The following is a 142,717-nucleotide window of genomic DNA, read 5'->3' as shown; positions in this document are numbered from 1 at the left end:
CATCAGTTTGATAGCTTTGGGAGTGGTAAAAGTGTTGGACCCAAATTAATGCCCTCCAAATGGTGCGATAATACACATTTAATTAAGCAGATGTGTCCTTCATTAGTTAATTGGCCTGAGTCTTAATTGATCACCTGGTTGGCTCTGGCATGACAATGCAGTCAGATTCCTCGCAGTCATTGGCCAAGCAAATAAGCCAATCAGATGCCTGGGACACTATTGGTAGGGCAGTTTTTACATGACGTGCGATTATTGCTGAAAAATACACTGCGCACATTTTTCTTTAGGGGATAATATACATTTTAAGGAATTCTAAACTCTCATACAGCTATGTTAACTTGAAGCAATGACATTAAAACCTATGAAACTGATGTATCCATTGCAATACTCGAAAATGTGTTTTTGTCATTGGAAAACAAAGATGCGATTTTGGAGTTCAGTCACATCTTTCTCTGAGCATATAAGCAAAATTAAAACAACCTATAAGAAGGTTTTGTGAATGTTGGTTACTTTGTTCATAATCATGCTTGTATGAGCTGGACTTTGTCTGTGTGAAAGTGTACTGACTGATAATTTAACAGACATTTAAAGGATTTTTATCACAAATCACTATCAATTACATTTGAAGTTGCTCTGTGATTCATTTAGTTTAGTAAATATTGTTTCGTATAAATGTTCTTATCATAGATCTCTTTTTAGTGTAGTCCACAGAAATCAATAAAGTGGGAGATATTTTGGCAGGGTTTTTTTAGTAAATCATTTTCCGAAAACTCTTCCTTTTGTGAGTTTTCCAGTCATGACATTTCCAGTCTTGCACGCAAACGTATACACTTATCCCACATATAACCTGAAATAAAGATAATAAAAAACTAAGATGTTCTCCTTGAAAGAGTCTATAAGAAACTCAGGCATTCATAGAGGGGAAGTTAATTACACCGCAATGAATTTAATTAACCTGAAAGGCAATGAGGCTAAATCACTTTATTGTATTGTAAGAATGTACTGCAATGACAGAGAATTTAAGCACACAGTCAGATTTAAACACCTATTGAAGACATCTATTAAAAAGTTGTGTTTCATTTATTTTTATTTTTTAAGAATAGCTGTGTGTGATTAACAACATTTGTTTGCCCATCCCCTGCTATTTTATCATAATGAACATTGGTGTGTGTGTGTTTGTGTGTTTGCGTGTGTGTGCATGTTTGTGTGTGTGTGTGTGTGTACGTGTGTGTGTGTGTGTGTGTGTGTGTGAATGTGGGGGGGAGACAGTTATCAGGCTGAGCATTGATCTCTGACAGCAAACTGCTCTTAATGATGGTTGGAGACTTCTTTTGTTCTGAAGTTCACATGAAGAGTGAATGAGCCAAACAATCAATATATATATTTCTGCTTCTGAAATCCTTAATATCATATCTAGTCCGTGCTAATGCTGACATACCCAGTGAAGAACAGACATGAATGGAAACAGTAGAACTGGAAATCTATTGCAAAAAGTGTTATAGTTTAAAAGTATTGTGTGTGTGTGTGTGTGTGTGTGTAGGTGGGTGGGTGTTGTGTTTGACAGTTGTGTCCATTCCCTCCATTTAGAATTCAATTCTGTATTCAGGTATTCATTTAATGGAGTGGCCATTAAAATTTGACATCATCCCCAAGCTGTAAACTTGAAGGTTTCCAGATCCTGAATCAAAATACATAATTATACATAAGTAGGTTATCATTTAATGAAAGATGTTTAGTAAACTGCATGACTGAAAGGGTTTAATTAATTCCAACCACAACTAATTATATTGTCATTAGATGAGGATATAAAACATACTTTCATGATTTGAGTGTTCATTCTGAAAGCTCTCCTGAGCAGGAGTCACATATTGAAAATTAATATTAACCTTTAATGCTATCGACGAAAAAGAACTTGAGTGAATATTTTCTTTAGATAACAAATAGGATATTTTCTTCCCAATCAGTTTAAATTCTAGCTGATATTTCTCCCTGAAACAACAGAAAACAATGTTTGTTCCATTTTGTTCTCCTCTTAACACTGAGGGGGAAAATAAAATATATTTTGGTTTGATTTCTGCCAGCTGCGTTTCTGCGTTAAATTGTGTTTGTGTGCATGGGTGAAGCATTGGCACCTGCTATTGCAATTTTTGTACCAACTGCTTGTTGAGAGATATTTTTGTGAGGAATCTCTGACTTTACACTCCATACAATTGCCGTCAGTTCTCTTCTATATTTCTACAATGAATCGTATTGCATTGCAAACAATTTTTACATGCCAACGCTGTGTCCATTCAAAATATTCAACATAACAATGAGATCAGTGTCCGCACCCACACAATACTGGGGAGAAAAGTATAGTACAGTAATCAGAAGAGGTGACTGAGGTAATATGTGCAAACATTGACTATGGGAGATAAAGCATCATAAGAACAGTAACATTAACATGGACGGGGAAATAAAAGTTTCAGACATACATTTAAATATAGCCAGCAATATTAAATATATGACAGTATGAACTGTAGTAGGCCCTACTTACTTTATTGTTAAACTTATTTCAAAACCAACCATGAATACATTCATGATCATGGTCTTTGTCCATTGCATTAATGATCATCTAATTACTGTTGTTAATAATAATAATAATAATAATAATAATAATAATAATAATAATAATAATAATAATAATAATAATAATAATACAAACATAGAAACACTGGTAATTTCAACACCTTTGTCTATTTTTTCCACCTGCCTTATAGTTTAATATATCCAAGCAAAATAAGTAGAAACACTTTTGTTATAATATAATACACAATAAATGAAGGCCACCATTCTTATTTTGTATACATTTGGTTTTGCTATAGTGTAACTTATATTTGTTATAATAAAAATTGTTGTTGTTGTAGAAAATATAATCATGAGAAACCTATACCATCTGGAGACAATCCGGTGTAATCCGGTTGTATTTTAACCTGTAACTACTGGCTGTATACATGAAATATGCTGTTCAATGAAATTATGCTAAAATGAAATTTGGACCAGAGGTTCAATTATTAAATGGTCCTGTCCAGCAGTTAAAGTTTCTAAACCACAATAGTTACACAAGTGCCAGTCAGTAAAAACTAATGTCAAGACTGCTGGTAATGACAATAATTATACAAGTCTGTACAACAACAACCGTTAAGCAGATGTGGATATTTAAAGCTGACATTTTGGTCAATAGGAAATGTTAGAAACTGCTGCGTAATCCACAGTTAGCACAACCATTGCTGTATAAATCAGTCAATGGGGTGAAATTAAATGTGTAGGACTCCCCATCCGCTTTGCCAGTCCTAGGGACACTCGCAATTAATTTAGTTGATGAATTACCCTACAAGAAAATAAACTACAGGGGGATAGTCTAGTGCATGGTCTCGAACATAAACACATTGATATTTACATTATACACCGATCAGCCATAACATTATGACCACTGACAGGTGAAGTGAATAACACTGATAATGTCGTTATCATGGCACCTGTCAGTGGGTGGGATATATTAGGCAGCAAGTGAACATTTTGTGCTCAAAGTTGATGTGTTAGAAGCAGGAAAAATGGGCAGCGTAAGGATCTGAGCGACTTTGACAAGGGCCAAATTGTGATGGCTAGACGACTGGGTCAGAGCATCTCCAAAACTGCAGCTCTTGTGGGGTGTTCCCAGTCTGCAGTGGTCAGTACCTATCAAAAGTGGTTAAAGGAAAGAAAAGTGGTGAACCGGCAACCGAGTCATGGGCGGCCAAGGTTCATTGATGCAATTGAGGAGCAAAGGCTTGCCCGTGTGGTCCGATCCAACAGATGAGCTACTGTAGCTCAAATTGCTGAAAAAGTGAATGCTGGTTCTGATAGAAAGGTGTCAGAACACACAGTACATCGCAGTTTGCTGTGTATTGGGGCTGCGTAGCCGCAGACCAGTCAGGGTGCCCATGCTGACCCCTGTCCACTGCCAAAAGTGCCTACAATGGGCACGTGAGCATCAGAACTGGACCACGGAGCAATGGAAGAAGGTGGCCTGGTCAGATGAATCACAAGTTCAAGGTGTTGACTTGGCCTACAAATTCCCCAGATCTCAATCCAATCGAGCATCTGTGGGATGTGTTGGACAAACAAGTCCGATCCATGGAGGCCCCACCTCGCAACTCACAGGACTTAAAGGATCTGCTGCTAATGTCTTGGTGCCAGATACCACAGCACACCTTCAGAGGTCTAGTGGAGTCCATGCCTCGATGGGTCAGGGCTGTTTTGGCGGCAAAAGGGGGACCTACACAATATTAGGTAGGTGGTCATAATGTTATGGCTGATCGGTGTAGATTTCCATACAAAAATAATTAAATGCATCTTTAAACAAAAGGTATGTTGAACCCATAGGAAACCACTGCAAATCTAAACTCATGTTAAGCAAGACAAAAATGTTATGGTAAATATTCCAGGGTAAACTTGGATATGGGCAAAGTGCCAAGCAAGAGAGTGTAAAAACTTAGTTCTGGGTCCTGCTTTTGTTTGAGAAAATTATCCCCAGGTTTAGTGGTCTGTCTCAACCCTATGTTGTTGCTGTTTTTTATTTTGTATCCAAAGGTTATCTCCCCGAACCTTGCCTGCTGCCCATACTAAGCACCTCAGTCTCAGGATGCGCTCAGCCATTGTGTAGGGTTGAGCTGTGTGTATCGATTGCGCTGTGTCAAAGTCAGCCAGTGAGGACTAGTCTGGCCGCTCTAACAGAATAACAAGAGATTAAGGGCTCCTCTTCTACCCTGATTATGTGAAAGAGTTTTATTATTATTTTTATGGCAGCAATCAATTCAGTACCTCTACAAAGCTTTTGCAACAGTTATGACGATACACTAGAGAATGGGAAAAAAAACAAGAACAAAAACAATTTAATCTTGACACTTCCTCTAGGCCCAATCCATGCCATGACCAAAACGTCTGTGACGAAGAAGTAAAGTTTAACAAACGGACTATATCGATCACACTGAGTGTGTCACCCAGATCACATTGTTTCTAATGATGAGGGTGAACATGCACCCTTTTGACTACACCCCCGTGGCTCACTTTTAATCAGAATGGAGATTGGTTCCAACAACTGCACAAGATCACGCGTTCCCCGGAGACCAACGAGAGACGCATTAGCATTATGCATTAGCAGCAATTGAAGACCCTTGACATTTGCTGGTTGTCAGGAAATAGAAAAAGAAAATCTGCCTCCCTTTGAGGGGAAGGGGGTGTCTGCTTTGCTTATTGCAAAGACAGGAATATTTAGACTTGTGTCAGACACGGATTTACAGACAATATAGACAATATCCTCAATGGAGGCTTTGGGCCTAGAATTGAAATCGGAAGCTGTTGTCCGTGTTTGGTGCTCTCCTATACCCATTTGTTGCATTCTTAAGAAAAAAGACACCCCTGCAAAGAAAGTAGTAAGTTATAGTGTGTTACAAGAGGTGCTAGGACGGTTGATTGTGTTGCCTAGTAATTGTTGTTTTTTATATTATTATTATTATTATTATTATTATTATTATTATTATTATTATTATTATTATTATATATTTTTTTATTTTATTATGGCGTGTTTTGTTGTGGGTTTATATTTACACTTGTTAGATTTATTACTTAATTAATTTTCACTATTTGTTTGCTTCGTCACTTAATCACATTCTCACATGAAGGCAGCACTTTTCACGAGCTCCAGGCTCTAATTAAGGACACACCTGTCTGATTGGGCGGTGTCCAATGAATGAGTTTTAGTTGATGTTTGCTGTACACATTTGCTGTCTGTCTCCTCTTAATGATTATAGTATACTGAGGAAAGAAATAATCAAAGTATAGACACTGGACTGACTTCCTACTACTTGTACTCATCATCCAGGGCTGGTAGAGACCATGTCCGTCCGTCCGTTCCCCCCTTTGTCAGCCGTGTCTGAGGTGGTGTAGTGCATCTGTGGAGAGACACGCTGGGGAAAAGGTTAGGGACATGAATGATAACCACATCTGTAATGTGTGCTTTTACTTACCTGGCCTTTTCTTGTTTCTCTCCCTCCCCAGGAATGGTGGCACTGCAGAGCCTGCTCTGGAGGCTGACAGTGTAAGGAGGACACCATGCTGCCAAGCCTTACAGAGACCTCCACTTGCTACAACCTCAAATGGACATTGGTGGATAAGACTCCCTTTTGTGTATTTGCACTGTATTCCTGGGATGGGGGGGTGGTTTAGGATTTTTTTTATTGCCTGTTTTTTTTGCTTTTTGCTAGCACAATCGCCTGGTATTAAAGGCGGTTTTAGTTAGGATTGTATTGTTGGCAATAGGGCCTCTAGCATACTAAGACCCCCTCCTCACCTGAATAAAATAGGGGTGGCATGGTCACGTGACGGTGGCAATTGTTCCCCTCTGTCATCACATAGTGGACAGAGCTTTGCAATTGTATCCAAGGATCATGGGTAAATATCCCAGCCTAGACTGCTTTCGAACCCGGAGGCAAAGTGGCTTTGAATAAAATTGTCCACCAAATAAACTATTCAAAGTAATGGTAATAAATGCTTGTTTTGTTAATGTATGCTGTTGATTGATCATAAGTCACATCACTTTAAATGAGTCCAGACCTATGAATTTACAATGTGAGCATTAAGAAATTGTTAAGGTGCTGTTTTGTGTACAGGGTGTGTGTCACAAGTGGGGGTGTGACTGGCTTTAATCACATTATTCATTGCCGTTTGCTTTTTCACTTTTTGTGCACTTACTATTTCACTGTTTTGTTAGTTTGAATGACTAACCTTGTTTTTGGTTACTTTCATGATTTTCTTAATTCTGAATTGGTTTATGGTTTACACCTAAATGAGACATTCTGGGCAAGGGCAACCTGAGGAAACCGGACTGGATTACAATTATAAAGAAGCATTGGAACGAGATCTGTGGGAACAAGGATCTGATGTTTAGAGGCTCACTGCACACCTAAGTATCTTCAGTCTTGTAGTTGTAGTGATGTTTCATGGCATCTACTGACAGAATTCACATTTGCACTTTACATTCTTGACCAACTGCTGTCGCCACTCACTCCCCTCCAGTGTCCACTCCCCGATCCAAGCCTACAGAGGGAGAGACAATGAATAGTTAAATGTATGGAGTTAACTTGTCCTGCTATTGACAGTGACTTGCCTGCACTGTCTTTGCAGCCTTGGCATCTTGGTATCTTTTACTAGTATTTTGTACTTTTACAAATGCGTTTGTTTATCTTGGGTAGGGCATCTTATTCACTTGGATTATTAAAGATGATAAAGCTTATTTTAGCATAGGTTGTTCCATTTATACTAAGTTTCCGATTTTTACAGTTCTCCCTCTGTTGTGCAGCCTTCGTGCCCTGTGTTGGTCATTTCAACCTTCTGAAAATAAATCATTGTTAGTCCTTACCTGTGTGTTGTCTTGTGGTCCCATCGAGCCTGCCCGGGGAGAGAGGGAAGGGGTGGACAGTTCCTCTCCACCTCATTTTACAGGTGAGTTGGATCACATGTCATATCGAGCCCCCCTAAGGTATCCTATGCATTAATATAATCCTCTGAAGCAAATGGAATCAACCTCAGGGACAATCATCCTCAACAGAGGAAACCCCATCATGGTCAGCTTTCTTCCATGGACCTTTTACATGCACTGCTGTTATTCATGATTTTTCCTGTAAGAGGTGTCCCCTCCACAAACCACTTAAGGCAGAAAGTCATCCAAGAGAATGCCATAAAGCCTCTGTTTTTGGGTTTGCAACAAGATAGGAGTCAAATGTTTCTTTCCCACTGTCTTGTCAGTAGGAGTTTGTTTTGAATTTGTTTCCTGGCGAGGCGTGTTTCTTGCTGCCCACACGGGCCCGTGCATGACACTCCCGCCATCTGTGTAAGTGGCATTGGGTTTCACTGAATGTCTTCCACAGCCAAATGAAATACCCAGCAAAGTGTTGTAAATGAACTAAAGCACAACAGATAAAGTGGATGTTTAAGGCTTGGCTCAGACACCAGGAGTCTCTAACTTCAGTCAGTCCTCTAGCGCTTTGAAAATTTGCCCCTGTTAACTTCTAACTCTTGTTCCTCTAAGCTAAATACTTGCTTAGAACTTGACTATTGCAGACTCAACAGTGGTTTAAATCAAATAAATTGCTTTTTGGAATAGTCTTTTTGACCCTTTCTTATTAACCTTGCAGTTGAGCCCATTCTTTACTCCTCTCAAACCATTCCACCCCACTAAACAAACCTACAAAAAATCCCTAAAAGCCACAAACCATCACTTACATTAAAACAAAAAACCTCCAATCTAAATCCTACATCTCTCTATAAAGATTCATTTATAATTACCAGAAATACATTCTCTGTGCAGAACAGCTACATGTATTTGACAGTTCAAACCCCCAACCCCCCCCTCCCCATCTGCTGCTTTTTCTCATTTGTTCCATTAAGGTGGTTACAAAAGAGCAGGCAGGTGCAAGTAAAGGAAGTTGTAGTTGCCCAATTCATATTTTTCCTAACATGAATCTCTCTCTGTATAGCAGTTTCAGGCCGATTGTTTTTAGACTTCTTTGAGATGAATAAGTGAATTAACTCACAGGGAATGGACAATGCCCAAGGCAGAATTAATTTCACCCCTCTTTTTTGTGGTGTATTCTGAAGAAAAGTAAAACAACATGCTGACTGCATAAGAATACAATGTTTGTTTTCCCCAGTACCTTATCTTAGCTGACAAGAGCTGCATTAGGATAAACTGTCACTGTGTTAACTTAGTCTCCGCACAAGGCTGCGGCTTAATTTTTATGTATTAAGTTAAATTATTACGTGAGATTATTAACCTGCAAATAGGGGCAGCAGAGGAAAAATCATGTTTCATGGGTATTTGTCTGGTCAGCTCATGGTCACGTTTAAGATCAAACTTTTTTAAACCTTTGACTTTGAAATGTTCTCACACAGGTTTGTGAGATATTTTCCCTCTTTCCAGTCCTTACTGGCCTTGAACTTCAGTTAGGAGATTAGCATTCCAGGTTTGGTAGAGCCAGTAAGGTGCTAGTTTGGCATCTTTCTTGGTTTGGGAATGTATTTATTAATGAGTTTGTTAAGATGTGTATGTGCATCTCTGTAGGAGTGTGTGTCTGCCGCTGTTGATTTGTGTACTTTGTGTGTTTGCTTGCTTGTGTGCCAGTCTGTTTCCAGAACAGCTTTATTAGATTTATTTAATGCTGGGCATTTTTTGAGCTAATTTCTGCATTGGTCTTCTACCATGTCACACAACACTGAGTCGGGCAGTGAGGTATTTGCTATTGGATCGCTGCACTGAATGGTTTTGGAAAAACAAGTGGTTTATTCATTTCATTTGTGTTTGGGGGGTAAAAACTGGACCGAAACAGTGATCAGTTCATGCAAGTGTTTGATAATATACTTTTAACAAGGTCACACATGTCTGGACATATGTGCATTTTGTGTATTTGCACTGTCAAAATCGGGTAATGTAATAGATCTACATTGTTGGCCAAAATACACCGTTCTCTCCCCTCCCTCCCCCTAAAGACCAGTACACTTTTCACATCTGACAAAAACAAAATTGTTTAAAGGATGAAAAAATATGGAGGCATCAGATAGAAAACAAGTCTGGGCGAGACTGATTTACAGATCATCAGATTGTTTTTGCATGCTTAGAAATTGTTTAGACTCTATCATAGTTGAAACTCTTTAGAAATCCTCTATTCTGCCTGCAAGTGGAAATTCCTTCTCTGAGAGGTGCAGTGTTCAGATGTAAGGTTTCTCAAATGAATTTTAAAACTAGCAAACCACACACTTTCATAATTCATAAATGTTCTGGCATCTCTTTACGGCAAGCTTTTTTGTTTGTTGTTCATTTGGTGATTTATTTGTTTTTTTATCATCTGGTGCAGTGAATGGGGAATTTACATTTTTATATATCAGCTAGTTTTCATGGGATTTCATTTCTTGTGCCAACTGTTTTGATTCATGGTGGCGTGGGGAGGGGAGGGAGAGAAACAGAGAGACAGCAAGATCATGGTGAGGGAGTGTAATATATGTAGCAATAATGAGGTAGCGAGGACATATAGAGAGACAGAGAGGACAGAAGGGATAGAGGGATGATGGGGAAGAAGAAAGCTTGTGCGAGAGATAAAGAGTACTCAGAGAGATGGGAAGAGAGCAGTGAAGAAGGAAGTTAGACTTTTTGGTCCACTTTTATTCATGCTTAATTTCCAATTAAGTGAAACAATCAAAACAAACCATTAAACCTGAAATATGGAAAACAATGAGCGACAGGGACAGACACACCTCCAAGAGAGGGTGAGAGAGAGAAACCGAAAGATGTGGATGGATGGATGGATGGATGGAAGGGGTCAGGAGAGAGAGTGCGAGTGGGGAAGAAGGGAGATGAGGGAGAGCGAGAGAGATGAGTGGAAGAATCGAGACAGCAGAACAACTCTGAGAGAGAGAGAAAGAGAGAGAGAGATTCGGTGAGATGAGAGGTGTAATAGAGCAAGAGAGGAGAGGGAGGGAGGGAGGGAGGGAGAGCGAGAGGGAGGGGGAGAGAGACGACAGGAAAGGAGAGACAAGGAGAGAAAGAGAGAGAGGTGTTGTGCAATTTTGGAGCTAACGCTTTGTCAACCTGAACATGAAACCGGGATTGGAGTGCTATGCATTAGCCGACTCTGCCAGCACCAAATGGGGATGTCTGGTGCCCATTGAGAGAGAGAAAGTCACGGATATGCTGAAGGACCTCAGGTAGGAAAAACAGCAACCAAGATATCAATTGCAAGAAACAAAACAGTCTTACAATGTTGAAATGGAGACCATGTTAGTGGCACACTTATTTTGCATGTTTGCTATGTTAATTGCACTTGTAATTTTCCCTTCAAGTGGACAGAGCTATTGACTTGCACGGTGAGTGCGAGATTAAGAGTGGGTTTGAGTTGGACAAGAAACACTCCAATGTCTAGTTGTAAATGAAAAATGAATTCCGAACTTCAGACACAGCTGTGCCCACACTTGATGGATTTGACTGGGAAATGATCAGTCTTCTTTCTCACTCACCCCTTGGCCTGTATGTTAAACAATGTATGCTTAGCACATCCTGTACAATTTAATTAGTAGCAATGTGTTTGGATGCACTGGGAAGCTACACATATTATCTATGCATTTTCATGTTTTCAGTGTAGTTGTATTTAATATATATATATAATTTAATAATTGATATATTATTTAATGTTTTGGTAAATTGACAGATTTCTTTCTAAAGTGTGTGTCCATTGAACTATTCAACCTGTGCAATGTGGTTTGACTGTGATAGGAAATGCAATATCACAGTCGCCTTAATGATATTTAAGAAACTGTCCAATTATCAGTGAATGTCTTCTAATCATTACCTAGATAATTGGGGGAATAAAGGAAATCATGTCGCACATATTAATTTGCTTACTTTAGCATGGCACCGTGTAGTATTGGGTATTTCCCTATATATGTAATACAGGGTAATATGTAAAGGATGTTTACAATTTCAAAAGAGTCTGGGATTCAAACTACAGCTTTCTGATGATACTCAAAGAGTTGCCCAGAGTTACCCACTGGTCCGCATAACAAACATCTATGGAGAAAATACAAAATAAAAATTGTGAGTTACTATTTTCAAGGACAGACTATGCATTGCTGATGCTACTACTAGTTTGAGTTGATAATAGTGAACGTTTGCATTACTTTCTGATGGTTAATCTTACAGAGTAACAATGTGATACAGAAGAGAAAACTTAAACCAATTCAGGATCGATGAACATTATATTTCCACTCTGATCTGTGAACTTGGGAAACCTGGTTACTTTAGATCAGGGCTGTCAGACTCCAGTCTTGGAGGGATGCAGTGTTTGCTGGGATTCATTCCAGCCCAGCTTATGGCTTTTTAATTGGTCTCATTAGACAATTAACTGGATGAATCGAACACGCCAGTGAGATCAATGTGTTCAGTAATTAACAAACTGTAAGATATCAGCTACAAGTAACATATGTAAGATATTATGTACAGTTTTAGATACGCCTACCTGAGTAAATAATGACGTAAATTAAGTAATTGGGAACTCCTGTTGGAACAAAAACCAGCAGACACTTCAACCCCCCAGGACTGTAGTCTGACACCCCTGCTTTAGATCATCAAAATATGTATAATGCTGAAAGAATGGATCCTCTTGTCAATATTGTTTAGTTTTGTTAACAGGACAAATGGACTGAGAATGATTTATAGTAGTAGTAGTAGTAATGGTAGTTTAGTAATAGTAATAATAGTAATAGTAGTAGTAGTGATAATAATAAGAATGATAAATGCTGCAGTAAAATGCCACACAAGCGAATTGTCTTTCTCCCTTAAGTTCAGAAGTATCTGTTTGTCCCTGTTTTCAGAGACCAGATGTCCTTTAAATGATCTTACACTCCCTGACCAGATGGTGAACAGTCAAAGTCAAGTTGTACGATAGTTGGGAACGATATCCTCTGAGGACAAAGACAATCTGATTGCCATACTACAGACCAGGCTGTGTCCCCTCAGTATGTCCACAAATAAAGCAATCAAGACATTTTTGGTTTAATTTCTGTTTATTGTCTTACCAGATTCCTTGTAACTTCAATATAGAAAGTCATTTCAAAACTTAAACATCAATGGTTAAAATGGACTTGATGTTGGGAATTTATCTGAGATATTAATTATATATTAAATATATATCAGACACGGAGGCTGTGTGGAGGATACAAACTATTTCAGCACATACATGAAGGAATTTGTAAATGGAAAAATAATAATGATTAGATCACATGCAGTGTGCTAGTGTAACCTTGGAAACAAACTTGTTTTTTTTGTGGGTTTTCTTTCAGTGAAGTTTAATAATGGTGAGTGTTGCACAGTTCGATCATTTTGTCAGACTTTACAATGAGCTGGTTGAATAGAATTGTTTTTTTTTCTCTCCTCCTGAATACTTGCCATTTTCTAATTGTTCTGTATCACATGTCTAAAGGAGTCAAAAGGAAAAAGTCTTATCACTTCAAGCATATAGACAACCGTGTCAATGAAAGAATGCAGAAGCCAAAACGTTTCAGCTCGAGAAGCATCTCATCTGGTCCAAAATAAATGAAAAAAATACTTGTTTTTCTTTTACTTTAATATGCTGCAATTGGCAGCAGCCTCTCAGAAACTGCCTGTGAATTTTAAGTCACTTCTTACTCTTGTGGGACTTGGGGATTGAATACAAAATTGGAGTTGCCACAGTAGAAGGTTTTGGTAAATGCAGGAGTCACAGATGCCCCAATTATCGAGGATGTCTTGATTGCGTGTTCAAAGCTGTCCCTATTGAGAGTTGTGTCCGGGAACAGTGAGATAGTGGAATTGGGAAATCTTGTATCGCATTGCAAATTGTTAATCAACTGTTAAGGCCCACGTAGCAACTCTTGAAAGATGCAGACAGACACTCGTATCTTCTGCAACGTGAGCCGTCTGTTGCGCAGGCCAGCTCAGTCCCACAGCAGATCTAGTGTGACGGGGCTGATTCGGTATAATGAGCATGTTACAAGTGATGTAACCCTTCAGTAAAATCACTACATTGTTAAGCCTCCTGCATCGGGAGACCCGGTCTTTTGGGTAGCGGGTTTATCACTCTACTGTCTGGAGCCGCTGCAGTGCGGAGTGGGGAGTTACACTAGAGCATCATGGGAGGTGACTCATGGCGATGATAACAATAATAGAAATGGCAATAATAACAAACTTTAATACCTTGCCTTTAAACATGGCTATCTCAATGTGCTGTACACAACAAAATAATAGATTTAAGCAAGATTACATTGAGTTCAAGGTGGCTGAATGCCTGTACCCTTAAGAATGGTGTTCTACATTTTTGGGGCATAGTAAAATGTAACTTACATACCCTTACATACTTGCATGCTTTGCTTTTGTTTTTGGTAAATGTATCAGTGACTGTAATCTGAAGAATGAGATGTCTTTATTTCCTGGATTCACATAATAGGCTCTGTTTATTAGAGGGTCAACCAATTTTCGTCAGGCTGTCACGTCTAATCTGATTTTCCTGGGATGTACATGATTTGTCATCCCTAATACCCTTCCACATTGTTTGTTCAGGCGATGAAATTGGGTGGCCAGACTGACAATACCTAGTTCAGTTGAAACATTTCAACCTCTGCAAATGGTTTCATTGCAGAAGCTTACAGTTGGCTATTGGTCACTATGTCACTGTCACTGCAGTTTCCAAGCACTTTTATATTAAGTGAGGTCATGTGTTTGTTGATTGGGTTGAATTGTATGGTATTCTATTTTGGTTATTAGGAAACAGGCAGGTGAATAGAGCAAACATGGTGCTCTGTTATTTAAAGGACATAGAGAGCGTGCTCCAAATCAAACACACACAAAAAACTCCTCTCGAGCCTAACTAACACACAGAAACAAATCCAATCCACAATCCAATTCATATTCAAGTCCAAGTTAATATTTAAATCAATTATTTTCACAATTATTGCAAGGTCTTCCTCCTGCTTTCCCAGCCCAGGAAGTTGGGCGCTACCTGAGTTTATGGAGGAGGGGAGCCAGTCACGTAGGGAACAGCAGGTCATCTCCGGGGTCTGGTGAAGTGCAGGGCAGTTCAGGCTGGTACATGACCGCCTCGCCCAGCATGGCGTCACAATATATTTTTTCTACAGCTGGCGACTGCTTCCCATTTTTCATTGTGATAAGCATTTCTCTCAGACTTCAACATCCACACAAGAATGGGAGATCTGGAGGAGAGCTAGCTTAATCCTTGCCATCTCTCCCCCCCCCCTTTTTTTCAGTTGGAATTCATGGACACCAAACTTGGCATCTTTTTTTGCATTGTATACAAAAGCTGAAGTTGTTTCAATGTCCCAGTCCCAACAAAAGCCCATCTGTCTCATTTTTCACTGTGTGTGAGAGTGCACTTGTGAGTAATAGTAAGCTTCTGTTCTGTATACTGATATATCTCTAATATAATGGCAGGTATAAGATTATGCTTAAGACTCTGTCTCGGTCTCTCTTGATCGCAATACTAGTAAAACTACAATAATAATAAACCATCTATCTATCTCTGTAACTGCTAGTCTGTAATCAAAATCATGTGTAATTCATTCACTCAATGCTTACTATTTTGTTATCGCTGTATGGTTATGATGTGATTAAAAAGTGGCTTATCAAATCTAACTAAAAACAATTAAAAAACGAATTAAGATATAATAAATAAAATGGGCAATGGGCAAAAATGTGATGTCTCCTGTTTGCATTTTTTTTCTTTGTTGTCAACTGTCAACTTGTTGTCAACAGTTCCGAGAAGCCAAAAATCTTAAATAAATTAAAAAGAGACAGAGAGAGAAACAATGTGTTCTGTCATTCATTCAAGCATCTCCTTTGCTACATTTGCATTGTAATGACTGTCATTTCCATGCGTTGCACGACTTCCCATCGTCTCCCACAGTGTCTGAGCACAAAGGAAACTTTGAGCTGGCAGTTTCTCGTTGGTGTCACAGTGTCTGACTGTATTTTTCTCGTATTTCTCTTTCTCTCATATCATATCACTAGTCCTCACTGCTCCCTCTCTCTCCCTCTCACCCTGTCTGTCAGCTCAACCTCTATCCTCCCTCCCTCCTCTTCCTCTCTCCCTTGTCTACCTACTTTTTGGCTATCTAAGCCTCTCGCTATCTTTCTGTTTCTCTCTTCTAGTCTGGCACCTCAAGCCAAATTCTTACTCTCTGTGTCTCTCTGTTTCTCTCAGTTCTAACCACTAGCCCTCGCTGCCTATCTCTCTCTTTTCTATTCTCCCTCTTCTAAAAACAAAACATGCAATCTTCTTCCTTCCCTGAAGCTTTAATTTAGGAGCTTATCACTTCTGCATCAGAGAGCTATTATGCATGCCATGTTAATCTCAGTACAGAACATGGAATGAGATAAGAAAATGTGTATTCAGAGACGATTGGAGTCAGATTGGATGCCATAAGCAAACTTTACAATGAGATGAGATATCTTTGCTCCGAATATATTGATTTCTATTTACACCGAGTCTTGGAGGAAGCCCAAGCAAATCACATCTGTTTTCTTTGCAGGCTATTCAACTGATGCCCTGGACTGATTCATAACCACTAATATTATTTAAAGTTTGTAAACTGAATGTATTCTTCCATGTGAGACAAGATTAGTCGGTGAATTGTTTGGACTACTCAGTATTGTCAGTTTAGCTGCACTTCCTTCTCAGAGTCGGTCCTTGACAGTTCTAACCTAGAGGCCTATAGAAAGCTGTGAAGATTCCTGTTGACCAAACTGTATGTAAACTTTAGACTACCTGTTCATTTGCAATTGCAGAACAATGCAATGTCTGCAGATCTAGAGTTAAAGATTATGGGAATTCTTGCCCACATTCACCCTCACCCTTACCCTCTCCCTCTCCATCTCCCCAGATGGCCCATTGCGTGAGTGCCACCCATTGGAGTGCGACATGGCTTACCTCCATGTGAACCCAACCCCTAAGCCCATCCTTCTCTCCCCTAGCCTGGGCCCCAACTCCAGCTACATCTCCCCTGCACCCAGCTTCCTAAACAGAAGTCATCCAGGAAGCCTCTTTAATCTGGCCATGCCCTGCTTCAGCATGACCCTGGGCTGCATCTCCAACATCCTGGCTCTAACCATCCTCTTCAAGTCCTACTCCCGTTTCCGCCGACGCTCAAAAGCCACTTTCTTTCTCCTGGCCGGGGCACTCCTGCTGACTGATCTGTCTGGCCACATCATCCTTGGAGCCTTTGCTCTCCGGCTGTACCTGTCCATCCTATGGAAGGACTATGCTGATCACTCTGAAGTCTTCTGCCAGGTGTTTGGGGCCTGCATGGTGTTCTTCGGCCTGTGCCCCCTCTTCCTGGGCAGCGCCATGGCTGTGGAGCGCTGCGTGGGCGTCACCAGGCCCCTGCTTCACTCCACCACGATCACGGCCACCCACGCCAAGCTGGCAGTGGCCCTCCTCTTCTCCCTGTCCATCCTCCTGGCCACCCTGCCCTTAACCCAAGTGGGCAGCTACGTGCGCCAGTTCCCAGACACTTGGTGCTTCCTGCAGATCCATGATGGGCTCTCCAAAGCTAACCAGGGCCTCACCCTGGCCTTCACCAGCCTGGGCCTTGCCTCACTGGGCCTCTCCCTGCTCTGTAACTGCCTGAGCGGGATGGCTCTGCTGCAGGCCAGGCTGCGTGGACGATCCAAGGCCAAATCCAAGCCCAAGACCCCTGGAGTCCCTCAACGCAAATCTGCTCCATCCCATGATGTAGAGATGATGTTACAACTCGCTGGGATCACCTTGGTCTCTTTCATCTGCTGGACACCCTTTCTGGTGAGTGGGGGGTGAAATGATACAAAAGATTATTTGTAACATTATTTTTAAATGTTTCAACAACATCCCCTGGAGTCTACCAATGTGTGTTGCCACAATGTTATATTGTTCTGTGTTCACTTCATACAAGTATTACAATAATGTTCATTGGTTATGTGGGTATTTTACACAATTGGCCTCAATGAACAACTGTAGTAACAATATTTGCACAAGCAGAGTGTTTCCTGTGGGAAAGTCAGTTGATTCATCCAACTCCATCTTGGGTACAATACTATGGAACTACCTATTTACTATTGAAGTCACCTGGACACGCCTACACTGACCTAGTAGAGATATTGTCCCAAGACTTTATTATTATGTGTAGAAGTGATAATGCATTTTTGTAAAATGTCATTTTTGGTAGTCAGTCACATAATTTCTGTCTTTATTACATTTTACAAGCTGAAAACATCCCATCTATTTCTGTACACTAGCTGTAGTTCATGTATTCAAAGTACAACAGCGCCCTCTAATGGAAGGATTTTGTAAAGGCAGGCAACATTACCCCCAGCTCCAAATTCCAGAAGACTATCTTTTTCTAATCAAGATTTATGGTTCGGATCTGTTGATCTACAGTTGTACAATTATTCTTATTAATATTCTTCTTATTATTATCATTATTATTAGTAGTAGTAGTAGTATAGCATATAATGACAATATTTCAGGATACTTCAGGTATTTCCATTGAGTGGAGTGATTTGTATTGAGAGTGATGGCTCCCCGCCCAACCAGAGGATGAAACCTTCTTTTTCAGCTCAATCAAGCCCTTTGCTCTCTTCCTCTCCCCAGATTTGTATCTCCCTGTCGGTCAGCATGTCCTGGGGCTCCTCGGGGTATGACGTGCAGCAATACAAGAGGCTGGTGTTCATCGGGCTCCGACTGGCCTCTTGGAACCAGATCCTGGATCCCTGGGTGTACATCTTGCTGAGGCGGGCCGTGCTGAGGAGGCTGTATGGAGTAATGCAGCCCCACCGGCAGCTCACGCAGAGCTCTTTCAGGACCATGGACAGAGAGCCGCAGTCCTTCTCCCGGCACTGACCAGCACTGTCTCCGCATGCCTCTCTCCAACCCCCATCCCAACAATCCTCACCTGGATGTTTCATTGGGTACATATCGAGCTGCTGTTGCACCAACCGCAGGATCTGAGCTGTCAATGTGCGAAACACCGGAGGACCAACCGATTAGGTTTCAAGCACCTGAGACGTTCCCTCCATTCGCTTTAGCTATGAGGCTTTCATTTTTTAATGGATAAAGGTTATCTAATATCACACTGAAGCACACATTGTGATACACTGAGACCCAAAATAATAATAAAAAGTTGTGTTTTTTGTTTTTAAAACTTATTTCAGCAACCATACGAAACCAAACAGCAATGCAAGAACATTATTCTACTTCAGTCCTTAATAAGCTACAAAAAATATCTGTATTGTTAATGTAATTATGGCTATTGTGCTGGTAAAGTTGTGTTTTCCTTCTTGGCAACGCGTCTTCTGGATTTGCAAGATGTTTTTAAAGTGTCATGAATGTAAATTAACTGGTTGAATAAAATAAAGGCTACAGAAGCATTACCGGTTCTTATTTTGTTATGTTATTATTATGTGTATGTTTTTATTAACTATTTATTTAGGGGGGCTGATAAAAAATACAGGGGGCCCTAAAACGCCGCTGGTCTATAGGATTCGAAAATGTATCTTGCTCTTTAAATACATTCTGACCATTTTACTTCCACTAAAAAAGCACGTTTTTTAATGAATGCTAACATAAACTTTCTAAACACGTTTTAATGCCTTTTACGTCTTTCGCTCAGTTTGTTATTGACGACGATGTGTAACCCGTTCTTTCGCAACACCTAAATTATCTTTTGTACCTTTTATATCAGCATTTAAAATTGGCTCCAGCAATCTGGAAGTGTGTATATATGTATCGGGTATGCATATAGCTTTAATTCAAAAGTTTAACTGTATATGGAGATAATCAGGTATGCAATCAGTGGCCAACTATAAAAAGATCCACAATGTCACAATTTCTGGTTAAAGACGGTATATACTCATGCATATTGTGTGTATTGTATTTTTTTAAGTTTAATAATATTTAAATATTTTACACTCAACCTCAAATAAACTATGCATTTACTTCAAATTACCGCCAAGTGGCGCCTTGGTGAAGGGAAACGCAGCGGATCCTGAAACCACATTTCCCATGAACGCTTTCGGGACGATGGAGGCACGGCTGGAGGAGATGGACACTGACCGCAGCCAATAGCAGAGCTTCGTGGGTGGGCGTGGCGAGCAGGAGGCGTGCGTTGAAGATGGGGCTCAGAGCTCGGCAGCACGTTTGGGGCGCCGGATCTCCGCCGGTTGTTGTCAGCGTGTGGAGCCGGTAGATGTGCAGCGATTGCGGGACAGCGCTTGCCGGGGCCCCCGCTTTGAGCTTCGGTGGTGCTGGTAGGCAGTCGGGGTTAAAGGGGTAAAGAAAGCCCGTTCAATCTACAGAGGGAGGCTTTCACTTATTAATTTTTGTAACGGGGGTCTGTGTTGGACTGTATCAAGCGCCGGAGACCGCACAGACACCGAGGCACACAGCGTCGATCGGGCGGGTGGGAGAGCTCGGCAAGCCGGCGGAGGAAGCGGCGGCACACGGGACGGACACGCAGAGACGCCGAGGATTGTCTGCAGCAGCTCGGGTGCGAGAAGAAGAGCCATCCGCGATTAAACAGGTCCGTGGGTTACTATTACACATAAACAGCGCCAAACCAGCGCAGTACACGCGTAAATACCGGACTGTGCATATTCACGGGAGAAATACGGGCATGCACTGTACTGTGATTTATTTTTAGATGGCCAATTTAGCGGTATGATTGGCCGCGGAAAAAACAACAACAACAACAACTACGGAGGATTGTGACCAGTGCTGTCACAATGTGTGTGCTGTGAAAAGATGCACAGATAAATAACCTCCAGTTCAGTGATCTGCATATAAAGCCTCCCAGCCGAGGTTTGTTTACTTGTAATATAATGACATATTTGTAACACGTAAATACTTGCCACTGTGGGCATGTCAGATATGTTAATGTACAGTAAGTGGATCCTAAACGTATTGCATGATAAATACTCAAAGTACATCCATACTGTAGGACAAAAACTGAGCATCAGCTTCTCCCAATGCATGACAGTCACTTACATCAGCGCAGCGCACTTGCAATATTATATTGCCTTTCTTATCGTTCAGTCCTTTTGTGCTAGATTCATTTGTGAATTAACATTACTAACATGCACAGGTGTGCACAACTGAGAGAAAGACTAAAATAATAAATACATAAATAAATGCATTTCTACCAGAATCAAGTGAGTCTGCGCGTTATAAAGAGTTTATCACTGGATGTTACGTTTTTCTAGTTTATGCAAGGGGAGGGTCTGCAGGCAGCAGGGGTTGCACGCAGAAAGTTAAGTATGTGTGCCTTGAGGTATACAGAGTTGGGAAACGCACCTCTGAAGTAATATTCAAAATATGCACCTTGTCAAAGTCATGTCTTGTACTGCTCTGTGTGTCTGTGTATCCAAATGCGTGCATGTTTAAATGAGGGGGGGTTCGTTTTATTGTATAGTGGGAAGGTGTCAGTGAGTCACTTGTCACAATCTGTCCATCCCTTGGTTCTAGGATGCGCGGCTTGGCGAGTGTCTCGTTGTCTCTGGGCTCCCTCGGCCTGCTGCGCCTCTTCGGGCTGCCCTGGTCCTGGAGCTTGGCTGCTAGCCTGGGAGTATACCTGGGCACGGGGGGCTGGCGCTACTTCTACATCGTGGTCAGGACGGCCAAGAGGGACCTCTAGTGAGTGGCACCTTTGCAAAAACACAGACATACATGCCATTATGATAAGCCCTCCACATGGAAGATACCATTTTTATTTTATTTTAAGTCAGCCTACTTTGAAAGTGATTTGTGCATGTTATATGCACAAAAAGGACTGCAAAGCTGGTGGATTTACAGGTCAAGAATAAAAATAACACTAAAATAAGTCTCACACTCTCTCCCTCTTTGTTTCTCACAGTCGTTCACTTCTGAATAAGAGCTGGGTACCTGCTGTGGGTAGTGCTCCATGCTGTCGTTTCTGCTAATTCCTTCCTGTCTGTCATTAACCCTCCACATTCAGACCGGTGCTGCTTCTGAGAGGAGGGGGAGTGCCACTGTTTTTATATTTTGCCCAAATGAGGCCTGTTTCTGTTCTTAATCAGTTTTGTTTATTGCAAAAAATGTGTACGAGAGACCGCAGACGGCCAGTTTTGCAGTTTAAGCTATTTTTAAAACCTGGAGGACTTAAATGAACACAAACGGTGGAGCAGAAAATAGTGCTGCTGTTTAAAACGCTCATAAAGGTCAGAGTATTAATAGGCTATAGGTTTTGTACACTTGCTAAGGACCAGGAATCCTCCCCCAGACTGGGATGTGTTGATGCAGTGTGCAGCGTACCATCGGGGGCAGAGAGCTCCTCTTCACTGTGGGATGCTTTTCTTTTTTCTTTGCCTGGTTAAATTGCTGGGTGGAGTTGACTTTATGGGTTTTTGATTCCATGTCATGGCTCAGTAACTTGTTTTGTAATCCACGTTCTAACATACAGTCTCACACACTCTCTAATGTGTTTGCAGTGGCCTGTACGTCCTCCTGCGGGTCAAACTGGCCCTGCGGCGGCACATGAGAGCCGGGAGCACGATCCCCTCCATCTTCTCCGAGACAGCGAGGGCTCACCCCGACAAGCCCGCCTTGGTGTACGAGGCCACGGGGGAGATCTGGACCTTCACCCAGCTGGAGAGACTCTCCAATGGCGTGGCTCAGTGGGCACTGGCCCATGGACTGGCCTCAGGGGAGGTGGTGGCTATTTTCATGGAAAGCTGCCCCCTCATGGTGGCCCTCTGGCTGGGATTGGCTAAAGTCGGTGTGGAGGCGGCCCTCATCAACTTCAACCTGCGGCGGGATTCGCTGATGCACTGCATGGGCGTGTCTGGAGCCAGAGTCCTCCTCTTTGGGGCGGAATTAGCAGATGGTAAGGATTTAAAAGGGGAATTCGCAATGAAGTTTAGCACCTAATAAACTGCGTAAAATAAACAGTCCAGTTAAAGTTCTGATCGAGTTGCACTGTTTGCATGGTGAGATATACCAGTGTGGATGCAGTAATTGAGTTTATTGACATGAGGGTCGATATGTGTCTGTGTTTCAGAAAAGTGGGCTTGTTGTATTTTCGAACACTATCAGTAAAGTCTAGGTGTTATTTTATTCCCCCTAAAATTCACTTTTCCAATAATTTCCAATAATAAAGTGTGTTTAGGTTACGTTCATATTCTAAGGAATTCTGCCTTTAAAAGCACTGGTTGATTTCTCTCTCTCTCTTTATTTTGAATGCCCAAATTGATTTTTGCAAATGTGTCCTTTTTGGGGAATTGTGATTGTAATACTCTTTGTTATCCCACTGACTGGCTCCCTCTCTCTCCCTCTCTCTGTGCCGCTCAGCTGTAGGGGAGGTGAACAGCTCTCTCGGTAAAGGCATGGTTCGATTCTGCTCCGGAGACCTCAGTCCGGATCGCCTGGCCGCTTTGGGAGCCCAGCCCTTAGACCCCCTCCTTGCCTCGGCCTCCCACCTTCCCCCGCCTCGCACACACAACAAGGGCTTCAACGGTGAGTCTGTGTCCCTGCACAGTACAGTCCCAATAAATATTTTTATTATGGTGTGGTCGAGACACACTGGCTGCCAGTTGCCAGTTTGTTTGTGTCAGGCAGGACTGGTTAATCATAGGGAACTGACACTCACGTGGAAATGCATTGACCTCAAGTTAGTTACTTGTTTTATCAACAAGGGTCATGAAAATCAAACTTCTCTGATTAAAAATAGTACATTTTGGTTACTATTGAAGTAGGGCTGCAGCATTCCAGCCATGTTTCCATTTAAATGTTGGCATTGAGCTCAGAAAACAACCCCAAGTTCAAAGTTTAATGTATATTTAGGGACTGGTCATGAGGCTGTTGTGTACAAAGCCGAAATTACACTCAGTGGCAAGCTAAAGTTTCAAAATACATTTATTAATGTAGTTTTAAGATTTAAGAAACAAAATTTTTTAAAGAAAAACGAAATTCTCTGAAACTGAGTGTGTGAGCGTTTCGACTCTCGCTCCACAGAAACCCAGATCGGCCCATTTCCCCTCGCTTCACTGCTAATTGCTTGCACTTCCTGTCAGAACACACACCGTCGGACTGCTGCAGACATACTCGGCAGACACTCCCTGTGTGCGAACACGATCGTTGAACCGGGTCCCCCTTTTAAACAAAATTAAAACTAATTGCCCTCAAGGTGTGGAAAGCAACAAGCCAACCTTCCCACAAAAGTGCTTATGAAATCAACTAATTGGACAATCATGGGATTATTGTAATTCTATGATATCCCCTACTATATTTGTAATGAATGCACCGCACAGCTCTCCTGAACCCCCCGAGGTAAAATCGTGGTATTATAACATTCAGAGAAGGCTGCCCAATTAAAGCGAGTATACATTCGAAAGGAAGGATAGCCGGCGTTCATTCTACCAGCGTTGTGTGAGGTTTGTGGTCAGTTTGCATTTCACTTGACAGACAGAACTCAAGACGATTTGCTGAAATGCAGCATCCCTCAGCGCGCCACTGTGGCATGGATAGGGAAAGCCGAAAAACCAAAAAGCATACCTTTGGAATGCACTCTACACTTTCAAAATGGTAAAAGTAGAGGAAGTCGGATTGCTTTGGCTGTAGACATTGCCCCTGCCTGGCAGGAACGGAGTTTCATTTGAAGGGAGTTTAATTTCACGAGAATTAATTCAAATTGGACTTTGTTTCTAGAAAGCTAGACTTGGGCTGAGCGCTCTTCGGTTGCTCTCGAGACATCTTAAAATACATTTCAAACCCCCAGCAAACCAGTGTACTTTTCTACAAACGGCCAGAAAACAGGGGTTTCAGCTGCACAGCACTGACATCGCTGCTGTGTAAAGCACTGGCCGTGGCGATCTCACCTCGTTCCCATGTCTGTGAAGCCCCACTGTTTAGGAGGCACACAATGGATCTTATTGTCCAGAATGTGTCAAGACTTTAGAGTCTTGAAGCTATAGCTGTTGATCGCCACGGGCTTGCCACTCGTGCCCCGATCTGCACAGTCGTACGTGTCCGAAGCCTTGAGTGAAAGTTCACCCGTCTCTGTCCGTCTGGCTAGTTAGCTGCACTGCAACATTAAAGCGATCTCTCATCAAAAGTTAACCACCCCGCCCCTTCCATTAATTTTGTGTTATGTTCACTACACAACACATCCGGTAAACTGAACAGCTTGAGGCGTGTAGAAATTGTGTGTGGATAGACATTCAGTTGATCACAAGTTTACACACAACACCATTATGCATGCACTGATGCTACACTCCAAACTTCCTTAAATGTCTGCATCCTTTTTATTACATTTAAGTTCGTTCTTGGTATGTAACTAGATTACATATTTTACATACAATTACCCGTTTATACAGCTGGAGTTTTCTAGGTACAGTCCTTTGCTCAAGGGTACAACAGCAGTGTCCCCCACCCGGGATTGAACCCACAACCCTCCATCAAACAGGATTTTCTGCAGGTCCCCCCCACGCGTACTGAGAGCACCAGTTGTTGTGAACCAAAGCTGCCTTCAGCTGCCACTGCCAATTAAGACTGATTCCCATCTCCATTCCCTTAAGTTGATTTGAGACTTTTAAGTGAATGTTATTCCCTGCTTTTGAAATGTTCTGCCTCCAAGATAAACGCTTCCCTTCGATTGAAGAGGCTCTGTGTGTGTGAACTTGTGTGCGTGCGTGCACGTGTGATAGGGTGTCATAGAAGTCCATGGAAGGGGTGAATTGCTGTGTAATGCAATAATTGCTCCCACATGCTCGACAAAGACATGCATTGATACTGTCAGCCTGACTCAGCTGAAGGTGCTGGTGTGGCCGGATCCTTTGAATTGGCCTTACATTGACCTGGGGGGGGGGTGAAGGAACAAATTGACAGTAATCTGAGAAGCCTAACCTGCATCAATGCCACTCACAGAAATAGATGTGTAGCGGGGCTAGGGTGTATGAGATCGTCACAACAGTGCCATCCCTCTTTGAGCTTGGTAGAGCTTTTAGAAATCTGACCTGCCTGTGTTGTGTTAATTCCTGTGAATCATTAAAGATATTCAGTGTAATGATATAGCTTCCCTTAATGCAGTGTTTCCTCTTAGTCCGTTCATTGAACTCTTTGCTTGATTTGTGACTTAATCTTCTCTATGGGCTAATTCTACTCACCGACAATTACAGAAACGGGCCTACAGGTTTTGAGTGCTTGGTATATCACCTTTTAATGTCACTGTAATTGGACAGAGTAGTTGTAACTGAAAAAAATATTGCTGTCATTGGAACTGGGTCTCTCTAAAGCTGCTGGACGTCTAATTGTTATAATTACACAATTGGCATCTGGTGACCCGTTAAGAGTGGTACAGAGCCGAGAAAAACAAGTGGAGGCCTGACTGAACAGGGGTGTTAGCTAGGTGTTTTGGCAACATAAGCATGGTATTTTTTGTCTCAACACAAGCTCCTGAGGGGCAGGAAAAATAAAATCGAGCTAAACATAACGGTTTAGTTTTCAGTTTGGAAAAATTGAAGAAATTTCAGGGTTTGGTTTTGGCACGGCTGGTTGTGGTTTTTACTGCAAATATTGACTGTGTTATTCTGGTCTTTCTTTGCTATCTGTACATGCCTGAGCACTGTACTGTGTTGTGTCCTTTTGAGGTTTAGTAAAAGAGTAAGCTTGTGCTGTGTGAGCCGCTGTTTCTTATGCTAAGCATCTGAGACCCACAGAAACAGTTGCTGAGAGGCTGAAAGAAAGAGGCTGGGGAGAAGGAGACCAAAATAAATCCGATCCATTTCCTCTCCGTGGGTCCTATTCTGGTATTGGCTTCCTTGTGCCCTTTTTGTAAGAGTTTGTGGTGTATTGAGCTAATATCCTGCACTGTTGTGTCACAAAACATCATCTGCAGTAAGAATGTGTACCTATCTTGGTGTAATGCAATAAGGTACACCTACCTTATATTTTTAAACCCACCAATCTTTATTTTATTGTGTCATGAACTTACTGAATTTCAATGCATTTTGAATTTTATTTATCTTTAAATTATTTTTCTTAAGTGTGACTTTTGAAAACCTTCCCTGACAACAACTGTTCATGCCCATGGCCCATTGATTTGAGAATCAGACGAAGCTCCACCACCTCAACCTGACTGCGCCAGGTGAAAGGGGTGACACCCCAGCCAGGATCACAGTTTCTAATATGAAAAAGCAGATGCAAATTTGACAATGTCTATTTCTCTTTGGTTTCGTGGAGTCGGAGTAGTACTCCGTACTCTCACACTCTCTCTCTCGCTCTCTCGCTCGCTCACACACTTGTTAAACTAGCCCGCACTCGCTCGGAATGTAACCTTTCCCCTACTTCTGACAACCTCTTCTCTCTGTGTGTGTGTGTCTCTCTCTCTCTTTCTGTCTCTCTGTCTGCCTCTCTGTACCAGACACTTCCACACCAGCTTCACCCAAAACGGCAACATAGGAAATCCTCGAGTCAGAAGGCAGCTGTGTCAGCTTGCATCGCTCGAGTGGGCCGATCCCTCCGAGCAGCTCCAGCTGTTTCTGAGGCTCCCCTGCATTGCCGATTTGAAAGCCACCTGGCGCTGAAAAACACGGGCAGCCGGATGCTTCCTGGAAGTGTGTCAGTGGTCGTGGAGTTCAGCCTCATGCATTTTTAACAATCACAGGCCGTTCTTTTGTTTCCTTCCCCCATATTAAAGGTGCTGCTGCAATTAGACGATCTGTCATTTGCTGTGGCAGTTGAAATCCTCAGTTATTTCTATAGACGCACTGCATCACAGGTGCCAAAGCAGGGGGTCTTCTTGTCAATTATGACATGTTATTGTGTATTGTTATTTTCCAGCAAGAGAGTCTCGTAGAATATCGCCAATGATGAAAATGAAATGTCCAGTGGCTGGGGAGGGATGGCGTTTTAAGCAGACAGTGAAATTGAAACGATTTCGGTCAAGCAATCAAGTTTTCTGTTTTAAAAAATAAACTGCAGGTTGTGAAAATCTTCACATGGCCAGAATGATTGGACTATTGTTTTCACTAATTGTTTTCCTATCCCCATTCCCCATGTTTAAAATTGTTCCATTACATAATTTCATTAATGGCCTTTGGATCACCATTAGTAGTAGAAGTGCGGTATAAACTTCTCAATTAACAGCAGTATTATGCCATGGATTTCTAACGCAGTGCAGTATTGTACAATTCCATGCAGATACAGGTTTATAATATTGTATTGTAAAGAACGGGTTGTGCTCTACTACTACTACTACTAATACTACCACCACCACCACTACTAAAAATAATTGGTTGTTTTGCAAAACCTGTGAGGTGTGTGCAAGAATAAAAGGATCTATAACTTCCATTTATTAAGACGAAAAATAACTGGAGTATTATGACTCTCCTCAATTAGGGTTATGGAATGGCTACACTAGATCATTGTACATCTTGAGTGACTGCCTGGATGGATTGAAAGCAATGCTTTTGAGAGCGTTCTCGTGGTTTCTCTCCCTTGTCGCAGCCTGTGTGAGCTGCCCACAGTCGGGTTGTTAATTGTGATTGTATGTCTTTCCCAGCTTTGCGAAGGGGAACAGCTGGTTTCTACTGAATTCCACTGCTCTCTTATTTGCCTTAAGCAAGATCCAAATCCTCTATTCATGCGAAGTGATTTACAGGCTGCAGCTAGCTGACTGCATTGTGACTTTTAGTTTTTGTTTGTTGTTTTCTTGCAACCAGATTCTGTAGGCCCCTATTTTGACACGGTCCACATATTATGTTCATGAAAAGAAAAATAGTACATTACGGCACAGCTGCCTGACTCGTGTATGATTCATTGTCTTCTGCACCTCAAAACCTCATTATCTTGCAGCTAAATCTTTTATTGGATTTAGAGGGTTTTTTTTGTTGTTGTTTTTTCCCTATCTGCCAAACATGTTGTAACTGTTTTGCCCATTTGGATTCCCTCCGTCTCAGTGCCCTAAGTATTGTGGTTTCAGCATGAATAACGGCAACAACAAAAACTCAAACAAGAAGCCCTAACCTCCAGCAGACAGGAACTGACACTTGTATTTGTAAGAATAAATGGCAACACAAGGGCCTCTTTATGTTATGTTTTTAGGGAATCACATATTATAAACCTGTAACTGTGTTGTGTTCTGTCAGTTTGTAGAAAGATTGCTTCTCTTAGCATTAGTGAGATAACAGAAATGTGCATACCCCCTCATTCCAACCAGAGCATCTGTGAGTTGATGTCAAAGCATCACAAACCACCAACCAACCAAGATACAGACTAACTACGATGAGAAGGGATTTTGTATGTCTAAGAAGTCAGAAGGCATATATTGCATTTATTGTACTAGGTCGAGCAAAAGGAAGAATTAAAAATTCCCCAAAAACTGAAAGTTGCATTTATCAGACGAATATATTAAAACAATTTAGTACAGTGTTGAGCAATCAACCAATCTACCAGTGTAGTGTATTGAGTCACATTGTTTCAGTTGACAATTATGAATTCTTTAGACTACAATTGTATCATGTCAAGAGCTATTTAGAGCACTGCACAGCAAGGCATATAGTTGGTAAATACTTTGATAGTGTATAATGTGGAAGAGTAGATTGATCTAGGCTGTCACTGCTGTGGTTTGATGGTCTGCTGATTCAAAGGTTGTGAAATCATTTGTGGGAAGCGGAGTCTCATGTGTGACGTCTGGGTATGTGAAAGGGGAGAATGGTACAAATCTGCTCCCACCCAAGACCTATTGCCACTTGCTGTCTCCCCCAATATGCCTCTGTCTTTGGCTCACACTTGTTGTCATGATTCGCCGGGGCTGGGTCCTCCAGCAATACATCTTGAGGGCAGTCAGTGTTATAAAATACCCTGTCACAAAAGGTCTCTATGGGGAGGAAAAACGCCATGCACAAAGCAGAGCTGTACCAGGGCAATCCACATGGAATGATTTCAATGCTAGCAGTAATCGTGTCCTTCCCAGTAACAAACTCTCCATAACAAATGAGCTCTGATGCGATCCAGTATAATATACCAGTAATGAAGCTGGTATATTATGCTCCTACTACTGCAAAGTCAATCAATCAATCTAATCAAGTCTAATCAATGGAACATGTTCAGCTACTCTCAAGGCAATTAACTGATTGCAGCTCAGTCTCTGCCTCACTGCTGTCTCACCATCTTCCCTCTCTCTCTTTCTTCAGATCGTCTCTTCTACATCTATACCTCGGGCACTACAGGGCTTCCCAAAGCAGCTATTGTAGTACACAGCCGGTGAGTCTCTGCATTTCTACCAACGCCGTGTCTCTCAGGCCTGCCCGTAGAGCTCCGAATGGACAGAAGAGCAATGGGTGTGTCCTGGTTAGCCTCTTTCTGACCTCAAATCCTGCCCTCCTGAAGGATTTCCCTAAACAATGTCAAGAGAACATTTGTCTACATCTGATGAATGAGCCCAATTATTCCCCACCCCGTTCTGCCCCGAGACACTCTGATTTGTCTAACCTGGCAAATGCATTAAAAGGGAAATGAATAAAACTAAATAAAAGATTCAAACAGATCTATTCAATATCTGCATTAACAAAAGTCTGTGGTTTATATTCAGGTGAAATGGCAAACGTCTTTTTCTTTGTGAAATAACCCAAGATATCTCAGTTATCTGCCACCCCAGCTTAGGGTCCGATCACTGCTTTGACAGTCCTTCACAGGAGCCTACGAGAACCCAGGCTGTCGAACGCGCCTGTGACTTTCTTGCGTTACAATCCCAGAATGCCCCACAGGCCCCAGCTTATCCACCAATGGGAGAATATGATGCAGTGGGAAACTGTTGACAACCCAGACCAGCTGGCGCCCAGTGATGCCACATGGAGGCGCTGTCATGTCTGTGATGATTCAAGTCTTGCACAGCCCACTTCTCTCCACCCTGCCTGTACAATGCCGGGACAATGTTTTAATATTTTCTGTGTTGATGTGTGCCGTCACCGTACATGCGTTTCATTTTCACAGTTGTTTGCAAGTAAGCGGTCAGCCATATTGTGAGCTCTAGAGCTCCATATTAAATCCTGTCACTGCTGATGTCTGTGGCTGCAGGTATTACCGGATTGCTGCCTTTGGGTACCACGCTTTTGGGATGCGCTCTGATGACATCATCTATGACTGTCTTCCTCTCTATCACTCTGCAGGTATGCTGTGTGTGTCTGTGTCTCTTTGTGCTGTGTGATTGTATCTGTTTGTGTCTTGTGTGTGTGTCTTTTCCTTCCACTACCAAGTAGTTTTAACCCAAAGGTCAACAACAAGTCTGAAGCCTCCTGAAAATCAGGTGCTTTTCTGGTGTAAATCGGACTTCCGTCTGAGACTTTGACTTTGCTTTGTGGGTGCTTGTTTCCAGGCAATATAATGGGAGTGGGCCAGTGTCTGATCTATGGTCTGACCGTGGTGGTGAAGAAGAAATTTTCAGCCAGCCGCTTCTGGGAGGACTGCATCAAACACAACTGCACGGTAAGAGCTTCCTCATCTGCTGTTAGATACAGCAGAATTTCCCTTAACTACTATACTGGCTTCATACTGTTAAGCTACTTGGTGCAACTGCCTTAACCTTAATTTACAGGTACACAATTGACACATTTAAGTAGCTGGTCAAAGGATAATTTGCATTTCCAGCTGTATCAAATCATCCAGTTGGTACAATACAATAGCTGTGAGGGGAAACTTAAAAAACGCGTTTTGGAGTCGTAGAGGTGATCCAAGTTCAGTAATGGTCCCTTCTGAGTTGGGATAATTGGAGATGCCACATTAATCAGGTATTGGTCTTCCTAGTCTGTGTTAACTGAAGAAAATAAATTGCTTCTGAGGTCAGGTTGAATTCTCCTTTTGTTTTTCTTCCCAGATTTAAGTTTTTATTTTAAAAGACGGAAGAAAAAAGTTGACCAGCTTGCAGCTCTCCAGGGATTTGTGGTTTCTGCATCACCTGACCAGTTTAAAAACCAGCGCCCCCTGGCTTTCTGGCAAACGACAGCAACAGCAGACACAGTAACAGTTTAAACAGCAGGTTTGCCTCCAGGCAGAACTTTCCCTTAATTAAATTAGGGGCATATTTTGTAGGAGAAGGAAGAAGAGGCCGACATATCTGGTCTTGTTCAGGCCTCGCAGATTTACAACTGAATTCCTCATAGATGTTGCAATTGGACATGCCAGCAGAGACCCCCTGGGCCATTTAATCCCATGAGCCTCTGTCTCCACCCACTCAGCAATTTGGTTGGGCTAAACCATTTGATATGTTTCCCAGGATTGTTGTAATACTCTAGGACTAAACCATTGTTTACCAACAGAGATTCAAGAGTTCCCAGCTTACAAAACTTGCCAGGTTGACTTCTGGATCAGCTTTCATTGTTAAACTAATTTTGCGTATTTGACCGTTTTCTCTTCTCATAAAACGAAACCTGAACACACCTGTTGAATAAGATATTAAGATGTTATTAACACAAGTGCAAGAGTGACATTTTTGTACATATTTGGTGGAAAAGTATATAATACTTATTACTGAATAATTAAAATGTTCATCGCCATCGTTTAACAGGTAGTAATCTATATTCGTATAGCCCATGTTTATAAACATGCCGTTAGGATTTAAAGCCATGAAATCGGAATGGTGCCGGCCGCATGGTGTGCTGGGCACAGTCGCATTCTGCACTGACATCTTGTGTTTTATGGCTGTGCTGGCAGGTGGTGCAGTACATCGGGGAGATCTGCCGCTACCTCCTGAACCAGCCCAGCCGCGAGGCCGAGAGGAGGCACCGGGTCCGGCTGGCCGTGGGGAACGGGCTGAGACCCAGCGTGTGGGAGGCCTTCACCCAGCGCTTCAAAATCAAGCAAGTAGGCGAGTTCTACGGCGCCACCGAGTGCAACTGCAGCATCGCCAACATGGACGGCAAGGTAAGACCAGTGTTATACAATACAATGGAATATAATGCAGGGCAATGTTATACAAAAGTTATAAAAAAATGTAGTTTGACGACGTTGAACACTGCAATGGTGATTTCTCCAGCTTTCTCCCTCTCTCCTCCCCCGGACGTGTGTCCTTGGCCCAGGTGGGGGCGTGTGGTTTTAACAGCAGGATCCTGCCCAACGTCTACCCCATCAGGCTGGTCAAGGTCAACGAGGAGAGCATGGAGCTGATCCGAGACCAGAGTGGGCTGTGTGTGTGTTGTCGGCCTGGTGAGAGTCAGCCCATCGATCCGTCCGAGCACAGAGGTCCCCAGGGAAACCTCCGTCATCTATTTTTTGTTCCATCTGAGCTCTGAATTACCCGAAATAATCCAGTCCTCTAACAGAGCTATTGCCTTGATCATACATAAAGCATATTTAATAATGCCATTTTGCCTAGGAGAGGGGAGAGGATGGAGATATTTTAGACAACTCAGTAAATAGTCTACATAGGTACATAGGAAATGTGTATTCAACAGTGGTCAAGGTCCATTGCATTGGTTTAGAACTCTTCTGCATAATATAAGGTTCCCCGGCCTTTTCTGAAAGGGCAATGTATAGCACACATCAGGCTTCCAAAGCTTGTAACACATCTGCCAACACATGCTTCATACAGATATATAGAGGGTGTTTTATTATCATACCATTTCAGTTACTTGTAAAATTAAAAGCATCACTACATACCTCCTTATAAATTTACTACAAGTAGCAGCCCACACGCGACACAACCAGTCCTCATTGAACAAGTTCAATACATCGAGTGTTTGATTGCAGGTGAACCTGGGCTGTTGGTGGGAAGGATCAACCAGCAGGATCCCTTACGACGCTTTGACGGCTACGCGAACGACTCGGCAACCTCCAAGAAGATCGCCTACAACGTCTTCAAGAAGGGAGACTCGGCCTATCTCTCTGGTATAAAAACCAGTCTTTGGCTGAAATGTTTTCTCTCACATTAGTTGCCCCAATACACCCACTTATATGCGCTACGTCCTAACATGCCCATCATGCACATGATCGCACTCTAAACTTCTATGTTCATATTCAAACTAGCTCTAGTCTGGGACTGAAAATAGTAGTGTAGTGGTGGTGGGGAACAAAGCTGCCTAGCCTTTTGGTTGAACACACTTGGAAGAGAAGAGGGGAAAAAAAAAAGATTCTGGGATGTGATTGGCTACTAGAAACCATGGGTTTTGTTTGTCTTGTTTCAATACTGTTTCCCCATCAGGCGACGTGCTGGTGATGGATGAACTGGGCTACATGTACTTCAAGGATCGCAGCGGTGACACGTTCCGCTGGCGAGGGGAGAACGTCTCGACCACTGAAGTCGAGGGCACCCTCAGCTCCATCCTGGGCCAGACAGACGTGGCAGTGTATGGGGTGCCGGTTCCAGGTGAGTAACGTACCTCCATTCTCACACGCCGCAGGGGTATAGGGTTATAACGGCTTGCCATGGGCAGACGTGTGCGGTTTGGGAGGCTGAGGTTTGGTTCAAGTGGAACAGCATCGTGTGATATCAGATGATGTCAGCACTCGATTGAGCCTTATTCATTTCAGAGAAGACCTGGGAAGGGAAACTGGCATCAGCTGGACTTGGGTTTCTGGGATTTTACATAGACCATCCTGACTGACTGACTGACTGACTGAGCCTCCTGAGACTGATTGTTGTTGGCCGTTTGTTTCAGGAGTGGAAGGCAAGGCTGGAATGGCAGCCATTGCAGACAGCGATGGCCTGTTTAACCAAGAGCATTTCTACAGAGAGGTCCAGAAAGTCCTCCCACCTTACGCCAGGCCTGTGTTCCTGCGAATCTCTCCCCAAGTCGACACTACAGGTGAAGGAGAGCCCACAACACGGCTAGACTTTCCACTCCAGTTTGGGAACTATTAATAATAATGATAATTGTAGTAATATTTGTTAGGTTTGATTTTAATACCCTGTGTTTTGTTCTGATTTAAAATAAGCATTATTTGATTAAATTAAATGCTGTATACCTTCCTATTTGTCAGTTGTAATGATTTAAAGCACACATAATGTATATACCATCCTGGGTGGTTTCCAAATGTCACAAAATATACATATTTCCCCAAAACATTTAATGAAAGACCAGAGTATGTTCTATAATACAGCTAATTGAGGTACATTCTAGTGCAAAATACAGCTTGGATACAAAATGCAGTGCAAGATTGTAACATTTGTGTGTTTTTAAATCATTCTCAACTGTATTGAGTGAATTGATTTAATGTTCTTTCAGAAACCCGTTGGATTTTTTTTCCTAATAAATAATAATAAATCAATACTAATAACCACCTACCTACTCTCTCTCTCTCTTTCTCGCAGGCACCTTCAAAATCCAGAAGACCAGACTTCAGAGGGAGGGATTTGATCCTCGTCATTCGCCCGACCGGATCTACTTTATGAACTCACGGGCAGGATGTTACGAGACTGTGGATGACGAGTTGTATAGTGCCATAACAGGGGGCAGAGTCCCTCTATGAGACAGATACACAAAGAAAGGAGGGGGTGGGGGGGTGGAAATACTGACTGAATGCCCCCCCTTCAATGAGCCAACCAGCATATTTTTCTATATGGCACAACATGATTTGTGGTCACAACATGGGATAAGAAAGGGCTTTGACTAAGTATTTATTTTTCTTCCTCGTTTGGGATGAATCACAGCCCCAAAGCTGAGAAACAACAAGAAAACAAGAAAAAGCATGAAGACGTTTTTTTTTTCCTCCCTCACATGAGCCTAAAATCATCCATAATTGGCCTTATTTTAGAAAGGTGGACGTGTGCGCTCACTCTTGCCTAACGAACAAAATCAGCTCGAGAACAGTACGGTAGTGCTTCTTATTTTTGTGGATTTAACAGAAAAGTTGCAGTCTCTTTTATTTCTACACCTTAATCATGTGCATAGTACTTCTTTTGAATGTCATGTTAACTATATTATTGTCTTTTTTGGGTTGTGAAAGTTAGTCACTGCATACTTTCATACACAGAATAGTTCAAATCGGGATCTTCTATAGGATCGTTTTAGAAAATAAAGCATTTCCATTTAATGTCAAGGCACTAGAGTTTTTAGACGAACTTCATGAACTTTAGGTGCCAACCACGTGAAGTCCTGAGGTTGGAGCTTTCAAAACTGCCACACTCGTGGCATTTGGGATTTAATTCTACACTTAATGACTTAAAGGGATTCTGTCGTGTTTTGGGAATCATGGACAAGTTCTCCGTCTTTAGAACAAAGTGACGGCCAAGTCTTAACTTTAAGTACAAAATGAAATGCATTGACAGCTCCCTGTAACACAGTTCTTTGTACAATTCAATTGGCTTTGCTGAAATGGGCAGATGAAATAATTTGCTAATATCTAATGAAAGGTCAGCTGGAGTTTTTATTTCTTTGTTTGTGGTCTTTAAGAACCCTAGGGAGTGTCGAGTATTTGACAAGTCCTTTTACATTGTACCGCCCATTCCGGCCCGCCCCACAGTCTCTTCAGCCTGAGAGAGAATTACAGACTTTTCCACAGAATTAAACCTCCGAGCTTTATGCCTCCCTGCTGTTATTTTCCATGCCAGCACACGGAAGAGTTGGAAAAGCTGTTTGAAGACACAACGCACTGTACATAAGAAAATAAGTGCTTGTTTCCTGAGTCTTTGCCCAGACAAAGAAATAACTTTACTAAGTATTTGATAACTGTCATTGTCTATTTTTGTATAATTATTATTTTTTTAATCTTTGGATAAACATTTGTGGATCCAAGTTTCAGCCCAGGGCAAGCTGAAGGCTAGCTAGTTAATACTTCTATCCTGGGACTTTGAATGTTTATTTATTTTTATTTTATAACCCCTCTTGTTAATGAACTTACATTTATGTAATTTTTTATTACAGTCTGTGATTGTGCAGAATTTTCAGTTTGGCACAAAATCAATTGCAAATGGTTTTGTTTTATTGCAGAAGTTAATATGCAGCAAATGCAATTCCCTTAAAATGTTCAAATGAAATGCTGCTCATCTCCACTAAATAGTTGGCATTTTTCAGCCTCACTTCTTCTACTTGTCTATTTTAGTTCATGGTTTTATTTTAATGACCCAACACACTTGAGGTTTCAAATGTGATCTGTAGAAAATACATATACATTTCAAACCTACCTTTATGGTTAAAATGACAGCTGTGCAGGTATTGAAATACATTTGCATGTTACTCCACACAAAGTACAAACCATGAAGTGCCTTGAAAAACAAGAAAGTATTTTGCCTTTTGTTTGTTCTTGTGACTAAATTCCCTATGCTGCTAATTATACATGTCTTCTCCCTTCCAACATTACTGAACAATTAAGATTCATTAAAAATATATTAATTGGGCCTGATCTAGATATTAGTGGATTATGATTCCTGTTATGTTTTTTGTTGCTTTTTTCCATTAAGGTGGAGAGAGGTTTAACTTGTTACTGGTGAGGAAGGTTCAGATAATATGTAGACCATGAAGAATATGTTTCATGCTCTTTACAAATATTAAACAATGGGTGTTCACTTACAAAGATATTTTCTTTTTTTAGGTCAAAGAAAATCCATTCTCATTAATAAAACTTTAGAATTTTGTTAAACTGTTTTGGCTTTTTGTGTGTGGGAAATGCATCAGGTCAGTTTTAAATATCATGGATGGATATTGTTCTGAAAATACTAGTTACATTAAGTGGTTTTATCATGTGTCCTTTGGTTGAAGACCATGTATATACAGGCAGTGTTTAAATGCATTATTTAAGGAGGCACTACAAACATTTTGGATTGAGACCTGTTCTTCTATGTTAAAACATCCGGCTTCTTTAAACCAAAGCAAGAGGAAACAAGAAACGCACAACTTTGAAGAGGCTGGACTAATTGCATTCAGACGTGCATGAATTGCATTAACAAGTTTGGCAATCCGTGATGCTTTGGTCGTTGGTGTTGTGGCCGTTTTAGCCATCAAGCCAACTGGTTTTCACTAGCTTTAAGCGTTGAATCGAGAGGAACTGGGTGCTTCCATCACCCCAGAATTAACGATGCAAATGAAAGGGATTAATGAGGAAAAGTGGAAGGGGACTGGACTTTTTGTTTTGTTTCATTGAAATGTGTTTCTTAAGAGGGGTAAGGTGAGTTTTAGGCAACCAATCAGCTCTGATAGGCCCAGTCACATGATTGCTCCTGATTTTCTAATGGAAGAAAGTGCTGAGTCATTTTAGCTGGGACTCATCAGATTGCAGAGGCAAGCGTGAAAGTTGGAGAATCAGCTTTTCTTTTCCAACTTTGGACCATTAATCACTGTCTTGTGTGGCCTGGAGAATTGAGCACATCACCTCTAACATCAGCCCACACTCACAGCTGTGCTTGTGCCGCCAATATGAGTGATGAATTATTCTGCAGGTAATCTTAAAGTACATCAGCTTTTTATTTTCAGGTTTTATTCTTCCTTCTCCTGTTTTCCTGCCTGTGTTTCTCCAAGACGAAGCCCCTACACACAATGTGCAAATGTATTCAGGACACAGGAAAGGTCATTTAGTAGAGCTGTGCACAATATATGTATTCATATTAACTGTGGAACTGGTCGTTAAGCAGAAGTTGTATTTATTATGCATAGTGACTGCCACAGAATTGTAACCGGTACAACTGCGCCTTGAGAGTCACTGACAGTAGGGCTCTGTTCTTCGAGCCAGAGAAAGAAGACCACGTTATTGTCCACAGAGAGCTTGATTCCATACACAAGCTTTAATTTCAGGTGGACTACCCACACACAAAGCCCAAAGACATACTTGTAAGATTTTTGGAAGATAGTATAGAGGGCCCTATTCTGTATTGTAAGGCTTTAGCAAGTGTAGGATGTAGGGCTTCACACCAAATCTAAATCAAATGTGCAGATCTATTCTAATTCGAACCACTGCGATTAATCTTGAGCAAATTCATATTTTAGAAATATCCTGGTGGGGGGTGTTTTGTTTTTCATTAATGACATGCAATTAATAGTACTGAGAGTAAAAGCTGTCAAAGGTAACTATATAAAAAAGGATTATCTTGATATTGACATTTATTTGACATCCTTAAGCTGTCTGATTCTGGTTCCAGCTTGTTACATTCTATAACAGTTCAGCCAAAGGTTGTGGAAGTTAGTAAATACTTTTTCTTAGACCCAACGCTGAAGGTAACTTGGGCATTTTTGAACAACACCGACAGATCAAACAGCGCAGCCTGCTGGTGGAATCACGCAATTGAACCGAGGTGAAGACTACAAATCCCAGAATGCAACGCTACACCGTGCAGGCGGTGTTCTGCCTCTGGGGGCGGGTCGTCGCCGTGGGATCTGTGTTCGGATTGGCTGGCTGGCGGCGCGGCAGGAGGAACTGACGCAAACGGGGAGGGTCGCCGGTCGCGGCTCACGGGGAATGAAGTGCGAGCAGAAATAAAGGAAGATTTCGTCACATTGAGGAAACGGGTTCAAATACGTCGGTTTGAGGTAAAGCTTTGGTGATTCTTAAACCTATTTCAGCAGCTGAATTTACAGTAAGTTGTGTTGGAGATGTTGATGAGATGACGGGTGAGCAATTAAGTATCTGCACAGGTCGTTCGGGTCTTTCTTTGATTACACAGAAATTGCAATATACTATCGTGCTTTATTTTTTATGATACAAAAGTGTTACTGAAAATGAAGGATATTACATTAGAGTGATGAGAGTAACATATGTATTGTTGTTATTATTTATTATTAATCTTATTATTATGTGAGGAAGTAATCTGCTTGATTGCGACACCTTGTACTAGAAGTAGCCAACAAATAAAAAAATCTATGTTCGCTGTGTCTGAAATATGATTGTTTTCAAATCATGTTGGGAAGTTTAGCGACGCCCCCTAATATTTTAGTGAGCACAGTATTAATTGTGTTTAGTATTTTGACTTACTTTACGTTTTTTGACACGTTGTTACGGTGTGCATGCAGCACTGAAGGTAACTACACAGTCAACAAGTACAGGACAGAAAGGGAAGTTGTGATTTCCCAATTAAGCAACTAATTGCCAAGCTATGAATTTCACTTTTTTATTGATTTTTATAAACCAAACTATGCACCAGTTTACCTGTTCAGTACAGTATGAAAAATACTGGGAACACAATTACCTTGATCATGTAAATCAAGTTACAATGATTGAAGTATTGCCCTTACATAAGGAAGCAATAGATGAGCAGTAGCTGGCAGAGGTGCTATTGAAACATTCGGAATTCAAGACAACCAAGAAATGCATGATTGATAATAATATTATGGACAGTGTGTTGATCTGTTATAACATCACTTCAGAGTTACAGATAGTCTGCTATGTACTTCAGTCTTGTTATTCTCTCTCTCTCTCTCTTTCTCAGACATGAGCAGTACCAGTTGCCGGGTTCTCGTCTTCCCGTCCTCCGAGGAGCTGGGCCCCTCTCTGGCTCGCTTCATCTCTGCGAGGGCGAAGCTGGCTTTGGCCTCCAGTCGCGGCCGCTTCTCGCTGGGTCTGTCCGGCGGCAGTCTGGTCTCCATGCTGTCCCAGCACCTGCCCACTCTTCCCAGCCTGGACTGCAGCAAGTGGTTGGTGGGCTTCTGCGATGAAAGACTGGTCTCCTTTGAAGACCCAGAAAGCACCTATGGACTGTATAAGGCAAGGAGATCATATATAGGCTACATTATAGTGTGTAATGTAAAACTGCTTAAAGTCTGCACTGCATTAGTGTCTAGTAGTACCCAATTACATGATAGCGTCAGGAAGACATACACCCATTCTTCCACTTAACTATTGTAATAACTTTAATGTGAATTAAGTGCTTTGTACAGTGTCCTTAAACTCAAGAAATGCTAAAGGAAATCTTGTTGTTTATTAAGATTCTGGACCAAGTTTATTTCCTTATTCATTGTGTTTCATTCATATTGTTTGACAAACTGTAATGTTTACTTCCTGCTCATTGGAAGGTTAATAACACAGAGGGTATCAATACTCAAACCTGTATCTCTATAGTTAGTTAGGACTGAAAGCCAGTTTTTTCTGGCTTGTGTTCCTCAAACCCATTCCTTCCCCCCCGTAACCAAATTGCACTGTCAGCCTATTGAACTGGGTGAAATAAATACTTCTCAATGGGCTGTAAATTGTATTACCAGATCTGGATCGGTAGATAAGCCATAAACTGTAAAATACTGCCAAAAGAACTGCATAATAAGTCATTGAGAACCCCAGTTGGAACAAAGACTGGAAGCTCCTCCAGGATCTGAGTTGGAGATCCCTGCTGTCCGATACAAGCCGCGGCTCTGACTGAGCTGTGTGTGTTTCAGAGTCAACTGCTCTCCAAAATCAACATCCCTGAGACGCAAGTGCTGGCCATCGATCCCGCCTTGACCGTGGATGAAGCAGCAAAAGACTACGCCCACAAACTGAGTGAGGTAAACAAACCAGTACTGTTTTTATTTTATCCATTAGTTTTTTTTTTACCTAGAATCTACCTACATGGGCATTTATGTACATCGGTTTGGAATAAAGCATCTGCCAAATACACTTACAATAATTATTCTTCCTTGGCTTCCTGATTAGATTTAAGATTTTAAATGGGATTCAAAATTATAACTGAATAAGTAAATCAGACTTCGGGACAGGGCAATCACCACAAGTAACCCCTCCATGTGAGAGAGGAGTCGATTGGTTTCTTTCTCACCATGCCTTGCTGTGATTGGTTGTACCCTTCTCTGCAGGCGTTCCCCAATGAAGAGATTCCGGCCTTTGATCTGCTGCTGCTGGGCATGGGCCCCGATGGACACACATGCTCCCTGTTCCCAGAGCACCCTCTCCTGGAGGTAAGAGAGAAGCACACTTTCTGGACCACAAATATGAGTTAAAAAACACTTGGAAAGCCAGCAGTGTAGCTCAACAGCAAAAGCCTTGACAATCTCCCCTCTTCCATTCTTTCTCAGGAAAAGCAGCTCACTGTGGCCCCTATAAGTGACTCCCCCAAGCCCCCCCCTCAGAGAGTCACCCTCACCCTGCCGGTCCTCAACTCTGCCCGCTGTATCGCTTTTGTGTCAACAGGGGGCAGCAAAGCACCTGTGCTCAAGGTAAGGTTTAATCAGAGAGCTCGTCAGTCAGTGCGTCCCAGATCTGTGTCCCAGAGGGCTGTAGAGTCGTCATGTTTTTTGTTCTGCCCTGAGAACTTGATTACCTAATTCAGTGTGTTATGGCCTTAGTAGAAACAGTTTAACTTGCTCTTTGCAGTTCTGAGAGTGTCAGTGATTTAAAAGTCACTTATAAATAATGATAATGAATTTGTACAGCGTTTTTCATCTAGAAAAGCACAAAATCAAATAATACAGTAGAAACAATAGAAATACAGTAGAAAGACTCTTGGATCATCTAATGAACTGTACTGCACTCTCCCGAACCAGGAATTTGGTTTAAATGCAATGATCTTGTGACCTCTGTGGTTCCTCTGAGGCAACTGACTGGTTAAGATTAGACTATATACAGACGGGTAACAAATTAAAGGAAAAACTAACATAAGGTCTCAGTGAGGTGTTGGCCACCATGATCTGCCAGAACAGCTTCAGTGCTCTTGGCACAGATTCTATGAGTCTCTGGACTCTACTGGAGGGATGAACACCATTCTTCCAAAAGATATTCCCTCATTTGGTGATGATGGTGGTAGAGAGCGCTGTCTAACACGTCAGTCCAGAATCTCCCATAGGTGTTCAATTGGGTTGAGATCTGGTGACTGTGAAGGCCACAGCATATGATTCACTTCATTTTCATACTCGTCAAACCGTTCAGTGAGCCCTCGTGCCCTGTGGATGGGGGCATAATCATCCTGGAAGAGACCACTCCCATCAGGATAGAAATGTTTCTCCATAAGATAAAGGTGATCACGCAGTGGCCCTTCCCTCTAAGGGGACAAGTGGACCCAAACCATGCCAGGAAAATGCCCCCCACAGCATAACAGCCTCCGGACCCCCTCACTTTAGGGGTCAAGCAGTCAGGCCTGTACCGTTCTCTTGGTGTCCCACACTTGCACTCGCACACTTGTCGAGAATATGGTGAAGGATGACTCATCTGAGCATATCACTTTTTTCCATATCTCTGTAGACCAGTGCCTATGGTTTTTACATCACTGGACTCTCAAACGTGCATTTGTCTTTGTAATGAGGGGTTTATGCACTGCAACCCTACTATAATATCCCACTCTGTGTAGTTCTCGACTTAATTGAATCATGCAGTACAACTGTTTGGAGGCATCTGCATTCGTTATGTTCCACCACTCATGTATTCAGGGTTTCCTTTAATGTGTCACCTGTCTGTGTTCCTGCCTCCTACATATTTCCGTGTTTTCTAATCCACCTTGCGCAGGCAGCAGAAATACTGACACTGTACTGAATTACTGCTCCACATCTTACCCCTGAAACACTAATCACAAGTTACACACTGTTGGAGTCTTTGAGGTCTTGCGTAAAATCCAACAAGCAGAGGGGATTGAGAGAGCCTGACCTGACTGGTCGTTTCTGATTCCTGCTCCTCTTCCCCCCGGCTCTTGCAGCATGTCCTCGAGGGAGGCGAAGGCCCGGCGATGCCCGCCGCTCGCGTCAGACCGTCTCCCGGGGAGCTGCTGTGGTTCGTGGATGAGGCGGCAGCTGCCTCCCTGACCCGGAGTGTGGAGAGGCCGTCTGCCGGAGCAGTGCTCTGACCTGCCACTAGGTGGAGCCCATGTGCTGTTACATCAACGAGACTCCTAATGCAAACACACCTGCAATGCAGACTCCATTGCTCTGCTGCCCCCAGCTTGAGTGCTTCTCTGAAACAGGATCCTTCATCCCCCAGAAAAAAAATACACTTCCCTACCGCAGGGGACACAATTAAAATAAATTTGTGTTAAAATACAAATGTGTGTACACACTAATCAGCATTTAATCCCAGCTCCACTACATAAATTATCCATGAGTTGTTGAATGGGGTCTCCTTATAAAAGTGATCTAGGAACATGTGTTGGATGTTAGATGCCCTTTAACAGTGAAAGAAAAGTGTAAGACCCTAGCAGTCCAGAGTTGGATTGAGTCTGAGTTCGAGAGCAACTTTAGTTAGAGGCATTTGGTTTCTTTTTTTTTTTTAAGGGTGTAAACTTAGAAAAGCTGTGAATAGAACAAAGACTTGTGTCAAAGAATTGGTGTAAGCCCAAGTGATTGACAGCTGCCGTAACAAAGGATGTGAGAACAGCTGAGCCAAAAAAACAGGAAGCACATTTTGTTTGTGAGCGTACGGTCAGATAGTCAGAGCTGGGCGTCCTCTGCAGAGTCTCCCAGACCCTTCCTCTTCAGTTACGGTGTACAGGCCCATGTGTGAGCAGTGTGCGCAAAAACCCAAGTAGCAAACAAGACCAGAAGAGACCCTAATCCCATAGCTGTCATTACTCACTTTTTACATCTCTGTCCTCAAGGCTAAAAATTATTCATTGGGCATATAGTGTGTTTGTGAAGGCCGTTATTGAGAGATTTGGAAGCAAGAACTAAGTACTCATTCAGTCCCAAGAACCAGAGATGATTGAATTGAACAAGCAGCATCTATGGCGCGAATGACCAGTAACTAATGTGTTCCCAGTCTGTAAAAAGAGCTGATTTAAACATGAACTACAACACTGAGGTGGGCTGTCGGCTCTCTGGGACCGGGGTGGGAGACCTAGACCTTTTCTTCTATTGTGGTTTCTCAAGACCACCCAGTCCCGTCCCCCCAAACAAATTGGTTGGTTTCAGATTTTTTAGTTTTGTTTGTTTGTTCCCCCCGACAGAATTGTTTTGTAGTTTGTTTGTGTCATTTTCTTGTGACACTTGCCCTCTCCAGCACCGCAGATTCGGGCGCTGCACAGCTGTGTGATGGGGGTGTGGGTTGAATTAAAGGTCTTCTTCAACTGACTGTCCCCTAATTACACTTCTCAAAATATTTCTCGGTTTTGTCTTTTTATTCCTTCCTCTTTTTCCACCTTTTGCTTTCCTCTTGTCTTTTTTTTCCATTCCCTGTTTCATTTAGCTTTCTTTTCCTCTTTTGACAGCCCCCCACCTGCTTACTCTCTCTCTCACTCAGCCACTATGATCTTTCACCCCCTTTTCTCTGTAATTTTGCCTCTGAGGACTGAAAATCCTTACATTTTTGGCAGTATTTATTTAAGAATAAGGAATAAGCTTATGGGCCTACATGCTTTATTTCCTATGTGCTCCTCTCCCCTCTTTCTCTCTCTTACACACACACATCTGCTGTTTTCTTTCTGTTTCTTGCTCCAGCTGTTTCAAAAATCTCTCTCTCTCTACAGTTCACTCTGTCTTTGTTTCTCCCATTTTGGCTACAATTGGTATGCAAAAGCCTGGTACTTTTGCCCAAATCTTGTTTACATACAGCTCTGTAAAACATTAAGAGACCACTCTGGTTTTACTATGTTAAGGTATGTGTTTGGGTGAAATGAACATTTTTGTTTTATTCTATAAACTACTGACATTTCTCCCAAATTCCAAATACAAATATGAATGGAATGGAATGGCTGCCATACATGTAGAGATGCTGATTGAAGAAAAATTTACATTGGTCTCTTAATTATTTTCCAGAGCTGTATATAAAATGCTGAAGTCGTTAGTTTTCTTAGCTTTTTGTCCACCGATCAACCAATATGTTTTGAATCTACCACCCCTTCACAAAGGAATTGCCCCAGGATGCAGAAACAAAGTATACCTCATGTACATGTCAGTGTATACATGTAGTACAACAGATAAACCATTAGGCATTAGGAACAGACCAGTCTCCCCTTGTGTTGTGTTATTAACCATCTCGCAACTAGTGCTGGAGTTAGGTAATGCATGCATTAAAGAGGAAAGTGTTTTCAGAGACGAGAAAAAGCTCTGCTCTCTATTTAGTATACACAGCTTTACTTATTGACACCCAGTACTGTACTGTTCTGTCCAGAGTCGGCAGACAAAGTCAGATCTTACTGGAGTCTGTATTTCCCCCAAACATAGCGGAGAATAAACTCTTGAGGGCCCAACACCAATTATTTTCATAAAAGGAAAAGTTAACCAACAAGTCTGAATAATCTGCAGCCTGATTTGTTGGGGGGGAATAACATCTGCCTCTATTTTAAAGAGCCACTGTGCTCTTTACTGCAGTGATTTTAGATCACCTAAGTAATCTTTGAAATGCCAAGACATAAATCTGACTGAAATCTGGCTTCTGTTGTTATTTTTTCATTTACTTGTTATATAGAACAAACACAAGTTATGTAAATATCTACCAGTGCTCTCAGACACTTGGTCAGACACACATGTAGATGGCACCTCTAGGGCGTTCTGGATTCTCCTGTGTTGTGGTGATGTTGTTAACCTTGTAATATTATCTAGAAAATTGTATGTTAGTGTTTGTTTAAATGCACAAGCCACCTGTGATAAGGCTGCTAAATAACTTAATGCGAATAATAAAGAAATAGCAAAAACACACCAATTTTTCCAGTTTTTATTGAAATGTAAGCAGTTCAAGTCCAGTGAATAACCTGAAATGGAACAAAAGGTAAGTGGTAAACTGACAGAAGTTAAAAAAAAAAAAGTTAAGTTGTAATAATGTGCATTTCAGAGGTTTATGCTGCGTTCCTACACCCTCTTAAGTATTATTTGGCAGTGTTACACGCAGCTCCTGTGCATAGAAGTTATGCTGTATTCCTACAATGCACACATTGTTTGAAAGCTGATTCTCTTGGCTACCAGGGCGTTTCATTCTCAAACACATCCGATTGACAGTTTGTGTGTCACCCGCCGTCATTCAGAGCCCAGGGGGGTAAACGTGCAGTCTGTTCCAGGGGGGTCTCATTCAGACAGTCAGATCACTCAGTTTCGATCAGATGTGTTTGCAAATGGCTTGTTTTGTTCTGAACAACCTACCGATTTATCCAGTATATATTATTTGATGTTCTATCAAACAGAGAAGTTCAGATCCTATTATGTAAAATCATTGTGTATTAGTACACTGTAGACAGTTTTCCATCTTGACATTTTGAGCTCTCTATGGGTGTGTGTTGCTTCTACCAAAACATGGATGGTCTTGTTTTGATCTATATTGACTGTCTGGCTCCAGAATGTCATAATAGTCAATATTTTTGAGATTTTGTATTCCTACTCAGATTGAGTGGGTATAAAAAACACATTTTTCACATCAGAGAATGCTTCACATCGTTAGAAAGCTGAGAGTCTCATCTGTCATTGGATACCAAACACTTGGCAAATAACACAGTGACAGTACAGTGAAGAGTACACATGGGATTAAAGAGAAGTGCACTGATTTGGTGCCAAAGGGGTTTGTCAGTTTAGGGGATTCAATTTTGTTAAACAAAACTATTCCATTATTTATTTTTATCTCCAATTGTTAATTAGTTCTATGCTTTAATTTCAGAGTACATTGAGACATTAAACTGAGTACATTGCAATTAAAAACTGGAAAAATTTAGGTGTTCTAAAACTTTTGACCGGTAGCGTAGATGGTAGATACATCAATTAAATGTCTTATTTTAGCTATACCAAAATACCATCTCCCTTTCATCCAGGTACTGATAACACTTTTGGAGTTGAAAGTGTCTGGGGGAGCCCCTTTTGTTTTCCCCTTTTAAACCTGTAGGTTTGAACTGAGACTACTGCGTTGTGCTCCACTGGTCCAGAACAGTTGCATGAACTGTTTCCCCTCATAGCTTGTTCTACCGGCATAAACGGTTTCTTTTGGGGAAGGGTGGAGGCCAGGGTTCTGTCAAATGGAGACCTTGCAGTTTTTTATTCTTAAAGGGGCATCACCCCACATTTTAAGAAACCCCACAGAGGGGTCCCACATCTGTCCTTGCTTTTTCCCCACAGGCATCTCGAAATCTTTGGCCTCCCACCCTAGTCTTGAGCGGCCCAGCTGTTGGGTTGTGCAGGTGTCGTCAATCAGGACAGACTGAGTAGTTTTGAACCAAAGCAGGCCTACTGTGGGTATGTGTTAGTAACTAATAATCCAGCTGGAATGGAAGAAGCAGAAGATCCCGGACCAGGGTTGGAGACCTCTGCTCTGACGTTCTCTGGAGGGCAACGGACCAGTGGGTTTGATGAGTGATGAAATGTAATCCATACATTTTACTGCATTAGCAATACTGCATCATTCAAATTATGTATTAATTGTATGATGCACTTAATTCTTTAGGTTGTGACATGCTTTGGAAAGGTGTTCTGCCATATACAATTAAGACTGATTGATCTTATTTGAATGAGGACTAAAAATTCTCATTGCCCAAAATGCCCCAAAAAATACTGTCTATACACATCTTGTATTATGGATCACTGTTAGTTTTGTTGGCATGTTTGCAAAATAATTTAATTACAACAATAAATAAATATAAATATTGTTTTCTAAACTTTTGAAACTGTATACAATTTTAAATCCCTAATTTATCATTGGCACACTTGGCACTCCCTGTATTAGGGTAACTTACAGTGATATCAATAGCAGCTGCTCTTCCTCTGGTTATAGATTATGACTTGACAAGTGCAGCGTTGTTAAATTCAAGTGCTGAATGCAATGTTTGCCGGAGAAAGATTGAAGAAAAGCTGAGAACAACAGGCATCTTTCACATATTCCCCCAGACCTGCAAGTGGCCTCTGATCTCAGCTAATATTTTTAAAGTGTACCAAGAGGGCCAACAGGGGTTAATTGAAGAAAAATGTTCACTGTTTTTATTTATTATTTGGCTGTCCAAGGCTTACAGGGTTATCAAGCACTAAAATACAATGTGATATATAATTTTGTATAATTGTATAATAATATACAACATGCAAAAATGTTGTGTTTGTATAGAAAATGTACTTTATATAACTTTTATTAACTAATGTTAAGTATATCATTAGGAAAATCGACAGTGGAAATGGTTTCCTACAGAGTTTATTTTATTTAATGTTGATAATGTTAAGAAACATGAATAAACAATGAAGAGAAATGTAAAAACAGACCAGCTAAGCTTTAGAATTTGTAATCTGGTTAAATTCAACTTTAGTATAAAGAATCAAGGACCATGGGGACTCGGACTCGAACTAAGGTGACTCGACTAAGGTGGATGTGAAAACTGTACAGTAGTAGTAGTATGTGGAGATACAAAAGAGAGAGAGAATGACAGGTCTGTAGTGTAGAAAAACATTATTGAAAGTGGACCGAAAATGGAGGAGTGTAAGATATGAAAACAGACGAGTATTTGGAAAGCACAGAGCAAATAATTATGGAGTCCAAATGGAGGGGGTGGGGGGGTGTGAAAGGGAGGAAAGAAAATGAGAGAGAGAGATGGGAGGGGCCAGCGACTGAGAGCTAGAAAATAATAAGACTCTAGCCACAGTAGCATAAACAGAAGGAGTTGTAGAGGGAGAAAGGTGGGAGGGATTGGAGAGAGACAGAGAGAGAGAGAGTGAGAAAGTGAGCAAGCAAGAGAGCAAGAAAAAGTGACTAAAAGCAGAGATCCAAGGTCAGAGATGATAGGGAGAAATCCAAAATGAGAAACTACTCCCGAACAGTTGGTTTGCCTTGGTCACGAATGATACACATAGAGAGAGAGAGGGAAAGCGAATAAGGAGGACAGAGAACTTTGGAAATCTCAAGACTTTTGTGAGCGGGGCAAGTAGAGCCAAAGCAATGTACCAGCCTTGAGAGTGATCTGCAGGGTTGCCTCCTGGGATCTGGACAGAATGAGTGGAATCTCAGTCAGATTCTGATGCTATCACAACCACGGGGACAAGAGCAGGACATAAAGCAAAGTGACCGAAGTCAATGACAAGTTACACACTTGAGATCTGGAGACAGATGGATTTCTGCAAGCAAGACTAACCAAAATCTTCAGAGGAGCTTTGCGGATTGCTTGGAGAGCTGATAGTATGTGATTGTGCTCAAAAGTTTTGTTTTTGGTTTGTTTTGGTGATAATCTAAGGCTTTTATCCAGAGAAATGGGAATACTACAGTCGGGACATTTAGATGCCAGACAGAGAAAGCATCTAGCAGGTAAGGTGGGCTTTGGTTGCATTGTGTTTGTGTACAACCTTCTACTCACCAGTCATTTATAAGGCAATTTCAGAGATGTTTTCTTTGTTTCTTTCTTAAAACAAAATTGTTTTAAACATTTGTCAACAAACAGTATGTCTTGGATTATATGGAAGATGAAAAAGGCTCCTACTAATGCACATCCAAGGACTGTTCTACAGGATGTCTGGTCCTATTATACCACAAGAAATAACCCAATCTTGGATTGCTTGTGCGGTCAAAAGCATAGCTTTGCAACACACCAATGGTGATCTTACAGAATAGGGCAGGGAAACAGAAATGCCTACTGGAATTAAGTCATGTTTATTTTGGTAATAGATTACGCTTTGATTATGCCCAAAAACATACAGGACATATTTGCTCTTTGTGTGAGCTGAAGGATGTTCACAGTGCTGTGTATTTTGGAAGAAGCTCTTCAGTGGAGGAGCAGTGTTCACTGTTCACAGAGACAGGGTACAGGACAGTCACTGAATAGCAGAGAAAAGTCAAGATCATAACATAATCCTATTTGAAATCACAAGCATTGTATTGTAAGGCTGGCCAAGTACAGTATTATTGTTTTCAGAGTGGAAACACCGATGGGGTGGTGGCCCAACAAGGCAGATGACAAGGCAGTGACAGATGAAACTGCCCCCCCCACACACACAAAAAGGATCTATGCCCTTTAACCCCTCACTTTCAGAGGGGTCAGTGTGTCATACAGAAGGGTTAAATAAAAAGGCTAGCACATATTTCAGAGTTCAAAAATGCAGTCATTTGGTGGTATTTGTGATCTCTAGGCAAGATAGCTGTCTCTAAGGGACACTGGACTGAGACCTTTGTTTACTCAACAAGGCTTTGCGTTTTCAGCAGCAACAACTCAGGAAATGAGCTGGATAGGGAGGTCAGGATAGGACGTATAACTTAGGAAAGTGGTGTTATTATAATAATTATGATGATGCAGTTGTAAAGAAAAGTTTTTGCTGTGGATCCATATCACATCTCTAAAGGTAATGCAGTGTGTTAGGGAGGCAGTGTGGAGTAGTGGTTAGGGCTCAGTCCCCAGGTGGGGCAGTGCTCTTGTACCCTTGAGCAAGGTACTTTACCTAGATTGCCCCAGTAAATGCCCAGCTGTATAAATGGGTACAAATGTAAAAATAATGTGATATGTTGTAACAATTATAAGTCACCCTGGACCAGTGTTGAGAACAGTCTTAGTGCTTATATATGACAACCAAAGCAAATAAAAAATACTTGTTATTATTGTTTTGTAACATTTGGGTGTTTCCATCTTATTAAAAAGGGGTGTTACACTGAGTTGGACAAAGTTTTATTAATTCAACCCTGAAACTTTTATGGGCTGGAAACAAGTCACAACCAGAGTCACAGAGAGAAGCTTAAGACGGGGACGAAATGGTGTCACTTTTTTGTTTTTGTTTTTTCTCCTACCCGTGCTGGACGGTTACAAAAATAGAAAGAAATGGAAAGAAATCACTTGGTCTAGTGCCATCTTTCCTCCTCCCCAGAGAGGAACAATCAATTCCTCTGAAGCCTCGGACAGTTCAGCCTGTTTTCCCCTTTAAGGTCTATGGTAACTCCTTTCTGTCCCCCAAATGGGGGCAAATGTCAGAGTTTATTGCTGTCTAGCCCACAATGCAGTGCTGTTGTTTGGCAGTTGGGTGACATCATTCTCTGTCCAACGCAGGACGCCCAACAGCTGTGGAGAGAATGGAAACTTGCAACATAATTTCCAGATTGTTTCTTTGACATTTAATGTTATTATTATTATTATTATTATTATTATTATTATTATTATTATTATTATTATTATGATTATTATTATTATTATTATTATTATTATTATTATTATTAAAAGCAAAAAACAAAGATACGTTTGTACTTGAGCTGTAGTGAATGGAAACTTGCCACATAATTTCTTCTGACATCTTGTATTATTATTATTATTATTATTATTATTATTATTATTATTATTATTATTATTATGTAGAATGTACAAATACTCCAACACAGACAAATGTGTATTCAATCGATTTAACTATAATCTGAAAAACTGCTTTGTACCACCACTTAATTAGCTTCTATTCGCACATTGTTTGCCATTATAGAGCAATCTAACATTAACAACCTACTTTAAATTCTGCAGCTGACAAATCATCCCATTGATACAAATACAGCACAGTGACATTCAAATACAGAGAACTGGAAATACACATTTTTTTCTACAGCAACTGCCTTGACATTCAAATCTGAATATTCGTTTCAGGGAATTCTTTTAAATGCTGCATTACTCTTTTGGATAGTTCTGCTAGACTGTCTGTGCCCGTTTGGTTCTAGGTCATGTTGAGGCCGTGTTGAAGGAGTTTGCTGCTCACTATCGAAGGCAGTTTGCCGCCAGTCTCCTGGAGAGAGTTCGAGATGAAGTGGAACAGAGGGAGAGCCAGGGAACCAGACTACTGCAGCAGCCAGTAAGACCTCCACTCCGTCATCCGTCCCTAAGCCCACAGCCACACACTGTCAGATCAAAGTACAAATCTCAAACTCCATTTTGCAGGAACAAGATATAAGAGTTGTAGGTAGTGCATGACTCTGGTCTGGCCTATACCAGCCTTTCACCTTTGGATTCCATCAGATTATTTTCTATGTCCAGTCCAGTTCTATAGATCTGATTCAAATGCCCAAGGATAAATGCTGGGAAGTGCACTGAGATTAAAGTTAAGCTGAGCTTTGCCCAGAATTGCTTCAGATGTAGATGTACAGATCATCTTTTTCTTCCCTTTCTGTCTCTTTGCTTCCTTCCTTCTTCTGCTTTTCCATCTCCCTCCAGTGCCGGTCATTATTTTCCTGATAGGACTTAAGGCCAATGCTCTCTCTCTGGAGACAATGGAGACAATTTCAGAGATCTGTGTTTGTCTGTCTGTCTCCTCCTGAATCCAAGGATGCATTACCAGGCAAGGAGGTAGTTGTGGAGGGGACCTTGCTGCAATACCAGGATGACAAATGGAGACAGCGCCACCTATCAGTCACAAAAGACTTTGCAGTGGAGAGTCGAGACTCCAAAGAGGTAGGAAATCCATATTATTATTATTATTATTATTATTATTATTATTATTATTATTATTATTATTCATTACTGGAAGTCAATCAGATATTGCAGTCCTTTTTCAGTCTCGACCTTTTGTTTGTCATTAAATTATGTCTACCCCTCATGAAGTTCAGGAGTAGGACAACCCAATTTTCATGTCTGACAAACACACTTTGCCAGCATTCCTTGTTCTGCATCCCTCCTCCACCACAAACACTGCCTCTGCAGCAGCTCCTTGGCTCATTCCACCTAGTGGGGGGCCTAACTGGGTTGATAACTGGCAAGAGAGATGAGTGTGTGTGTGTTGTTTTGTATTGTGCCAAATGCTGGCATAATTCAGATGCTGTGTGTCATCTAGGTGTATCAGAAGGGCTGGGAGTGCAAAAGTATTCTAATCCTGACTGCCTGCCAGATCTGCACTTCTGTAGAGGAACACTGCCACCTACTGGACATCGCATGTCAGCACATCCCAGGTACTGATCGGCATTAAACCAACAAAAAAACATGTCGAGAATCTACGGATATTCTACTCACTACTGCTCAATTAGTGCTTCAGATTGTGGCATCGGCTGGGTTTTGGCTTGAGATCTGGCCACATGAAAAACTCACATGTCAGAAAAACAAACATAATAAAGGAATTTCTAACAAAATCAAATATATCTGTGCATCAAGACCAGCTGAGGTTTCTCAGTGAAAGTTATGTTTTTCTAGTTTATACAAGGGGAGACTGTGTGGGTGGGGGGGGGCAGGAGGGGTTGGTGAGCCATGCAAAATGTTAAAGTTAAGTAGCTATGCCTTAAATTATCAGGAAACACTGGCATGATTAAGCTGAAAAGATTGGCTATTATTAAGATCTGTATTTACTGTGATTTTGATTATGAAATATTCTATCCAAAATAAAAGTAATAAACTGCATGAATGTAACCGATCTTGTTTGAATTCTGACCAAGGCAGCCATGCATTCTGCTTGGTAACTCAATTATGTATTGTTAGAGCACAAGATTTCAAAGAAGGGATCTGTCTTCTTCTAGGAAGCTGGAACGGAAGGTCACCCTTCGGCCCGTGCCCAACAGACTTCCCGCTCTTTCTCCACCACCCATATCGTGCACCCCTGTGTTTGTGTGCCAGATCTGCGGAAGGGCAGAGAGAGTGGCTCCGCGTTCTGCAGAGCGCCATACTTCACCACAGCACAGGTGACAAGAAAGGCCGATGCCTAAAATAAAGAGCCCCGTATCCTAGGAACGTCATCCTCACAAATACAGATTGACTTGTTTGTCATTGGGTGATTATTGCAAATATGTTAACTGAAAAGTAATTTAAAAAATAGATTTATTTCTTAAGGCTCTAAAAATATAAGAATTGGTTTGCATTACAGCTTAAAGTGAAGGTATATCCAGTATATCCAGATTTCTATTTCACTTATTTTTAAACTAATAGATGGGGAAAACTGAATAGAAAATAGTTTCTTCTCTGTTAACATGATTGTCTGATCAAAATCATACCGTGATACCGGCGAGACAGGGCGAACAAAGGCAAGGCAAGACATGGTCTGGTCACAGGCAAGGGTCGGGCGATCAGGCAAATGGGAAGTCCAAGGTTGTGGTCAAGAGGTAAAGCAGGAGGTCGAGGATACAAAGATATAACAAGGCACAAGGAGACTGCTTGGAGATGTAGTAAGAATTGACAAAACTTCAAAGTGAGTGAGAGTCAGGGAGGGGGTTATAAAGGCTGGTGGGAGGAGCAGATAATCAGAGTGCTGTTGTCAGATTGAATGAGTGACCGATTGAAACTGGGAGAGATGACTGGTATGGAGAGGGCGATGGCGACCTCTGGTGGGGAACAGTGGAGGTGCATTAGACTGTGGTTGTCATAGGTGTTGAGGGAAATACAATATAATAATAATAATAATAATAATAATAATAATAATAATAATAATAATAATAATAATAATAATACAATACTGCCCCTGACAGTTAAATCACACCTGTAATTAATTCTTTCAGTGCTACAGAGGAAGGAGAACTTTGAAACCCGGGCATTTGTGGAGGCTGTCCGATTTTACAGGCAGGAAAGGGGCAGCTACACCACTGGGGTCCTGATGATGGGGTCAGAAGAGGAGGTGAGCAGGATGGCCAATTCTGATATGTCCCTTCTTTAAAGCACCAAAAAAATTTCCTAACTCAAACATAGAAGAAGTGCATTGAGTTTCATGTTGCATAAAGATCCAGTTGCTTTTTCATGGGCTTGTAACAAATGTGACTTTGTCGATATACCTCCCAGAAACCATGCACAGTGTCTTTTCCCCACCTTCTGCCAGGTGCTGTCCAACGTTATTATGGAGGACATCTTGCCTGCGTTGTATGAGCAGCTCTTCCCCAGGCTGATTCAGTCAAAGGTCAGGAAGAGATATGGCTGGACACAGGTGAGAAAAAACCCTCTCTTGATTAGTTTCTTCCAACCTTCAAGTCGAAAGCACTGTAAAATCCTATTTGCTCCTAGTACTTCTAGGATTCTTAGTGTGTTTTGATTGATCTACCTCCACTGAGAGAATGAATCGATGGCAGTGTTGATCTCTCTCCCTCTCTCTTTCTCTCTCTCTCCCCCCTAGATGGTGTCACAGGTGTATAGTCTGGTCTTAGCTCAGGTGTTGGCGGAACTAGGTTCCCTCAGGGAGGAGATTGCTCAGCAGCGTCCTCTGCTGGAACGACAGATTCGCTCAGACCTGGATCAGATCATTGCCCTGCAGGACAACATCGCACACAGGATTGCAGGTGCACAGCCAATCACAGGGCAGGGGGGTTGAGCTAAAGAGCCAATCATAGGGCAGGGGGGTTGAGCTAAAGAGCCAATCATAGGGCAGGGGGGTTGAGCTAAAGAGCCAATCATAGGGCAGGGCTGGCTTGAAGGAGACAATCTTGTGTATGGTTTGATATTAATAGCCAATCATGGGTAAGGGGATGACCTAAATAGCCAATCATAGGGACCTGGGTTGAAATAAAGGGCTAATCACAAGTGGAGGGTAAAGATAAAGAACCAGTCATGGGCAGAGGTTGGATAAGAGCACTTGGCAGGTCATAACAGCCTACAATAGTATAGCTGACGTTGGAGACCAGCTTTAGGACAAATTATGAATTGTTTAGCCGAAAGTAGTCTTACTTTGGATATTAAAGTAGGTAAACAAATCCATTTGTGTGCTTGTGTGTTTTTCTCTCTCTTGCAGAGGATGTGTCTGGAGAGATAGATCAATGTGTAGCACGCTTGGCCGTTCCACTTCTGAGCACCACCTTCCAGGAGTTGGCCCCACCCCTCCATGCAGGATTGACCGGCGCCAGACAGCTATTCCTGGATGCCTGCGATGACATTATCAGAGCTGGTTGCACCGGCCAATCGCTGCAGGAGGTGGGGCTAGTCAGGGTATAAAGTGAAGAACAGCCCTCATCAAGTTGATCAGTGGCATTTTATGTCAAAATGAAACAAACTAAAGCACCCCACAAAGCTTAGGAAAGTTACTTTTTTTTGTGAATATAACTTAAGTTGACTTAAGTTTATATTCATAAATGCAATGGTAACTTTGTACATTGTTATAGATAAGTTCAGACCGTTTTTGGCATGAAAACCAGAAAGGACAGTGTCTCCACAAAGCTGGTTTGGGAAAACTGCTGAAGGACAATTTATTTTTTCCGTTTCTCTCTAGCTGATAAGCCCACTGAATATGCTCAGCAGAGGCTCGGCCCGGGCGACGGACTGCCTCGCCCTGTTGGAAAAGATGGCAGGCAGGCAGGCAGGGTTGCAGGAAAGCTGGAGGATTGAGAGCAGTAGGTCGCTTATGCTCCAGGCCCAGAACTCAATTCAACAGGTGGGTGACTGAAAACACACACACTTGTTTCACAGCTGGAATCTGTTTTGAGTCAACAAGTTATGATTGCTATAATACCATCACACACACTAAAGACAATCAATAAAGAAAACCCTTCAGATGTTTTTGAACACAATAGTTATAGTTAATATATTTAATATAGTTAACAACTAGCAGCTGTATAAAAAAAACAAGATACAGATTATACTACAACAAGGCTATATACGTTACATGTCAAAAATATTTGTATTCGGACATTTATTAACACAATATTGTAAACTTAGCAAGTATAATATAATTCACGTTTTAATTCTATGTACGTAACACATTCAACAATATGTTTAATTGGCATGTGTTATTAACCTAATGCCATTGTCGCAAAATAATGTATAAACTCTATTAGGCTGTATCTTGCTTGAATGCAATGTCAATGCCATATTAATTGACTGCCAATTGGGTCTTTTTCCAGCTGCTGGACAGTGCCGTGTTTACGTTCCGGCGTCTGCTGTCCCTGCAGTTCAACTACCGGCTAAGCCCAGCTCAATTCAACCGGGCCCTGCAGAATGTGCACAACCGTGTTCTTAAGGTAAATTGATCGCCTAGTGAACAACCTGCTGAACAGTGTCACAAATGACAGGAGAAAAGAGGATCCAAACACAGGATGTAACAAGTCAGAAAACTGACTGGGGGTCAGGAATCTGGTGCATGGTAAAATAGGGCTAGGCAAGAGGCGTAGTGGAGTCATATTCAGGAGGTCAGTTGATCGAATGAACAAGACAAAGTAGGACACCCAGAAGGCATAATAACAAGAGAAAGCTAAGGTTGAATACACAGGGAAACCATGGAACACTTGGAAAAAGGATTAGAGTTGCTGCAATGAGGCAAACAAGACTTCGCATCGAGAGAGTGTGACAATGGAGAATAAATACAAGACCTAATGAGCAAGGGATCATGAAAAAGTTGAGAAAGGTAATTGTTGAAACTGGAAAGATGACTGACTGATAGAATTATTGGAAGCAGAGATCAGGGAGTGGAGACTGAAGAAGGTAAGATTTGGACGGCCTCTGGTGGCGGAACTGGGAATAGTCAGGCTGTACATGTCACAATTATGTCATATGTGACCATGTTCTCTGCGTATGTATGTGCCATTTTAACATTTGTATACATTTGTACCACACAAAAAAGACGTGGTTTATATCATGAAGCCAGTTTTCCACACTGTATGAATGCATGTGCTTGTGCTGGATTTAGTAGTGATTTTGTGTCTGGATGCAGCTTGCAGTGGTGGTAACTTGTGCGAGGACTACATTATGTGAATAGTGCTGTTCTGTTTTTGCTCCAGTGTAAAAATGGGCTCCAGTTTTTGCACAAACTACAGATGGGTTTCCTTGCGTATTAAAAAAAACAAAGAACAGCCTATGAATTAAATGAACCGCCTCTGTTTTCAATCTACAGCAGCTGGATCATGACCTGACAGTGGTTCAGACACAGCTGGCACATAACACCCTCCTGGAAATCGTCCTGCCGGTGCTCCTGAAAGAGCTGGTGCCCAGATACAAGCTGGTGAGCAGAGTGGCAGCCTCTTCTGGGCAGCATTAGGGATCCACGCACGGGTACCCTTCTTGATTAAAGCACTGCTTGAGTGCAAGATTTAGAAATGCGTGTGCGTGTTTTATTTGTGGTCAGCATCAAGTGGGTGCTGTCCATTTCTACATTTGCTTCTGTTCTAAGTCCACTCTTTTAGCAGGACCTGACCAAATATGAGCAGATGGTGTTCTCCGACTACAACAACCTCCTCCACATTGACAACATCTACCAGGGGGTGGTGAAGGAGGCACTGGTGCGAGAGATTAATGGCGGTAAGAGTTCTGTCTCTCAATGCCATTTGAGTGTCAACGAAGGCAAAACAGCACACATGAAAGGGATGTCCCCCAAACACCAACTGCAAAAATTGAGGGGTTTGTCAGGCTCCAAAACTACAACTCATTTGGTGGAGTACAGTAGGCTCCTTGCTATTACATAATTATAATGTGCAGATCTTATTGGGTTTCTGATAGATTACATTACAATGAAGGCCCTACTATATGTTTTATAGCTTTTAGATGCCTGAAGAAGAAAGAAACAAACTATGAAATGGTAATCTGAAGAGATCTGAGGTTATAATAAAGAACAGAGATCAGTTGCTCTGTAAAAGGTATCATAATTCATAATTTATAACCACGTTAATCCACAGACTGATTTTGCTCTTCTTTGGCATTGCAGTTCTGAAGGATGCTGGCAACATAGACGGGGGGTGGCCACCAGGCTCCTGGGATCCATTGGGAAGCCAGCTATCGGGCTCCGGCACCATGACGCCCAGCACCGGCTCCTACGAGAACGTGTGGATCGCCACGGAGGGAAGTGCTGTGGACGGACACCATAAAGCTCCAGCCCAAGAGTGTGGAGTGAAGATGGACGCAGGACAGTGCAAATGCGGGCACAACGGAGATGGAATGAGTTTTGTTCCGAAGGTGGGGCCGGTCGGCACGCCTGCCGGCCATGAGAGTAGACCGGACGGGGATTATATTTGCCTGGTTGGTGCTGGAGAAAACTGGAACTAGTTTCTCACAAAGGCAGCTCCTGTGAACACCTTCCGGTGATGCCCCGTCCTCCTGAACTAACAGGACTGACAGATCAGCAAAACGTTCCCATATTTGACAACTTGCAACTTTGTATGGGAAAAATACCCAATCAAATGGTAGTCATTAAAAATCATCTGTTTGCAGAAGAATGTTAATTCTTATAGTCATAGATTAGATAATTGCTCATGTGTATTTGAAATAATGTTGTTCACTTGTGCATATTGTTTTTCTTATTTTATTTTCTCTACAGTAGGTCCCTATATGCAGTGATGTGTACAGGTTGTGTAACCCCCCCTCTGGACTGTCAGGAACTGCCCTAATTTCCTAACTGTGCCCCTACTCTAAACTGTTCTCTGCACGCTACTGCACAGATGTATATATATTCGCTTGCACTGAACACTCACTCATTGTAGCCTGTAGTACAGATTAGAGGTCATCATTGTAAATTCAGATAGTGAGTTCCAAGAGTTATTTACTAATTAACAGCATTACTTTAACCATTATTGTTATCATTAGTATTACTAGTGGGATCGTTGTTTTATTGAGGCTTTGTCTGTGTATTTCACTTTGGTTTGTATTCTAGGATAATATCTTTATGCGGCCCAAAAGAATACTCTTCTGAAAGCGAGCACCTGCAGCTAACGCTCTCACAAATCTGCTATTGTTTACTTTCTCTTGTGCAGAAATTAATAAAAACAAATTATATCATCAATATCATCGACATTATTTGCCTCTATTGATACACTGCTGGATGAAGGTCTCCCTAAGATGTCCCTACTTCATGTACAGCGTCTCCTTACCAGGTCACTCTGGCAAATCTTCTTTCATCCTCACATCTTTAACATGGACTTCTTCCAGGTCTTTCTTAATCTCTGTAATATATATGTGTGTGTGTATTATAATGCAGTGTTATGATGATTCACTTAATAATAATAATAATAATAATAATAATATAAAAAGCAACCACTGCGTCACAAATGGAAAACCGGAGAGGACAAGAGCGGATGTTCAAGATTACTACAAATACCCGGTAAAATTATCAAGTACATTACTGCAAATTCAGCATGTCCTGCAGGTAAGTCCCTAAAACTAATGTACCTTTATTAATGTCCTTCCGAGTGAATGGCAATTGAGTTATTTACCACAAGGCGGCGCAAGATCCGCGTTTTTCTGTTGATGGTGAAAACAGCTGTTGAAGTTGTCGGGCTCTTTAGTCAACCCTGCCATCACCATGTTTCGGAACAGATTTTGGTAGAACAGCCAATATGACGTCCAGATGAGACGATTCCAGCTGTGGATGTTGAGTCTCTTTATTTTTTGAATACGAGTATCTGGTTTTCTGTCTCCTGGCGAGATGTGATTCACGCCTGAGAGGTTTTCATTTAGTCTAGCTCGGGAAATGACATCATGGGATTAATATTTCCCGGCACCACAACCATGAATATATTATGGAATCTGAATAGACGGTTAAATCATGGGAAATTAAATGCCACAATTGTACGTGTGCATTTGTGTATGTGTAAATTAATGAATGTGTTGATTTGAGGATGATGTTGCATTTAAACTACATCTTCCAGCTATTTCCTTTCATGAAACAGTTGCACCCCTCAACTTCTAGAGCGTGGGAACTTCATAAATAATCAATATAAATAGTGCCTATAGAAAGTCTACACCCCCTTTCAAAACGTTTACCCTTTGTTGCCTTTTGCATTAATGTTTTAATGTAATGCACTTAATTAATATTGACTTCATTTTACACTGTTTGAATATGATTTATTTAGTATTTTAATGATTTTAGAAATGTTTTTTAGAATTGGATTTTAAAAAAATAATCAAAAGATTTTTGTAATTGTTTTTACGTTTGTAATATAAAATACTTGAATAAAACAGTATTTTACTTTGTTGCCTTAAAGCCTGGAATTAAAATGCAGTAAAATCGTATCTTTATTGTTTTCATCTAACTACATATCTGACCCCACAACCTCCAAGCGGAAAAAAAGGTGTCTAGAAACTTTTAGAAAATTAATAAAAACTGAATAGCTTGATTGGATAAGTGCCCCCCCCCCATAATAACAATCCTAAATTGGCTCAGCTGTAAATATTGGCCTTCAAAATCACACACCCGGTTAAAAGGCCTCCATCTGTGTTAAATTGCAATGATTCCCATGATTTCAGGAATAAGTTAGCAGTTCCTGTAGATTCCCTCTGCTGGGCAGTGCATTTCACAGCCAAGACACATCCATGAGCACTAAGGAGCTTTCAGGAGAACTCTGGACAAAGTTATCGAAAGGCACAGATTAGGGGATGTGTAGGAATATAATATATATATATATATATATATATATATATATATATATATATATATATATATATATATATATATATAATTTGGAGACTTGGAACACAGTCAAGGCAATTATTAAGAAGTGGAAGGCATATGGCACCACCAAGACCTTGCCTAGATTGGGCTGTCCCTCCAAACTGGATAATCAAGCAAGAAAGAGACTGATCAGAGAGGCTACCAAGAGGCCAATGGAAACTTTGTACGGGCTGCAGGCTGTGGTGCGAGGAAAGCAAACCCAACACCGTGCATCACCCAAGAACACCGCCTCTGCTGTGAGGCATGGTGGGGCAGCATCAGGTTATGGGGGTGTCTCATCAGCAGGGACCAGGGTATTAGTCAGGATAGAAACCACATATTTTGTTGACTGAGGGTGAAACAAAATTGTAACCAACCTTAATACACCATGTAAGACTTCTTGCTATTAATATTATAGAATTAGACCTCTTACTTTGTTAGTAAATGCCCATTCACATGAGCATAGAAATTCATGTGTTCATTTGAAATTGCATTACAAGTCCCACTGCCCTGTCTTGGCCTGTCTCTTTAATAGCTCCGCCCCGTCGGCTTTCCTTTGGACCCCCGCTCCTCCAATCGCAGGCCGCCGTCCCGCCCACAGAACATTCTGGCACATTCCAGTTCGACCGAGCATTCCGCACCTGGCTCCTCTTAAAGGGGTGGGAGGGAATGGGAGCCTCCGCAGTCGTTCCCATGTGGTTCTCATTGCATCGTGTCGCGGGTGGGGGTGGGAGGGCTTACTCACCCCTTAAAGGGGTACGGCACGGGAATGTCAGCACGTATGAGTCCTGCAGTTCTTTTTTGATCCTTTTCCTTGCGTTACTGCATCTGCGCTATAGGGGGGCCCGGAATGAAATCCACAGAACCAGCAGCAGTCCATCCATCGGCACTGAATTATATTTCCACAAAAGCGTTTCTTGGTAACTGTAACCCAAGTCGGTCAAATCAGTCCGTTTCTGAGCGCTTAATCTCGCAGACTCTTCTCTTCCCCTTTAAGAAACGCCTTTCCCTTTAACGCCGAGGAGCTCTGCGGCGTTGTATTTCTGTCGGTTGTCAGTAAATCGCCTGGCTCTTTTTTTTCCCTTCCCAGTTCGTTTTCCTTTTTCTCCGTCTGTGGTGTGTTCCCCTGCCGGCATCCTCCCCTCCGGTCCTCGCCTGCCATGCTCCGGTTCAACTTGCTTCTGTCCACCGCGCTGTCGCTTCTGATCCCCGGGCCGGCCCGTGGATACTTCCCGGAGGAGCGCTGGAGCCCCGAGTCCCCGCTGCTCGCTCCCCGGGTATTGATCGCTCTGATCTGCCGCAACTCGGCGCACTCCCTCCCCTACTTCCTCGGGACTATAGATCGCCTTAACTTCCCGAAGGACCGCATTGCGATATGGTAAGTGCAGGAACTGTCCCAGTGCATCACTCGAACCTCCCCTGAAATAACACGCCAATGCCATTGGGATGGGAGTTGATTTGTACCGGGATGTACTGGGATCTGTATGTACCGTCGGAATGCAGCTACATGCCGGCGCAGGCAGTAGATCCTTGTCTCGCTGTAGATACAATATTGCACATGTGCCACATCGGTATCTCAGAATAATGTCACCGAGCGAAATGAACGAGCTCTCATGACAAGGATCAAGGTGGGGCAATCGGGGGCATTTGATGTGAGGCAATGGTAACTGTAGCGCATATGTCCGCAGTTCTGCACTTTTCTTGGCACGCCATTGGTTCAGATGTGCAGATCTGCGCTACAGCACGAACGGGACTAATGCTAACGGGGGTGATCTCGTCCTATGTAACAGCCTGCGTCACTCGTTTCAGTTTTCTGTTAAAGAGAGGGAGAGACTTGTCCAAAACCGGTCGCTCAGTCTCCGACGCCCCCTCTTCTTCAGACGGTGACCGCGCTGTGCATGGATCCTAAGGGAGGGCATATGAACAGCAGCACGACTATACACGTTGTGTTATTAATAATAGTAATATTGTGTGAAACGAGTTATGTTTCATCACAGTCGGGCTCCAAAAATGCCAAACGAGCCATGATTTACCTGGCATCTCAACGCGGGATTCAAATCGGACTATACCGTATCACGTATCTGCAAGAAAGCCTCAAATGCAGGCTTGTAGTTGAAACCGGAACATTAGTTTTCCATTGCAGGCGGTGATTACTGTAACCGTACTTCACTTACTGTATACATTAAATGCGTCTTTTTGGTTTGTGCTATTAAGGGAATTACTCTACAGCTGCAGTATTCAGTTAAAGTTTCCATCATCTAACAAATGGAAACAAATCTGTTGTTTTAATCAGTATATTTATGAAAAAATGCATCCTAAAATAGTTTCATAATCGGCCCGTAGAAGGAAAACAATGCAAAAAGCCATCTGGTGTAGCCTAGCTATATTGTAATCCTTGCAGGAATCGTATTGTAGACCCATTTGTTCAGAGCTAACTTCAGATTGTTTGTGTTTCCAGTGACGTCATATTGTTTTACCTTTTCCATAATTTGCGGTGCGATAAACGCCTTTATAGTTTGGGATGTAGTGTAATAGGCATTTAGATATGGACACAACATCATTGCACTGTCTGTGCACAAAACAAAATATAAGTAATGAATTGAAATAGTTCATTTTGATCTCTTTTCATTATCCATTTTGTTCTATGTCCAATACAGAAAGCTTGTTGTTGCTAAATTGGGTTCAAAGTTAAAGAAGCCTGTTTGTAAGCTTTGTATTTAGGCTCCTTTCTGTTTGACTCAAATCAAGAACCAACCTGTTACACCAGCTTCAAGGAACGCATCATTAATGGAGACAAAGTTGTGTTGGTAGTAGTTATTAACACCACAGAAGTGTCGTAAATAACAAATATGTTGACTCTTCAAAGACTTTGAGGGATTTTTGTTGTTGTTGATATGATCATAAAATGCTTGGCTGTAGGCTGTTTGTTACTAATTTTTAGAGGCTTAAAAAATGTGAAGCTCTTTGTTTGGAAACATTTTGCTTGATTCTGTTAGGTCTGGGAAGCATGCCTTCCGGTAAAATACCCATCATCACCTCGCTAAATTGTTGCACAGGAAATAGTATTCCACATAGTAGCCAGAATACTTTAGCTGCTTCACTGCTGATCAACACCCCTATTGCACGATTGCCGTGGACGTCTGTTCACTCATTACTTTCACTTCAATCGAATACACAATTCCTGGACTATGATCAAGTGTGGAACCTCCCAGAATGCAGTTTAATTAGAGGACCTGCACTCAACACCTCTCAATGACTTTGTAGACTGAAGGGGTTGTTTCTTTCAGCTGTATCTGTGCATGCTGTATTGAGAGAGAGAGAGAGAAACAGTATTCTGATGGAGTCATTTATTCTGGGGTTGCTTTAGCAGCGATGATGGAAAATTCAGTTCTGAGCTTGACTCTGTGTGTGTCAGTGTCTATGCAGTCAGCGAGATATGTGACAGAAATCTCTTTTAAAAAGCGTGTTTCATGTGAAAGCCAAATCTGAATCTACTTCAATGAAAGAGCTGTGTGTCTCTTCTGAAGGGAACCCTGGTTTCCTCCTTCTACGCAGCCGACGTTCGAGACACAAAGGGGCTGTTTATGTGATCCCCCTGAGCATGTGTCCAAAGAAGTCTTGAAATAGGTAAAATCTTTTAATATTTACACATGCCGAATAGAGACTGTCTATTCATCTTTAAAACTCCAGTTGCACCTAAGAACTGAAACGCTAGTTCGGCTTAATACGCGCTCCTTCAAAGGACTGGCTTATACCTTCCTTCTTGCTAGTTGTCCTATCCTCTTCACCTCTTGGTATATTCAGTCTTTCTGGATCTCCTGTGTTTGTGCTAGTCTTTTAACATGTTAAGCAAGCACGCTCTCTGGTCAACGGTGCCAGAGAAACCTTTGCAGTGCTCGGAGTGCAGCGGGGGAAGCAGACGTGTTCTGTCGGCCATTGCCGAAGCATTCAGCAACTGAAGCCTGTGCCACCCTGAAAGGCTTCCCCACGTCGCGTGACTTTGGTAGCTGTTTTCAGGTCTGTGTGTTGTGGCTTCTTCTGTTATTTTACGATGTGAACCGGGTTACCTAATTCAGCCCTTAATTAAGCAGACAAAATTTCTTAATTAGAACTTTCTACACAGACATTTCAAGTTTCCTGAAGTGAATGGCCTTTTTTGAAATCTTCAGCAGCACAAAAGAAGAATTTGATTTAAAAAGCGTAATATAGTAATTCGTTAGCTCAATGAAAGATTCAGTCTGGTAAAAATGGAAAGATGCAGGACTGCACTAACCCTGAAAAGAGAACCTGTAAATTACTATGTAAACGCAAAGCAATGTATACCTACATGTTGCTATGGTTATTAAGTAAGATGCAATTTCTCTTTCCATAACACATTTTTATCTATAATATATATAATAGAGTTAAAGTTTCAAGTCGGTCTTGGATGCATCTTTCCTTTTTTATTTTTCTTTGTTGGTAGGTGGGTGTGGCATGCTTGTATCGTGACCTTTGACCCTTTCCAGAAAAAATGCTTTGATTTTATTGTCATTGCCTACATTCCTGAACTGTCAATTACCATACTCCCATCCCACGGTGCAGCACGAACAAAGCCAAAGCACTTGTTTTTTTAATAGGAGTGCAGGATAATGCCACAACCCTGCATACTTACGGTACAGTACAATGCAGGAGAGATGCCAATTAAACAAAACATGGGCATTGTAAAATCTTTATTGTAAAAACGGCAAACTCAGATTCATTTTTGAATGGGAAAATTCGTTATTTGACTTTGCTATAGCAACACAAGGGGAATTATAGTATTTCCTACAAGAGATGTTCTGATTGAGCTCCAATGTCCCTGGAAAACAAAACTGCATATTGGCAATCGCATCTCGGAATAACATAAGCCTGCTGGATTTAAACGGTGTTTCTTTCGGTGTCTAATTTGCAGATCGACAGAGCGTCCAAAGATTTTCTCAGCCTTAGTGTCTTGTGTTTGGGTGTTAATGCGGACTTGCTTACATTCCACAATGTTATTTGCATTCTCGCATTGACGCCGATGACTTGGCAGTTGACTTAAGGTATGTATAAACCACATACAGCGACACTTCAAATCAACCCAGTTCTAAGAAGTAAGATTTCTCTTGATTTTCACCATATTAGACTGTCATGCAGTCATCGCAACGCCATAGTCTCAAGTGTGTAGTATTACAGCTGTGTCTCGTCCATTACTTTGATCACAGCTGCTGCTCATTCAGCTTCGTTGGAGCCTTGTTCTCGGGAATCCTCCTGTGTCTGTTTCCCTTGTCATTGTCCAGTTCAGACTGCAGCACAGTAAATATACAAAGTGTTTAACATTGTCCCCATGCAGAGAGTGCTGGCTTGATGAGACCACAGAGCCCCCACTCTGGGATTGTTTTTTGTTATGTTTTTTCCCAAATCCATTCAAGCTGCGAAAGGATTTACTGTGCCGTACATGTGCTTTAATCAGTATGTGAGAATATTGTAACTTTACAGTTGGTGTGAGAGAACATAAGGGTAAATCACCCTTTGTCTAACTGACAGGGCTTGGATTGATACACACAGACCACACATCGCATGTCCCACAATGCAAGGTATTTTTCGGCCTCCCAAAGCCGGTGGCTCACGTTACTGTTTTTCCCTAGAGCTGCTGTACGGGTGTGTTGATACAGTGCAGGGCATCAAAAATTGGCAAGTGAGTGAAGAGTCTTAAAGGAATACAAATGAGGCCTTGTACTCTATTTTAATTCAAGCAAATATCTGTGGTTTCTGTGCCCTTTGTCACAAGTGGAAGGGACTGGGAGTATAGTAGTGAAGAACCCAATGCAGATGGTTATATAGACATCACCCTCCTCTCTCCTCTCTCCTCCTAAAGCATCTATCTAACTGGGAATGCATATTAGGTTAATCCATGAAGCAAAGGCCAGTGCCTTGTTTTTATGTGAGTCGAAGGTCCTTGAGGGGCTACAGGGTGTGCAGGGTGGCTAACAACACTGCCTGCATAAAAAAATGTCAGAATGAATTAATTTAGCTGTGCAGTGGGCTGGCCAGGACTAGGGCTGGAGAACAGTACTGCATCAATCAATCAGTGGATTTTGTTAACTTATTTATAATGGGCCTAATTTGGTGTGGCACCCCTCACAATATGTTGTAACAGCGCGCTTGCCTTCTCAGATTTCAGAGGAACAAGGACTGTTACTTGATGGTCACTCTGACCATAAAAGTCAACAAAACCTTCAGCCACAGACAAGAGAGAAACAAAAAAATCTCCCCAGGAGAAAAATACCTCGATGGCCTGGTGCCCCTCCCCACCCCCCAGGCAGTCAGTTAGGGCCAGGAGTTGATCAGTGGTGCATAAGGACTACAACTGTAGCAGCAGTCTGGATTATGGGGCAGTGATGAGGAGTTGTAACCGGGAATGGTATTTTAACTAGATTGTGCCAGTAACAATCCACCTGTAACCTGGGTTTTCCTTGTCAATAAAATGAATTGGAGTCCTGCTGCTATTATCATTACTGTGTCTTTCTCTGGTTGGTTGTAAGTAAGTTTACTACTAATAATTAATGATGATAAAATGTAAATAAATGCCATATGATCATTTGTTATGATCTCACTGTAAGATACTTTAGACAGGTTTCTGTTGCCAGCCTGCTCTCCGTATGGCTGGAATGGGACGTGTCTAGAAAACCAGAGATCTGAATAAGGAACGCGTCGGTGCACTGATATCCTTGGACACATGGATTACAGATCTCCAAACAAAACAGAAAGGAAATTCACTGCTATTGTGCCTGGTGGCGATTCGCCGCATAATTGGCATGCTATTGGAGCACCGGGGCAAAGAGAGTTCGCTAAGGGGGTGGAGGGGTTATGAGGGAAGTTATAAAGATTTTTAGCATTTTTAAATGGAGCATTCTAACCCCCCACTCTCTCGCACACACACACACACACACATATATAAGCAGATTGGTCTCATATATAGAAGGATAGTGTAGGGAGGGTGTATAGGGATTTATGGGAGTGGGAGGGTAAAGAGGCAGTGTGTGTGTTTTATTAATTTTGAATCTGTGTGTGCTACTGTGTCATGGTATTTTCCATAATTTAAAGTGTTTTGGCCACACAAGTAATTTTGTCCTGCCAATACACTGAGTTGCATAGAACTGGGAAACGCAGCCACTTACACAGCAGAACATACCAGCTACAGCATGTGCACCTGATTTATATATAAAAATCTAAAATATTCCTTCCATTTGTTTGGTTATTTATTGATTGTTGTAATTTCTTGTTGTGGGTCATTTAAAATCTCTCCCCCATTCAAGGGACCTGAAAAATAACTGAACTCGGACAAAGAACTAGGTTAGGCAGTTAAACAAAATAAGCAGCCACGTTATACGTTATGCTAGCCTGGGGGTTGTGAGGAACAGATAAGGGGAAAAAAGAACCCCAAAGGAAATGAAGTTAACAGCTCTGCTATTAAAGGCCAGACTGTTGCTGCAAGTTTGGTGCCAAACACCGCTCTGTGGTAGAGAATTGTTAATAAATATGACAGCTGAGCTTTGAATATTGCAGGCTGAGACAGAAGTCAGTTTCTTATTCACTGAGCCAGAAGTGCATTGTTTTTTCAAGATAAAAAGATCACAGAGAACATGAATTCTGAAGCCGGCCCACCTCTCCTAATGCTGACCTCAGAGACCCGTTTTATTTTCCTTGTACTGTTTTCAATGCCGTAAGTGCCATGTTCTCTAGTCTTCTCTCTATTTCTGTACTTGTTTTCAATGTTTCCCATGTCTCTGTGTCTCTAAGCCCCTGGCTGCACAGAAATCCAAGCATAGATAGTTCACTGTAGAGATTTTTGATGAGGTAAAGGTTTTTACAACGTATGTTAATCCCTTACCTGGCAAAAGAGCTGGCAGCTAGGATTTGCATTCATTACTCCACAGCCTGAATAAATGTTCCCGAACAAACTAAGCACGTTCTATGGTTTTAATCATTATAACGTATGACACAAATACTACGTCCAATTATTCGTCATCCTTTTAAAAGGCAAATTTTAACACATTTGGACGGGCGGGCACACGCATTCCTTACGTGTACCATCACCATACCCAACTGAAGATGAATGCTAGGGTAACAGAGGAAAAAGCAGTCTCATTTTGGAGCAGATTTTGGAGATTCCATCTTCCCAAATGGGTTAACTGTTAACTATCCACTAGAAATAACATAAATAGGGCAAACATCTTTGTATGGACAAAGAGTGACACACGTGTCGTCATACTGTTGGCACATTTGGCACCAGCTTGTTATGCTACCATGTCAGTGTGAGATGAATACATACCTTGTACTGTTGGTGGACGTGCAGAGCACAGCACAGTACTGTAGGTCTGGGTGGAAACTGTACAGTTACACTAGTGCGTGGCGCAATGCTAGGTCAGCAGCTGCAGTTAAAAGCTGATATCTACGTGGTAAAGCAGACGCACTAACTTCTGTTTCTTTTCATTTTTATTTTTTTATGGTGAATTATGGCCAATAGATATGTCCGTTTCCGCAGGGCTTGCTTGGCGCGTTCTGTTCCTGGGTCTGATGCCAAATGTCTTTATTTGAAGATGCGGTTAGGTTCGCCTGTGCTTTAATAATCCTGATTTCTCTCCACTTAGACAATCATTGTGCAATGAGTCATCATAGAAAAGGCTTTTTGCACCTGAGCTGGGTTACCCTTATAGTGTTATTAAGCTGTAGTGTAGCCTAATATAGTGTTAGCATGGTTAAAGCATGGGGTAGCAGAATGAAAGGAGTAAAATGTGTAAGAAGACCACAGTCAAAGTGGGACAGAACAGAAACGTTTTGATGTCATGATACCATAAATGACACCAAAGTTGTATTTTAGGGTCATTTCAGTCAGTCCCAAAATGGTCAAAATGCAGTGGATTGGTCTTCCCAGCAACCAAATAAATGTTAATCAGCATTTCATAAAATATTTCCTTTGCTTTGAAGAAGTCAAACCCTTACTTGCCCACTGTCCAGTTCTAAGGAATCTTTGCCTCAATTTAAATCCATTGCAATTGGATCATGAATTTTGTATTTTTCATTTTATAAAAATGTGCAATTACGCTTTAGTTCTAACCTGTCTGACAGAGAACTTTGTTCTCCTGTCCCCGTGGTGCTGACCTCCCTGTCTAGTTGCAGCAGCATGTCAAGTAAACCTTCTTAAATATTTGGTTTTGTTTTGTTTAGTTTTCAGGGCTCTTGGGCGAGAACAATGTAAACTCCATCTGCTGACAGACTCAAAATGTATACATGCTCTCCCTGTGTGTCCCCGAGTGTGAGAGACAGAGGAGGGTCAGGTATCTGCTAACTCCAGTTTCCACCTGTGGCTGTCCTTGTGTTGAAAGTTTGTTTTATACTGATTTAGAGTTGTGCTGCACACGTTTGTGGTGTCATAAAGAGTGATAACTCTGAGGTCGGAGATGGTCCTGATCTCGCACAAGCTGAGGAAGCCATGGCACATTCCAGCCCACTATACCCAGTCCAATTGTAGGCCTCCACCTCATGGGCGATCGTGGGCCCAGTGAGCTATAACACAGCACATATAGGCAACAGCCCCGTCTGTAGTTCTCCACCCAGATCTGGAATCAATGACAGAAATTTGTAATTAATGTAGTATATCAATTATATCTCAATTAGAGTCATGCTTAGTTTGATAAATGTATGATCCTGCACAGGCTAATTTTGCTGGCTGATAATTGCAGTACACACTGTAAGTATTTGTGTTGCTTTGTATATGTCCTTCAGTAACTGTGTGTGCAGTTGCGTACCCAACCTCCATCAGGCACAAATGCAAACATCTCTGAAGGGGATATTACCTTTCAAACCATTGCAGTTCTGCAGCATGGTTGTCATTGTGTCATTTATGGTCCTGGTGACTTTATTGTAGTCCTGCTACCACTAACTGACTGTCTGGAGTAGAGGCAAACCATTGGGCCTTCGACCCACAGAGCTTTTCCCTTTGGGGAGGTTTTGTTTTTCTCTGTCTCTGATTGCTAGATTTACTTTTGTTGTCACAGTGAATTTTATTGTAAACTGTCCTTGCTGGTCTTAAATCTGTGACCGTGAGTGCATTGAAACGGCTTATTGGGAAGCTATACTAAATGCAAATTGATTTATTGTTATTAAACAAAATATATTTTACTGGAATCCAGGCTCCCCAGAAACTGCTAACATTAGAGTTTCAATTATAGGGTCAGCCTGTACTTTCAGGAGGGGCTTTTACCAGTGGTGATCCAAATGGAGGGGCTTTGCAATGATTGATTTCAGCATTTATGGGCTGTAGACTAACAGATAAACACTAAAAAAAACATGAACATCCTTAGACATATACTTAATTACCTCCCTAAGAGCCAAACACAGGAAACTGAGGCCAAACACTGTTTATATTTCCTGTTAAAAATAGGTCGACATGTACATCAGATTACACACACACTGGTTTACCCAAAGCACTGGGACAAGAACTAAAACAGTCCATTTTGACCTAAAAATTGAAATCTTTAATATTGCCCTTGGGCTCACAGAATCATTTCCTATGACTAGGACCCTGCATTTTCTTCTTTTTTTTTGTATTTCCCCAATTGTCCAGTCCAGTCCCTAGATGTCCCGTCAGCCTCCCCATTTATGGCAATTGAATTCTCCTATAAGAAATTAACAAATTGCACTTTGACTTATTTGAAAAATAAAAACAAATTATGATGAGGTAATTTATTCAATTACCATTTATACTAAACATGGATTCAAAAACATTGAGATCAAAAAGCGTTTAATTAAGCCATCACACGCTACAATATAGACCTGGTATTCTGTTCACCGATGGGTATAATTTGTTTTGCATGGCTTGTAATTTATCTTTAGTCTACACTTGAAACTTCTTCCAGTGAAAACATAGGGCAAAGAAAGTTATATCTATGTATTTTTAGTTTTTTACATGCATTTGTTTGTGCTAATATTCCCTTGGAAGTAAATCATTGCAAACTACATGCTTTTCTGAAGAAACGTAATAAATGCAGGAGCAATTTCTCTGCTGCAGGTCAGCTGAAAAGGGAATATCTATATCAAATTGCTGTTTCCACAAGATGAAAATTGTACAACCAGTAAAGTTGTCTGACCGTGTAATTACTGATGTGTCATTTCAAAAGATCAGTATGTTTTGCACCTTTTGTTTTGTTTTCTAAGGACTATTGAATACTTCCAAACTGAAAGTACGATTAGCCAATAGTTAATCTGCACTCTAATGACTTCATGTAGCATTGTGAAGTTCATTTGAATAATTTGACTGGATTTGTCTCCCATAATGCCAGTTTGTACAAATACTCATTAGTTGATCCTCTCCCTTATTTGAAAACTCTGCCGCCGAGTGTATTGTGGCTCCACTGCGTAAGATATTGAATCCTTAAGCACAGATTCCATCAGTAGGATAGTTGGAATAGAGGGCATTAAATAGGGCATGAAGGCATTGGATATGGGTAGGATCTTTCTGTGAATGATGAGAGATCTGAGCTAACGGTGGCCCCCACGCAAAAGCAAGCTGAGCAGATTTTCGCAGTCCAGCTCTTTGCAGGGAATTTTGCAAGACTTCTGAGGAAGTTGCATTCGAACACAAGGCTGTTTTCACTTCTCCTCCTGTCAACTGTAAGAAGGCATTGGTCATTTCGGCGAGGGCAACACCCATGCTCTGGATGCCAAAGTTGCTTTTCGATCCTTCTGCCTGGACCCCGCTCACACTGCGCAAATCTACTGCCTCTTTCTTTGCTCTTTCTTCAATTTAACTCAGGGCACTAACCTTCCTTAACCACTTCGTAAGGGTGTCGTTTTTCAGATTGACACATGCAGCCTGATTTTTAAATTTGAACGTCCTTGACTGTGATTGCAAAGTATAATTTTGGTCCTTGAAACTCAAGTGTTTCTATACAGTATGTCAGTTCAGGTTTCACACACAATTCACTTCGTTGCACCTCATTGGAGCCCAGTTTGCCTTGTTCCAAAAGATCCTTATCTCTCCTGGCCGTTTCTGAAGAACGAGAAAGATGCTAAACAAATGCACTACCTAACCCTCCAACACAGCTCTGCACTTATAGAACTGAGTGGAGTGATGGTTAAAAACTCCCACTCCCACTCTCTGGGCATCCCATGATTTCTAATACAATTTCTATGCTGAGGTTGCCCAGATCCTCCTTTCTTTTCGCTTTTCTGACCCCCACATCCCCTCTTGCATCTCTTCCTCTTTGTCTGCTATCTCCTCCTGGATGCACTCACACCACCTCAAGCTCAACCTTTCCAAATCTGATCTCCTCCTCTTCCCCCTTCCTCCTCACCTTCTGCTAATCTCTCCATCTCAATTCCCTTAGAATCTATGACTCTCTCTTCTTCTACTAAGAACCTAGGAGCTACCCTCGATCCTGCGCTCTCCTACACTCAGCACATCTCCACACTGACACGCACCTGCAGATTCTTCTTGAGCAACATACGCCGAATGTGACCCTTCCTCATCGACTACTTGACTACTCCTCATCTCGACCAGGCAGCACTGAGCTTCCTAGAGACCATCTCTCCATACTTAAGTGTACAATGTCTGCACGTTACCTCATTGAACTAGGATGTATGTTTATTGTATTGTGTATTGATTGTACTATGCACTTTTGTAATGTTTTATAATGCTGCATGTGTAAATTGTAAGATGCCCTGGATAAAGGCATCTGCTAATAAATAAATACAAAAAATAATAGTACGCTTACTTATTATTAGTGTTCACATAAGAATGCTTCGAACTGCACATTGCATGGTGCTTCTGGGCGATTTACTTCAGCTGTGGTAATACCCACAAAACCCAGAACTATCTGAGCTGTATTTCTAGGTAGCGCAGTCCTTCTTTGTAACTTGGTGGTCAGAGCTACTGTCTTTTTCATTCTGCAGATCAGTTTTCAGTCCTCAGATGGATGGAGAAGTGAAAGGGCACCTGCGGTTCAGTTTACTAGTTCCTGGTCTGCTTTGATAGGGTAGGGAGGGAATTGTATGCATGAAATACAATATCTCAGTATTTTGGACATTGCATAGTGTAAGGATATAGATCACAATATTCAAATCGATTGGATGAGGGTTTACATTTATAGCACAAAAGGACAGTGACATTGTGAACCTACAACCTTTTCATTTGATTTTATTGATATTGGTTAATTGATTGCCTAGCAGCTTGTGTATATACATTTTTTCTAAAATATAGTGTTACACCAACATATACAACAAATATACAGTGCTGTGAATATCTATTCAATCTGCCTTTTGCTTTTGTTGTTCTGAAAGAATCAAATCTTCACTTGCCAATCCTGCAAAAATCTCTGGAGATTCATGCGTTTGACTTTTTAAATACCACACTTCCAGAAGTAAGACTAGACTGAACAGATTTCTAAATGGCATTAAAAAACACCGTTTCATCCCATGTGTTGTTGTTGTTGCTGTTGCTGCTTATCTGTCTGGTTTAAGTATAGAGTATTAAAAAGCCGCTTCTTCTGTCCCAGTGATTCTGAAGTCCACGTTGCCAGTGCAGTTTCCAATAGTTTAGAGGGTTGGTTTTGGCCTCATGCTGATTCAGGGAACAAGTGTCTGCACTCCGTAAACAAACATATACTGAGACTCTCTTCTGCAGTTTCTTTTGCATAGCACAGGTTACAAGCTGACACAATCGGGAGAGGTATTGTTCCAGCTTACCGCAACTCTTTGTGTAAATAAGGGTGCCGTCTTTTATGGCCTAGAAAAAAGCATGCATAGAAAAAAATGTTTTGGGACAGTTTAGGAACCTGAGGGTTGTGTGGTACTTCATGAGCTCAGAAATTCATCCAGCCTGTTGGATGATCCCATGGATTTATAGTGATAAACATGACTGGAGAGTTCCAGCCCCCGCCACTCTGTGTGTAGGTCTCCGGTTTCCTGTCCCAGAAACTCCTGTCCTTCAGACTTGCATGCTGTTTGTCTCCTTTGTCCTTAGTCATCGTCCTCTGGGTCCTTGTATCATTGAATCCAGTTAGGATTGTTGCTTTGTCTTATTTCTATCCTCCATAAATAAGGAGCATGCCCATCATTTTCTTATATACAATCCCAGTTTGGAATTGGCAATTGTTAAGAGAACCGGGACCAACTGTAATTAAAATGACAAGCAATTCCAGCTTTTTGTGAGTCTGAATTACAAATAGTCACATTTTGATCAATTACAATCATGCTGTAGAGTTACAATTTGCAAAAAAAAAAAAAAAGGATATTTTGGGTATATTGTAGGCTTATACTGTAAAATTCCATAAGGAAATTTAAGGAACCACTGAACTCTGACATAGTCTATATTGGAGCCAGCGCTGCCTGGATTACAGGGCCCACCCTGTGCTCAGAGTGGAAACTTTTTCCTACTGATCAGCCACCCGGGCGAAGAAATAACAAACAAAATTGAGTTTAGGGAATCTTGGAAGTGAAGAGGCTTGACATGAACTGCACGCATTCCCATATATCAAGTGGGTATTCATTTCGCCCGTCTTGGGTTCCTCTGTAACCCAACGCCATTGTTATTTTGCCAAGCTGTTGCGAAGTGATTGTTCAGAGCTGTGTTTGCGTCAGGAAACTCAAACTCCTGTTGGCTGCTATTGTGTGGGGGCTGGATTGCTCTCATGCTCCCAGTATGGTCACACAGTTACCTGGCCATTCAATCCAGGGAAGAAAAGGAGGACTGGGCTTGTATTCATGTGTGCACTGGCTCTACTGTATTCCTGACCTATTTAGGGGTTTGCATGCCTAGTAAGAGATCACTAATACATTATAGCTTAATTATAATCGTAATAATCATTACTACAGTAGAAGTAGTAGTAGTTTGTTTGGGAAGAAATATGTAATGCGCTATGACTTAGATGTATAGGCTATCCCCCACACTAAGACAATTATGTTCAACATTAATTTGAGCTGAAACCAGTTCCAAAGCCATGACCCACAGTCTGACGGTGCTTTGAAGCGTATTTTGGATCAATATCCCTTAAAGATTCTGCCTGCTGTGTTCACTGCCAAACAATATACCAGGATATACGGAAATACAATGTTATTCTACGTCATTTGTGACTGTGACTAACTTCCGAAAAATAATAAAGTTTTATGCATGCTATAGTTGGTGGTTATGCGATCCATTTCCTTGCTATTTAAAAGACTGCAGATGTAGAATATATCAAACGATCATCACACATGGTACTTTGTTTAAAGCAGTGCAGGTCTCTGAAGACAAAACTGTCCCCAGAGCACAGATGTTGGCTTGTTCGAGGATTAGGTCATGTCTCCTGCTTTAACTTTGCCCGTTCTGTGCTTGCAAATTGGTATTTTGTGCATGTCAGGGAGGAAGTGAGTCGAGGGAGGAAGGGTATTGGTGGTGAACAGGCCTAGTGCAACACCGATTGTCTTCCTCCTTCCTTTCACTCAGTTTTCAATTTTATAATGCTAAGTTTAAATTTGGGAGACAGGTGATGGTAGGAATGGTCTGATGGTTACACTGAGGTTCCTGAGAGAGCATCAGTTGGACTAATTTAGCATCATTCTGCATTAGAATAACATTAGGCTGGGTGATGATATTAGGGGTCCATTTTGGTGTGGTTTCCCAGTGAACTTAGGCTTTCATTAAGTTTAGGTTTGCTTTTGAACTGATTTAACTTGGGTATAGATTTGTATGGGCCTAGTTTGAAATTGTAATGTTGTCTGGGGCTGGGCCCTAGACTGTTGTTCGGACTAAAAATTGGGGTAATCTACTGATGTAATACATCAGAGCAAAAATGTGGAAAATTCATAATTCTGTTAATTATTTAGGTGTCAGGTAAATGTTCTATGTTTATCAAGTGAAGTGAAGCAAGCATGTCTGTGTCTAACGGTGTGAGGGAAACTTATGTCATACATTAAGATGCAGCCATTGAAACTCTGCACATTTTCTGCTACTCCAATCTTGATTTAATCCTGTCAGGAACTCATTGAAATTGAAGTAACCGTCTCCCTGATGGCATCTTCTGCTTGTTTAATGGGACGCTTCTCCTCGTGTCCACAGGGTTGCAACGGACCACAATTCGGACAACACCACGGCCATCCTGCGTGAATGGCTCATCAAAGTGCAGAGTCTGTATCACTACGTGGAGTGGAGGCCTCAGGAAGACCCACAGTAAGGAGGCTGCAGATTGTATCCAGATATTTTCTCTTAAAATTTACAGCAGGGATGTCCCAATTAATCATTTTTGTTCCCTCTTGTCCTTTACCTATATACTCCTCTTGTAGTTTGGTGACCAGAACTGGGCACCTTATTGCAAATGAGATCTGATTGTATAGTTAGCATATATAGTTAGTTGTTAATTTCTGTAATATACTTTCCTTTAGTTGAGATTCTTCATTTCTGGATCATTCCTGGCCTCAAAAATCTGAATCTCTTTCCAGGAGATTATGAAGGGCTTTGATTCTTTGAGTCTTTAAAATCCCGAAGCGCTCCTCTTTTTGCCCTTGTGTATAAAATATTCCCAGTAGGAGTCTAGGAACACTAGAATGGGGTAAAAAATGCAGCTGTAGAGAAGTTCCAAGGTCTTGATCTGGTCTGAACTGGGATCCATGTCGTCTTTCAAGGGCCTATGAGGATGAGACGGGGCCCAAACACTGGACGAACCTCCGCTACGAGCACGTCATGAAGTTGAGGCAGGCCGCACTGGATGCCTCCAGGGAAATGTGGGCCGACTACTTCCTGGTAAGCATTCGCCCCAAACAGGAAGTGTTGTGTGGGGATGGAATTAAAAGGCGCACTGGCACTGAAGCTTGCCCAGCACTCATATAAGTGTGTTCTGTGGTAGAGAAGAAGCAATAATGATGAAAAACAACAACATTATTGCTAAGGAAACGCATGGAAGGTTGAGCAAAAATTGCATTTTCAATTCCCATAGTTTTTGGTTGATTTTTCACCATTCTTTTGGGCGATCTATATTGTTAGTTCAAAAGCCATTGATGCATTCATCGGCTTATTTATTTAAATGTTTCTGTCATTCAACCATTTTTCTACCCGTTTGAAGTACAAGCGATACACAGGAGGCAGTAAGCAAAGAGAAAGCAAAACATCCAGTGCCTTGTGTGAGATAATTATGGCACAGCTGTCCTTCTAAAGGTCTTGGACTGTTTGGAATCCCGAAACGTGTGTCACCGTTTCCTCTGTCATCTTAAAAATATATATATATACAACAGAATTATAATCTTCAAGCAAACCTCAGTGCTGTTAAACAATGCTTATTCAATCAGTTTAATTCTAGGTCTGCCCTGAAGCTTCAGAGTTGTGGATCAGTACTGCACTCTTGTGGTGCTCTCTGTAATAGCACCTTCTGTAGGAATATGCCAAGAGTTCTTAAGCCTACTACTAGCATTTACAGCACTAAGTATTTAAAACTGAATAATAATCTACAGTACGGAACGCATTAAGATTCATGATAATTCTATTGTTATTGTTATTATTAGTAGTATTTATCCTAACTAACTGCTTTGCTCAGTTTTGCTTAATTTCACTCCCCAGGGACAAAACAAATCACTTTTTAAATTGTATTTTCCTCTCTTTCTTTCAAACCGTTTCTCCCTGTTCTCCTCCTCCCCCTCACTCTCCCAGAATTCGTTTTCCCCATCCAGCTACCACAAATCTGTCCGAGAACACCTACCAAAATCGATCCAATGGAAAATTTGCCTGCAGATTTACAGTGTATATCTTGTTTGGTTTTCTCCCCCCTCCCTCTGTGTGATGCAGGTGGTGGACTGTGACAACCTCCTGACAAATCCAGATGTTCTTTGGAAGCTGATCACAGAGAATAAGACTGTAGTGGCGCCTATGCTGGAATCCAGGGCGGCTTATTCAAACTTCTGGTGTGGAATGACTACCCAGGTACCCTTCGGGGCAGGGCTGGGGGGCACAGGGGCAGAGGGTGGTGGGCAACCTCAGTGATCAACATGTCTTTGGTACAGCACACCTAGTAAGGGCTGCTGGGAAAATATAGTCCGGGTCATTAGCTATGGTTAACATTCCTGATTTTAGGAATCCGGAACACCTTGGAACATTCCAACACTTCTGAAATAACAAAAAGCTAATAATAAGCTCAAGGCATTCAAGACAGAAATCAAGGCATTCAAGACAGAAAACAGGAGACACGTCTTCACACAGAGAGGCGTCACAATCTGGAACAAACTCCCCAGCAATGTGGTAGATGCTGAAAATTTGGGAACATTTAAAAATAGACTGGATAGGATCCTTGGATCATTTAGTTTTTAAAGGACACCAAACGAGCACGATGGGTCGAATGGCCTCCTGTCGATTTGTAAACTTTCTTATGTTCTTCTTATGTTCTTAATTATTATTCCCCATTGTAATGGAGAGGAACTATAACAAATAAACAAATATATATGCTTTTATTGGGTACTTCCCTATGAAGAGTATTTAAACCTGACTCTCCGTCCCTCAATTGCAGGGCTACTATAAGCGCACTCCGGCCTACATGCCCATTCGGAAGCAGGAGAGGCAGGGATGTTTTGCGGTGCCCATGGTGCACTCCACCTTCCTCATTGACCTGAGGAAGGAGGCGTCACGCGAGCTGGCTTTCTACCCCCCCCACCCCGACTACACCTGGGCCTTCGATGACATCATCGTCTTTGCGTTCTCGGCCCGTATGGCTGGTAAGCGAGAGAGAGAGGAGAGATAAGAGGGAGCGAAAATTTAGACTTTTTAAGCACCTTTATTGAACCAAGAAGAAAAGAAACAAAAATCATCATGAGAGATGTAAATAGAGAGGGAGAGACGTTTTCAAGCACAAAACAACACACAAGAAACAAATCTTTGATGGAGGAAGTCCAAAAGGGAGACTCTCCAAAACCAGGATCATTCTGTTACAAGAGACCATGTTTCCTGATGAAGGAGCTTTATCTATGTTACGATGACAGACCAAATTCAAACACCCAGTGTAGCGTACAAAACTTGCCAGGACTCGATCCATTTTTATTTAAAGGAATTTGCCATATTCATCTAACGAGATGAAACCTAATCACATCTGTAGATCAGAATCTATTTTTATTAGATAACTATTGTATCCCGCGTGGGTTTCTGCTGCAACCTGACAATCCAGGCCTAAATCAGTCCCAGCCCAGCTTGAGACCCAAATCAGCTCATGTTTGTTAGTTCGGGGGGGTTACAATGCAGTTGTTTTTGTCTTGGTGAAAAATTCCTTCAAAGCTGCCAGTAAACGAAAACTAATTTCACGCTAAAATGGCCCAAGATTCTTCTCCGGCTAATCTGTTTTGTCTCTTTTTTTCCCAGACGTTCAGATGTTTCTTTGTAACCGCGAGTCCTATGGATTCTTCCCCGTTCCCCTGCGATCCCACAGCACCCTCCAGGACGAGGCAGACAGTTTCCTGCACACACAGCTGGAGGTCATGGGTGAGATCAAAGAGTGTCTAAGAGAAGATCCGAATGGGCTACAGGAGTCAACAGATGACAGTCTTGAGATAAGCCCCTTGCACCCTAGCATCCTTTACTGGGGGTCCATGCTTTCAAACTGACAAAAATCAGAACCCAGCTTACTAATGTAGTAAATTCTCAGGAAACACTGATGAAGAAGTAATGAGTTTATTGTAAAAATGTATACAGATTAACCTCTCACATGAAGTGAAAAAAAGGATTAAGGATGTGAGTTGGAGAAGCCTTTTTGTATCTTCAGATAGACAATAGGTTGCAGTTTTATCTATCAGAAGTGATTACATCTTGTTAAAATACAGATTTAGCACATAATAATAATTAACATAGACCTGAGTTTATTACTGTTGTTGTTGTGTTTGATGAGTTGACTCGTGCTGGTCAGCATTCTTCTGGCAGCAGATGATATCAAAGACATGTTTTTAACCAAATACTTTACCCAAACACAACTTTTATACTGTTTAACTGTTTTAGCTGATTGAATATCCTAGAAGGCAATAGCTGATTGAATAACCTAAAGACGATAGGTGTAATACAACTCCAGGAAACTAATAATTAAAGTAGTCCCCAGAAAGGAGTGAAAACAAACTGATGATTGAATGAATGAACAACATTAAACCATTAACTATATAAACAATTAAGAAAATAATAAAAGTACATTTTCCCACTACACTAAAAAGTGGGTCCAAACCCGGGTTGGTGTGCTATTGTGAAAAGGGATATAAGCAGCAGAGATAGTACAATCCAAAATTATAAACTGCTCTAAAATGGAAGTGTGAAATGTTTTTCCATCCAGAGTTTAAACCTCCCTGTCGTCCCCACCTCCCCCTATCCTGTCTGTCTCTCCACAGTACGACACCCCCCAGTGGAGACTTCTCAGTTCATCTCGGTCGCGCCAAAGCCACTGGACAACATGGGCTTCGATGAGGTAAAGGGGGCTCGGGGAGTGTTGGGGTTGGGGGGGAGGGCAACACGGCAACTTGCCTCGCATCTATCCAGCTCAAGGCTAATCGGTTTCAAATCTATTTCAATGTAAAAGGATAAGAAAGCTGTGATTTATGATCTCCAGCAGGAAACCAGGGCAGCCATTCCTAAGTCAGAGAATTCCCAAGTGCATTGCGTAGTCACTCCCTGTGTTGTACAGCCACAGACTTGCACAGAGGATTAGATGTCCAGCAGCTTAAAATAAACACCAGTTTAAAGTCCCTAAAATGTGTATCATCCAAATTTTTTATACTTTATGACAAATATTTTTGCGATCCTGTTACACGGTAAAAGCTGACCAACAACAGTTTCCTCCTTGAAAAGCCCACGCATTGATGTCTTGCAGGTCTTCATGATCAATCTGAAGAGGAGGAAGGATCGCAGGGACAGGATGTTACAGACGCTAGGGGAGCAAGGGATCGCTTGCAAAATTGTGTCTGCTGTGGACGGCAAGTAAGGCACCGCCAAGGCCCAATTTATAATAACAGCATTGACGTTCGTGGTCTAGCTTAACCTGCTGTTCAAAGCAAGAGGAGCGGCGGGCTTCATTTTCCTTGTGGTGGAATACCGCACTAAACTAGAGGACAGTGCCTATGTGTCATCGTTTTCAGGTTGTCTGGAAAAATATGGGGATTCTGTTGAGAGTACAGAGTCCTACACAAAGGAATTTCTGTTTTTCATATTCATATAAATACTAGGTGTCTGAAGTAATCCACACATGGAAACCCAAAAATGGTAATGACAAGAAAGGAACAGAATTATTTAGTGTTTTTATTTTTAGTTTCTTGCAACTGTTTTTACAGTCAGATCATTCTAGTATTTAATGGATTCATGAAGCTCAAAAAGAGCACAGATCAACATCGTTACTTACTTCAGTGTACTATTGAACCACAAGGGAAAATAAATGTCTTTGTTTTCCCTTTTGCCTGAGCAGCCTACTAACATATGGATTCTGACTGTCTCTCCCCATGTCTGTCCCAGAGCTCTGAACGTCAGTCAGATCCAGGGCATGGGCATTCACATGTTGCCAGGATACAGCGACCCCTACCACGGCCGCCCCCTCACCAAAGGGGAGCTGGGATGCTTCCTCTCCCACTACAACATCTGGAAGGAGGTGAGGTGCTCAGGCAAGGCCCAGGCTTTGAGGCCTTTGCACTGCTTCTTCCACAATTTAGATTTAGATTAAATTAATTGAGTTTTATAGTCTTCCCCACACTACCTTTACAGCTCCTTCGTCTGGATTGCTGAGGTTTCCACTGATATTTATTATAATTGTCTTCCTACATTTTTCCTCCCTCCCTTTGGTCTGTTTTTATGTATATCTCCATCTCTTTTCCTCTTCCTGCACGGATCTGTGTTCATGCCTCTCTGGAGTGCAGATTGTGGACCGGGGTCTGAAGACCTCCCTGGTGATCGAAGATGACCTGAGGTTCGAGGTTTTCTTCAAGAGACGTCTCCAGAACCTCATGTACGAGGTGGAGAAGGAGAAACTGGACTGGGACCTCATGTGAGTTCAGCAGGCCTGTCCCCAGAGATAAACCACTCCCTGTCAACACGCATTGGAGCCCCTTTTAAAGATTTGCCATTTTTTGCTCACAAAAATAAAAATGTCACTCTTTATAGAAATGAATGACAACTTCCATCTTGAATTGTATTTGGAAGGCCCCTACCTTCTTGCTGTGTACAAAGCTTGCCCCAATCAGCTCCTGTCCACAGAGGCGGTTGCATTATAGACTAAAATACCATATGTCCTTTGACTGGGGTGATCACGGAGCTTGATCTTAAGCGCCACAAGATAAATGGCAATAATATTTGCGACTGAGAAACTGACAAATGATCGGTCATTAATATGCCTCCCCCCTTCTCTGCGCTCCTTCCCTCTACTCCTCGTTTCCGCTCTCAGCTACATCGGGCGCAAGAGGATGCAGGTGGAGCACCCAGAGAAGTCTGTCCCTAAGATCCACAACTTGGTGGAAGCGGACTACTCCTATTGGACACTGGGTTATGCGATGTCACTGCAGGGTGCCCGCAAGCTTTTGGCAGCAGAGCCCCTCACCAGGATGCTACCGGTGGATGAGTTCCTGCCAGTCATGTACAACAAGCACCCTGTGTACGTACCCACCAGCACAACACCTTTGCATTGCTTTTGTGTGCCAGTTTGTTGTGGCCAATGCTGTGCTTTTGAGTGGCAGATTTAAATGGGTACGGTTGAATTACAACAGCAGTATTCATTGGAGAAGTACATATAATTCTTGTCTTGATAGGTTTGCTTTTTTATCCCATCTCTCCTGCTGTCATATAGGTTGCTCTTAGAGGGGTAGAGAGATACAGTACATACTATAGAGTTATAAAATGTCCACAGTGATGACCTTTCCTCTGCTCCCCACAGGTCGGACTATATGGAGCAGTTTGAGAAGCGGGACCTCAAGGCGTTTTCTGCAGAGCCGCTCCTAGTCTTTCCCACTCACTACACTGGTGATGCGGGCTACATCAGCGACACCGAGACCTCCACTATCTGGGACAATGAGAAGATGAGAACGGACTGGGACCGGGCCAGGTCACAGAAGACGCAGGAACAGGCGGAACTGAGCACCGAGGCCCAGAACTCGGACGTGCTCCAGTCAGATCTGGACAGCACCGCCAGGGACGAGCTATGATCTTCAGTTCCCAGGCAAGCAGGGTTGCGTGCTTGATCCGCCGCCATCCGTTTCATTTAGTTTTTAGTTTTTTAGTTTTTTTGGGGGGAGGGGGATTGATCCACTGATCCACTGATCTGATTTCCATAAGAAGACCTATCTAACATCTTAGATTTTTTCTTTCGGGGTGGGGGGGGGGGTTGTGTCTTTTTGGAACTTTTTTTATCCTGGACATAAGGAAAACAATGAGACTCTTTTTAGTAGGTCTTGGTCTTCAAGTTCTGCTCATTCTCCATTACAATCTTCCTTGTTAGGCTTTCAGAAACCTACCAGCATGTCTTTGGATCTTCCAAGGCTGCCTCCATTCCTGTGAGCAATGGAGGACTGTTTTTTAATGAGGCGCAAATCAAGCTGAATTTGATCTCATTTTATCCGCTAAGGCAATGCAAGCTGCAGCCCTCCGATCTGACCTTGCCCAGATTAGACAGGCAAGGTGGCCGTTTGTTAAAGGAATGACTGAGAGCTTTTCTGTTGTTTTTTTATTTATATTTTATTTTTTCATACAGTTTTTCTTTAAACAGAATAACCTTTATTTTATTTTTGGCAGCCATTTAATTGCTTCTAACGCGTAACCTATATCACATGGTGGAATTCTACACATCCATGAGGAAGGATCACACTGGACACATGCCTGAAGATTGCAGATTTGAGATGTGGCTACATTTATTTCCCCATCAAAAATAAATTAAAAAGTAGAAACATCACTTTTTACTTGCACAGCCATCTTGGAGAGCTGCTGCAGGCAAACAGACACGCGTGACAGCTCTGTAAACTCTCAGAGAACAAAGGAAGAATCCACGCAACATCTGAACAATCCTGGGACTTGATCCTGTGCGCTTGACCACTTAATTCTTAATGGATGTGTGGTTTATGGTATAGCAGTTAAAAGCATCACAATGCATTCAATGACTTATCCTGTCACCAAAAAAAAAAAATACACACACACCTTGCAATGGAGCTTCTACCATGGTGTGGAAAAGCCACACGATTTCCCCCCCCCCGAGTCCATATCTATCAATGGTGAGAGAGGATTTCTAAACTCAGTCATGGAGAGCTTTTTCATTTCCATTCCAAGCAAGCTGTCAGTTAATTAATTTAACAAATTGTTGGCTTCATCAGTCAAAACTCGCATGACCTTCATCTACTTTAAGCACAGAGAGTCTCCGTGACCCAGACTGGATGCATCCCCATTAGAATAACCAAAGAGTCTGCATTTGCCTCCTTAATTCATTTTCCCCAAGCTGTGAACCCAATTGTGTTTTCAATGCAATGCCTAACTGTCATTCCTTCTTGCATTCTATGTAATACATTCTAACTGCCCCAGCTGAAAACACCTTCCCAAAACACTTCCCAAAGCTGTTTTCTGGATATGTATGGGTGAATATCATGCTCTGAAGTCCAGCATTACTGTATGCATCATTAACAAATAGCGTCAAACTGAAATACTTCCCCAAAGAGGGGATTTTACCCCATAGAACACATATTTGGTAACAAATAGACATTGAAAACGTTAAAATTCAGATTGTAGAGAATTTTTGGAACAGCCAGCTTCAAGATTGGTATCAACATGTATACAGGTTGGCTTCCTAGACTTGCATTGCCAAATTATTTACAGATCAGAGGGTCATGTATTTTTTGGGAGTTCGTGAGTCAATACAAGGTGCAATCCCAACACAGTCATATATAATATTTGCTTGTTTAAGTTGAGGTAGAGTACTACTGATGACAAATATTTTTGCTCATCTGTGTCTTCCTCTTTTTAAATGTTTGATCTTTTTACCTCTCCGGTTTTATTGTACGTATGTGACTTGACCATCCACCAGCTAGATTGTTTTAGCTAAATGAGAAGACAGTCTCCATTTTTGGCTTCCAGAAAACTTTGTTTTGTTTTGTATTTGTGCTACTGACCATTTAGTAATGTTACAGAACCTGGTAACACAATTATAGACATACTGCAACAGAATTGGGAAGAAGTGAATTTCAGACAAATGCAGATTTTTCCACAGTTGGGCCATAGGACCGTGAATGAAAATGGCATAAGGCTGTACGCCAGTTTTTTGTCTGTGATTTTTCTGTTTCTTTTCCTTTTGGTAATGTTTGTTTGTTTTGCATGATTATGATCTGTGGCCGAAAGATGTTACTACCAGTGTAAAATAACCTCACTCAAGCTTGGTAATTTATTGCTAATTCAGTAGAGATGGCCAGATGTGTGGTCCTCGTTTTTTGTAAACTGTTTTGTAAATACAAATACAAAGACTGTTAATAGTGAGACTCTTGTAATGTATAGCGCCTTCCCCTTCCCCCCCACTTGTTGTACTGTAGAGCAGGGAGGAAAATAGAGACGAGGGGGTGGGGTCAGTTTGTGTACAGACTTGCATGAGATCTCATTCTTCACTTATTTTCTTTCCAAATGTGCCTTTATACCAAAGAATAAAGCCTTTTAACAGGAAGTGAAGTGAGTAGAGTGTGTGTCATTAACCTTTATCTAGATACGATTTAAAGTGTCTGATTTTAAATTTGAAAATAAGAGGGTGGTGTGACCCAACACTACAAAACGTAATTGGACAATCATATAATCCACTTTACCTTCTTGCATAAACATTTGTTATTTTGTAAAGCCACGTAATCAATTCTAAATGTGTGTAGCTTTTCTTTCTCCAGTCAGGGTAGTGCTAACTAGTGTAGGATGCAAATTGCAAAATCATCTGATTGTTTTCCAAAGTGCAGTGACTCAGTCTCAGTGGAGTCTCACTTTTATCCTGGGAAGCATCCTTTTGCAAATTCCAAGGGTCTGTAAGATCATAAAACCTGCACAGGTTCTGGTGAATCCAGTTTGGTCCCAGATAGCAAACTAAGTTGGCTCAATGTTGGTTTATGGTTGGCGAGCGGTCAGTCGGCCCGCTAACTTTGGGCAAACATTGGCCTAATTGAGCAAAATTATGTTGGTCGACTGTCCGCTATCTATGTTGGGTCAACCAAACTACAAACATGAGTCAAACGTTGACCCAACCTTAAATTGCTGTCTGGGGTCCCATCTGTTAATTTGCTCATACCTTGTCACAGTTACACTCTAGTACACTTGCTTAATCTGAGAAATTGGCCCCTTTAATCCTATTCTAAAATCCCCTTCAAAGCTGCATAATCTTAGCTGTGCCGGTCAGTGTTGGGTTTGGAGTTCATTCTGATCGGATGTAAGTGGCTGAATCCATTTTCGGCTCCTCTCTGGGAATATGCAAAGTGGTGACTGTGGGCTCCCTGTTTCCAGTCAATACCGCACTGTTACAACTCTGCAGTCGCCAGCCTGGGAAAATAGACTACACCAGCGACTGCAGCGTCTTCTAATCATCCTTATAAGCCTGATTAATTAACAGGGTGTATTTCTGTCCTAGGAGGCTCAGTGGATTTATGACAAACTCAATTAGGCCCACTCTTATTGGGAGTCGCACAATGGGCTGGTTCATCAGAGTGTCTCTCAAGTAGATTGGCTGAAGCTTTTGTTTTGTTTTGTTTTTTGTTTTGTTTTTATAAGAGGTTTGTCCAGTCAAGACAAATCAGTTAATTTTAATCCCAAAGGAAAATGCCAGATTCCTCAAAGGTACTGACCGGAAATTGGGACAAATATTGTTCTGAACCCAGTATCTCTAAAGACGGGCAGTACAGCAATGGGACAACACTTATTGTGAATCACTGAGTGAGCAGACCTGAAAACTGGTAGCCCCTAAGAAGATCATTTCTGGGGTTGATTGGCAAGGTTCACAATTATAATAAAAATAAATAAAAAATATCTCTATATATTAGCTCACATAACAGACAATTACTACCTAACCGCTATTTAGAGATTGGGAAGGGGGGGGCAGACACTTCTACTAATCCCCTTCACTTGGACACACCTTGGTTTCTTAGTTTCTTTAAGCTCAGCCCTGCGGTCTTAAGAGCACTTTCTGCTTCGTGCAGACGCTGTGGGATTAGCCATTTGCTGGAGCTCTGCAGCATTGTGGTGTGCTGGGGGAACCCAGGGCTTCTGCAGACTGGGCCTGTTTTTTTCCTCCGGAGAACTGCCCTGCATTTTCCACCAAGACAACCCACTGACTGCAAACCAGCACGAGAACTTTAGAAACCATCTGAAGGAAGACTGATGGTGACATGCTAAATCCATATCTGCTCAACCCAACTCCTTTCTCTCTACCTGAAGGTGGAATTATTTAAAGCTGTTATTTTGGATTTTGTGCTAGAGATCTATGAAGAAAATCTGTTTTTCTCATCACTTGACTCTCTGAAGAAGCTAGCTTTGTATTTGAGATTCGTTTCAAGACCTGAAAATCAAACTGCAATTTTTTTTTGTGATGTTATATTACTTTTATCGGCTACCTGTACCAAATCAATATTGCAAAATTAGATGCATTTGCATTTAAGTGATGTTATATATTCTATAAAGAGACATTATTTTAATATCTTTAAAGCAGAGAATATACCAAAACCAATTAGAATAAAATAAAGACTGATGGGTATATATTTTATATGAATACATAAGTGTACATAAGTACATTTTTTGTTTAATTTTATTCTCCAAGCTTTGGTGCACTTCATATAAGCTCGCCAAAAAGTTCTGCGCCGACATGGTGGACTTGTTCTTGGGGAAAGTTCTGGTCACAAACAACCGAGACAAGGATGAACTGGACACTGAGCGGGAAATTCTGCTCCGGCTGCAGAACCGGGTGGTGCTGCTGTTCTTCGGCTCCGCAGACTGTCCCAAGTGCCAAGACTTTGCCCCCACCCTGAAGGAGTTCTTTGTCCACCTGACTGACGAGTTCTACGTGGAGCGCTCGGCGCAGCTGGTCCTGCTGTACATCTCCATGGACGAGAGTGAAGACCAACAAAAAAAATTCCTCAAGGACATGCCCAAGCGGTGGTTGTTTCTGCCCTATGAGGACTTGTACAAGAAGTAAGTAGACTCCACATGTACTTGTACGGCACATCACAGCTGAACTTAAATCAAGCGCACATATATTTTATTAGCACCAGAGGCCTGGACATATTTGCAGTTGAACTTGAACTACAGAATGACCGTTAATTCAAGTACACTGTTGTTGTTAATGTTAAAGTGTTCGTAAATACAAAAATTAGTCCGTTCGTATTTGAGTTTTTTCTTTCAAGGTTTGTTTTTTTTCCTGTCCAAGTCACAGAAACCATATATTTTAACGGAACAATTGTACACAATAATATTGTATATTTGTGTATAGACTAGTGTGGCTAATTTGAAGCAAATGGTGTGGTTTGGATGACATTGTAGAGCAGATATTTGTGTGTATATGAGCAGGATAACCAATTTCTGCATATTAATAAACAGTTTGACATCACTGGGAAGAGGCCATTGTATCTAATAACACGGCAGTGTTGATCAAGAATGACGTTATAAACAGCTGTAGTCAGTACAGGGAAAAGTCTCATATCATGAAATCCAACAGCAGTAAGGAAGACCCTTGGTTGGATTATCATTGGTGACACAGTGGCAGTAATGCTGTCACATGTCACAAAAAGTTGGTTGTTTTGCCAGAATACTTGCTAAAACCCATATGTTTAATGATGGAAAATGACACAGTACTATGAAGCTCCCCACCTCACTCTCTCTTTCTCTCTTCTGTGCGACAGGGAGCTGGAAATGATGTTCAACGTGGAGGAGATCCCAACAGTGGTGGTACTGAGGCCCGACTGCACAGTCATCACCTCCAATGCGGTGGACGAGATCTCGCGCCTGGGGCCGGACTGCTTCCGCAACTGGCAGGAGGCCGCCGACATCATCGACCGCAGCTTCATGCTGGCAGAGGAATTTGACAACTTACATCTGCGCAGCATCACCGACCCCCTGCGCCGGCTCAAGTACAAGGTGGAGGACAAGAAGAAGAAGAAGAAGAAGAAGAAGAAAAAGAAGTCAAAGATGTGGGGTGAAGAGGAGGAAGAGGAAGAGGAGGAGGAAGAGGAGGAAGGGGAGGGTAAAGGGCAGGAACCTTGGGGCTGAGTGCTGGGGGTGGGGGGAGGAGCCAGTTCCGAACCAATCAATGTTGGTGAGGGAGGGGCCACATCATAATGAGCCGCAGGGATTGGCAAAAGCTAAACCATGTGTTTCGAACCGGAGTGTTGAGCGTGAGGGAGGAGGAGATGCGCATAGCAAACAGTACAAGATATGGTTAAAACATTTTAGTAATAATCTTCTTGTAGTGCAGGATTGCCTCCAGAGGTTTTGGGTCCAGGGATTTGCAGTATTTTTGGACCCTGTCCAACATGGTCGTTAATTTGAAACATAAGTTAACACCCTACACCACTGGTTCCCAACCCTGGTCCTGGGAATTCAGTGTGCTGCTAGATTTAGTTCCAGATGAGATGTCAGTTCCTTGATTGAACTAATAATTGGCCAAATCAGAGCTTAATAATAATGTTCAACCATTGGAGATTAAAGTATAGAAGGAACCATATTCAATTCAATTCAATTCAATTTGAATGAGCTTTATTGGCATGACATCCTGGTGTTGCCAAAGCTTACTACAAATATTCCAGCCACAGAAATACTGGTAACTACTACAAAAACAAAAACACAATAAAAAACAAACAGTTCTATCCATATTATCCACCTTTTTGTAAGTTAAACAATTTTACAAATTGGAATGAAGCAAATTATGTTCAATAAAGGATTTGATTCCAATTTTATTCATTAACTGAGAGTGCAGATGGATCAAGAAAACAGCAGGAAACACAAGACCGATCACAACCAAGACACATTCATCAAGAAGCACCAAGCCCAGGCTGAGCACAGCTGTAGACCTGTGTGGAGTTGCTGTGAACTCCGAGGCTATTCCTTAATATAAGAGAACTGAAGTCTGTAAAGTATTCTACACTAACTTCATACTTTCCCACTCTATCACTACTTATCTCACATCTGTTTAACCTCAGGGTCTTTTCAGTGTGTCTGCAATCATGAATTGTGTGATTGGTTGGTCCTAATGTTAAGTAATTGAGAGGTAGTGCAGTTGTGAGTGATTAGTGCCTTAGAGAGTGTAGAGTTTAGGCAACCCTGTTGCTGACTAACTGACTAGCTTTTCTTTTCAATACAGAAATTACTAGTTGATAAGAAAAGGCATGCGGGGAAACCGTATAGGTCACTTATACATTTATGTGGAGCCATCTTTGTGATATGTTTTTCAAATGTTTGACCATTGCTTAAAAAAGAAGGGCTAATTGTAATTATTATATATATAAGTAGAAAATAATAGATTGAAAGGAGGAGTCTTAATGGTTAACAAGAGGTCTACACCTAAAAAACAAACCCAAAATAACACTTTTGATTCAAAGAATATCCACAGGGTACAATAGACTAGAATCATCTGGATTCTGTTTATAGGAAGTATTCACATTTGCATCTGTTTTATGTCATGGATGTTTCTTCTTCAAGGTGTTCTAACTGAGTGGTGCTATATTCAGGGGATTCAGCTGTAATTTAACTGAGAGAGTCTCCTATCAATTGATATGTACAGTGGATCTCTCTCTTGTGGTGTCATAGTCATGTCTGTGTACAGCCAAAACAGCCTGTTGCTAATTGTATACTATTGTATTTTGTAACTGTATATCGCAGACGCACTGTAATCAGTTTCTTAAAATAAAATGCATTTTTACCACAAAAATGTTTCAATTTACTTAATCACAGTGCATTTGCATCAATGATCGAATATAATACAGTGCATTTAGGGGGGAATAGTGCCGACACTAGCTATATGTTTCGGTCCAATAGGTATTCAAATAGTAATTGAACCCATTTTACGAAGTGTTCATGTTTAGTGGTACATCGAGCTGCAGAGAAACAGCACAGGATTTCAATAATAACAGTGTTCAGGTACAGAGGAACCTACATATGCAGCCTCTCCGCATGGGGGAGACATTTCCCCATAAATCCCCTTCGCGTTGCAAAGGCTGCTCTGAGAACCGGTAAGGTGAGAAGAGCCTCAGCATCCACCCATGTGCTTCAGCAGCATCCACAGCACGCAGCGCACTGTTAAGCAGATTAGGTCACTAGGCCGGTATTTGACATTCATTGTCGACAGGTTTATTATGTGGAAATTCCCTGTGCTGATACTGTGCATGAACACCTCTTTCCAACTCGACAGCATTGCTAGCAGCATTCATTGGAGTCTGTAGCAATGTCCCCAGTACCCTTCAGCGGGCAGGTCTATCCACAGCAAGAATGTAAACCCTAGTTAAAGCCCGCATTTAAAGGCAGCCCTCCCATTCAGCTCGGATAACACCGGCCTCACAGCGGCAGGAATGCGGTCGATCCAGCCCCGTCCCTCGGCCGGCCGTGTGAAGTGCTGACGCGTCACGCAGCGCCGGGGGTCCATATCAAAGGGACCGCCTGGCTGAACGAAGCGCGCAGGAGCCGAGGCTGTATCGGCACGTATTGTGGATGGACCCGGTGGAGTCGAGAAATTCAGCGTAACAAGCTTTTTCATTGTGTGCGCCTAGTCATTGGTCGTGACAACTTTTTGGGCGAATTATACTCTTAGAAGGAGTGTAGTGCCGGGTTTTAATTATGTTTTAACAGCGGCAGATGTAGGCTACTGTTTGGGAGACGTGCCCGTTTAAACGGGGGTGAGTTTAATTCTGATAAAGTCTCCTTGCTTTAATGTGGGGGTGAAATATGGGCGAAAGGGACCTCCTGGGAGACCGTAGGCAGCGTGTGCGCAGTTTCGTGCTACACTTTTAAACGCCACGATAATGTCGTCCTGCTCCAACGAGCGCAAGTCGGGAAGCCTGGCCGACCTGGCCGCCCCCCGCAGCGGGGCTGCTCTCCTGCGGCTCGGCTGCGACTCGGACCCCGGGCCGGACCCCGCCGCTACCCGGCCTCTGGCGTTTCCCGTGGCGGCGGATCCGCGCTGCTTCTCCCACGACCTGAGCAGGATTGCCGGACGACTGAGGAGAGTAGTGGACGACCTCCAACAGCTGCGAGATCTGTTCACCGACAGCGCTGGTAAGAGCAGTTTAAAATAAAAATGAAAGCTATTGCATGTAACTGTACACTTTTTGGAGACTTACGCCTACACTCCGATTTCTATGAATGACATTCATTATTATTGTTGCTTTGCTATAAGGGGTTTCAGCTGGCTGTGTGTTTCTGTTTGTTTCCACATTGTTTTGGACTAAAACAGTTTATGTAACCGAAGGAGAAACAAACCCTAACCATATATGCAGCCATCCTTAAATCTAATGGTTATTCCCTTATTACGGTTCAACTTTAAATACATTCCATATTAAAGCAGTTTTCCAGCGCTACCATATATTGTGTAGTATGGTAACATTATTTTAAAGTAATTATTTATAATGATGTATGTTGGAGGTGAACTCATTCAGAGCTGGGGCTCATCAAACACAATCCCCATTCCTGCTCTGTGTGGGTCTGGGTTACAGATAGTACTGTTTGGTTCAGTTATACTGCGCAATTACAGTCGCCTAGGCTCTAACCCCTATAAATCCATAATATATTGTAATTGACGGTGAGCACAATGACCTAAAAAACACATTTATAATGTCATCCATAGCCATATTTCTAATACTTCTTAGGTTATGTGGTTAAAGGAATAAAGATAATACAAATAACCTCATATCCGGAACAGAAGCCTATTAGGTGTGTATTGTGTTTCTAAAGGTATTAAAAACAAAAAACAAAAAAATCCTACATTTAAAAATCTCTCTATATGTATCTATAGAGTGTAGTATATTTTGCATCCAAACAAACATTTTAAACATTTTAACATTTACATGCATTTATTTTGCACTCTTAGAACTAATGTTAAATTTAACACAAGGACAACAGAACTTTAACTTTAAATTACCACACAATAGTGTCTATTTAACACAATAATGTGTATTTCATAACACAGTACTGCGGTTTTGCCCACACAGACTTCTTAATAAAGACACATTATTGTGTTGTACTTTGGTGAATTTGAACACATTGGGCTCAATGAATTGAAAGAAAAAAAACGTTTTCTATTGACTTTTGATGTGTTAATGTGGGAACGACAAAACATGAGCTTTGTTCAATATTTATTTATTGTATTGCATAATGTGTTTGTCCTCAGGCTATTCCTTGAGTTTGTAAGTGGTGGAGAATGGGGAATGGCAGTGCAGTGCAGGGATGTGCAGAAACCTTGTGTACAGGATATGGGACGCATTTCCCTGACAGCGTCCGTCATTTTAAGACCCCTCAAGTGAAAAAGAGTCGATCTACAGGATAACGAGGCAGGATTTACGGAGATGGAGGTGCATTCTCTCTCTATCTCGGCTCTTAATCTGGTCATCAGGTTACTGCAGGATGCCGCACATATTTTCAATTCCAGTCTGGAGCTCCTGTATATCTGAAACGCCAGATATACGCGCCTTCCAGTCTGTGGGGACAGAGAAGAAGAAAAAGAAAGACAACTATACTATCCTTTTCATTTCAGAATTAGGCCTAATTTCAAACTCCAAATACATATTCGCTTTGCAGTTGGTGTAGCGTCATCACGAACTACGGGGATTGTTTTTAGTTTGTAGTATTATTCCTGGTTGTATAGCTATAGGCCCACAGTAGTGATCTGTTATGGTTAGGACTGGTGCATCTTTGAACACAGTGAGGCATGCAAGAGACGCCTTCCAGATAACATAGGGGTCAGGCTTTGACCTTTGCTCCTATGTCGTTATCTGCCTGGAAGGTGTTTGTTTGCAGACTCATGCCTCTTGCACTATGTCTCTGTCATAAACTGTTACGGTTATGTTAAATTATCCCTCTGGCCATCTATTAACAGGATGGATACAGTCATTTGGATAGTATAGTAAACAGTTGCAAAGTTGATATTTTACTGTTTTGACCACTAGGAGGCGATCAATGCAAGTAGTAATTGTGTTTTTAGAATACAGTACTGTATTGCCAAAAATAACAAAACGTAACAATATTGTTTTTGTTGTGGTTGTTTAAAATTTAAGATGCATTTCAAACAGCTTCCAAGTACAGAACTCTAAGAAAAAGCAATCAACTGAAAAACACTGAAGGACAAATCACTAAAGCATAAGTCGTTTTTAAAATCACCCCATCTCTTGTTAAATTCGGAACGGATAATTATCCTGCATAGTAATTAAAACATCTTTATATTTGAAGTGTTTCGTGTAAAGTTTAATTGGAGTTAAACTCGGGCCATGGAATTCATTCATATTTTCCCACACATTTTCAGCCTCATAACTCGAAGTCTAGTCCAAATGCATTTTTTTTGTTTCTGTTGACTTCAAGAACATTTTTGGCATTGTCTTGTGATCTGCACACAATTGCACAGACACTGCTGCACATGGGGGCATTGTGAGTCAAACCTTCCATGACACTTATGGTGGCTCGTTATATCAGAATTTGTGTTAAAGGTTCAAATTACAGTTGAGGCAGAGTGGTGGAGATGTAAGAGGTATGTTTTTGTGTTCGTTTTGAGAAGTTGAAAGACTGACAGCAGGGATGTATCTGTCATCGAGCTATTCCAGTAATGCACTCGGGTCCCAATTGTTACTCATGATAATGAACACAGAAACACTATTGCTATTAGATAACACTTACAGATACAATTTGAACAAGCAACTCTGTGTGAGGAATCTTTGAAAACCTGCACAATGGAGAAATTGGAGATAAAGGTCACAGATAAGAACACAGTTTATCTACTGCGTTGCTGGAATATTTTAGATTTTTTGGATGAATTTGCAGTTGTTGATTCATCCTGGGACGGTGATTGCTTAAAAAAAAAAAAAAAAAAAAACATTCAAATCTCCTTTATTACATAAGAAAGATTACAAACGAGAGGAGGCCATTCAAACCATCGTGCTCATTTCATGTCCATTAATAACTACAACCCCAATTCCGAAAAAGTTGGGACAGTATGGAAAATGCAAAAAACAAACAAGAAGATTCATCTGAAAATTCAATTCACCCTGTACTATATTGAAAACACATTATTAACACATTATTTGATGTTTCAAGTTTATTTTATTTTTGAAAATATACACATTTCAAATTTGATGACTGCAACACACTCCAAGAAAGTTGGGACAGTCGATGGTTTACCACTGTGTAACATCACCTTTTCTTTTAATAACACTTGTTAAGCATTTGGGCACTGAAGACACCAGTTGGTTAAGTTTAGCAAGCAGAATTTTCCCCCATTCATCCATTATGCATTTTTTCAGCTGCGCAACTGTACGGGCCTTCGTTGCCTTATTTTATGCTTCATAATGCGACACACATTCTCAATGGGAGACAGGTCAGGACTGCAGGCAGGCCATGCTGGCAGCCGCACTCTCTGCTTACGCGACCATGCGCTTGTAATCCGGGCTGAATGTGGTTTGGCGTTGTCCTGCTGGAAAAGACGACGTCTGGATGGCAGCATATGTTGCACCAAAATGTGTACATATCTTTCTGCATTAATGGTGCCCTCACAGGTGTGCAAGTTACCCATGCCATGGGCACTGACACATCCCCATACCATGACAGACGCTGGCTTTTGAACCTGATGCTGATAACAGCTTGGATGGTCCTTTTCTGCTTTGGCCCGGAGAACACGACGGCTGTTTTGTCCAAAAACTATTTGAAATGTTGAATTGTCAGACCACAAAACACAATTCCACTGTGCTACTGTCCATCTCAGATGAGACCGAGCCCAGAGAAGTCAGCTGTGCTTCTGGACAGTGTTGATGTATGACTTCTGCTTTGCATAGTAAAGCCTTAACTTGCATCTGTGGATGCAGCGGCGAATGGTGTTGACTGACGGAGGTTTACCAAAGTATTCCCGAGCCCATGTCAGGATATCCATTACAGACTCATGACGGTTTTTAAGACCGTGACGTCTGAGGGATTGGAGATCACACTCATTCAGAAGTGGTTTTCGGCCTTGCCATTTATGCACCGAGATTTGACTGGATTCATTGAATCTTTTAATTATATTGTGCACTGCAGAAGGTGAAATGCCCAAAATCCTACCTATTTGTCTTTGGGGAATGTTGTTCTCAAAGTGTTGGATTATTCACTGACGCATCTGTTGGCAGATTGGCAAGTCTCGACCGATCCTTGCTCCTGAAGGATTAGGCCTTTTTTGGAGGCTCCTTATATGATATGATTACACGATTGCCTCACCTGTTTCACATCACCTTCTTATTTCAACTTGTTACATCGCTATTAGTCCTAAATTGCCCGTCCTAACGTGTTGCCTGCATCAATTTCAAAATAAACGTTTACCTTCAAAAGACTATGCAGTTGATTTAGGTAAAACCTCAAATACCTTGTCTTTATACATGTTTAAATACAAGTCAAAGTACATTAACAAATCACTCCTCTTTGGTTTTATTAGCATTTTCCATACTGTCCCAACTTTTTTGAAATTGGAGTTGTAAGTGATCCAAGGATCCTATCCAGTCTATTTTTAAATGTTCCCAAATTGTCGCTTCAGCCACATTGCTGGGGAGTTTGTTCAGATTGTGACGCCTCTCTGTGTGAAGAAGTGTCTCCTGTTTTCTGTCTTGAATGCCTTGAAACCCAATTTCCATTTGTGTCCCCGGGTGCGTGTGTCGCTGCTGATCTGGAAAAGCTCCTCTGGTTTAATGTGGTCGATGCCTTTCATGATTTTGAAGACTTGAATCAAGTTCCCACGTAGTCTCCTCTGTTCCAGGTTGAAAAGGTTCAGTTCCCTCAGTCTCTCAGTAGGACATTCCCTTCAGACCTGGAATAATTACAGTTTCAGTATTGTGGTTTTGGTCACAATCGGGTCTCATTGCATGTACAGTTGGATGCTATAGTTCACGCAGGGTGTTTGTAAGTGTTTGACAACTTCTCATTAGACATCAATGGTGAGAATTGAACGTTTTTCTCTAGGCCGACTCTAGACAATCTCTGAAAACAAAGATCACTAACTTTGGTTTAGTGGACCACATTTATTAAACAAACCAACAAATACAAAAACTCAATTCAGGTCAAATGTGAGCATGCTTCTTACTATAACTGTGTGTTTGTGCTGTTTTGTGCTAAACAATTCACCAGATTTATGACAATTGCAATAATAACCAAAGTGAATGGTGCTCAAAGGCTTTAGGTAGGGCTGCCATACTGAAGATTCATGTTGTTATCTGAGGTGTTGAAATTAACTTATGCATACGGGCACCTCTGAGGGTGTTCTGTGGAAACGTGTCCCCTTCTTTAAAAATTCTAGATGACGGATGGAAGAACCCTCTTTGTTTCTCGTGTGTTTCAGAGCTGCCCAGACCCTCTCAGAGGCAGGTGGATCTCAAATTGCAGGATCTCCAGGACTCCCTGCAACAGCTGTCTGACAGACACCCAGTCTCCCACTCCCCCGCTGTGTGCCGGGCTCTTGCTGCCCTCACCAACTCCCTGGCCGGTGAGTTGCCCCTGTCCACCTCTCACTCACAGCTCTTTGGTCAAGTTGCTTGTTCTTTATTGGGAACTGCTTCCAGTCACTGCTCTTCAAGCTACAGAGCTTGTCTAGCAGGTGCCTAGAAATACTTGGTGCAAAAGGAAGGAAGGAAGAAATAAAGGGGTCCTTTTAAATTAGGTAACCATTCAAAATATATTGGGGAGTTTGTGTGCTTTGAGCCACAAAATCAATTCACTTACGTTTTCATTTAAGTGTTTCTTGACTTCATGAGTGTTGCACAAAGAACAAAGCGATGTGGAAATTAGTGACCTCGCTGCTTGAAAACGCTCTGTATTGAGTTGTAAATAGCCATAGCCATGTCAAGGGTGTTTCCTTCAGAATAAGAGAGAGGGATGTGAAGCATAAAACTATCCAAGCTTTTTATAGAGAAGCTGAGTGCATTGAGTTGATAGATGTTGACGAGTACATTAACAAAGTTAAATACCTGCTAGTTAAAAGTATTTAACAGTTTAACTATTCCTCTTACAAAAAAATGATCTTGTCTTATGGTCCCATGTTCACAAATCTAGTTAGAGGCTTATGTGTAGGTGGTTGTTGTGAAACCTTGTGCAAATCCTATTACAATAAGGTGTGTGTGTGTGTTCGTGTTCGTGTTCGTGTTCATACCCATGTCAGAATTGTCCTTGGAACTGCATTCACTGGAAGGATACTTGAACTTTTCATTCACTAGGCAAAATGGGAAATTAGCAACAGAAAAGTGTCCAAGAGGAATAAAATGGGTAATGTAGTCATCTTTGTCTGGGAGCAGAAATGCTAATCGCTCAGGAGTCAGTGACCAGGAATAAACCAGATACCAGATTTCTGTTAATGTGGAAAGTCTGTTTGTTCCTCATTATTTTACTTTCCCATTTGCTCCTACTTAAGACGCATGACTGGGACAGGAATGTATATATAAAAAAAAAAAAGTAATGGCTTTTACGACTTCCTCAAAAGGAACAGTGTCTGTGTGAAAAGCTTTAAAATGGAAGTTCCACCAAAACCCTTCAAGTATATAATAGTTTAAATAGTGCCTTTATTAGTGTAATACAGCAGCCTGATCTCCTGGATGAGATCGATAAGCACTCGTGCACGTGTGTATTGAACTCTTCTGTCTCATGCTAATTACTTATGATTTTGTTGCACTTCTCTCACTAACTTCTCCTGTGCCTTCCCCCACCCCCGACCACACGCCAGGAACAGAACTGTGCTGTCTGCTCATGTGAGCTGTACCAGGATGTGTGCTTGTACGTTTTGTTTATCTTGTTTTACATTTTATTTAAAGCTAGTGTTCGACTTTGTCACAGTCACACGTGCATCAGCATAGACCTCAACAACCACAGGCACACAACCAAGAGCCACATTTTAAACTTCTGTTTTGGATTTTGAATATGTTTTGGATTTTAATTGCATCTTCCATGAGACACAGTAAATTTAATATGTGCATAAGGTTATATATAGGTACTCAATTCCCCTGAGCTTTAGGGGGAATAATAAAAACACTGGTCACAAACTTTATATTTTTACACCAAATGAACATGAACAAAACTGAAGAAAGCAAGTCCCTCCTGAAATGATACAGGCTTCCTGTGGTATTTAAGAGAGTATAATCATCTATTTGTATTATTATTGAGTTGTTACAGATTTAGACTTTAAACACCTGGTCTGTTGCAGATTGGAGTTGCTTTGAAAAAGGCAAAATTCCAACATGCGTAGCAGTGAAAAACTTTTAGCATATGGCATATATTTTTAACAGTTTTGTAGTGTATCCAGTCTTTTCTTCCCTTCATGAAACCATGAAAACCGATCCTTGTAACCGAAGTGCACAGTCCTGTTAATAGGACATTGAAGCAGTAGCATTCAGTGACACAATCTTGATCTTTCTATGGGGCATACTCTAACCAAATACCCCCATAGCACTTCACAGAAATGGAAGTCAAACTGACAGAAGCATTAGTAACCATCCATCCATCCATCCATCCATTTCCAGGAACTGATTTATCCAGTACAGGTCTCTGTGAGCTGCCCTGTGTTTGCACCCTAGCAGACACAGGGTACAAAGCACTCCAGGAACCAGATGATCTCAATCAAAGTAAAAAAACCTAAGAAAAAACTAAATGAAAACAGGAGGTTTTTAGTTGTACAAAAGGGATCTGGGACTTCAGCAATGAATTCAAGAGTCCAGGAGTAAAAACTCAGTGACTCAAATGGAATTGGGAATAGTTAGACCCATTTCCCAAAACATAGGCAGAAATATTGGACTTTAAAAGATCTATATCCAACGGGCCATATTGTTGAAGACTTTGTAAGAAATGTATTTACTTATTTAGACAACTGAAGTTGAGAAGATGAGCAGTTGAGTATTTTTTTGGGAGAGTTAAAAAGCACCATTCTGACCTCCCTCTTTCTGGCTTCTTCAGCTGCAAGGTAATGCATGACTTGTGTTATAATAAAGCCGCCCCACTTTTTAAGCAGGAGATAGAGAGACTTCCTGTTGCACAGTCTGACTTGAGGAAGAGCGCTGGTTGGCCACAAAGTCAAAAGCTTGTGGCATTTTTATTTTTTTAATTTTTATTTGGTTTGTGGCAGGCGTTTGCTGAACACTTTCCGCTTTGAGAGAGAAGCAGAAGAAAAAGAAGAAGAAAAATTTTTTTTAGAAACCCAGAAGCCTTGTGCAAAAGTCAGTACCGGTTTGGCAAAGAAAGACTAATTTAAGTTATCAGTAGTGGCACAGTCTGTGTGATTTTAAATGTGTGTGTGTTGATATCTATGTTAGTTAAGCTAAGGTGGTAGAAAGAAGGACTTTGATGCATGGCAGTTGAGGTACTATGAGTTAAGGTCCTGAAATTACGTGGGCCTTCCCCCCATGAAAGACAGACGGAGATCCATACAGATCAAGAGAAAGAAGAAATGGAGTCTGTAGAACAGGGTGAGTACATGAAATTATCTGCTTCTTTTTTGGAGGGGAATTCAGCTTTCCTGTTTGAGGTTGTCTCTCTTAAGCCTCCCCATCCACGTCTGTGAGCAGTAGGTTATACTTTGTGCACCATGCAACACGAGACCCTAGAGATCCATTGACTCCATTGGCCAAGACCTGATCACAGTGCTTTTTTTTGTATAGGGCAAGGGGATTGTTTTTATGAATGTAAAAAACACCAATCTGAAGGAAACAGATGAAAGTTGTTTGTTGTGATTTTGGAGGGAGTTTGGTTATTTGGATCGTTCATCTTAAGCTAACTCTGGACCCCAAGTTCCTGCTGGGTTGAGGTCTGTCACCTTGGCAAAGCTGTTGGAATGAGTGGAATATTACGGTGTAAAAGGAGGTCAAATATTATGTGTTTTTTTTCCCACCTATGCAACTGCATAGTTGATCCTAAGAATACTGTAACTAATAAGAGAACCACACCCAAAGGCAGTGTTTCTTATTGTTATTGATCTTTAACCCTCACCACTTTCTCGGTTATCCTAACATCTGACTGGATATATTTTAACAATGAGCCCTCCCCCCTCTCAAAAAAAGAATGTGGAATTGACATTTGGTATAATTATCACATCTTCCCTAGGCCATGTTTGGGCTACCTCTTGTGAGTGTTAGGACATTCTCCATTTGTGGCTTAGTGTTTTGTCATTATTGTATGGCCTGTGTCTGTGATGCTCTATTGAATATGTCCAGGCTCTGTACATTAATGTCAAGTTCAGCTTTCTGTACAGTACAAGTAATGATGTCAGTTTCCAACATTGTTTCCTGATACCAATTTAAATTAAAGGTAATTGATATTAAACTATTTACTATAACATGATGGCAAAGCACTGCAGGGAACAACCACATCAGCAATATTTTTTTATAAAACGCTTATTTTGGCATTTTTAAATTGATGAAGATAAACTGAAATACTCATTGTCTTCCTGTTAAGCTTTTAGGATATTCATGAAGTTGCTTAGAAATGTGAATCACTGTGGGGGTGACACCAGTAACTCCAACACTAATAACTAGAAAAGGCAGGATGGAGACTAATTTTGGAGCACACTGTCAACCACCAGTGTGTATTGTTGTTCTTGGTGGTGGTAGCAGTAATGAAAATAGCTTGTTTGGCTTGGCTGGTTTGTACTTCTGGTTTGTTTAAGGAACTATTAATAAACCTAAAATTCGAACAGAATGCATTCCCACACTCAAGTATTAATTTTGTTGTCTTATTGGCCCACGTTTATTACCCATAAGCCAGAGATCTCATTCTGTCCTTGCAGTTTTGCAGGGCTGAGAATGATTCCTGCTGTTTGGCTGTTTTTTTTTTTTTTTTTTTTTTTTTTTTTTTTATATATAACGTACTGCTACTATATTTGTATTCTTATGTGTAACCTTGTATACCAGTGATCTCCAACCCTGGTCCTGAGAGAACCGTATCCAGCAGGTTTTGGAGGTCACCCTTCTAGCACCAATATATAAACTTTCATAATTCCTAACAATTAAGCAGGTGGTCTGGTAGCTTCAGTCATTTAGAAACTATTGGACCAATCCTTTGAATACCTTCAGAGTCAAGAAATCCCTTGGTTGACTTGCTTTATTGATTAATAACTCCCATGTGTTCCCAGTATTTAGAAATTGGTGATTTACCAATGGTCCCTGTACAGAATTGCTCCGTAAAGCGTAGAACTTTATTGTAGTCTTGTATTGCATTGTATTGTATAGAAGTCTTCATTTAATGGTTTAAACTTTAGATTTAACATCCTTACATTGGACCCGTGTTAAAATGGCTCTGTGAGTGAGGCCTTCGACAGCAAAAACAGGCCTTTTTCTCCTGAGAACACAGTGATTTGACGTCAAGGAAAGCAGGATGTGGGTGTAATAAATGGAACACTGAGCAGAGACTTGTGAAGGTGTTGACTTGTGTTTGAGTTACTTAAACCAATGTCTGGATTGTATAAAATAGGCACAGCACAAAAGCCCACATATATGCTATAGACTTGTGCCTGTGCATTAAAAATCGAGCTCTAAGGGCCGGAATCTAAACTTTGACCCACCTGCTATTGAGAAAATTATAACATTGTACTCCATTGCAGCTTCATTTTTAGTCAGATGAAGCACTGCGGGGAACAACTTTATCCTAATCATAAATGTAACTGAAATGATCTAGTTTTGTAGTTTGCTAGTAGCAGCTTGGTGAAAGTTTTGATGTAATCCAGCCCAAAGTCTCAATCTTTTCGCGGTGCCCATATTTCTGTCTAGTTTTTTCTGGAAAAAGCCATGACCATTTTTGAATAATATAGTAAATTATTTACATTTGACTGCTCTGTCCTTCAGGTGTAACTGTTTCCTTGAACTAAAGTTCCTTTAAACAAATATATATTTTTGAGTTGAGCAAAGCAAAATTGAAGTGATGCCATCCAAGTTTGCCTCAGTAGTTTCTTGTAATTTGTTATTGATACTGTCACGCTGGCAATTTTACCCGAATAGTCTCTTATAACTTGTATCTCCTCTTTGTAACCTGGCATTGTTTTGTGCTTATAGTTTTTTACTCAAGCCACACCAACCACAACAGCTCTCGGCAACGACATGGGTCAGATCAGGCCAGATGAGATGTATCCTAATGTACTCACTTTCAACAATAGTCTGCACTTGCACTGCAGATTTAGGGCAGCACATACATTGGTATACTGTGTGAAAATTGAAGAGCATTTTTGTTTTGTAGATGTCTCCTGTATATTAAAAATAAGAATTTTTCACACCCTCTTCACATTTACATACAGCATACAACTACATGCTCTGCCTCACAATTGCAACACCGTATCACAACTTCTAACCAGCCTATTTATATATTTCAATTTATATATTAAAACAATGACGCAGTTATATTCTGAAAATATTCACTTATTCTCGGTAGAAGTGAAGCTTCACACTGTAAGGGTGGGGACATTTCGGCTGGCCTTCTTCCTTCCTTCAAGTAAAAGGAACTACTTCTTGACAAGGCCTATTTTACCAGCCTTGACCAGTCTTACTACCAATTTGAATACGTCAAAGGTACCATTATCACTTTTCAGTAGTTGAAAAAGCAGCAGAGGTGTCTATATTATTCCCCTGTGAAAATGTAATTTTATACTCTGGTAATGGCACAAAGTAAAAAGCAAAAGGAAATCGTGCAAGAGGGAGGTATCCAGAGAGAACTCGAGCGTGAGACGATATGAATACTCAATAAGTTACATCACAATTGAAAAACTGTCCATGCCTGCACAAACAAACAAAGCAATGATCACAAGCCACCTACAGGTTATCAATTGTCAATAACAAAATAAAAGCATGCACACAAGCCTGATTGTATGTGTTTCACAAGCCAATGCCTGACACTTGGGGTGTCTGGAAATATAGTAAACCATAATCCAGAAACCAACCAAAGTACTTACAACAGTTTGCTGTCTGCTAATCGATAATATATTGTCAGAGTTTGGTGGCATACTAATTCAGCCAGTACACCATTGGGTTCCCTACATACAGACCAGTTTGATTCATTCCGACTACAATATTACTGGGGTAGCTCATAATGATGATTGATTTATTGTACCAGGGGTTTACAAGTCACTTCCTGACTTTATTTTCTTTTCTTTTGCAAACATGCAACCAATGCAGGCACCCTCCAATTTCCTCCTTCTTCATGATTTTGAAATACTGAAGGGGAAGGAGGGGTGGGGGTGGAGGCAGAGAGCACTGGAGACTGAAAGATTACAATAGTATATGGGTCAGTGTGTGTGTGTGTGAGCGAGAGAGAGAGAGGGGTGTGAATAGAAATATGCATGAGACTCCTTAAATGCTTATCTGCTGTTGAAGTGTCACTCACTGAATGAACAAAAAAAAGCTCCAAGTATTTTATTCCAAATCTGTTAAGATTTATTTTCTATTTTTACTAGTATTGGCAGTATTTAGAATTAAAAAACAAAACAAAACATAATTTTGTGTTGAACGGGGCATGTTTAGAAGTAATTTAATAGACTCATTATTAATTAAAAATACAATAAATTGGAGATCTAAATTTTTTTAATACTTTAGGTATTTCTTTAATTAGCACGCCATAATTATTTCTGGTTGTATATAGGTGTTGTAATGTATTATAACATATTACCTAACTTACCTATGTTTGTCTATACTAGGTGCCTCTTGTACAGTTTATACTGTGCCAATTTTAATAGCCCACTACCATTCCTGCCACCATTTTATTTGTATTTTTTGCAATTTTGCAATTTTTGCTGGAATAGTCACAGTAAGCAAGAGCCACATGCACATTATATACTCACAGTACAGAATACAACAATAGTGCGGGCTGCTTTCAAGAAGTGAAAACAAGGGGTGGTTGCAAATGAACTCATTTCAAAGCAAGAAAAACAATCTCTTTTACCCGTTGCTGATGTGGGGTTTGTGTCTCAATACAGTCAGGAAATTCTTGCTCTTTCAACCACAGTTTGCATGCAGATAAGTGCAGAGGAAGATGGGTTCATTTCCGTTTTCTTTTTAATATATGTATGTGTGTGTGTGTATTATACACGCATACAAAATCGGTGTTCAAAAAAATGAATGAATGGATGGAGAAAATGAATCGGTTTGTTTGAATCAATGGGTCTTTAAGGATAACCAATTCTCTGTACTTTCAATGATTGATCTCTACACTAATTGCAGACATTGAGAACTGATGTCTCCAACCTGTGTGTCTTGTGGAGACTCCAGTACAGTAGGTTTTCAAGGCCTCCTATTTATAGAGACCTAAACACCTTTTCATTCGGCTCACCTTTTCTTCCTAGAGATCCTTCGGAACATGCCCAGGAATAGCCCTGAATGGTTAGAGTGCCTTTAACAGAAGTGATCGTATGTCTTGAACTGATCAATAGCTAACTTTTTGAACTTTGTATACAGAGGAAATGCAATTGTGAATGCCCTATTGGGAAAAATACAGGTGATTCCTTCTAATTTCAACCCAACTCTTCCAAGACTTTGTTTAACCATTCTGTATCGACCTGGTGTGACATTTTAGCTTTTGTGCAAAGGAGATCGCTTCTGTTGCTGGGTTTATTCGCAGACAAATCGGTTTATTTGTGACCGAGATCCATCTTCCTAACTGTCAATCATAGCCATTTCTTTATAGTGAACCATGGATATTTTGTAATGAGGCGCCTTCCCCCCAGGAATGCCATTGGCCCTCCACAGCTAATACACTGCATTAATTTGTTTTTTGACAATAAATACTTATAGGGCTGTGCCTAGTCAGCCAGCTTTTCTGAGTATTTTGAATTCTTAGAAGTTAGATTTCAAATGAAAGTTAACAATATGATTTAAGTCCCGAGTGTTTTACATTTGAAAATGTTGGTTTATAATTTTTTGTGTATAATCATGTTGTGTGTTTTTTTTTTTTTTTTACAAAAAAAAAAAAACCCTGGGAAAACATCCTTGGAGTGCACTACAACCCTGCACCAAAAGAAAACTGCTTTTGTTGGGCTAAAGCTACGTTAGCTCATTACAATGCCATAGGTTTCAAATCTAAATTACATTGAACCTATGAAAACATTAATAGGTTTACAGGTGTCATCAAATGAGAATTGTATTACTTGCTTTATGCATGTATTGATTGATTTTGTAGAAATGTTATGGCCCCACTTTAAAACGAAACAAATGTATTTATCACAGGCATGTAAAGTGTAGACTAGCAGTGAAATGCTTAATTACATATCCAAATCAGCGATGCAGATAACATTAGAAGACAATTACAATTAAAGATAAATGTAGAATAAATCTTTCAGTCAGTAAGAATTTAATCTACAATAATGACGGTATATACAAGGGGCTGCCTGTACACCGTCAATGATGTAGAAAAATATGAAAGGGAAGTGTACAAAGAGTGCAAGTTAGTACAAAAAGAGAGCTTGAATTGGATTTTCTGATTTGCGATTTAGAATTACTATTTAGTAGTCGTATTGCTTGGGGATAGAAGCGGTCTCCGTTAGTCTGAGCGCCAATGCACTGGTACCAAAAGCAACAAAGTGAAAAGTCTGTACCAAGCTGACCACACCACCCTCTGTAGTGTTTTGCGGTCAAGAGCAGTACTGTTACCGTACCAGGCAGTGATGCAGCCTGTCAAAATGCTCTCGATAGCTGTAGAATTTTACTAGGATCTTGGAGCCCATGCCAAATCGATTCAGCCTATGGAGAGGGAAGAGGTGCTGTTGTACCTTCTTCACAACTGTGTTGGTGTGTGTGGACCAGGTAGGGTTATTAGATATACACCGATCAGCCATAACATTTTGACCACTGACAGGTGAAGTGAATAACACTGATAATCTCATTATCATGGCACCTGTCAGTGGGTGGGATATATTAGGCAGCAAGTGAACATTTTGTCCTCAAAGTTGATGTGTTAGAAGCAGGAAAAAAGGGCAAGCGTAAGGATCTGAGCGACTTTGACAAGGGCCAAATTGTGATGGCTAGACGACTGGATCAGAGCATCTCCAAAACTGCAGCTCTTGTGGGGTGTTTCCGCTCTGCAGTGCTCAGTACCTATCAAAAGTGGTCCAAGGAAGGAAAAGCGGTGAACCAGCGACAGGGTCATGGGCGGCCAAGGCTCATTGCATGTGGGGAGCGAAGGCTGGCCCGTGTGGTCCGATCCAACAGACGAGCTACTGTAGCTCAAATTGCTGAAAAAGTGAATGCTGGTTCTGATAGAAAGGTGTCAGAACACACAGTGCATCGCAGTTTGTTGCGTATGGGGCTGCGTAGCCACAGACCAGTCAGGGTGCCCATGCTGACCCCTGTCCACTGCCGAAAATGCCTACAATGGGCACATGAGCATCAGAACTGGACCACGGAGCAATGGAAGAAGGTGGCCTGGTCTGATGAATCACGAGTTCTAGGTGTTAACTTGGCCTCCAAATTCCTCAGATCTCAATCCAATCGAGCATCTGTGGGATGTGCCGATCCATGGAGGCCCCACCTCGCAACTTACAGGACTTAAAGGATCTGCTGCTAACGTCTTGGTGCCAGATATCACAGCACACCTTCAGAGTTCTAGTGGAGTCCATGCCTCGACGGGTCAGGGCTGTTTTGGCAGCAAAAGGGGGACCTACACAATATTAGGCAGGTTGTCATAATGTTTTGGCTGATTGGTGTATGTATGCCCAAGAACTTATAGTACTAGAAGTCTCATTCGCTCCCCCCCCAGTCATGAAAAGCTGGAGCCAGTGGTATATATGTATATATTTCAGGAATTTATAATAATAGCTGAGGTAGAGAAGTTTATTTGCCCTAGGCTGAGGGATTGACAGGCCCCAGCCCCCCCCCCCCATGGTGGAAGGAGCCATTGAGCTGCTGCAGGCGTGGAGACTGGGGAGGCGGAGGGATGCTATTAGTCAATGCTGTGTTGAGGGATCTTGCTTACGCGAAGCTCCTGCTGCTGGGGACGGACAGGAGGGATGCACCCGATTGACTTTGAATTAGATTTACTTCTTTTGTAAGAATATTTTGTAAGAATGCCCATCAAGACTCTCAGATTTAAATTTTCATTCTTTCCATAGACCACACACTACAATCTCCAGTTTTGTTCAATCAGTATTTCAATTTTGAATAGGACCTTGCTTTTAAAATCCATACAGTGGTATTTCATAACAGATATTGAATCTAAGCAGCTCTTTCTCTATATTAATATGAGGATTTGGCTCGCTTGCATTACCCCTTTCTGTAGGGGACGGATTCCTCACGTAGACCACCGACAGCAGCTGAATAAGACACCACTTCATACATCAGACACTTATGTGCTTCTTAATCATTGAAAGCTGAGCTCCCAGACCACAACACGGCACTCACGCCACACACAATAGTCTAGGAAGTAGTAAGTGTCCCTTTTGTTTTAATAAAAAGAAATCTGCTTGTTAGATCTTTAAATCCCTATTTGAACAAGAATTGCCTCTGAAGCCAATATATTTATTTTTTGTGGTTCAGCTAAATTAAGAAAAATGCCCCCTCCCCCCTTTTCTCCAATGATACTTTCTTTGGTTTCCACAACAACCATGGTTTTAGGTTGACTTTTTTTTTTTTTACGCTTACTTCCTCTCAGCACAGGGACGCCAGGTCCTGCAGAAGCTGCCTAACTGTACAGTGTATACCCAGGCCTCTAGTAGCTCACATGCAAAAATCTATTTCTCTGAATAAATGTACACTGGCACATGACTGCTTTCACTCATTTATAGTAAATGTAGTCTTTCACGTTTAAAATGTTCTTTAAGTTCCAAAAGGGCAGTAATTTGGAAAGATTTCTGCATGATTTTAAAGTACTTGTTGTGTTACTTGCATGTAGCCTCTGTCCCACTCTCCTCTAAGTTTTGATGAATCCTTATGCATTTTGCCCTACTACATAACACCATAAAAGCTCAGTATCCCTTCAGAGTGTGTAAGTTCATCCTATTTGAAGTGTAATCGGTATTTGTGTCAGTGTAGCTGGTGAGGAAGCATGGTGTTCCCAATATACAGCTGCAAAAGTCTCTCACTTTTGGAGCTTCCTGTCTGAAATAGTTTTTTTTCCCTTTAATAATTGGGATGTTTTTATTTGTCAGTGATCCACTTTTCCTGGTTCTTGAAATACTCTTCAGTCTTTCCATGGTGAACACGAATGGTTTGTGATCAAACATGAATTGAAAAAACGCATTAAATCAAAGCAATCTTGTCAAAGTGTACTAAATGCTGTCAAAGTTTTAGTTGAATAAACTGAGATTGGACGGGGGGTGGGGGTAAACTTTGGACAGCCGCTAGGTGGAAAACCATGGCATGGCAGTCAAATGTTTACCAACCCCTCTGTCTTTATCTTTCCTTTTTATTCCCAGTGTAGGTTGTTTGGCTCTCCAGCAAACACAGAAATATACCTGGATACTTTCAAATACAGCTTATTACACAACTAAACTAAAAACCCTTTTCCCTCAGACATTCCCAACCTGTCAAAATGTTTAATTCTTTCTGTATTTGAGTTTGTAGCTTAATCTTCTCTGCACAATGCCTACACACTGACCCCTTTGGTTTTCAATTTGTTCTCCTGTTAGACACCCACTGTGTGCCCAGGACCAAGGAGACTAAGAGATACAGTGAGATTTTTCGAGAGTTCGACGCTCTGGAGCTCAGCATTGGTGCCAAGTACGTACGCCTGCCTGCCTGCCTGCCTGCTTTGTACTGTAAGCAATTGCACCCTCGTTACATCTGGGACCAAGAGGCATTGCAAAAACTGGATCCAATAAATCTACTGCTGTCAACCAATGTCTATCTTTACCTTGTCTTGACTACAGCCATTCACCCAGACAGCTGTTGACCCCAATTGTCACACATCTGGTTCTTCAGACATTATTGCCTGATGTCCATCCACTGTTTATTGTTAAATTTATGTATCCACTTATCCAGGGCAACTTAGTTCAGTGTGTACAACAGTGGTGCGCAGGTACGCTACTAAGGTCACAAAAACCAAACCAACATCTCGGATCCAGTTCTTGGAGGTTTCCGACTTTCCAATAGGGTTTCTCGAGTACTTCATTAACCTTGTTATTTTGACTTAAATATAACATTTAAAGATCTTTTATAGTACAAGTACAATTCAGTGCAACTCAACACATCACAAATGAACACACCACACAGTTCCAGTACTTTACCCATGAAAGGAATACAGTACTATACTCATTACAGGGATTTGCGTTGCATAAATAGAGGCTATAGAAACTCTAAGCAGCTGATTATGAGGTACCAGGTTGTGTGTGCGATCAATACACATCCCCTGATTATTGAAAGTGGTGTGGAAACTGAACCGAGTGCTCCTCTATGTTCCAGTGTGGTGGAGAGTCTGATGGATCCCGAGACTCAGTCCCTTGCAGAGACGGTCTCCTCAGAAGCTGGTGACCTGGATGGGCTGCAGGTGAGGGCAGTGCACTCTCTTCCACTGTAGTGTACTGTATGTGCTGTGAAGGATGCTGCGTTTCCGCCTGAGTTTTGCCTGGTTGTGGGCCTGTGCAGTTTAATCTTAGGCCCGTCAGCAGCCCAACTGTTCTGATGCATTTTCCTGTAAGCCTTTCTCTGATCGGACGCATGCGTATGTGCTTCTCATTGCAGTCGGACGAAGCGTACACCTTGGAGTGTCATACTGACGACAGTGAGAAAAATGACGCACTATCTGGTAAGTGGAAACTCTTCCAAGCCCTTGAGTACTCTTCCCTTTTTCCTTCCAACTCGACCCTTAATCACTGTCTTCTGAAAGTGTTTTTTAATCGGCTCTTATTTTTTAAAAACCTTTTTTTCTGCCCTCGTTCTATGCTTTGATGTTTTTTAAGAAAAATGCTTTGCTCAATGCTAACAAAGTTACTCTTCATTATTTCCTCAGCTTGTTTTGTAATGGTCCACAGGGGGCAGCCTACACAACCGGTGACTGGTCACAATTTCATATTAAACAGTCACTGCTGTGGTTTACGTCAGATCTAACACTACCATTGTTTACAGTGACAGTGTTTACATGCTGGTAAAAAGTCATGACAGTAGAGGTAGTGTCATGACTCCTTTTAATGTTGTACGGCTGGATTACCTTTGTTTTTAGAAGACTGTGTTCCGTGAACAATTCCTGCTTGGGACCTTTATTGTATTGTGCTGAATTTTGAATTATTTGTATTACAAACCACTTAAAACGGTGTCCAGCCATAACCACCTCCAATGTATCATAATGGGATATCTAACTTTGATGACTCACTAACCAGAATGTGTAAACATACAATCTCAAAACCCAGTATTTTGGGTTCATATTTGTGCCAAATTTATTCACTCTTTTCAACCTATTAGGAGTTGAAAACACTTAGTGTGTATGAATCCTGGACATCTATGCATCTTGTGTCCAGTTTGGAGCTCTGGACACTGGCCCATAGAGAGACAGAGGAAGGAATTGCACTGTGTCCATTAATCCCTGACAATGCGACCCAGGCTGCCAAAGATTTAACAACCTTGTATCACCATATGTCAGTTACCCACCCTAAGTCCTAGATTTGAAATCCAGGGCTGTAGATCTGTTAGAAAACAACTGCTTCATAATCATTAGGTGCGTGAGTCGAGGAGTGTCCTAAGATCCATCGCTGGGAGGTTTCTGCTGGGCTTTCTAAACAATTTCTCTATTGCCTAGGTTTGTGTTAATGAAGATCATGGTTGGCTGAAGGTTTTGGCCCACAGTGATTGAAATACATGTGCACAAGGTGGACGGATTCTTAAAAGTGATGGTTACATAAAAAATAGTTATTTCCATAAATATTTCGACACAGTGACACAATTGTCATAATTTTGGCTCTGTATGCCACCAGAGTGGATTTGAAAGGAAACAATCAAGATTTGTTTTAAGTATAAGGCAAAATGCCCCAAGAACAAGCAGGAACTAAAGACTGCTGCAGTACAGGCTTGGCAGAGCATCACCAGTGAAGAAACCCAGCATCTGCTGATGTCTGTGGGTTCCAGACTTCAGGCAGACATTGACTGCAAAGGATTTGCAACCAAGTATTGAAACTCACAATTTAAATCATGTTAGTTTGTCCAAATACTTTTGAGTCCCTACAATTGGGGGGACCACCTATACAAATTGGTGTAATTCCTACACCGTTCACCCAATTTGGACGATCTTGATTTGTTTCCTTTCAAATCCATTGTTGTGGCGTACAGAGCCAAAATTATGACAATTGAGTACTGTCCAAATATTTATGGACCTACCTGTATATCATTGGTGATGTCAGTATTTGCCAACAGTGCTTTAAACATGAGCAGTACATGTGTGAAATCTGAGTGCAGTCTGAACAGTGTGTCACCAAGCCCGTTCCTCTTCTAGTGACCTGAGGTCAAGGCGTGACCATATACAATAAGCACCATCTCAGTTGAACTATGGCATGTTTGGGAGCAAGGCAGAACAAGAATTCAATGCACCATCTGCCCGTTTGAAACGGGGTCAATCCTTATTAGTATTTAGAGGGATAAAGCTGCACACTAGTTTCACCACAATTTTCTGTTTACAGTACCTTGCTTTCAGATCGTATTCATTTTCTACAGTTAGACCATCCTAACGTATCTTGACCTTCGTGGGCTGGACTAAGGCTAATACCAGTAAGCCCCGTGCTCTCTAGCCCTGGTCCTGGACAGCCATCAGTCATTGATTATTGATCAGGAGTTTTTGTTCAGACCTGAGTGCAGTTGTAACTAAAATGACAACTGCAGCATTTTTTTGCAAGTCTGAATTACAATCAGTGATTATTTTTCTGAATTAAATAGAATTACAATGCCCTGAAAAGTTATATACTATGCAGTCTAAACCGGTATATTGTAATTGACTGTAAGCACAACTGGTCTGTGGGAATCATTTGTTGATCAAATCTTAAAATCTGCAGTGTGACATCTTGTATAAAGGGACTACTAATTACTAATTGCAGAATATGAATTGACCCCAGGTCTGTGATTTGTCAATTGTTGGGTTCCTGGAACCGTAGTTCCTTAAAGCATTCTCAGCCGTTTGATCCAGTCGATGTCTCGGCCCAAAGAACCGCTTTGCTAAACCGGTCAGAAAGAAATTACTCCCGACTTTCCAAACTGAAGATTTCTGTCTGGGGCATCTATAAAATCTATGGGGGTGTTTCATGCCTGGAGATCCTGGCAATATAGTAACAGAGGAGAGCAGGGCACATATTGTACAAGGGCACATCCATAGAATTAATAGGCATCTTAAAGAGAGGAAAAGTTGATTGTGTTTTACCAGCCTAATCCCACCTAATTACTCTTGCTTATTTGTAATTAGCCACACTGACTAATTGCCCTGTGATAACGAGATTGGGGGCTCTGGATTATCCTCAAGACGCAGCTGTTCATAGCTGACTCCACAGAGATGCTGAAATGTTTGGCCCAAGTTCAACATTGTGAGCCACTGATAGAACTGGAACTTGGCTGCTTAATTAATTGTATTACTGTCGTTTCTGATTGATAGCCAATATGGTTTCGGGGAGATTATGGCTTCACAGATGCTATGCACAACTCTGCCTGGTTCTTGTAGTTCCCCTATACTATTGGCTTTCCTTGGTAATAGATTTCATTATACAAACCTGTAGAGTGAAGCACAGTGTGTGTGTGTGTGTGTGTGTAGGCCTGCTTATGCACAATCCTTCACAACGCATCACCAAGAAAAATGCATTGATTGTTTATTTGGTAAAGAGTCTCTTGAGCATGTCTATCACAGTACCAGGAAATAAATAGTGGCAGTGATCGAGGGCAGAAAGTGTTGGTCGGGTTGCAGTGCCAGATCGCTTGCAACGCAACAGGGTTCTGCCACTAATGGAATCCTGCACCAAATCTTCTCCAGTACTATAATCTAGGCTTGTATCTGACTTAATCTGATGTTTAGCCAAAGGCAGTGCACCATATCAAGGAGACAAGTAGACCACACAGTTTAAAGTGTAGTAGGATTAAGATTAAGTCATGGATGATGTTACTTAAGGGACTATTGAAGAATGCCAGCACTCCCTTACCAAGGGTCTCTCCGATTTGTGTTTTCATTCTGCCATTATATGAATGCAAACAATCTTTTTCAGCTACAATGCATTCTGCAGTGAACTACCCCCTGAAGCTTTCCAACTTCCCAACAACTCGCCCAACATTGTTAAGGATCTGTTCCTAACTAGCTAATTAGCTGTAATTAGGCAGATGGAGTTTGGGGATTTTTATCCAAGTGAGGCAGTGAGAAATGGCAGCACTGTTAATTTGCCCTGTCTAAGATTATGCTGTCATGTTACAATCTAATGACACTTGATTGATTTTAAGTATGAGAAATCTGAGTTCAGTGAACTGCCTGTGACATTCAGTCCAACATAGACCGATTTATATGAGGCTTTCTCCCATGCTCAGAAGCAGAATTGTAAAATCAATATCTGCGAAGTGGACTCCCTGAAACTAAACCAATGGAAAATGATTTTCAGCTTGTAAAAACCCAGGAGATTTTGTCTGAGAGGGTGGGAAGGTCGAGGAGGCAAAACATTTCTGTTTGCCACTCGGGGGTTGGGCGGCTTCTAAAAAGATAAAGTAATTAGACATGCCCAGTTTTGGAGACCCAATGTATTTGCCTACATCTCTTCTACACTAATACAAGGGTCTGTGAAACCGATTATGGTACTAAATTCCAGATTTCCTTGTGTAGGTTATTTTAGTCTCTTCCAAGAATAACTCGGATATCAAAGACAAAATAAAATGTGCCAATTCACATTCTGTAAAATTAAAGTAAACGGGTTGTGGGGGGGTGGGGTATAACAGGAAAAAAAAAACGAGTTGGGAGATTTTTTTTTTTTTCCTCATTGGATTCCGATCACTGGATCTCAGGGAAGGCAGTGGCTAGTTTGCTTGGAAAAGCCTCCTCTGACCCAGAATACAAAAGTCTGTCCTCACAGTCACGGAGGCCCTAGTCTCTTGCGCCACACTGACTCGCACATGATGGAACTGCATCTTTGTGAATCAGAGGGAGGAGTCCTGCCCCTTTGCTATTTCCAGATTGTAGACCTGCTTGACCCCTCCCACATATAGACACACACTGGGCGGCACACAGATAAATCAGCTTTTTCAACCCCCCCCACCCCGCCCTCCCAGCAAGCCCTGTCACAAGGCAAGAACTAAATCCTATCCTTCCCTAATGCCTGTCACTGTGGCAATCTGTGCCTGGGCAGTGCTAATCCCAGTGTATAGAGAGGGAGAGGTACAGATGGGCGGCGAAGGCAGAAAGAAATCTGACTGATTTTAGCAGACCCCTCTTTGCTGGACTCTCGGATCTATAACATTGCTGATATCGGAAGGAACACTGGATTGGACTTGAGGCCTACGACCGTTTGGATTCTAATGAGACCTTGAATCGAGGGGGGTTAAACTGGACTTAAAACTTGGTTACACGGAGCAAGTCCCTGATCCAGCAGTTTGTGTATATTTGTCAAAGGAGGAGGGTGCAAATTATCTTTGGATCGATCTAGACACTGGGAAACACTTGACACCAAAGCAAACCGTGACAGAAGATTTTATTTCTTTATAATGCAGCTGATTGGTCAGAGTGTGGATTTGAACTTGTAACGTCAGTAGTGTTTGGTTAGGTGAGGCAGGGGGAAACTGGAAGGAGGAGACCGGGTGAGGGAGGATTTGGGATCAATTCGTCTACTGGCAATGGAGCAATAAGAGCAGCTCAATGTAAAAGGGATAGGGGTGTCTGGATTGTGGTGGATACTGTGCTGATTGGAGCATTCTGAGGGTCAGAGAGACATGACCAGGCAATTGGGAGAGTCAGTAGTTCAATCGGTAAGAGTCCTGAATGTGGGGAGAAAATCCTGGCCTTCAGACATGAGTCACATCGAAGTGTTGAAATAAAAATTTGTCGGCATCTGTCAGATAAGAGGAGAGTGGGGGGTAAATCCCCCAAAAATACGTGAACAGGATTGAATTTGGGAAAGTGGGGGGTGAGGGAGGGGGGCGTGTTTGAGACGGAAGAGCAATATCTGCGATTGTTGTGAGGGAGGGAGACCAGAGCTTTCAATGTAGTTGGAGAAGTGAAAGGCAGCAGGTTGAGAGATTGAGAGACGGAGAGAGCTGCACTGTGCAGGAAGAAGGTGTTCACTGTGTTGTGAAGATAGCAGGTCAGACTTTTAACCACAACTGTCAATTTCCGTTGCACAGGGAGAGTAGAGGAGAGGTTGGAGGGGAATTGAAAATGGGTTAAACACATGTGTCGGGCAGTTAGCAAGTGAACTGAGCTTGAAAAAGTAGATTGTTCTATAATAGAGAGAGGGGGAGGGTGCAGAGAATAGATTTTTGCTTGCGAGTCACCGGTCAAGACTGACAAATCGGCAAATTAATCTCAACATGTATTGATTTACAGGTATAATAACAAAAGTGATAGACCACTCTGGAACCACCAGTCGTACAAATAAACTTGTGGTTGTTTGGAGTCGTTCTACATTGGACCAGAGACACTCTTGCACCAATCAGACACACTTTTGAGAAGCCGGCAGCTGGGGTGGAGAGGGCTTGGATTCCACTGCGTTGTGCGTTTCCTTTCCTCTGCATGACCAGGAAAACGCCAAAGCTTTGCAGAGCAATTTTTTCATTTGTTTTTGGCATTTCATTTTACACTACACAACTTCCCTTGTACCCAAGCACTGGGATCTGTGAAGCCCTGTGTCTTTCAAAAGATCAAGAGCGGAGTGTGTAGATAAATCTGTGTTTCTATCCCAAAATACTTTGTGTGTGTGTGTGTGTGTGTGGGAGGGGGAGGCTTTCCTCTTTTTTTTTTTTTTTTTAATAATCTTCACCCCGCCGCCATGATGCTTGTGTACACTCTCTCAGCCCAGGAAGCTGACATGGCCCTTCTGCACTGTGAGGAAGGCGTGGAGATTGCCCTGCAGTATGCCAAGATGTGGTGCAGATATGCCAAGGATATCTTGGGCTGGATGGACAAAAGATTTGGTCTGGGTAGGTCACTGTGGCCAAACTCCTCTAACTTGAAGATCATACACTGCATGACCAGTGTTTATCCACTTGTTTATCACTGATGCCAGTCTGTTGGGCACTGAATCAGCCTGGAGGAAAAAACAAAACAAAACTATTGCTGTCTTTTTGATGCATGAATGTGTTTTAAAAGAACGACATTTATCCAAACAAATGAGTCGGCAAATAATGTTGTTTTCAAATTAATTCAGTCAATACTTTAGACTATAGCTGTGCTTTAGACTAGAGCAAAGTACTTAAACTAGTACAGCTCCAAGCATAGGGCTTTAATGTGAAGATGCTGACCAAAATCCACAATCAAATTCTTTACACCTGCCTGTCAGCTGCAGTGACCTAGACAGGGCTGACCAGAATGGCTGATTAGAGGCGGATTACTAATAACGAAAAGAGTTTGAATTCAGGCCCTGAGTGACGGAGAGGATTAGACGGTGTATGATGTGCAGGTGACAAATTACAAGTCAAAGACTTTCCCAGCCTGGCTAAACCATTGTCTCTCCATTAGAAGATACTCGTGTTCACTCACAGATCACATTAAAATAATTAGCTTCTCTGAATTTTGTTTGTCTTGTTGGATCGTGGATTAAGATTTGTACTCAGTCCAATTCAATAATCTAATCAATTATCTGCTTAATAAGTCTTAAAGAAAAATTGATCACATTTGAGAGACTATGGACCAAGTCGTTCCCGGTGCATTACACTGGAGTGCGAAGTATGAAATAGTGAGTTGAGGCGTTTATAGTGTGACCGATCTGTAAACTGGTTAATATGGGAAATGCAGGAAAGGTGAAGTATGTACTAGGTATGCTGAAAAGTTCCAATGTTGTGCATCTTTTCCCACAGAGCAAGAATTCTCCAAGAACATCATTAAAGCGGCGGAGGCAGCCAAGAGCTCTGTTACACAGCAGGTAAGCGAGAAACACTTTACTGGGCACCAACCTGGGAGCATCCAGTATTTAACTGACAAATAAAATCATTCAAATATCCCCCCCCCCCCCGAGGCTGGTGTAACGAGTGGCAAAAGACTGAAGTGTCTGAAAAAAAAAAAAGTGTTCTCTCCATGCTCCTGTCTCTGTTTAAGAGACATTGTGGTTTATGCTTCCAGCTCTTTTATTGCTGAGGATTGGAATACATGGAGAAGCTAGAGCAAACAATTAGATCCTTTCTATTATGCCTGGCATTCAAAACCAGCCATTTAAAAAAAAAAAAAAAACACAGATAAGTTGGTTTCCAAGTGGGCTGATTTTGTCCAGTGCAGCTGTGCTGGTCACTGTATACATGTAATTGACCATCCTTTCCCTTTGCCAGGATCTGATGCCCCTGCAGTACATCTACACCATGGCTCTGGAGCATGATGTCAAATGCAGCATTTCAGCCAGACAGACAGCAGACCTACTGCAAACCCGCTGCTATCAGGTACAGAGAATGCTGCTTGCCACATAGTGTGACTGCTCAGGTGCCTGCCAGTCCAGGGTGTTTGAGCTGTCCAGTCGCCATAAAGTCCTCTGATAGGTGTGGTGGGTGGACTGTAGGGCATTCTGGGTAGGCAGTGTTGGTAAAGGCTGGTGCTGACAACATGCGAATCAGAGGACATGTACACAAGTTTTTGTCTTATCTATCCTGATGCAGTTGTGAAATGGGTAGTGGCAAACCAAGTTCAGCAATTGGCTCTGATTGGGGGTGAAGAAAATATATAATTATACATTTTTCTTTTTTAAAGGTCTGTTGATTAGTGTGTTATATTTAAATAATTCCATTAAAATCCCAAGGTTTACAGACCTGTAAAGATGTCAGAGAGATACTGGGGTCAGATGAATTCACAACAAGCTATACAATGTGAATAAAGGATTTTCTGCCTGGTCGCCATTAAAATAGGTCTGTCCCACACTGGAACCTCTACATCCTGTGCTTTTAATTGAATAAATCTTGCACTTTTCTGTCAAGACTGTCGTCACATGTGGTGTACAATTCAAGACTATTTGGGATAGGAGCTGATTCAGTTAGTATTTTTCATGTATTTATCAGTCAGTCCGCACCCTCTAAAGCTGGTCCACTCGGAGCTGCTAATTGATCTTCTCTCTCTCTCTGTCCAGGCCCTGTATGCCAAGAGGAACGAGATCGAGAAATGGCGACGGGAGTTTAAGGAGCAGTGGGTCCGCGAGCAGAAGAAGATGGTAATCTGTCCCCCTGTCCACCTCTGTGCCTGTCTGCCTAAATCATCCCTAAATACATTATGACTTAGTACTAATAAATTAATATTAAAAAGTTAGGGAGTAACTCTCCAGGCCGAGAGTTGATCCACCCTGGTGTAGATCATGTAAACCCTGTCATGTTTCCCCCCTTCATCCTCACTTTCTGTCTCTGTTGGCAGAGTGACGGGGTGGCTGCTCTGAAGAAAGCCCGCCAGCAATACAACCAACGCTTTGAGGATCTTGAGAAAGCTAGGGCCCTGAGCGCAAGGGCGGAGGAGGAGTCCGGAGGTGGACCTGGTGGTGGGACCAGTGGCAGCGCCACTAAAACCCTAGAGAAGAGGAGGCGGTCCAGAGATGAAGCCCAGGCCAAGGTAAGGGGTCCAGCGTACATCTCTGTTACAGGTCCCCTGGAATAGCTCGGCTCTGAAACATGGTTAGTCTCTTTGACCTGTGAAGAAGCACTGTTTTTTTTTTTTTCAGCCAAATCCTCACCTCGTCTCCTCATTGGTGTCTTGTGGCCAATACAATGGCAACTGAACAAGCACGATGAGCCGAAAAGCCCCCTCTCAATTGTAACCATTCATAAGTTCTCAGTATGATTTGTAGCACTATAACAATCAACTTGTTTAATTCAAGTTTCTACTTTAAAGGATGCAAGTATCAGTAGTTAACATTGTCTTCAAGTGGTGCAGTCTTAAACACATTGCTCACACAAGGTCACGCTGATTTCGTTTTTTGCTAATATGGTCAATCCATTTGACCATCTAGAGTTAATTGGAGTTCAATTTGGAACATGAAGGAGGTAGTTTTAAAAGTGTGCGTGCGTGTATTGTTTTTTGAATGGTGGTACCATCTTGACCATCTTTGCCCATTAGGTCCAGGAGGCTGAGAGCTATTATAAGCACTGCATTACTGATGCCGTCAGTCGCCAGGGTGAACTGGACAGAGTCAAGGAGAGGATCATCATCCACACCCGCAAGCTCATCTGCCAGGGGGACACCGTGCTCAAAGAGGTGGGCAGGGTGTTGCATGAAACTGAATGCCGGATTTTGTAGGCCTCTTCCCATTCCTCACCCGCCCTTCATTGCTTCAGTTGGGCAAGTAAACGGTTCAGTTTAGTAATGAAGGTGGTACGAAACCCAGATCATTACAAGTCATTACATTAAGATTGTAATCCCACCTGTCCATTGGACTTGGCTGACCAGTGATCTTGGTTTAAGAGTATCATCCCTGCATATAACCTAGTATTGATTTTGGAGTACAAATGACCCAGCTGCTGCTTTTATGCGGGTTATTAATTTAAAAGACACAATTGGCGTATCCAAATTTGGACAATTTTAATAACCCAGGCCCCTGTTTCACTCTCTTACTCACTCACCCCCATCTCCCTCTTGAACCCCCAGACCACAATCAACCTCTTCCACTACCAGAGGCAGCAGACCGAGCCCGTGCCGTTGGGCTACCACAATCTGGAAGTCACTTGTCGGCCCAGTGAGCCTGGAGAGACCTACCTCCGATACATCTTCAAGAGGCGCAAGAGGGAGCAAGTCCGAGAGACCTTTGAGTTCATCGCAGCAGGAAAGAAGTGGGTAGATCATAGTGCAGTAGCATAGATCCCAGTCCAGTCCAGTTTTTTTGGGGAAAAAGGAAAGGCAAGAGGTCTTTATAGAGATCCCAGATTGCTCATCAGTTCAGCTCAGATTGCATCTCTATCAAGAAAGAAAGGAGGGAAAAAATACATAAGTGCTTTTAAAATTAAATTCTATTCAAATAATTTTTAGTATAGTGCAATTGGCAGCACTTTGGAGCACTTCCACATGTAGAAGAATGCAACATGATAGGCAACAATTAGGCACAGAGCAGAGAGAAACAAAAACCGCTATAGGAAAAGACTGTTATTGGAGAGAATAAGAGGGACCATAGCTCAAGGCCTAGGCCTAATGGTTGCCTCCCTGCCAGACAGCATAATGAAGCAGATGATTGTACACAGATCAAAAAGTTATTCCTTGTAGGAATAATGTCTGGGGAATCAGGAAATCTGGGTAAAAACGTGTATGCAATGAAAGTAATTGGAATAAATGTATGGAAAAGAACTTGGAAACAATTCAGTCCATTTCAAAAACATTCTTTGGTTCTTTCATCCCAGCTCATTTAACCGTTTCCTCAGGTCTCCCCCTGCTGGCAGAAGGAAGACCAGCAACCCCCCAATGGGAGACTCCAACCCTCTGCCTGAGGAGACCACTTCCAAACGCTCATCCATTGGCCCTGATAGCAGTAAATCAGTTTTTCTTGCTAAATATGCATTCGTATATATGCAAAGTGATACCTACTCCATTGATTTTAGTTATTGGTGTATTTAGTGATGAGCCATTTAAATAGACAAAAATATAACCTGTGTCTCCTGGAATTCTATTAATAATTTATGCTTTAAAGGACCAATTTTATTAACCTTTTCTGACAATTTCATTTGGCATTAATACCTTGCATAAAATATTTTGGTCACTACCTCAAAGTTAGATAGCATTTTTTCTGTCTCTCCCCTCTCCCCAGATTTGTGTGCATCTGATCATTTCTGAGCCAGTGTTTTTCAAGTTTGATTCTTAACATTGTGATGCATCCAAAAAAAAGGCATGGAGACACGATGGATTACATTTAAACCCTTTAAGAGGTTTAACATAAATGTTTATGAAGGGACTTGAATGAGAACTAACTTTGCCACCAAATGTTTTATTTCGATTTTTTTGTATTTACAGAACCTTCCAGAATATCTTTAATGTGATTTCAGCTGAATCTACTTTGTCTGAGTTGGTATCTTTCCATTAGCGGGAAACAGATCTATAAAGCTTCTATTACGAGAAAGCTCTCATCACTTTTGGCATCATTGCAATGCAGAGAGATAAATTAATCTTAATCGTAAGACGATGGTGCTTCAATCAAGATGTGCACAGTCCTCATTTCTTTCCCTGCACGTTGTATCTGTTCTTAGCATGCATTTGAGATGTTCGATTTCCTGTGTCTGTGTCTCTCAGCTGGCCGGAATTCAAGATGTGCGAAGCCTGGCTACAGTGACACTGACAGCTTGGGAGGAAGCACGGAGTCTCCACCCTCCAGCCCGGGTATGACTCGACACTTTACTCCTAGCGGCATTGCTTTCAAAAGATCCAGATTTGACGGCTGTCACAGTTTTGCAACGGGAGAGGTTAATTTAGGCTCAGCTCAGTGGATTTCACTTTCAAGGCACGCAACTTGATCAACTCGTACGCTCGAGATTTTCTTAAACTGAAAGCTGTCGAGTTATTGCGTATAAGGAGGACTACCAACCATCAGCCTGAGGATTTGGGCACTAATGGGATTCTCCAGTGCGTGATATTTTTTTGTGAATCTTATCTAATGACGGCGCTGTGAACAGACACCAAACACGAGCAGCCGGTATGTGTAGTAATGTTGCATTCCACCCCTCCCGCCTTTTCTTCTCAGCTCACATCCCCAGGCTTCCGAAAGCATCCTCCACTGGGACGATGTCTTCAGAAGACCTGGAAGATAAGGACTTGGGGCAACTGTATGAAGGAGGTGAGTGAGATCTGGGTTTCCCAAAGGCCATTGAACAGACTCGTTGAACATACAAGTTCTAGAACTTTTACCATTGTTCCAAGTTAACATCTGTTCATCTTAATGAGTTTGGGGGAACAATAGGATGTTCATATAGTTTTAATCTACAACCGCCTAATTCTTACCAACACTACATATTCCTATAATAGGATTTTCATCATGAGTCCTTTTGAGCCTTACTGATTCAAATTATCAATGCCAACTGGAATTTGGTGACAATTAATAGTTGCCAAGACAATTTACAGTTGCAGTATCGTGTTTGTTGATCACATTTACAGTTACAAAGCAGGAAAGTACGCACAGGAATTTATTTAATGAAATGATAATGAGCGCAAACTATAAATCTAACAGTACAGCTACATTAGTTTGTTCAAACCAGTTGAGTCACAATTCTATTGCATTCATATTTATGGATCTTTTTATTTTCTTCGGTTTTGTAGTTTGCACACAGTGCATCCTGCGTCAGCCTCTCTGTACACTTTAGTGGATTACGCTGATCAGATCAAGACCATCCTGAAACAATAAAGCTGTGCACTTGAGTTGATTGAAATATAAATTACATGATCTGATTTCATAAAGAAGCATGAACGTGGCGAGGATCACAACCATCCCCAATTCTCGATCCTGGGTGATCAGAATGAGCTACAGTTGCAGTGATAACTCGGTTCTGATGACAACTGTTTATCTTAGACACAGGGGACCCATTGGGGGACAGCATAGGGAGTCTGGGGAGCGGCTGTAAAATCCGATCGCAGTCCAGAGCTTCGCAGATGCATCGCCTACGCAAGATGAGGAACAAGATGGCCAGGTGCCGACAGTGCGAGAACTACATTCTGGTCAATGGGATCGAGTGTGAAGAGGTAAAGCAGCAAAAAGAATCGCATTTAGAGACAATCACCTGGCTATGCACACTCTTGGTGAACATGAGGCCTAATTGAGCCCCCCATACAGTTAAAAAAAAGATCTCAACAATCTTTCTCACTTTTCATTTGAATGGGATTAAATTAGTCTCCGTCTCTCCCTACACCCAGTATCGAAGGCATTAATGCCGATTCCAGACTCCAGTCCAGACAGCGGACAGAGTGAACAAATGCTCCCTAGTATTCAACCTGTTGACTCTGTCTCATCTCCTGTGTCTTGTCCCCTTGCAGTGTAGTCTGACTGTCCACAGGAAGTGCCTGGACATGTGCCAGCTGGAGTGTGAACAGAGGAAGGGCAACGTCTTTGGTGTGAATTTCTCCCTGGTGCCCAGGGGCTTCCCAGAGGAGGTGCCCTTTGTGGTGCGCCGATGCACTGCGGAGATCGAGAGCCGGGCCCTGGGGGTACAGGTGGGTAACCTGGCTGAAAAGTGTGTGAGCATGTTTTGGAATGGGGAGGAGTTGTAAACAAGAGATGCAAGTAGGTTACAGTAAACCTATGCACTGCCCTTTTACATTGGTAAAACCTGTGCCAATTTTTAAAAAGCAGTTATCTATCCTTAAGGGTGGTACAACTAAGACTATAATCCAGTTAAACCCTAGGAAACCAGTCTGACACAGACCGTATATGTCCAGAGGCCTGACCAATTGGGATACTTTGTCAGGTCTGCTAAATGTTTGTAACATCTATATCCCACTGGGTTCTGAAGGGTTAACAATTGTGTAACAATTGAGCTGCCACGCCTTTGCATGTAAGAGGGAAAAATCTCAGGTATGCAACCTGATCTTGGCTTTGCCGGTCAATGTTGTACCCCTTCTGTTTTTTTCAGGGAGTGTATCGCGTAAGCGGCTCCAAGCCCCGGATTCAGAAACTGTGCCAGGCCTTTGAGACCCAGCCAGATGAGGTCGACCTATCGGATCACTCGCCTCATGACATCACCTCGCTGCTCAAGCACTTCTTCAAAGAGGTTGGTCCTGTCATAATGCTAACTGGCTATTCCATATTGAATGGGAAAAAAAGGGGAGATATGCTTACAGATCCCAGGTTGAAACACAATCTTGATTGGGACTTGGTTTTCTTGTTTTGTTTTAAAGCTTCCAGAGCCAGTGGTGATCTTTGACCTCTACAATGATTTCATAAACATGGGGAAGGAAATCCAGAGGTTGAGTGAAAAGGAGTTCACAGCAGAGACTTCTGGGATAGTAGAAGATTTCGTGCAGAGTCTCCGGATTCTACTGGGAAGACTTCCTGTGTCCAATTATAACACCCTGCGCCATGTTATAGCACATCTTTATAGGTACTGGCCTTCTCTCCCTCCTACACCCTGACCTCTGTGATCACTGAGATGTCCCCTTATGCCAACACTTTATGATGATATTTAAGTTCCTTTTGTGTGCAGTCTGATTTGCCTGTTTGAATGTAATGATGCTGTTGCAAACCAAATCAAGTTTGGCCTCATACTCTTCATCTTTCCAAATGAGCATTATGACTATGACAGGGGGGTTGGACCATCAACAGACTTTGGGTTGCGATGGCTCGTCAGACCTTGGGTGTGGATGCCCCGTTGACCCTCCGTGGTGAGGTGCCTCTGGGGTGGGTTGTGCCTCATCGGACTTCCATGGTGGGGGACGAGGTGCCTCGTTGGACCCTCAGAGGGGGCTGTTGCTTGAAGACAAGAAGGCAGTCGTGCTCAGATACTGGTCATGCAGTGCAGGACATTTCCAAAGACAGTTGTGCAATTGCATGTCCATGGCACACCGGCGGCACTGTGAGCTAGAAAAACGGAGACTAAAGAGATGAGTCTTCAGCTGTGATTTAAAGGCTAAGACAGAGGGGGCATCTCTTACATTGGCTGGAAGAAGTTAGTCTTTTAAACCTTAGTTTTTTTCCTCTGGAGGAGAGAAAAAATATTTTTTTTTTTTTTCAAGCTAGATATTATTTATGAGTATTATGTAAAGCAATCCTGGAATGCTGTGCTGCCAACACGTGTGCTTTACAGCTTTGCAAAGGAATGCACTTTAAATACAAGGCCTAATGTTCAGAACTGTTACAGAGTACAGAAAATCTGTCGTCAATTCACCATTTAGTGCCAAATTAAATTTTTTAAGAAATGTTGCCTCTGATTCTGCGTAGAATCTGCATAGAATTCTGCGTAACCTTTTGTTAATCCATGAAATGTACTTTGGATACAGGAGGATAATAATTCTGGGCTCTTCCCTTCCCTTGTCTCAGGGTCTCGGAGCAATACGAGGAGAATAAGATGTCGCCTGGCAACTTGGGCATTGTCTTTGGACCCACCCTGGTGCGCCCCCTGGTGTCGGGGGATGTGTCCATGGTGGCCCTGCTGGAGACCAGTTATCAGGCAATGTTGGTGGAGTTCCTGATCACCCACTACGAGCGTCTTTTTGGACTGGATGACCTGCCCCGCTCCTCCCCAGTCTTGACGGCAGCCCCAGAGGTCGAGAGCAGGGAGAGCGAGGAGCCCCCCCTGGAAGCAGCTCCCATCAGCCAAGAGCGCCCCTGCTCCTTGGAGGTACTGTAATGATTGGCTGTTATTGGTTTGGTTAACTTCACTAGTTGGCTGATTGGCTTTTATCTGCCTCCATTGTTAACAAGCCAACCGTTCAAGAACAAACTAGTCACCCCAGGAGACAAATATATCTGGAGGATTGTCTGTGTCTGTGTGTCTCTCTGTGCTTAACATAATAGGATTGTATGAAAGCACCCTTCTAAACCTCTCATACTTTCTCCTGTTTTTCGCTCTACCATTATAATTTTCCTATGGTCTGAGCTCTAACTCCTCAGGAGTACTTAGCCAAAACTACATGACTATATTAGCAGTATTCACAGCTGATGTGTGTCCATGTTCTTATGCTGCTCTGAACTGTGCTAAAGCTTTGCTGTCAGGCTGAGCACCTGTCTTAATGTGTTACATGCTTGTATTTGCGCTGTGCTAAACTGAAAAGCTGCCTTTTGGTTTGTCTCTGCTTTCCACACGGTAAAAAGCCAGAATATACAGAGCCAATGCCAGCCATAAAGAGCTCAGATTGACTCTACAAACTTGGGCCATGAACGATGACATCAATGGCTGACCGCAATCACAGATTTGTCTGCTTTTAATGTGGTGCTAGCGAGAAGACTGGAAACCATTTCAAACATGGTTTCTTTGGCGAATAGGTGGCCTATGGAACTGTGTTCAACTGACAGAATGAAGCCAATGTCAGAGAATTGAACAGGGAGGTTTTTATTATTTTTTTTTAAGTCTTTTAGGAGTTGCCTTTTAGGAATTTCTATATGCACCTTACAAATACAATGGATCTTGTGACGCACAGATGTGAGGGCAGTCTGTGGTGATGCCATACAGATTTGAACCTAGATAGTGGCTACCAATAGAAGTGGATGCTCAAAGAATCTCCGGGATCGACTTGACTGTGCTCACTTGCTTCTCTGCTGTTGTGGATGTTTTTAATCTCTTCAGTTTTGAGGTCTAATATTAGAGCAAGAAGTAATCCTGGGTTTAAACTGTTGACATCAATGTAAAAAAGTAACTGTGACCAGTTAATTGCAACATGGCTCCTTAATTTATAGTGAGCACATTGGTCGAATGGAAATCATTATGTTCCTGGTTCAAGTCCAGTTTTCATCATGCATCGGTGTGTTGAATATGCCCAATAGGTAAGGGTCTTCAGTCATTAAAGGTCACCATAAACCTTCACGAAACCTTGAACGTCCTGGTTGTGTCGAAATGCCAAAGCAAGGTGCAGATGTCTCGAGAGGGAAATCATGAAGTTGTCGTTTTGGGGCGAAAGCTTCCCCCAATTGTGTAAAATGGATTCCTATCACTTGGGATGGATTCCAGAGTCCATGGTGGATTGATATTGATCCCATCTTGCCAGGAGCTAAACCGTGTGGAAACTAACCCCGCTCTGTCTAATGAGAGAAATGTTTGAACAGTGGAGTTTTTAATCAATGAATTCTGAAAAGGATGAAAAGACTAAACAAACCATTCTGATCATTTGAAATTCTTCCCACCAAAAAAAAAAACAAATAAACTGGAAGTATCAAAGCATGTCCTAAGTTCATGTGCTATCAGAGTGGCCTGCTCTCTGTGTGTGACGTCAGTCCTCCTCTCTTGGTCTCTCACAGAACCTCGCAATGAAGAGAGACTCGAGCGAGGGCTATATATCCGACAAGTCATCTTCCAATGAGGCAGTGGATCAGCTCAGCCCAGAGGCCAATGATCGAGCAGGTAGGCGGGGTGAAGGAGGAGACTGCAGCATGTGATTGGAGGGCCAGTGGTGTCCTTCACAGGTAGCTGGACACAAACTCTGTGCAGGGCACCTTAAAGACCAGCACTGCACGACAAGGTTACATAGAGTTGGTTAAAATAGTGCGGTTTGATTTTTCTCCTCAGTGTTGCACAATCCTGTTCTGTTTTGTTACACCATTTTTGGCTGCACTGTACAGTTGCCAAGAATGATTGTCACCTCACTGCTTTGGATGTTTTGTGCTTGTCTGCTTGCTCCTGTGTTGTCTCTGCCTAAATTTCTCCTCAGAAGTACTAGGTTTTATGTGCTCCCAAGTGGTGCCTCCAGTGATGGAGGCTGCCCAGAGTTCAGGGTGTGTCCCTGTGTTCTGTATCCAGCTTTCTCAATTTTTTCTCCATCTCTCTCTCTCTCTCTCTCTCTCTCTCTCCCAGGCCTCGACTCAACTATGAGTGAGACTGGGCTTCCCAGGGAGCAGGCTGTAGACTCTGAGCAGGCCCCAGGCACCCAGCCTAGGGGCCACTTCAGCCGGATGCCAGTGAAATACCAAAGGCAGGCCACCCCCATGGTCAAGTCCCGAACTGCAGTGCTGATGGGGGAGCTGGGCATCCAGGACAGGGAGAGGGGATCCCCTCCTTGCCGAGCCAGACCAGGCAGCGCAGACAGCAGCCGCAGCTCCTCCCCAGACCCTGGGACACTACGTGGGGCCCGGCGACGTCTCGAAATCACCCCGGAGACCGCCAGGCTGCTGAGCAAAGCTGGCCAAACATCTGAGGGGGGGCTCATCTCCAGCTTGTCCAGTCCCAACCTCCTGCAGAGCATGAACCACCCCCAGGAGATGGGCTCAGCAAACGGCTTGTCCAATCAGAGGACCCGGCCCGGGTCGGGCATCCAAGAGGCAGTACCCCCTTCTGAGCAGGTGGAGGAATTGGCTAAACTCAACAGCAACCAATCCAATAATAACGGTGTGGGCAGAGCCAGACTCCTGGACAGAGGAACCCTGTCCTTTAAAAGGCCGCCTGGGGAGCAGCGCACTGCTCAGAAGATCCTGTCGGGATTGAAACTGAGACGCAGCGACTCCGAGAGAGGCAGCCAGGTTCATTTTGTGTGATCCTCCCTCCATCTTAAGAAACCACTCTCTGTACCTGCATTGTGTTTTTTGTATTGAAAGGCTTTTAATGTCTCTCCTTACTCACACTTTGTGTGTACAAAAGAGTAACTAGTCCCCTAAAACTATATCCTCTCCAATGTGAACCAAACCAAAATAGCTTTAACAGGGCTGCCCAAACCAGGATGAATGCATCCCCACCTGACCATCCTTGATAGCTGAACTGGATTATGCTCAAACTGTGTCAGGTGGCCCCAGGGCCTCCACAGCGACACATGTAGTCTGCTGCCTAGGTCCCTCCAAGCTTTCGCTTCCTCAGACGAAAATAACTTCTCCATAACCGGTGAAACTGTATTTTTGTAGGCCTCCGAGGACTGTGTTTTCACATTCTCAAGCACGGGTGGTAATAATCCAAAAATGTTAGTCCTGTTTGATTCTATCTGTGGAATGCATGTTAGCAGCTAGATTCTCACAGTGTCTTTTTAATTTTTTTATTTTTAAAGGAGCTGGTGTTTTATAAGGCCCAGTTTCTGGTGAAAAACACTGATGTTTGTCATTCAGAATAGGGGAGTATTAGGGTCCCTTTCTTGCCTCCTGTTCACAGGGACACTCGAGACACAGCAGAGATTTCCCCTTACATAGAACAAAATGGACATAAACAATATCACAATATCTCGCTGAGGAAACTATTTCTGATGTGATCCCCAGAGAAATTGAACATACTTGTTTGAAACTCTCTGTAGAAAACTGGTGATTTAACATATCCCTGACTGCAAGAAAAACAACGTTTTATTACATAGATTATTTTCTATTTGCATTTGAAAATTCTTCCAAGTCGCCTTTTATCTCCTAGTACTCCCTCACTAACTTCTCATTTACATTTCTCTTCCCCATCAGGAATCCTGTTCGGCTGTTCAATCAGTCGGATAGGTCCCAAAATGTAAAATGTCAGCCCAGATCTCAATTGTCACGCACTGCAATTAGACCTCCGTATTCGCCTTGGCAAAGGTGTCGACTCCTACAGTTTCAAGAGACGCTCAAAACCCTGTTCTGTTTCACAGCGTTTTGATTTCAACAGTCACCCTAATTAGTAAAAACCCCACACATATTTAGAAAGTACTGTACAGCAGGGATCAAGATCTGTATGTTTTTAAGTGGTTGTTTTTTTAAAGTAACGTGACACTTAAAGATGCCGTTCTTCACTGTAAAAGAGAAAAGCACTTACACCCAGACTTCAGTATTCAGACTTCAGGGTCTAGTTGTTGTAACAGAATTGAAAAAGGTTCTGACTGTGCAATCTAAAAACGTTTGTTTTACAAACAAGGAAAAACAATTACTGATTTGTATGCGTTTCTGGCGGCTTTAAGTGTTTACCCCTTGTACATGTATATATATATTGTTAAGATTATTGTAAAACAAAAAAGAAAAGAAATTGCTTTTGTTTTTATTTTATGAGGAAACCAGCTTACTTAACGTCTGGTGTTGAACGAATGGTGTTTCAACTTTCAAATACCTTATACCTTTGTCTCTAATTCATATAGAGCTGTTTAAGGGTCAATTTCATCGTCAGTCTGTACTGAATCAGAAAGGTGACATTGCCTTGCTTATCGGTCTGTGAATAGCTGTAAACTGCCTTGCTGCCATTTCCCTAATCTACTTACGCTGCCCCCACTCCCCCGGAAGTTGGACAGTGTCTTACAAGGATCTCCGAAATCAGCCCTTTAAATTGGGCAATAAAGCAGAAAGAGAGTGGTTTCTTAGTCTGCTTGAGATAACCTTGCAGCAATAAAAACACCTTGAAGAAAAATGTTTAGATTCATTGGAGGGTTCCTCTTGCTCCCAAGTAACTGATAGGCACAGAAGTTGTGGCCCTTTTGCAATAGTGGCACTATTCCTTTACATTGGATAGTAATGATGTTCCTGTCAGAGAAGATAATTTGTCACTGGGGGTCAAACATTGGGGACACACCGGCCAACATCTCAATGATGATGATGATGATGATGATGATGATAATGATACCTTCTCCAGCTGTTGGTTAAATAAAGCGACCAACTTAAAGAATTGGAGAACGCCATCATTCCCAACTGCCCTCAATTGGGTGAAATGGCACCGACTGACTGGATTCACTCCTTCCTGTAATCGAACAAGGCTTGTCACTGAGACTGAGCTGGAATATTTATTTGCAACATGCTTTTGGATTTTAAAGTCTGTCACACTATAGTATTCACGATTTTTATTTCACCATCGTTTTATGGGTGGAGGGTTGTTGCAACCCTATCTGGTATTTTATCCAGACATCTAAAATGACAATGTAGAGCCAAGTGACCCTTCTAACTGTGGCCTGAATTCTGTTAACTGTGTGTAAGGATAGTTCACCTCCTTCAACCATGTTTACTCGATTTCCTCATTACTTTTATTTTTAAAACTCGTTACTTTTGTTTCAGATGGAACGTCTGGTGTATTTTCAGTTGGAGATCACTGCAATGTTATGATTCTCTTCATAAACCAACAGAATAAAGCCTCAAGAATAATAATAAAAAATACTTTTAAACAATATAATATCATGTGCTCAGATCAAAATTGTTTTACAGGATGACACTTATTATAATAGTCACCAATTAATTAATCCCACTGGAATAACATCTGAAAGGTTTGGGAAAAACAAGTCCGTTTCCCTAACCCTGACCCTCAACTTGCTATTCATGTGATGTTACAGTGGAATTCAGATAAAGTGCCTAACGTATGAATGATTTGTTCCTGTGGTATTCATTCATCGATTCATTACAAATTGGTACTTGTTATTGCAAAATGTACGACCTCTTCCTGATGCATCGCCGGCAAACTCACTGTTCTTTTCAAAGGGTAAAAGTACTCTTAGCTAGGCACTGTTCTGTTCATCCCAAATCATATTAGAAATGTATAGTTTGCATTCTGTTGGAATGTTTCCCTGTCTCAATCCAAATTGCTTCCCCGTGTGGTATTTTAAAGATGTATACACCAGCAGAATATAAACTATCCACTGCAATGCTGATATCGAGCGCTAGATGGCGGTGGTGGTGAGACTACTGAAAGAAATCTTCAAAATCAGCTATAATAAAATGCGACTATTGGCACTGGCAAATTTGTGTCATTTAACTAATGTAATTAGTTTTATTATGTATAACATTTTAAATTCTTAATAGTTTATTTTTAAATATAATCACCAAATATTTGTTTGGTATTGGGCTAATTTATTGTTATCCTAATATGAACTGATATATTGGATGTTTAACCGAATTATCAAAAAATAAACGTATTCCAAAATGAAGACATTTGGTGAATGTAAATTTGAAGTAGAGATGAAGGTATGAATGGTCCCTAAAGGTAACATTTAAGATGTTAAGGGATAATTATTTAGTTATGTAATCTAGCTATGTTTTGCACAAAAAATAAAAATGGTCCAGGCAAGATTTAGGATTAGAGTAACTAGTAAACAGGCTTTAACTAAGTCTTGGGTCGCCTTTCTACTGTGTTGGACTGAATCGGGTGTAGATTTGTATGGGCCTGGACTGAAATGTTGATCTTGGTGTTGGCTAAGGTTGGGGTTCAGGCTTTAAAATGGGGCTTGAGTTACAGGACATAAACACTACAGAGGAGCGTCTGTTGGACTACAGTTCCACTACATGGCATTTCTGCAGGAACTGTATTTTCCCTTTGCAGTCAGTGTGTCTCAGAGAGAGAGAGAGAGAGAGAGAGAGAGAGAGAGAGAGAGAGAGAGAGCATCCATGTTGCAGGAGAGACCGGCAGTGAAAGCGCAAATCTATCTGCTCAGAGGAATCCGGACTGGCTGAAGACGCAGCGGGAAGTGCTGGCAGGTATTAAACCCTATCCCTGTGGGTCGCATTGCTGAGGACTTGTAAGGGGTATGAATGCGAGTTCTGCTGTGTATCGCCTTCCTCCTTGCTCATTAGTGGCAGGGCCAGCCAGGGGCCAAGGGTGAACTGTAATTTATCCCATGTCACAAGATGAAGGGTGAAAGTAGGATCTCTACTGCAGCACAACTCCAGCTCGGAGAGAGACTGGGCTTTGCTGAGGTCTGGTGCTTTACAATCGTTATTCATTTTGCCAGCCTCTGTGGCATTTTTACACAGTCTCTCTCAAATTGTTTAAAATGTTGTTCCCATCTCTTTCTTTTTTATGTTGAACCTAACATTGTAATCCAAACATCGCCGTACATCAACACAGAAAGCCAAACCATATAAGACGAAATTTATGTTTGGGGGAGAGGAGAGGAAAAAAAAAAAAAACATCAACAAAGAATCTGGATTTAAACAATATGTTTGGAGCTAGACTATGGTTCCTCAGCCTTTTTTGAAAAAGGGATGGTTAGACTCCAAAGCCTTTCCACTGCTTCCAATGAAAAAGTCACTCAAATCCAGACTAAAAATCGTGTTCTGGACAAATCGATTTAATTCCTCCTGCAGTGCAAATTAAACTAAACTAAGCAGTATGTCAAAAGAACTGCAGCACTGATTCAGTCCAAAAGTGAGTCACAATCCAGAGACATTTCAATTCGTTATCTCTGGCCTGTTGTCCCCAGGACTTCTGGTAATAAGGTGTATTGGTTGGCCTGATTTTCCTTTGTCAAGGGAAGTCCATGTATTGTACTGTAGTCATTACACCAGCCTTTGGAAATCTTTCCCATCAGGAAACTTGGCACAACTAGTTTGAAACAATCTTCAACTCTGGTTAAATAGGAAATGCTGATTTTAAACTCTCAAAATTTGACTTTTTCCATCTTTGACAGGTTAATAGTCCTTTAGCAATTTATTGATGTATTTTTGGCAAACTGCTTTGCTGAAGAATATATTTTTTCCTCTTCCCCTTATAATTTAGGTTTGAAAATAAAATGATTAATCTATCTACCTCTTTACTGTATGGTTTCTATATTTAGTATATAGGAATACATCTTGCATATACATTTCTATAAATGGTGGATTAATGATCATTCATTATTCAATTATGATTATTAATCTCTGAATAGCAGCATTATAACCACCTTGTTAGTGGCACTTGTCCTCCAGACACCCAGAAAAGCTTAAGGTTAATTAGGACAGGCCCACATTGCATGCCCTGTTTAAAATATAATGACATAACCTGGACTGGCACAGAAGACTTAATAGACCAAATATTTACTCTGTTCAAAGGCTTTTGAAAGATTACATTGGTACCTTTGTCACAAGAAATTAAAATGTATTCACATCAATCCGTAAGGGGTGTATGGCGGGTGGGGCAGGTCAGTGTGCTTGTGCCTGCCGAGATGTTTGATTGAGAGAAATTATACATTTAGTCAGGGACAGGATAGATACAATATCAAATGGCTCCTCTACTCTAGTCCTTCAGGGGAATTGTGGTGGGTTGTAGGTTACACCCATACAGGAACATCAGTGGGGCAGTAATTGGAAGGGGTTAAAGCGATTATATATAGGGGTGCCCCGGTAGTCTACTATAATCTAACTGTCATTTGTGTGTATGCAAATTGATCTGCGTGTGCCTTCTGTAAACTTGTCCTTTTCATTGCCAAATACTGTCGCAGCCAAATAGTCTTATTTTAAGAGTAATGCTGTATTAAGTTTTTCAGTAACAAAACATACAGTGACACCATTTGATAAATTGGCACTATTTCTCCCCTAGGTGACACCATTTGACAGTCAACAGGTGAAACAATTTGGCAGAACACCGGGATGCAAGGTCAACGTTTTAATTTAAAACCCATTCTATTTATTTGAGGCTTTGTGCAGGACTGATTGTAGAAGAATGTTTCCAGTCTTTTAACAGTAGATCCTTTATGTAAATTGTCATTTTTGACAATGTGCGAAGTGTGCCAGGTCACACCACGTTAACAAAAAGCAAATCCCTCTGCAGCATTCCTCCTGTTGCAATAATCATAATGATCCAAGTCACTGATAAACACAGGCAAACTTTTTCCATTAAGCGTCTCTCCCCCAGTTTAAACTAGCAGGCCCGGAATGTTACTGTTTCTAATTAGGCAGCGTTTTCTCGTTTTGTTTTGTTTGTGTTAAAGGGTGAATTGCATCAAGCACGTTAGTTTACTATAAACGGATAACGTTGCTTATTCGCAACTGCAGACGTATATACAATGCATTGCTCATGGAAAAAATAAGACCACGGCAAAAGGTATTGTTTACTCTTACTTGTATGGCAAACGTTACCTTTACCAAAACCAGCACATTACATTAACATCTTGAAGACAGAGCATACTGTGAACCTAGAATACTTGTATAACTTAAAGTTTCTGAATATACTGTGTCTGCATGTGACTGCACTTTATGCATAAAAAATGATTTGAATATGTATTTTGGTTACGGTAGTGTGCCAATGAATATTGTAATGTACTCTGGGGTCCCCCCTCCCCTCAGTAGTTAGAGTGCATCCTTGCATGCTCCTACATCTACCCTGAGATGAACTGCCACAGGCTCAGAATCCCACTGCTAACTCCAGTGTAACGTACTGTGGGGTTCTGGTCATGTTGAGACTCGAACCCCTGCAACCTGCAACACTAAAAGAACCAGGCCAGGTCTGGGAGCGGCTGGGGTTCAATAAGGTATACAGTGAAAAAAAATAGAGACATTAAGCCCCAGCAATAGGGTTGGTGGTGCTACTATTCTGAGAAGTGCCTTCCCTGCTACACTGCAGTTCAAACTTGATCATTTATGACCCATCAGTGCATGTCAGCCACCACCTCATGATGTAAGACGCTCGCTGTCCAGAACCACAAGAAAATTCCTCTTCTGGGATTTCTCATGGCCCCTTGTCACCAAAGTCTTGGAAGCACATCACAGAACTTTTATATATATATATATAAATGTGGCCCTTTAACAAGTGTTCAAACCACATTTTGGCAAGTCAATGTGGAGGACGCGTCATTTTTTTAAAACGTGTTCTGGATTGCTGCTCGACACCATGACAGATTTCCCCCCGTTTCCCAGGCTGGCACTGCCATGGGACCAGCAATTATGATTTTAAGAGAGGATCAAAACATTACTGTGATATTAAACAGATGAGATTCATGTTGTGATAGTTTGAGTACTGAAAAGATGTGTGTTGGCATTCATTTGAAATTACAGGCCATAGACACACCTCTGAGGACCCCAAAACATTCAGGATGATGATCTCTGTTTTTGAGAAATCTTAATGCCAAATGATTCCTCTGTTAATATAAACAGGAGGTGTTATGTCTCTTCAATAGTCGTTCTTGGCTCGGTGAAATTAACCGTATTTAAAGTCATTCTGTTTTAAACAGACATAAATATTGAAATGTGGGGGCATTAGTCTGAGCATAATTGGCCGTGGGACATGAGCCAGACACTGGCTTCATACACTGCTCTAGTCACAAGGTGAATTTATCATCAACGCAAAGAAGATTCTCTCAAAGTTAGGCCTAAGTACGGTGGCCCTGAAGTGCAACTGCTGAAAAAATAAAGCAGATGCTGCAGCATTTTCAGAGGCAATTACGGAAAGGGAGGCACATTGTGTAATATATTTGACTGACGCCATTGGACAGCAAGCAAGTCACGTGGGCCGAGCGGCTTCTCAGAAGAGCCGACAGAATCTGAGAAACGAGCGCGAAGTATCCTATTAATATCGCTGTGTCTTCTGCTCTCTGTCCACTGTGACATATTAAGAGTTATAGGCTGTCCTAACATGTATCAGAATTAATGAAAGCTTAGGTATCACTAATTTAACTAAACATGTAAATGTTCATATACAATTACAGTACTCGGCCTATATGTAAACTCTAAGCAGTGAAGGTTGTAATAAGAACCTTTTTGGATCCCAGGGTTGATACTGTGGAGGCAAACCAGGATCCTTCAAGCAGTTGAATGTGTGTTAAATCAATCGCGATCATGATGAAAAGGCTCTTTAATGCTACCTTGTGTTTCCACGGATCTCACGCTTCTTAAACAACCCAAAGGGTCGATAGAACCGCTGAAGAATCATACATGTTTAGAGTCAGTATGTACTCGGTTGGTGTTTTTTCTGTTACAGTTATTAATTTACTGTAGAAGCTTTATTTTCTGTTCACTGTATTTGAAAGATTTTATGTTTAAAAAGTAAAGCAGTCCTGATCCAATGTAAATCACAATGTCTGGTCACGCATAAGTGGGGCAGGCTAATTTGAGAGCAATTCCAAAAGATAGAATAACACTCATTAATAATAATAATAAGATGTTGCTGTTTATATCAATTAAATAAACTTTTCTGTGTAAATGGGTTAATGTGTGTATATGTGTGTATATATATACACTCACCTAAAGGATTATTAGGAACACCTGTTCAATTACTCATTAATGCAATTATCTAACCAACCAATCACATGGCAGTTGCTTCAATGCATTTAGGGGTGTGGTCCTGGTCAAGACAATCTCCTGAACTACAAACTGAATGTCTGAATGGGAAAGAAAGGTGATTTAAGCAATTTTGAGCGTGGCATGGTTGTTGGTGCCAGACGGGCCGGTCTGAGTATTTCACAATCTGTTCAGTTACTGGGATTTTCACTCACAACCATTTCTAGGGTTTACAAAGAATGGTGTGAAAAGGGAAAAACATCCAGTATGCGGCAGTCCTGTGGGCGAAAATGCCTTGTTGATGCTAGAGGTCAGAGGAGAATGGGCCGACTGATTCAAGCTGATAGAAGAGCAACTTTGACTGAAATAAGCACTCGTTACAACCGAGGTATGCAGTAAAGCATTTGTGAAGCCACAACACGTACAACCTTGAGGCGGATGGGCTACAACAGCAGAAGACCCCACTGGGTACCACTCATCTCCACTACAAATAGGAAAAAGAGGCTACAATTTGCACAAGCTCACCAAAATTGGACAGTTGAAGACTGGAAAAATGTTGCCTGGTCTGATGAGTCTCGATTTCTGTTGAGACATTCAGATGGTAGCGTCAGAATTTGGCGTAAACGGAATGAGAACATGGATCCATCATGCCTTGTTACCACTGTGCAGGCTGGTGGTGGTGGTGTAATGGTGTGGGGGATGTTTTCTTGGCACACTTTAGGCCCCTTAGTGCCAATTGGGCATCGTTTAAATGCCACGGCCTACCTGAGCATTGTTTCTGACCATGTCCATCCCTTTATGACCACCATGTACCCATCCTCTTATGGCTACTTCCAGCAGGATAATGCACCATGTCACAAAGGTCGAATCATTTCAAATTGGTTTCTTGAACATGACAATGAGTTCACTGTACTAAACTGGCCCCCACAGTCACCAGATCTCAACCCAATAGAGCATCTTTGGGATGTGGTGGATCGGGAGCTTCGTGCCCTGGATGTGCATCCCACAAATCTCCATCAACTGCAAGATGCTATCCTATCAATATGGGCCAACATTTCTAAAGAATGCTTTCAGCACCTTGTTGAATCAATGCCACGTAGAATTAAGGCAGTTTTGAAGGCGAAAGGGGGTCAAACACAGTATTAGTATGGTGTTCCTAATAATCCTTTAGGTGAGTGTATATATATATATATATATATATATATATATATATATATATATAATTTGTGCAGGCACATTTGTAAATGGTTTATTTGAAGTAGACAATACAACAAAGGTTAAGGTTCCCAACAGGTTTTGTACAGAGCACTACAGACAGGACATGGTTTTAAAGCAGAAAAGTACATTCAGTATAAAACGCATGTAGAATTAAGATAAGTTAGAGAGACAATGCAAAAGTCCTTAATAAAATAAAAATCCATCCATTTTCGAAGCCGCTCATCCTGGTCAGGTTGGCGGGGACACAGGAACACCCCAGGACGGGACGCGGCCCAGTGCCGGTCAACCTGGCTGACGGTGGGAAGAAGCGGGAGACCCGGGAAACCGCGCAGACAGACACCGAGCCGAGACCCGAAGCAGCGCCACCGCGCCGCCCCAAAATAAAAATACCATTTTATATGAATGTGTGGTTTCTTATTGTTTTTTAGATTTTTGGAGTTATTCATATTTGTTAAAGTCGTCTCTCTAATTTTGCATTTCCCAAATTAGCTCCTGCTCTTGTCTATTAAATCCATAAACGGCTCCTCCTGGTGGAATTGTTAACGGATGTTTTCTGTTAGCGCTTAAGAATAATAATAAAAATAAACCACTGCCACACTGCCTTGTAATAATGAAGTACAGTTGTTAATTTAGTAAATATAGCTACTTTTAACCCCATTCTGTCTCCTACCTAAGCTTTCATTAATTCTGATACATGTTAGGACAGCCTATAACTCTTAATATGTCACAGTGGACAGAGAGCAGAAGACACAGCGATATTAATACGACGCTTCGCGCTCGTTTCTCAGATTCTGTCGGCTCTTCTGAGAAGCCGCTCGGCCCACGTGACTTGCTTGCTGTCCAGTGGCGTCAGTCAAATATATTACACAATGTGCGTCCCTTTCCGTAATTGCCTCTGAAAATGCTGCAGCATCTGCTTTATTTTTTCAGCAGTTGCACTTCAGGGCCGTACCTAAGGGTTTAATTAACTTTTATTTGTTTAAAATTTAATTATTTTGTATGTATGTATTTAAATTGAATTCAAATTAAATCTATAACCAGGTGTGATGCGAAAATATGGTGAAAGTAGTTATATGTCATCATACCTCCTTCACGGGTGTATTGGTTTTCTCAAGCTTTAAAGAAAAAAGGCTATTTACAACAAGGCTATTCACATTTGGCAGTTGGACACATGCTTGATAAATATTTGTCATTTTCTGTTGTAAGTAAAACTCTGCAGAGGCGCCTTCTAATTGATGGATGCATTTTCACTGCTAACTTCTTCAGAGCACTACAACTCCTAAATATATATAAACAAAACTTTTCTCCCTGTTTGCAGTCAATATATAATTAAAAAATTACTACTCATTTGAATTTAATGCATATAGTCCTACTATGTATATATTGGAAAACGATTTCCAAAAATACTTCTGGAGTGTAGGCTCCTGTAATGCTAAATAGGTAAGCTGAAGGGAGGCTCAAGTTGAAATCTATGTTGTGGTCTACAAATCATCTATTTGTACAAAAGCACATAATCCTGGTGTGTGTTTGTGCATTGTCTATAATAACTGGGGGTGTGGTAATGTGATTTAAAATGTAAACATAACTTTTCCATCCGCTAAATCACAAAAAATTTGAGCCCCAAATTGTATATTTACACTTTATCTTTTGACTTGGCGGCACGTCCTGAGTGTTTCCATTAAACACATTCGTTTAACTGACAAGCCTGGCAGGGTGACAGATTTATGTGTATTTAATTTCAGCTCCCTTTTTTATATCCAAAGTGGGGTGTCATTGTAAACAGCTCCATGTTGCTAATTCGGATCAGTCTTGCGTGACAAGGACCATTTTGTGATGTGATGTATGACAGTTGTCATAATATTTATACAAAGATTTGCTATGTAGACAAAACATCAGCAATCTTAGTTTCACTGATGCAAATGCCTGCATTCTTGTGAGTTTTTTTTAACACAGATGAACAAGTGACTCATTCAGGCCCACTCAAGGTTATGTAATATAGAGCCCACATTACAAGGATGTATTAAACAGGGCCAGGAGACTTCATCAATGGAAAGATCATGCAGGGTACCGGAGGGCTTCTATCCAACAGGTTTTCTAGGTCTCATCTTCATCATGGCTGTTGTGTTGCTACAGCTGCAGAGCTGCTTTGCGTTGTTCACGTCTGGAAATGTGATCTTCTGCATTGTGGGTCTTAATCAAGGTTGGCTTTCTGATGGACATTTTTGGATGAGCTAAAGTTTTTTATATGCATAAATGTAAGTTGGAT

At 41.7% G+C, this 142,717-nt stretch overlaps 7 protein-coding genes across 11 annotated transcripts; all 7 read left to right on the top strand.

Moving 5' to 3' along the window:
• Nucleotides 1–10,616: 10,616 nt before the first annotated feature.
• ptger1c (prostaglandin E receptor 1c (subtype EP1)) lies at nt 10,617–19,027 on the top strand. The gene is made up of 3 exons (XM_066708066.1): nt 10,617–10,776; nt 16,498–17,414; nt 18,243–19,027. The coding sequence occupies exons 2-3, from the start codon at nt 16,536–16,538 to the stop codon at nt 18,489–18,491; spliced, it is 1,128 nt and encodes a 375-aa protein (XP_066564163.1). The 5' UTR covers nt 10,617–10,776; nt 16,498–16,535; the 3' UTR covers nt 18,492–19,027.
• Nucleotides 19,028–19,761: 734 nt separating this feature from the next.
• slc27a1a (solute carrier family 27 member 1a) lies at nt 19,762–37,172 on the top strand. Its single transcript, XM_066708065.1, has 14 exons — nt 19,762–19,897; nt 20,003–20,169; nt 21,111–21,278; nt 22,094–22,488; nt 22,953–23,117; nt 29,795–29,864; nt 30,678–30,769; nt 30,976–31,085; nt 32,310–32,519; nt 32,675–32,801; nt 33,345–33,482; nt 33,796–33,960; nt 34,253–34,399; nt 34,906–37,172. The coding sequence occupies exons 3-14, from the start codon at nt 21,112–21,114 to the stop codon at nt 35,061–35,063; spliced, it is 1,944 nt and encodes a 647-aa protein (XP_066564162.1). The 5' UTR covers nt 19,762–19,897; nt 20,003–20,169; nt 21,111; the 3' UTR covers nt 35,064–37,172.
• Nucleotides 37,173–38,952: 1,780 nt separating this feature from the next.
• On the top strand, nt 38,953–46,063 carry pgls (6-phosphogluconolactonase). 2 transcript variants are annotated; one of them, XM_066708063.1, is made up of 6 exons: nt 38,953–39,052; nt 39,949–40,223; nt 40,889–40,996; nt 41,303–41,404; nt 41,522–41,662; nt 43,132–46,063. In XM_066708063.1, the coding sequence occupies exons 2-6, from the start codon at nt 39,951–39,953 to the stop codon at nt 43,276–43,278; spliced, it is 771 nt and encodes a 256-aa protein (XP_066564160.1). In that variant the 5' UTR covers nt 38,953–39,052; nt 39,949–39,950; the 3' UTR covers nt 43,279–46,063. The 2 variants fall into 2 exon arrangements, with proteins under 2 accessions (XP_066564160.1, XP_066564161.1); XM_066708064.1 differs by having other exon boundaries at nt 38,961–39,099.
• A 2,924-nt stretch (nt 46,064–48,987) lies between these two features.
• Nucleotides 48,988–59,926, top strand: LOC136752593 (protein Niban 1). 2 transcript variants are annotated; one of them, XM_066708062.1, is made up of 14 exons: nt 48,988–49,622; nt 51,996–52,126; nt 52,597–52,722; nt 53,102–53,216; nt 53,775–53,936; nt 54,747–54,862; nt 55,061–55,165; nt 55,352–55,514; nt 55,964–56,142; nt 56,438–56,599; nt 57,069–57,185; nt 58,055–58,162; nt 58,347–58,458; nt 58,862–59,926. In XM_066708062.1, the coding sequence occupies exons 1-14, from the start codon at nt 49,568–49,570 to the stop codon at nt 59,197–59,199; spliced, it is 1,989 nt and encodes a 662-aa protein (XP_066564159.1). In that variant the 5' UTR covers nt 48,988–49,567; the 3' UTR covers nt 59,200–59,926. The 2 variants fall into 2 exon arrangements, with proteins under 2 accessions (XP_066564159.1, XP_066564158.1); XM_066708061.1 differs by having other exon boundaries at nt 58,344–58,458.
• A 2,414-nt stretch (nt 59,927–62,340) lies between these two features.
• Nucleotides 62,341–87,234, top strand: LOC136752592 (procollagen galactosyltransferase 1). The gene is made up of 12 exons (XM_066708060.1): nt 62,341–62,957; nt 77,676–77,786; nt 78,239–78,356; nt 79,392–79,526; nt 80,107–80,311; nt 80,949–81,068; nt 81,956–82,032; nt 82,435–82,541; nt 83,070–83,202; nt 83,468–83,595; nt 83,992–84,198; nt 84,478–87,234. The coding sequence occupies exons 1-12, from the start codon at nt 62,740–62,742 to the stop codon at nt 84,743–84,745; spliced, it is 1,827 nt and encodes a 608-aa protein (XP_066564157.1). The 5' UTR covers nt 62,341–62,739; the 3' UTR covers nt 84,746–87,234.
• Nucleotides 87,235–87,357: 123 nt separating this feature from the next.
• Nucleotides 87,358–90,800, top strand: nxnl1 (nucleoredoxin like 1). The gene is made up of 2 exons (XM_066710189.1): nt 87,358–89,726; nt 90,434–90,800. Exons 1-2 carry the CDS (start codon nt 89,401–89,403, stop codon nt 90,798–90,800), a joined length of 693 nt encoding a protein of 230 aa, XP_066566286.1. The 5' UTR covers nt 87,358–89,400.
• Nucleotides 90,801–93,125: 2,325 nt separating this feature from the next.
• Nucleotides 93,126–134,192, top strand: gmip (GEM interacting protein). 3 transcript variants are annotated; one of them, XM_066708056.1, is made up of 22 exons: nt 93,126–93,797; nt 99,082–99,225; nt 111,316–111,406; nt 112,088–112,172; nt 112,367–112,430; nt 118,634–118,759; nt 119,636–119,700; nt 120,101–120,208; nt 120,886–120,966; nt 121,164–121,355; nt 121,860–121,997; nt 122,388–122,569; nt 123,152–123,258; nt 124,014–124,100; nt 124,462–124,554; nt 125,284–125,453; nt 125,745–125,921; nt 126,341–126,478; nt 126,606–126,808; nt 127,744–128,044; nt 129,658–129,760; nt 130,211–134,192. In XM_066708056.1, exons 1-22 carry the CDS (start codon nt 93,545–93,547, stop codon nt 130,885–130,887), a joined length of 3,585 nt encoding a protein of 1,194 aa, XP_066564153.1. In that variant the 5' UTR covers nt 93,126–93,544; the 3' UTR covers nt 130,888–134,192. The 3 variants fall into 3 exon arrangements, with proteins under 3 accessions (XP_066564153.1, XP_066564152.1, XP_066564154.1); XM_066708055.1 differs by having other exon boundaries at nt 123,131–123,258; XM_066708057.1 differs by lacking the exons at nt 93,126–93,797; nt 99,082–99,225 and adding an exon at nt 101,846–102,187 and having other exon boundaries at nt 123,131–123,258.
• The last annotated feature ends 8,525 nt before the right edge of the window (nt 134,193–142,717 follow it).

The sequence above is a fragment of the Amia ocellicauda genome, chromosome 7, assembly GCF_036373705.1.
Source record: "Amia ocellicauda isolate fAmiCal2 chromosome 7, fAmiCal2.hap1, whole genome shotgun sequence".
Lineage (NCBI taxonomy): Eukaryota > Metazoa > Chordata > Actinopteri > Amiiformes > Amiidae > Amia > Amia ocellicauda.
The sequence above is the reverse complement of the archived record's forward strand: the minus strand, read 5'-3'. Positions and strand labels throughout refer to the sequence as shown.

What these genes read in the sequence shown, in the direction of transcription:
- LOC136752592 (XM_066708060.1), top strand. Translation starts at nt 62,740, where the DNA reads ATGCTCCGGTTCAACTTGCTTCTGTCCACCGCGCTGTCGCTTCTGATC. An exon ending in ACTACAACATCTGGAAGGAG is followed by an intron (nt 83,203 to 83,467) that starts GTGAGGTGCTCA and finishes TCTGGAGTGCAG; the next exon opens with ATTGTGGACCGGGGTCTGAA. An exon ending in AAACTGGACTGGGACCTCAT is followed by an intron (nt 83,596 to 83,991) that starts GTGAGTTCAGCA and finishes TTCCGCTCTCAG; the next exon opens with CTACATCGGGCGCAAGAGGA.
- pgls (XM_066708063.1), top strand. Translation starts at nt 39,951, where the DNA reads ATGAGCAGTACCAGTTGCCGGGTTCTCGTCTTCCCGTCCTCCGAGGAG. An exon ending in GCACCTATGGACTGTATAAG is followed by an intron (nt 40,224 to 40,888) that starts GCAAGGAGATCA and finishes TGTGTGTTTCAG; the next exon opens with AGTCAACTGCTCTCCAAAAT. An exon ending in GCAAAGCACCTGTGCTCAAG is followed by an intron (nt 41,663 to 43,131) that starts GTAAGGTTTAAT and finishes CGGCTCTTGCAG; the next exon opens with CATGTCCTCGAGGGAGGCGA.
- nxnl1 (XM_066710189.1), top strand. Translation starts at nt 89,401, where the DNA reads ATGGTGGACTTGTTCTTGGGGAAAGTTCTGGTCACAAACAACCGAGAC. An exon ending in TATGAGGACTTGTACAAGAA is followed by an intron (nt 89,727 to 90,433) that starts GTAAGTAGACTC and finishes TCTGTGCGACAG; the next exon opens with GGAGCTGGAAATGATGTTCA.
- ptger1c (XM_066708066.1), top strand. Translation starts at nt 16,536, where the DNA reads ATGGCTTACCTCCATGTGAACCCAACCCCTAAGCCCATCCTTCTCTCC. An exon ending in TCTGCTGGACACCCTTTCTG is followed by an intron (nt 17,415 to 18,242) that starts GTGAGTGGGGGG and finishes TCCTCTCCCCAG; the next exon opens with ATTTGTATCTCCCTGTCGGT.
- gmip (XM_066708055.1), top strand. Translation starts at nt 93,545, where the DNA reads ATGTCGTCCTGCTCCAACGAGCGCAAGTCGGGAAGCCTGGCCGACCTG. An exon ending in GGACAAAAGATTTGGTCTGG is followed by an intron (nt 118,760 to 119,635) that starts GTAGGTCACTGT and finishes CTTTTCCCACAG; the next exon opens with AGCAAGAATTCTCCAAGAAC. An exon ending in AGCGCCCCTGCTCCTTGGAG is followed by an intron (nt 128,045 to 129,657) that starts GTACTGTAATGA and finishes GGTCTCTCACAG; the next exon opens with AACCTCGCAATGAAGAGAGA.
- slc27a1a (XM_066708065.1), top strand. Translation starts at nt 21,112, where the DNA reads ATGCGCGGCTTGGCGAGTGTCTCGTTGTCTCTGGGCTCCCTCGGCCTG. An exon ending in TCCTCTCTATCACTCTGCAG is followed by an intron (nt 30,770 to 30,975) that starts GTATGCTGTGTG and finishes GCTTGTTTCCAG; the next exon opens with GCAATATAATGGGAGTGGGC. An exon ending in AGACTCGGCCTATCTCTCTG is followed by an intron (nt 33,483 to 33,795) that starts GTATAAAAACCA and finishes TTTCCCCATCAG; the next exon opens with GCGACGTGCTGGTGATGGAT.
- LOC136752593 (XM_066708061.1), top strand. Translation starts at nt 49,568, where the DNA reads ATGGGAATACTACAGTCGGGACATTTAGATGCCAGACAGAGAAAGCAT. An exon ending in CGCATGTCAGCACATCCCAG is followed by an intron (nt 53,217 to 53,774) that starts GTACTGATCGGC and finishes GTCTTCTTCTAG; the next exon opens with GAAGCTGGAACGGAAGGTCA. An exon ending in CATACTTCACCACAGCACAG is followed by an intron (nt 53,937 to 54,746) that starts GTGACAAGAAAG and finishes TAATTCTTTCAG; the next exon opens with TGCTACAGAGGAAGGAGAAC.